General features: G+C 40.8%; 1 protein-coding gene across 2 annotated transcripts; it reads left to right on the top strand.

The window, feature by feature from the left end:
- Positions 1 to 2,534: 2,534 nt before the first annotated feature.
- On the top strand, positions 2,535 to 106,194 carry LOC105475083 (cardiomyopathy associated 5). 2 transcript variants are annotated; one of them, XM_011730065.2, is made up of 13 exons: positions 2,536 to 2,747; positions 41,918 to 52,226; positions 56,583 to 56,678; positions 57,982 to 58,215; positions 59,850 to 59,872; positions 65,616 to 65,734; positions 71,715 to 71,864; positions 74,757 to 74,903; positions 76,047 to 76,194; positions 96,269 to 96,402; positions 98,282 to 98,381; positions 100,748 to 100,921; positions 105,332 to 106,194. In XM_011730065.2, exons 1-13 carry the CDS (start codon positions 2,599 to 2,601, stop codon positions 105,576 to 105,578), a joined length of 12,030 nt encoding a protein of 4,009 aa, XP_011728367.2. In that variant the 5' UTR covers positions 2,536 to 2,598; the 3' UTR covers positions 105,579 to 106,194. The 2 variants fall into 2 exon arrangements, with proteins under 2 accessions (XP_070954863.1, XP_011728367.2); XM_071098762.1 differs by lacking the exon at positions 71,715 to 71,864 and having other exon boundaries at positions 2,535 to 2,747.
- The last annotated feature ends 6,265 nt before the right edge of the window (positions 106,195 to 112,459 follow it).

Here is a 112,459-nt window from a genome sequence, read left to right as displayed (position 1 = left end):
TTTGATGAGTACTAAATTATTTTCTGTTTGTGTTGATCTGTCCATTCCTGTACGTAGTTGTCCCTCAGTATATTGAGGGATTGGTTCCAGGCCACCCCCATCCTCTTCAGATACCAAAATCCACAGATGCTCAAGTCCCTTATAAAAAATGATATAATTTGCATATATCCTACACACATTGTCCTGTATACTTTAAATCATCTCTAAATTACCTGATACCTAATACAATGTAAATGCTATGTAAATAGTTGTTATACTGTATTGTTTAGGGAATAATAATGACAAGAAAAAAAAGTCTATGCCTGTTTAGTACAGATGAAACCATTCTTCCTCCCTCTCCTACCCCCCACCCCAAATATTTTTCATCCTTGGTTGAATTCACAAATCCTTTATGGATACGGAGGGCTGACTGTATTTGCATATGTTGTTAAAGTGGTGTTTAAAATGTGCAATCTGTACTACAATTCTAAATTTTGGATTGATTTGAACTAGGATCTTTGCAAATAAATCTCATAGACATTAATGTTTGTAAGAAATTTTTAATTAAATGATGGAAGGAACATAGAATGGCTACCTGTGGTTTTGATTAGTGTGTAACAGATTCCCACAGCTGCGATTGAATTCCTTTTGTCCTGGATGAGCATGGTCATTTGGGATTACTGATAGTAAAGTCTAGTTGGTGTTAAGAGAATAAATATTGCTGATGCTAAATCTGGTTTAGTGAACTGTGGGTCTTGACTCTGCTGTTTTCCCTCCTTATGTCCCACTAGCTGATGTATCTGTACTGTAATTCAAAGATTTACAGTTCATAAGCTACAGACATATGCATAGCAACTAGTGTAACTGGTGAATAATCCCCAGCTTACAGTCACATTTAACAACTCTGTGACTTGCTATAATTAAAAATAAATGTTAACTTCTAGCCATCAAATCATTCTCATAAAATGGGTATCTTTATTGTAAAGATACCTCAATTTGTACAGTCAGCAGGTCTGGTTCTGTTCTCTTCAGGGAGCATCCATTATATGTACCTGCTGTGTGCTAGCTACTTTGCTAGTGTGTAGGCTTGTAAGGGATGGGAATGGTGGGACAAAGATGAGTAGTAAACTTACAAAGTCTGCTGGGGAAGGAGATACAAACATAATCTGTATAGGATTATGTGGGAACCTGGAAGAGAGGTACAGAGTTTAACTTTGGGATTTCAGAGAAAGGTGGTATCTTGAATGATTGGTATCCTGGTAAAAATGGGATGAACCTTTGAGGCAGAAGGAATTGTGTAAATAAAGACACAGTGGAGTGACTTGACAATGTTGGGAACTCCTGACTTCTAAAGAGAGCTGACCAGGTGGGCGCGGGGGCTCACACTTGTTAATTCCAGCACTTTGGGAGGCTGAGGTTGGCGGATCACCTGAGGTCAGGAGTTCGAGACTAGGCTAGCCAACATGGTAAAACCCCGTCTCTACTAAAAATACAAAAATTAGCTAGGCATGGTGGTGGGTTCCTGTTATCCCACCTACTGGGAGGCTGAGGCAGGAGAATCGCTTGAACCCAGGAGGTGGAAGTTGCACCGAGCCGAGATCACGCCATCGCACTCCAGCCTGGGAGACAAGAGCAAGATTGCGTCTCAAAAAATAAAAAAATAAAAATAAAAAACAGTGGACAGGTAAAACATGGCCAGTTAGGCAACCGTTACCTTTGTGAGGATGTTGGGGTTCAGGCTTTGAGCAGTGGGAAGCCATTGAGGGGTTTTAACCACAACTTGATCCGGGGAAAGGTTTGGGGCCTTTGGGCCAGTTTCAGACAAAACTTAGCTTTTTGCTAACGTGGGGGAAATTGCTCCTCCTCAAGGTTTAAGATGAGTGGAGATGAAGTTTCCTGGCTCAATAACGGGGACCACTGAGCAAGAAAATATACAGTATATTGACTTGCGATATAAAGGGAGCCGGGACGGAACAATGGTTCAAAACTGGGCTTTTGAGCAGGGCCGCTTTGTTTCTCATTGGGTCACTTTACTAGCAATGAGAGCCTGAGCTGCTGGAGCTCTTCGGAGCCTCAGTTTCCTCATCTGGGAAACCAGCACTACAGTAAAACCTTCTACAGGTACCACCGCAGAATCGAGGTAATGAAAGCGAGACTCTCAGCAGAGTGCCTGGTAGTTAAGTGCCCCGTTCAGGATGTAGTTATTGTTTGGGATAAAGGGTCCAAAAAGTAGTTCAAAACCGAAAAGACTCACTCTGGAGGAAATAGAGACGGGGCTAGGTTGTCTTTCCTCCTTTGAACCCCCTGGTGCAGCCGGAGCCCGCGCCCCTTAAAATGATCTCCAGTTGTCCGAAAGGCCCTCCAGGGATCTGGCGAAACGGGGGCGGGGGAGGGCTCGGGGAAGAAGAAAAGCTGAGCCCGGGCCCCAGAAGCTTGGTGGCGAAACTTTGACGCCTTCTATTTAAAGTCGCGGGGCTCGCCCGCCCCCGGCGCCTGGAACCCGAGCCGCCCCCGCAGGGGCAGGGCTGGGAGGGCAGGGGCCAGAGCAGTCGGAGGGAGAACACCAGGCGCGGCGCGGGCGGCTCCGGCTCCGACTCCGGCCCCGGCCCGGGAGAGGCGATGGCGAGCCGCGATAGCAACCACGCTGGCGAGAGCTTTCTCGGCTCCGACGGGGACGAGGAGGCCACCCGGGAGCTGGAGACAGAGGAGGAGTCGGAGGGCGAGGAGGACGAGACGGCGGCGGAGTCGGAGGAGGAGCCGGACGCCAGGTAGCGCGAGCCTCTCTCCTCGGCCCAGGGCCTGCAGGGCAGCTAGCAGCTCCCTTGCTTGTTTGCTTTAAGTTTTTAAGCTCTGGGGTTCGTTTCCGTCGAGCTAGGCACTTACTCTCTGGGTGCACTGCCGTTTAAAAGAACTTGAAGGTGAAGGTGCTCGCTGTCAGCTGGAGTGACAGGCCCGCCTGCAGCAGAGTTCATTACCCCCGCCCCCAGCTCCTTGTGACTCGCTGCTCTTGTTTATTCCTGAGGATTTACTTAGGTCCTGCCTAACTGCCGAAATGTGCTGGAACGCGTACATCTGGCCCAAGGCACAGGAACAATCGCTAAATCCTGAGCTAGAGAAGGGGGTGGGGTGGAGGCGGTGAAGGCGCACTGGTACCTTCAGATGAATGGCGGTCTCCCCGGCGGCCTAGCACTGGACTAGGCTGCAATAAGGTGACCTTATTTTGATACAAAGGCCCATACATTCTTTGGGGGAAAAGAAGCATGAGTTTCAGTAATCCCTGTTCTTCAAGTCCTGCTTCTTTTTTCCTGGTCCCATGTATCAGTTTCCGTGAATGTGATGAAGTAAAATACTATGTAAAAAAGATGCGCCTCCCACCCTTCGATCTCCCACCCTCCGTCCCTTTCTTTAAGAAGGCCCTAAAATGAGAATAATAGAGATCATCTAATCTCTATTTGGATTTGCTTCTACCTTCACTGGTTCTCCTTGAGTATGTGTTTTGGGTTTTTTCCCTGACTGTGCGTCAGTCAGTGATGTCTCTTCTTCAGTCTGTTGGTAACAGTGGAAAGGTTTTGAAGGTGGCAGGTGGGTGTGTACCATCTCAGAACGCCCAGCTTACCTAATCAAAGCCAGCAAAGCCGATGTTGAAGAAGTAGCCCATAGAGTGGCATTGGGGAGGATGGACGGTCAGGCAAGAAGTCCTGAATGCATGTCACATGTTTACCAAGCAACTACCAAGTGGGAAGCAAGCACAGTCCCTGGCCTCAAGAACTTTGTGGAAAAAGTTCCCCTAACTTTTTCCCCTATGGGGAAACGTTTCCCTAACATGGGGAGTGTGAGGCTATATAGAGGTGGAGGGAAGGACGGTGGGTACTGTGCAAGGGCAGAAGAGGGAGTGTTGGGCTGGAGCTGCCCTGAAGTAGTGGGCAGGGACTACAAACAGGAAGAGCAGAGGAGAAGGCACCTGTAGGGAGTGGATCAGGGAGCAGGGGACCTGTGATCCCTTGGCAGTGTTGAGAAGGGGAAGTCTGTCAACCCCAGCTTTTATAACCTTTCCCTTACTGTTGTCTGGGATCCTCATATCCTTGCCCAACCACATTTACAACCAAGAGAATCTGAAAACTCATTTACACTAAAATGTGAGCAGCTGACAATTCACCACTTTGGGGTTGTATTGCCATTTGACAAAGGTCAAGGCCTTCAGAAAAGGATGTGATTTGTCTGCAGTAAACTTCAGCCTGCTCTGACTACAGACAGTAAGGTGGACACCAGGTAAAGAGGTCAGAATAAATAGAGTGGAGGGAAACATGAGGGAATATGGAAAATGGAGGCCTGGAAAAAGCATCCAATTTATTTTTTATTAGATGACAAGGGTAACAGGAAGTCAGCAAAACTTCTGGATTTAGGAAAAGCACATGTTGACAAAAAAGCGTCAAACTGTAAAATATTTGAAGAGATTGATTCTGAAGTCAACTATGAGTGACCAGTGGCCTGTGACACAGCCTGCAGGATATCCTGAGAACATGTGGCCAGGTGGTTGAGGGACAGCTTAATTTTACACATTTTAGGGAGACATGGGACCTCAATCCAATACATGTAAGATGTACATTGGTTTGGTCCAGAAAGGTGGGAAAACTGAAGGGAGTGGGGGCTTCTAGATTATAGGTAGGTTTAAGTTTTTTCTGATTGGCAATTGGTTGAAAGAGTTAAGTTATTCTCTTAAGACTTGGAATCAGTGGAAAGGAAAGTCTGGGTTATGATAAGGGGATGTTGGGACCAAAGTTTTGTCATGCAGATGAAGCCTCCAGGTAGCCGGCTTGAGAGAGAATAGATTGTAAATGTTTCTTATCAGACTGAAAGAGTTGTTCTATCAGTAAGTCCAAAAGGGAGGGGGATGTAGTGAGGCATTTTCCGTCTCCCCACCCATCATGGCCTGAGTGAGTTTTTCAGGTTAGCTTTGGAATGCCCTTGCTGAAAGGAGGGGTCCGTTCAGACGATCAGGGGGCTTAGAATTTTATTTTTGGTTTACAAATCTTTATTTTTAAAAATTCAAAAGGCACAAAGTAATCTGTAAACTTTCCTTTACCCTTTCAGGTATGATATATAATTATCTACAGTAATCTTTCTGAATTGAGGAAAAATTCCCTTTAATTATAAAATGCTTTTGTCGTGCAGGAAAGCTCATCATTTACATACACCAACATGTATATTGGATCAGAGAACTATCCTGATATATCATCCAGTGATATGAATGTGACATATAGCATCAAGAGGCCTGATTGTGAATCCTGTTAGTTGTTCCATAATGGGCAAATTCTGTCCTCTTTGAGCCCAATTTTCTCATCTGTAAAATAATAAGAATTCCTAATTCATCAGGTTGTCTTAAGGATTGCATAAATTACGTGAATGTGTGGAGGAGTGCTTGGTTCTTAGTAGCTTCCCATTAAGCTTTAGTTTCTTTTATTCCATCAGATGAGTCATTATTAGCAGGAAGGCTCTACCTTCTGCCCACTGTTCATCCATGAAGGGAGAGATGGTCTCAGCTTTCAGTATAAATAATGATCCTATTTCACTTTGTATTTATTCATTCACTAAACATTCATGGAGTGCCTACTATTAGTATTTGCCATAGACAATGCAAGGTGCTGGGGATACAAAAATAACTAAGAATCCATTACCATCCTGTAATCCATTACCATCAATGTAAACTAGAATGTTTACATTCTAGTTGGGGAAACAGAAAAACATAATGATGTCGTTAGCTGTTAGAAGAGATTTAAGGAAGAAAAGGTGTGTATGAGGCACCTCAAAGTCTTGGGATCCATACTACCTGGAAGGGTTGGAGAAGGCGTCATCATTGCAGCGGTGTTTTGAATCATAATAAAATGCCTCACAGTGCTTGTAGTTTGTGGATATCAAAAAAGATTTTTATGTTTCTAAAACTTCACCAGAGAACTTTTGTGAAAGGCAGATTATAAAACCCACAGGATTTTAGAGCTAGCAGAGGCTTTAGAAGTATCTGTTCCCAACCGATCTGACTTTAGGTTCAGAAACTGAGTGTCAGGAGTCGTTTGTTCAAAGTCACACCTTTTTTTTTTTTTTTTTTTTTTTTGAGGCAGGGTCTCACTCTCGTTGTCCAGACTGGAGTGCAGTGGCATGATCATGGCTCACTGCAGCCTTGACTACCCAGGCTCAGGTGATCCTCCCACCTCAGCCTCCTGAGTAGCTGGGACTACAGCTGTGCATCACCAGGCCTGGCTAATTTTTTGTGTTTTTATAAGAGACAGGGTTTTGCCATGTTGCCCAGGCTGGTCTTGAACTCCTTGGCCCAAGCAATCCATCTGCCTCAGCCTCCCAAAGTGCTGAGATTATAGGCATGAGCCACCGTGCCCGGTCTGTCACAGAATTTTTTGGAGTAGAATTAGGAGTAGACCCCAGGTGTCTGGACTCCAGTTTAATGTTCATTAATTTATTCATTTGGCAGATATTTATTGAACTCCTACAATGTGCCAAAAACTTCCTAGGCACAAGGAATACAGCTGTGAACAAAATGAATAAGGTCTCTGCCCTGTTAAAACTCACTCCAGTTTGGGGAGACAAAAAATAAAACATATAGTATGTCAAGTGGTAATACATTATGAGGACAAAACAGCAGGATAAACGGGTGGGATGTATTTGAATGAGGTGGTAAAGAAAGCCTCTCTGATGAGGTGACATTTGAGCAGATACTGAAGGAATGAGTTTCTAGGCAAAGGGAAGACCAGGTGCAACGGCACTGAGGCAGGGATATGTGTCTTATTTGAGGAGCACAAGGAGGTCGGGATGCTGGAACAGAGTAAGGTAAGGGGGCAAGTGGTCAGAGTCGAGGCTGAGAGATAGTTGGGTTGCAGATCATGTACGGCTTTGTAGCCCATGGTAAGGACTTTAAATTTTATTCTGAATAAAATTGGAAGCTATGTTCTGTCTACTATACCAGTCTGGATAAAAACAAACAAACACACACACAAAAAACAAGGAAAGCACAGTGATTGCAATATTCCTTTAAATAATAAGCACCTATACATTTGTATTTTCATTTTACTAATATTTATTAAACACCATGTGCCAAACACTATGTTAAATGTTTTAAACTCATGGTTTCCTGTATAGAGAGGAGACAGAAGTAAATACAACTGTTATTTTTGTATTTATCTTGCTGTAGACCAGTGAAAGCCAACTCTTTCAGCCTTTCCCACAGATCACTTAGAAACTTTTCAGCATTTTTATTTTGGGTCATTCTCTGTTGATCAATTTTCGTTCCTCTATTTAAGCACAGAGGATTTTTGCTACAGCAATACCCAAAACTTAAAAATCACCTTCAATTGCAGCTTTGCCAGTGCTTCTATAAAACAGGTCTGTCTAAGCTGACAGAATTAAAATTATTAGTGACATTCACATTTAACGAGTCCTTGTAGGAAATCAACCTTTTGGAAAGTGCAGGAAATTTGTAAATGGTTTTCGTTATCAGTACAGAGCACTCTGTTTCCATGTATCTATTTATATAGTGTCTCCCACAGATGTGCTTACCTAGGTGTTTTGACAAGTGTGTTATTTGAGCCAGCCTTCTTCTGAGGTCAGTGGAAAGAGCTCAGAATGGGAGGGGTGACTGCTCAGGATGCCAGAGGCTGAGGGAGGATAGAAGATAACATAGTCACTTGTAGCCAGAAACTGAAGAGCTATTTAAGTGTTGGCTGCATGGATATTACATGTCCTTGGTAGGACTTTGACTCAACGAAGAGTCAAACACAGCAAGAGTTGGAATTATCGTTATTTTTTCTTTAAAAAGGCAAACTTACTAAAAAATGTAGGACATACTGATAAAATTTTACACAAAAAAAGTCTGTATTCCCTGGATATTCTGAAAACAGGCTTAATGAAAACCTAATCTTCTTTAGTCATTAAGCCAAATTCCCCTTCCTACCAACATGACTTCAGAGAATCAAGTACAAGAGACAGATTGTGGCTGTACATGAACATAACCTTTGATTTAGTCCAGCATTAGCCTATAGAAATATAAGGTGAGCCACATATTTAATTTTAAATTTTCTAATAGCCACATTTTAAAAAGTAGAAAGAAACAAGTGACATGAATTTTAGTAATCATTTAAGCCAATATCCAAAGTATTACCATTTCAACATGTAATCAGTGAAAAACTTTTTAGAGATATCTTACACTATTTTGTACTAAGTCTCTGAAATTTGATGTTTTTTAAATACTTATAGCACGTCTCAATTCATCCTACCTAATCACATTTCGAGTGCTTCATAGCCACATGTGGCTAGTGGCTATCATACTGGACAATGCAGGTCTGATAATACCTAGAAATCTGCTAGCTTCATTGGAATCGGGAGAACTGCTGCGTTGGTAGTAAGTTCTATATGCCAGGCCCTGTGCTGGATACCAGGGACACAAAGAGGATTGGATGACATGGTTGTTTTCCCTCAAGCAGCTCAGTCTGGTGAGTGGAAGCGGTTAATTTCAATGTAATATCATAAGCACTACACTAAGGATATTAACAGAGGAATATCCAAAGACATTCTTCCTAAAATGAGATTTAGAAAGATTTCTGTAGAGTGACACTGCAGTTGGGCAGAAAGATATTCCAGGCACAATATGTGGTTAGGTATTCCTTTAGTTCCTGGTTCCAGCTCTTGTGCTGCTAATGACTGCTCTGTCTAAACTTTCTTGTTATTATCCAGAATCATCTCAGGATTTTTTAGGGTTGAGAATATTTGTTGATTGGATAAGTGAATGGTGTGAATGAATAAATGAATAAATGAGTGTGTGAGTCAAGGGCAAGTCTTCCCGACTTCTACAAGAAGCAAGTTGAGTTGGAATATTGAACTTGTAAGATCAGGTAAGACTTTTGTTGGTTGTTGGCAGTTCATTTACCAGGGATTGATAATGCCCAGTGACTCTGGAAAGACAGTAGCTTGGAGGGAACAGTGACAAGTACTGAAGGATTGTTCAATTAAAGTGTCTGCAGTCATCAGTGCCCCCTTCTGTCACTTGTCAGAAAGTCACCCCCAGACCGATCCTTCAGCCAGATCATAGATGGAAAAATAAGAATAGACTTTGCTTTTTGCTCAGAGAAAATTTTTCTGTTAAGACAACCAAAGTGGATTCAGTTCCAAAATTCTTCAGCCTAATCTGATAAAGTCCAAGATATGTGGGAAGATTAATTGATGCTACTGTTCAGTCCACCAAACTAAATGCTCAGAGCCCTCTCAGGGAGCTGTTAATGTGTTTTCTTCATGTAAGTATGCCTCCTTTTAAGAAAAATTCACTTGCAAGATTGAAATTTACATTCACTGTTGTATACCATAAATATATACAATTTTGATTTAAAAAAACGTAGAGAAATTTACATTCATTACAAATTTCCTCCTAATGGCTGATTTCACAAGGGCACTTAAATTGTTGATTTATAAATAAAATTAATTTCTTCCATTTAAAGAAATGTTTTTATTGGCCAGGCGCGGTGGCTCATGCCTATAATCCCAGCAGTCTGGGAGGCCGAGATGGGCGGATCACCTGAGGTCAGGAGTTCGAGACCAGCCTGGCCAACATGGTGAAACCCCATCTCTACTAAAAATACAAAAATTAGCCGGGCGTGGTGGTGCATGCCTGTAATCCCAGCTACTTAGGAGGCTGAGGCAGGAGAATCACTTGAACCCGGGAGGTGGAGGTTGCAGTGAGCTGACGCCACGCCTTTGCACTCCAGCCTGGGCAAAGAGAGCAAAACTCCGTCTCAAAAAAAAAAAACAAAACAAAAAACAATGTATTTACTGTAAGAAAAGAGACTTATTCATTCAAAAGATATTTACTGTGGGCCTATTGTGTGCCAGGCAATATAAATATGGAGTGAACAAAACAGGTAAAGTTATTAATCATCAAAGTTTAGCCTCTGGGAAGGACAGGTATTAAATAAATAATCTCTTAAGTAATTAGCTAAAGCAAATGCATTGGTACAATGAATTGGACCTTGGGAGCTGAGGTAGGTGCCTGCTAGGACCCTTAAGTCCCAGTCTCTGAAGCCTCCTTGCTCATTCCCTGGGAGTTTTCAGTGAGCCTCTGGTCCCTATTGTTAGTCCTTCTCCATCTGCCTACAACGAAAGGTTTCACTGTCCTGTAATGAGAGTCTGGCAAGACAGCCTGGCTGCTGATGACTCTTATCCTAGAAGGGACTTCAGACGTCATCTCCCTTACCCTCATGCTTCTGATGAGTGAACAGAGGCCCAGATAAGAGGAGGGAAACCACTTAGTCAAGGAACATCTAATCTCTTCCAAGCACTATCACTTGTTATTTTGAGTGATTTTTACAATAGCTGTGTGATATAGGCATTGTTTTCATTCCCATACTGAGTAATTTACCTAATTTCAGACAGCTGGTAAGTAGCACAGCTAGGATTCTAACCCCAGTCTACTGGCAGGGCCCGTGCTGGAGCCATCATCAGTTCAGTGCTCACCTCAAGATTACATAATATGTATATTACACACACCTGTTTTTATTAGCCAATTTCTTTCTTTTATATTTGAGTACAACTTTGCTGTTTTTAAATAATCATTTCAATTCAAACTTTTTTAAAGGCAAAAGCATCAAAGACTCAAAAAATCTGCATAGTAGCTAATCTTGACCAGCATCTTAGCAATATTAAGTTTCCTGATGTGTAATAATGAGAGTAGATCTTATGTTTAAAAATAGATATTAGGCAATCCAGTGTGATTGCATTTTCATAAGGCCAAAGATAGTAGCACCAAAATAACTTCCTTATATGCTGTATGGGATCATGTAACAAACTTGCAACAGTTATTTACCATAATATGTATAAAATTCAGATTCTCTGTTTAAAAGACAATTCATATTAGTTTTGGGGTCATGAACTTTGAAGTTTTTCTATTTATTTATTTTTTCCCAAGAGGGCATGAGAAGAGATTGAGACAACTGACTTCAGCTCTTCTTAGAATTTTGGGAGCTCCAAGAAGAGCTTCAATAAATCCCCTAGTCATCCATCACTATTTTGGGCATAAATCAGGTTACACTGCATTAAAAAAAAAAACACAAAAAAACAAACACCTGATAGAACTGAGAAGACCAAGATTATCATCCTGGCTGTGCCACTTACTATGTGACGTGGGGCAGGATACTTTGCCTCTCTGTGTCTTTACCACAACTTGTCCACTTTCTCCCTGACTGGCCCCTGTCTACCTCTCTCAGCTCATCTCATGCCACTGCATTTTCACTACACTCCAGTCAGCCGGCTAATGAGCCTGTTCCTCCATCCAGGTCTTTGCTCTTGCTGTCTGCTCTCTCTGGAATGCTTCTTTAAATCCACTATTCAGGTTTTGGTGCAAATGACACTTTCTTAAAGAGGCTTTCCTCAACTGCCCTGCCGCATGGGCTTAGTTCACTCCCTTCATGTCTTTCACGGTCACATTATTCATTATTTCACATTGCTCTTCATAGCACCTATCGTTATCTGAAATTTATTTGTTATTGCCACCACCAGAATAGAAACTCCATGAGGGGAGGGGCCTTGCTTCTCTGTTGCATTGTCAACAGCTAGAACACAGTGCCTGCTACACAGTAGGTGCCTAATAAATGGTGGTTGTGGCCAGACACGGTGGCTCAAGCCTGTAATCCCAGCACTTTGGGAGGCCAAGGCAGGTAGAGCACTTGAAATCAGGAGTTCGAGACCAGCCTGGAGAACATGGTGAAACCCCATGTTTACTAAACATACAAAAATTAGCTGGGTGTGGTGGCGGGCACCTGTAATCCCAGCTACTCGGGAGGCTGGGGCAGGAGAATCGCTTGAACCCAGGAGGAAGAGGTTGCAGTGAGCTGAGATGGCGCCACTGCACTCCAGCCTGGGTGACAGAGTGAAACTCTGTCTCAAACAACAACAACAGAAGAAAGAGGGAGAGAGAGAGAGAGGGAGGGAGGGAAGGAGGGAGGGAGGGAGGGAGAGGGGGGGGGAGAGAGAGAGAGAGAGAGAGAGAGAGAGAGAGAGAAAGAGATGTTGAATGCATGAGTAGTTGGGGTTCACCATAACATTTTATCCCTAGGATCTCAGTTCCTTCTGTCTGATGCACACCACTCGTATTACCACCCTCCTAACAAATTGTCTTGTTGTTTATTATACTCATGCCAGGATAATAAAAGGCATGGAGAATGAAAACCGAGCAGTGGTCATTGATCTGGCAAAATGCAAGTCCATAGAGAGAGATGAATAACTAATGGAAATGCAGACAGCTTTGAAAGGGTTAATAGTTTAAGCCTATCAGCATCTGCTTTAGATTGAATTCATTTTTAATAAGTCCTTTCAAATACAGGATCTAGGTTACTCTCCTGGGAGAAGAGGATACTAGAAAGTGGAAAGAGGGAAGTGGGTGCCTAGAAAAGGAGAGGGCACCCAGAGCGCACTGGGTGCTACAGTTGTGCCTCAGTCTGTCCTGCTCACAGGAGTGAACCGAGGGTATCACCCAGGAAACCACAGAAAACTGGCTACAAACTCTTGGCCTCAGTCACTGATAACTGCAGGAGGGGGTGACATTCTTATTTCCCTGACTCCTCAGAGAATCCGATACAGAAGGGGAAGAGAAGCATGGACAGAGTTAACCGTATTGACATATAAACTAGAACTGCCTGAAAACCAAACGTGGAGTTAAAGCATCGACAGAGTTAGGACCCCAAGTGCATTTACATACTTGACTCCTTGGAAGAAAATTCTAGTGGAGTCCCTGGACACCATCCTAGGTGGGCAGGGAGATGCAGGGTAATACAGCCTTTGTGGCTGGAGGGCCAAGCCCGAGAGAGGAATGCTGGCATCTGGATATCAGACCTTATTATCTGAATAACTGACTGGAATCAGTGGTCTACTTTACCTTAGAGGAAAATGGCAAGAAACGGCAACCACTCTTAGATTTTTCTTTCTCTTTCTGTTCCAGTTGATACTTGCTGCTCAACCTGCTACAGTTTCACTTGTCAATCTCATAAGTTTCCTTTGACTGAGTTTGCATAGTTTAACACTTTAGAATCATGAATTCAGAAACCCAGGCTTCAGTGACAACACTGCCACCGAACAGGTTTCATTTTGCTAGGAAAGCCTTATGTAAGTTATTTTCTCTAGGTGAGGGATGCTACCTTGGGTTCCAGAATCTTCACCAGTTAGGGTTTGGATTTGCAATAGAAGTAAACTGTGATCAATTTAAGCAGAAAATTGGGTGGTAGCTCATAAATCATGGGAAGATTGGAGAACTAGGCATTAAACAGGAACAGCCCCTCAAACTATGCCCCGAAACTGCTCTGATGAATTATTTCAACTCAATTATAAAAAGACAACCCAATTTAAAAATAGGCAAAGGATCTGAGTAGAAGTTTCTCTAAAGAAAATATGCAGATGTCCGGTGAGCACATGAAAAGGTGGTCAACATCATTATCCATCAGATAAATGCCAGTTAAAACTACAGCAAAACCTAAGTGTCTAGTAATGGATGAGTGGATAAGGAAAATGGGATATATAGACAAAATGGAATATTATTCTACTATAGAAACAATGAAATTCTGTCATTTGCAGTGATGTGGATGGATCTGGAGATCATTATGTTAAGGGATATAAGCCAAGCACAGATAGACAAATATCACATGTTCTCACTCATTGGGAGCTAAAAAAGATCTCGTGAAGATAGAGAGTAGATTGGTGGTTACTTCAGGCCAGGAAGGGTAGTGGGGAGGGAGGAATGAAGAGAGATTGATTAATGGGTACAAATACATACTTAGGGCTGGGCGCAGTGGCTCACACCTGTAATCCCAACACTTTGGGAGGCTGAGGCAAGCAGATCACTTGAGGCCAGGAGTTCAAGACCAACCTGGCCAACATAGTGAAACCCCATTTCTAGTAAAAATACAAAAAAAAAAAAAAAAAAAAAAAATTAGCTGGGTGTGGTAGTGCATGCCTGTAGTCCCAGCTGCTCAGACAGGAGAATCACTTGAACCTAGCAGGTAGAGGTTGCAGTGAGTCGGGACTGCGCCACTGCACTTCAGAGCAAGACTCTGTCTCAAACAAACAAACATACACTTAGAAGAAATAATACCTGGTGTTTGATAGATCAGTAGCGTGATTGTAGTTAACATTAATTGACTGTACATTTCAAAATGTGTAGAAGAAAATAAATCAAATGTTCCTAGGGTAAAGAAAAAATAAATGTTTAAGGTAATGGATATCCTAATTACCCTGACTGGATTATATAAATGTCTCAAATGATCACATATACTGAGAAAATATGTACAACTATTACATATCAATAAAAATAAATTAATTAAAATCTCACACACAAATAAAACCACAATAAGATACCACTTCATACTTTCTAAGATGGCAAAGACAGATGTTGGGAGAGGATGTGGAAGCATCAGAATCCTCATATAACACTGGTAGGAATGTAAAATGTTACAACCACTTTAGAAAACAGTCTGGCAGTTTCTCAAACAGTTAAACATAGGCTTACCATATGAGTCAGCAATTCCACTCCTAGGTATGTACTCGAGAGAAATGAACACATCTGTCCACATAAAAATCTGTACATTAATATTCATAGCAGCATTATTCATAATAGCCAATAAATGGAAACAACCCAAATGTCCATTAAGTAATGAAGAGATAAAGAGGCTGGGTGCGGTGACTCACACCTGTAATCCCAGCACTTTGGGAGGCCAAGGTGGGCGGATCATGAGGTCAGGAGATCGAGACCATCCTGGCTAACATGGTGAAACCCTGTCTCTACTAAAAATAAAAAACATTAGGCGGGCATGGTGGCTGTACTCCTACCTGTAGTGGTGGCTGCAGTCCCAGGCACCTGTAGTCCCACCTACTTGGGAGGCTGAGGCAGGAGAATGGCATGAACCCGGGAGCTGGAGCTTGCAGTGAGCTGAGATCTTGCCACTGCACTCCAGTCTGGGTGACAGAGTGAGGCTCCGTTTCAAAAAAAAAAAGAGATAAAATGTGGGTGGGGTGCAGTGGCTCACACCTGTAATCCCAACCAATACTTTGGGAGGCCAAGGCAGGAGGATCATTTCCATCTGAGTAACATGGTGAGACCCTGTTTCTACAAAAAAATTTAAAAATTATCTGAGCATGGTATAGTTCTAGCTATTCTGGAGTCTGAAATGGGAAGGTTGCTTAGGCCCAGAAGTTTGAGGCTACGGCGAGCTATGATCTGCCACTGTACTCTAGCCTGGGCAACAGAGCAAGACCCTGTCTCAAAAAAAAGTGTTATATTCATACAATGGAATATTATTTGGCCATAAAAAGGAATGAAGTACTGATATATACTATAACATGAATGGACCCTGAAAACTTTATGCTTAGTGAATAAGTCGGACACAAAGAAACACATATTGTATGGTTTCATTTATATGGAATGTCCAGAATAGGCAAATCTTCAGAGACCCAGAGTAGATTTGTGTTTGCCTAGAGCTGGAAGGGAGATGTGGAAGGGATTAGGGGTGATGCTTTAGGGGAATGGGGTGTCTTTTGGGGGTGATGAAAATGTGCTAAAATTATCTGTGGTGATGATCACACAACTCTGTAAATATACTAAAAGCCATTGACTGGTACACTTTAAAAGGGTGAATTTTATAGTATGTGAATTATACCACAATAAAGCAGTTTTTAAAAAATCATCTGGTGAGTAAACTGTTGCCATGGCTGGGGCACTAGATGTCACAATTTATGCTATTGCCACATCCACACCAGCAGTTCCATATTGCAGCAACTGGGACTCCTGCTATTGCCAGAGAGAACAAGGAGCTACACATCTGTTTGTTTCCTCAGTAGCTCTCGAGTCAGTCTAAAAACGGACGTGAAGGTCATCACTAGGAGAGTATCTAGTGCTGTCAGTTCTGTCTCCTCAGGACCCCCAAGGTGGGGAATCCACCAAGTGGGAAGATAGAGAATTTGCTCAACTGTCTTTTTGGATGTCAGATGTCTGCTGGATCAGCAAGGGGCCCCGGGCTAGGCTGTTCTTCAGATTTTGTTACCTGACCCTCAGATCATTTAACACAGGATGCAGTATATTTTGCTATTTCTGTGGATGTACAACACTTTGTTTAAGCAATAGAATAAATTGGTTAATATTTCCCAAGGAAATTGAATTGAAAACACAACATAGATCAGTGAACAGATAAAACCATATGAGGTTGAAGTTTTCCCCCATTAAATACCAGCTGAATCTGAGTATTCACTGTTTATTCCAGCATGGACATTCCATTTTACAGTAAGAACAAAGAAGCCTTTCGCTCTGGCCTCGATATGACCTGTCTTACACACCTTGCTATTTCTGCTTCGGGGTTTCAAAACTCCTTTGAAATCCTGTCACTGTTTGCTATTATCAGGAAGTTAATTCCTTCTAAAGCCTTTTGGTCTGTATGCCTAGGGTAATCCTCCTTTGGAGAATTGTCACCATCTCACAGGTGGGCTATAATAGAGTGTATGTATGACCCTGGTTCAGGGGGAAATCAGATTCTAGTAGTGTCAGATTTTCTTCTCTGGTAAGTTGGAAATGGAGGCAGAGATTCTCTTTAGTTAGCTTTAGAAAAGGGGCTTGGAGGACGTTTCTCAACTTTTTGGAGATCTGGTCAACTTTATTTTGATCTTTTCTTGAAAATTATTAATTTTTCTATCAGTCAAAAAATATTCTAGGGCCGAAAATGGTGGCACATGCCTGTAATCCCAACACTGAAAGGCTGAGGCAGAAGGATCGATGAAGCCCAGGAGTTTGAGGCCAGCCTTGTCAACATAGGGAGAGCCTGTCTCTACAAAAAATTAGCCTGGGATGGTGGTGCACGCCTGTAGTCCCGGCTACTTGGGAAGCTGAGGTGGGAGGATCGCTTGAACCCACAGGTCAAGGCTGCAGTGAGCTGTGATTGCACCAGCTTGGGCAGCAAAATGAGACTGTGTTTAAAAAAAAAAAAATTCTAAAGGTACATCTGTGAAACTGTCCAAACTGCCCAAGATGCGGTAAAGAAGAATATTAGCTAAAATTGCTGAGCATAATTTGGTGTCTAAGATGGTGTCCAGGAAAAAAAAAAAAAGATATTTAATGCTAAATAAAAACAATCTGTCAAGGCAGGAATCCCAGAGTGTAGAAGGGTGGGGAGGTGACAATCCGTAGGGAAAGGGTGTGACCCCCACTGTGGGTCTGAATGCTGTATCACACTCAAGTGTGTTTCTAAAACCCTAAAACAGTTCACCCAAAGTGAGAGCAACCAGAATTCTATGATCATACCCTGTGTTCAAGGGTCTGAAAGCCATTTCAACTGGTCCTATCACCCAGGAGAAGCTCCATCCTTTATCAAAGCAAATCATGCCAACAAGTAGAAGTTTTCCTACCCCTTTATTTTAATTCTCTTGGATATAGAGATTAGAAGAGGGAAAAGCAATAAAATAACTTTTCTGAAAGCCGGGAGTCCCTGCCTTTGTTCTTGGTTGATCTCTTAATCTCTTTGGGAAATAATTTTCTGTTACTGAGGGTGCCATTTGGGGACAGCCATGTTGAGAGAGAGAGAGAGAGAGAGAGAGAGAGAAAATACTTGCAGAGACAAGGAGAGATCAGAGCCAAATTGACACATCAGAGGTAGAGTAGCTCCCTTGACTCCTGAAGGTTTTCCTGCTTCCCCTTCACTGGGAGGCCTGGATATACCTCTGGCCTCTGGATCCTATGAGAAGTCTCTATTTCTTTAAAATAAAGACCCTCTATTTAAGCTAGCCTAAAAGAGTTTCTTTCTTATCACCACAAGTGCCTTAACCCCTTCTTAACATTTCTAACAGCTTTAAAAAAATTTTCTCCTGGCCGGGTGCAGTGGCTCAAGCCTGTAATCTCAGCATTTTGGGAGGCTGAGGTAGGCGGATCATGAAGTCAGGAATTCAAGACCAGCCTGGCCAATATGGTGAAACCCCGTCTCTACTAAAAATACAAGAATTAGTGGGGCGTGGTGGCACACGCCTGTAGTCCCAGCTACTCAGGAGGCTAAGGCAGGAGAATTGCTTGAACCTGGGAGGAAGAGGCTGCAGTGAGGCGAATCGTGCCAGTGCACTCCAGCCTGGGTGATAGAGCAAGACTCAGTCCTGATAAGATAAGATAAGGTGAGATAAGATAAGATAAGACAAGATAAGATGAAGAATTTTTCTCTTGCAGGCCTTGGCAACACATGTGTTCTAACCCAGAGCTAGCCAAAAGAACCCCCTAAAACTGGAGTTATGCCCTACATGTCCAGAAATACTATATATATATATATATATTTTTTTACAATCAGGAATGTTTTGGACATCAATAACCCCAACGGTGAAACCCAAAGCTACCATTAGCCCTTAATCACCACAACATGCCTGCAGAAAATTTTTAAAAACCTGCTTCAGATTTGAAAGAACTTTTATTTCCCAACCACACATCTTCCCATTGCAAGTATTTTAAACTTGATTGAACAGAGTTACAGACCTGACGAAAGGTCTATAGTGACCTAAGACCAACTTAAGCATATACCATCCAGGAGCTGGTAGAGAAAAGGTCTTGATCAATCTCAGTTTGATCTCACAAATCAGAGTCTAGGACTTTCTTTCAATCTCTACTGGAGTTCTCTTGGAGAACTGAATGCTAGCAGTTCTCTGGAATACACCGTTGATAGCCACTTGATCTCTTTGAACCTCAGACTCTGAAAGAAGTAGTTACTGCTACCTGCTTCACAGGTACATGTTGGGGTAAATGAGAATGGAGATGCACAGGGACATCATATGTTCCTGGCACAGAGTGGGACATGGGCGAGTGTCAGTTTCCTCTTCTGTCCCTTCCCCATCATCTACTAGTACCCTGAACATGAGTTGTTTCCTAGGTTCATGTTGCCATTTCTAGCAATGCTATTCGTCAGCCAGCACTCCTTACCCTGCATCCTTAGTTGAGCTGCACTCCTAGATGCACAAATAACTCTTCTTGGTTTTTTTGCTTTGTTTTAATTTTAAATCAAAACTAGGTGTGAACTCCAGTGTGGACTGCACCTATCCTCACTGGTGTCTTTTCTCTAATTTTCTTGGTATGGCTTGTCAGAAAATGTTAAAGCTTTCTTGTTAGTATTTGAATACATTTCAGGGTCCTAAATGACGAGGGTTAAAGCCCCACTGCAAGAATTGTCATCTTTGAACAGAATAGGGCCAGGAATGATGCACCTGCAGCCACTGAGACATACAATCAGAACGGCCCACTCAGCATAACTTTATGAATGGTTCTGGCACTAGAAAAGATTTCGTTTTACATTTCTATTTGTTTAGGGACTGTGTGTAGCTTGCCTTTGGAACACATAATACACACTCAAAGATGTTGACTAAGTGAATGAATAATAAATGACGATGAATCAATGAATTCAATGAGCAATGAATGATATAGGGAAGAATAATTAGAGAACATATTAATTTTGCTTAGTTACACTTTCTGGAAGTAATCATTATTAAAGAGGTCCTTTTGCCTTATTATAGGCTTATTAATAAATTAAAGTGAGTTTATGTATCTTGTATCTTCAAAGTTTGGACTTCACAAGGTTAATTCAACACTGAAAAGGAAAAGGAAGAGAAGAAAAGTATTTTCATTTGTCATTTGCCAAGTATGATACGAGACGTTTTACATATCATTTCAACATGCCTTATAAGGTACCTTATATAAAGTACCATTTTCAACTACCTTATAAAGTAGATATTAGCCACCCCGTTGAACAGATGATGACCTTCAAGCCCCGGAAAGGAAGGGGAAGTAATTTGCCTGAGCTCACACAGTGCCTTAGTCTGTTCATACTGCTATACCAAAATACCTAAGACTGAGTAATTTAGAAATAACAGAACTTTATTTCTCAGAGTTCTGGAGGCTGGGAAGTCCAAGATCAAGGTGCTGCAGATTCTGGTGAGGGCTTGAGCCTCCCTACTGAGTCCTCACACAGTGGATGGGCAAAAGGCCCTAGGGTGCTCCCTTCAACCTCTTTCATAAGATTGCCAATCCCATTTGTGAGGGCTCCATCCTCATGACTTAATCATCTCCTAATGATCCCAGCTATTAATACTATCACATTAGTGATTATGTTTCAATATATGAATTTTGTGAGACACATTCAGACCATAGCACATAGCTAGTAAGTAATGAAGCCGGGATTTAAACCTAGGCTGCTCTGAGGTCAAAAATACTATTTCTGCCATTACCGCTTGCTGTTTCTATCCCATGGACTTAGCACTGTGGCGTACATTAAGATAATGACACATAGTTTCTGTCTCAAGAAACTTATTGTTAGGCCGGGCGTGGTGGCTCACGCCTGTAATCCGAGCACTTTGGGAGGCCGAGGTGGGCAGATCATGAGGTCAGGAGATCAAGACCATCCTGGCTAACATGGTGAAACCCCGTCTCTACTAAAAAATATAAAAAAAATTAGCCGGGCGTGGTGGTGGGCATCTGTAGACCCAGCTACTTGGGAGGCTGAGGCAGAAGAATGGTGTGAACCCGGGACCTGGAGCTTGCAGCCTGGGCGACAGAGCAAGACACCGTCTCAAAAAAAAAAAAAAGAAACTTATTGTTAAGTCGAAGACACATGGCAAATACTAATTATAATAATAGAAAGTAACATTTGGCCGGGCATGGTGGCTCATGCCTATAATCCCAGCACTTTGGGAGGCCAAGGCAGGCAGATCACGAGGTCAGGAGATTGAGACCATCCTGGCTAACACTGTGAAACCCTGTCTTTACAAAAAATACAAAAATAAAATTAGCTGGGCATGGTGGTGGTTGCCTGTAGTCCTAGCTACTCAGGAGGCTGAGGCAGGACAGTGGCGTGAACCCAGGAGGTGGAGCTTGCAGTGAGATTGCGCCACTGCACTCCAGCCTGGGTGACAGAGTGAGACTCTGTCTCAAAAAAAACAAAAAAACAAAAAAACAAAAGAAACATTTAAAAAATATGGAGCTGGGTGTGGTGGCTCACTCCTTTAATCCCAGTCCTCTGGGAGGTTGAGGTGGGTAGATCACTTGAGGCCAGGAGTTCGACATTGGCCTGGCCAACATGGTGAAACCCTGTCTCTACTAAAAATACAAAAAAGTTAGCCAGGTGTGGTGGCTCACACCTGTAATCCCAGCTCCTTAGGAGGCTGAGGCACAAGAATCGGTTGAACCCGGGAGGCAGAGGTTGCAGTAAGCTGAGATCATGCCACTGTACTCCACTCTGTCACTCTGGGTGACAGAGCAAGACCCTGTCTCAAATTTTTTTTTAATTTAATTTAATTTAATTTAATTTTTTACAAAATGGTAGAGTTACCAGAGAAGTACTCTACTGAATTCCAGTAAATCTCAGGTATTATATTTCATAGACGAAAGTGAGATAAAAGCCAGCTAAGTGACACTTCGGTTTTCTACAAACAGGTATCAAGACAGGGCTCACATGGTACCCAGTGTTGATAAGAGTATGGGTAAGAATGTGTGGCTCTCCTACACACTACTGATAGGAATGCAAATTAATCAACCTCTCTGGAGAGAAAAATTGTCAATATGTGTAAAAAACCTGAAAAAATGATTTTGCTTTTGAGTCTCAAATTCTACTGCCATATTATTCTAAGAAAAAAATGTGCTGAAAGATGTATCTGTAAGTATGTTTGTCAGAGTATAGAAAAAACTTGGAAACAATCTAAATGTTCAACAACAGGGTACTGGGTAAAGGGAGTGTTATATGATGGAATGCTATGTTAACTATTAAATAGGAAGTTGTGGAACTGCAGTGATCAAAGTGTGGTTTCCTTTCAAGGCATCCATAAGATCCAAACTATTTTTATAGTAGTTCTAAAACATTATTTGCATTTTCCACTTTCATTCTCTCATGACTGTGGAAATGTTCATTGATTTTTTTTTTTTTTTTTAGATTCCATATTGCAACTAATCTTTAAAAAAAACGACTACTTTTTAAGTTTTCGTGTGGTATAAAGAAAATATCAGCTGGGCGCAGTGACTCACGCCTGTAACTCCAGCACTTTGGGAGGCCAAGGCGGGCCGATTACTTGAGGTCAGGAGTTTGAGACCAGCCTGGTCAACATGGTGAAACCCCATCTCTACAAAAATACAAAAAAAAAAAAAAAAAAAATTAGCTGGGCTTGGTGGCATATGCCTGTAATCCCAGCTATTTGGGAGGCTGAGGCAAGAGAATTGCTTGAACCCGGGAGGTAGAGGCTGCAATGAGCCAACATCATGCCTCTGCACTCCAGCCTGGGTGACAGAGTGAGACTCTATCTCAAAACAAAAAAAAAAAGAAAAAGAAAAAGAAAATATCCAGAATTATCTGAAAATTACTCCTCCCTTTTCCAACTACAGGTCTCTAGATTTTCTTTATATATTCTTACTAACAGAACCTATTCACATTTTGAATGCAGAAGCAGATGTGAGAATTCAGCTGTCTTCTGCTAGGCCAAACATTTAAAAGATTTGCAAAAATATAAAATAATGCCATTGTTCTCACTAAATGTTTTTGTTTGTGTGTTTTGGAAAATAACTTTTTATAAAATATGTTATTGATGTTGACATGTAGTAGGCTATTATAATGTTTAGATGAATTAGTAAAAAATTTAAAAGTTCCGTTTTAATTGCTAGTACCATAAATATTGGTAAATATAACCCACATGAACAAAAGCTTTTTGAGGTCCTCTATAATTTTTAAGAGTGTAAAGTAGTTTTGAGACCAAAAGTTTTGAGAATAGTTGTGGCAAAAGTATATTTAATAGCATGAAAAAATGTTCAGAATGTATTTTTTAATTTAAAAAAAAGCACATTACAAAACATATCATTTGTGTAAAAGAGGCACATCTCAGGATAGACTGAGAATGAAGAATGCTGATATATTAAAAGTGGTCATCTTTGAGTGCTGGGATTACTGGTTGTTTTAATTTTCTTTTTTTGTGTGCTTCTGTTTTCCTATATATCCTACTGTGAAATTTATATTTGGTCATTAGAAACATTTTTTATTTTTACAGATAGGACCTAAAAATCTTGAACTTTCCCCTGAGTTCAACTGAGGAATGGGGGAAAATGTATTAACAAAGGTGGTCTGTATTATGGTTTTTAAAACATTTTACTGGATCAAATGCACATCATTTTTAAAGGGTTTTTCTGTCTTTCTCTTTTGTGGGTGATTCATAAGAGAATATTATGGGAAATTCATCTTAATTTTTAGAACTCCTGAAGAGATGTAAGCACTGTAAAGTCTTATAACAATGATTTTGGGGATGCAAAGTTTTCCAGTAATCTCACTTATTCCAATACAGTCCTCTATAAAAACAAAGTTATTGAATCTCCAATTCTGAAGTTTTTCAAGTCAGAAATCAACAAGCTACTAGCAAGTTATTTCCTAATGTATCAGTAAGGATTTTACTTAATCTCTTTGTTTTTCCCCCTGTGGAATTTTAGAGACTTGTTTTTGTAAGTTCTGTTTTACTGTCGGTTATGTGGTAGGTAAGAGGTTTCTTGTGTTTTTCTGGTGGTGCTGTTTGAGGCTGACGATGGGTCCATCAGGTAGGTCTTCTGGGTGCTTTTCCCTGGCAGCTCCGCCGTAGCCAGGCTGCTGCTGATCGGCTTTCAACTTCAGAGGAACCAGGCACCCCTGCCACCAACCGTACCTGGCAGAATTTGTCTAAAGTGGAATAGCCACTGAAGGTGGTACAGAGGGAAAAAGAATGTAAACGACGTAGACAATTGCTTGGAAAGTTGAAGAGGAGAGAGGCGAAGTTTAATTGTCAATATAGGTTTTGTTAGCAGACTTTGTAAGTTATGTTCTTGAGAAATGAATCTTTCAGATTGCAAAGGCTACATTGGAGAAAGACATTAACCGCTTTCAAAAAAAGATAATGATTCCCATACATGCTTTATAGATCATTTGTCTGGAAATAAAGAAAAACATGGGAACTGGGAAATTTTCTAAACATTTTATGTATGCACGAAAGAACATACTTTCTAATACTGTACTTGAAGACAACACACAGTTAATGGTGCTAATGAGTTATCATCCGAGCTGATCCAGCAGAAAATATCTGAGGATTTGTCAGTAACCATAATATAATGATTAATTTTTCTTGATGAATTATTGGCAGCATTAATTGTGGGCCTCAATCGAAATTCAGTGGAGGAGCACCCGGAACTTAAAGAGAATGTGTATGGTTGTTGTTCAATCACAATTTTCAGTCTAATCCCGTTCCATCTTCACTCCCTCTTCACATACGGTACAGCAGTATCTCAAGGATGCTTCTCTCTGTAGCTGGAGAGTGCCATCACTGGGCCTCCAGAGGACTCTCTCTTAGGTTTATCCAAACAGGCCCAGGAGAACCAGCACACTGCCACCCAAGCCTCTCTGCTGGCACCAGCAAAGGGGTCCTCTCTCCTGAAACCCCAGGGCTGGGATGTACTTCACCTATCCCTGTTCATTCCAGCAGCATCTGCTGGAGTGAGGCATTAGTGTTTTATTTATTTGTTGTTTGTTTGTTTATTTTTGAGTTGGAGTCTTGCCCTCTTGCCCAGGCTAGAGTGTGGTGCGTAATCTCAGCTCACCGCAACCTGTCTCCCGGGTTCAAGCGATTCTCCTGCCTCAGCCTCCCAAGTACCTGGGATTACAGGTGTGCACCATCACGCCCAGCTAATTTTTGTATTTTTGTAGAGATGGGGTTTCACCATGTTGGCCAGGCTGTTCTCAAACTCCTGCCCTCAAATGATCCACCCTCCTCAGCCTCCCAAAGTTCTGGGATTACAGGAATGAGCCAACATACCCGGCCTATTTTTTTCTTCTTAAAAAATGACAGAGAAAAAAGAAAAAGTGTTGCCAAACACTGTACTAGGTATACGGACAAACCCCGATACCATCTAATAGATGAGCTGGGCTTTATTTTTAAATGTATTACTATTATTATTTTCAAGGCTACAATGTAAGGGCTCTTTCTCTGTTGCAAATTTAATATGAAAAATTGCTGGAAGGCCATGAAGGAAATCTGATCAGATTTCTCCTACTTTTTGGACCAATTTGCCCTCATACTTCATGTTTTTATGGAGTTATAATTGTATTAGGAAAAAAAAGTCAGTGTAACAGGTGGGGAGAAGTCTATCGTGGCTCACTGGTTTATTTTAAAAAGATCCCAACCTGACATATTCTATTCAGATGAAGTGCTCTGTCTCTTAGTAACCACCACTCAACATTCATAGGAATTTGACAGCAGTGGCTGGTGGGATGCAGTTTCTGCTCTGCACTAATATTCAGTAGCTGTTGAAGAATTCCAGCGCTAAACAGTTAAGCCTGTTTAACTCCTTCGCTGGGAATCCCAGGAACCTGAGCATTCTCATCCTTCATGGTTTTTCACTTGGATCCTCAGCCAAGGTTGGTGTTGCCTATGGTTAAGTGTCTTTTCTCACTCCTGAGTCTGCCTACACCATTGGTTCTCAACTATTACATGTCTGAAGACATTTTTTATTGTCACAGCCTGGGATAGGGTGCTAACGGCATCTAGTGGATAGGGGCCAGGGAGGCCACTAAACATTCTCAACACACAGGACAGCCCCAACCCCGCTGCACCACCCCCACCCCCACCACCTGCCATCACAAAGAATTATCTTAGCCCCAAATGTCAAAAGTGTCACTGTGGAGGAATGCCCACCTCCCAAGACCACAGATAATTGAGTTTCCTGTGTTTTGGTCTGAAGCAGTCACTAAGCTCTGTAACAATGCTGTCACGCCATAGCTTATTTATTTTGCTTCTCTGGACCCGGCATCTCTTTGTCCTTAGTTTTTTATAATAGTGGAGAATTTAGTGGTTGAGTTTTATACTTTTCTCTGGCAGATTCAGATGTGTGCTTGCAGTTTATGTAACTGAATAACAGCCCCAGCTCATGGCCAAGACCTGAATAGATAGATAGTCCCTAAATATTTATAAATTGATGGTCCATGCTAAAGCCCAAATGACTCTTTTTTAACTGTGGAGAGATAAATGATTTCTGCAATTCCAGAGTTCTCCATGGGTCATGTTAACACCTTTACCTACTACTACGTGGATACTTCCTACTTGGAATAAATGGAGTTTATACATGTGGCCAACATGTAGTATTTTGGTTCGGGAGGAGTAGGGGTAGGAAAGAAGATACTCACTACTTTGAAATCTCCTACCTTCACATGGATCGCATCTTCATCTTGTCCTGGTTGTAAGGATAGGCTTATGTCTTAGTCACTCAATCACTCAAGTTACCTTGGCTGTTAATAACAAGTCTATGTGTATCCCACTGTTAGCTAATTATCAGGACTGTCCGAAGTCCTAGGAAAGACAGAATGATGGTCGTTTTCCAGTCTGCTTGGAGGTTGGAGTAGCATTTGGAAGTATCTGCATAATACTAACATATATATCACTGGGTTTTACAACTTTCAAGAAGATTACAGACTTGCAGAGGTGCCCCAAAGAATAACCAGACACACCGTATGGTTTCACACCCCTCTTCTTTTGCACATGTTTTTCCTTTTACCTGAATTGCTTCCTAACCACCTGCATCCTGGTTTTCCTGGAAAACTCATTTTTATCTTGGAAAACCTTACATCACTCTGTCATACTCTGCGATTATATTCCAGACCCCTCCTCTCACACATGTATTCAAACAGCATACCCCACTGTATCCCAAAGTTTAAAAATGTCTTTCTGTGTACCATATCTGATTTCTTTTTTCTTTTCTTTTCTTTTCTTTCTTTCTTTCTTTTTTTTTTTTTTTTTTTTGATGGGGTCTCGCTCTGTCTCCCAGGCTGGAGTGCAGTGCTGTGACCATGGCTCACTGCAGCCTTGAGCTCCTGGACTCAAGCCATCCTTCTGCCTAAGCCTCCTGAGTAGCTGGGACTATAGGCATGTGCCACCATGCCTTGCTGGTTTTTAGAATTTTTTGTAGAGATGGGATCTCACTATGTTGCTTGGGCTGGTCTTAAACTCCTAGGCTCAAGCAGTCCTCCTGCCTTGGCCTCCCAAAGTGCTGGGATTACAGGCATGAGTGGCCATGCCCAGCCTCACATGGGATGCTTTTTGCACATTCTGTTGAAGCATGTGTCACACTATATGATAACACTCTATTTTCAGGTATATCTCTATGCTAGTCTCTAATTTCCTGGAAGGTAGGAACTGTGTTATTCTTCTTTATATTCCCATTGCTTTGCATATTATGGGTACTTCTTAGAACTTAAAAACATAATTCCTATTATTTATTTTGCAAGGCTCATTTAAGTGTTATTAACTGGGTTATCTCTGGTAATGGGACAGAGATAAAGATGGTGGTAATTAAGGGAGACTATCTAAGTAGATTATTTTTTTATAACAAGAATGTTTTTATTTACTTTTGTAATTAAAATGAATTATGTATGTGTATATGGAGGTTTTGTTTGCTGCTGTATGATCATTGCCTAAAACAATATGGTCCATGGTAGGTGTTAAATATTTGTTGACTAAATCAAATAACGAATCTAAGAGCCAAAGGCAATAATATATGTGCAGGTATTTGGAGAGTCATTAAGTGATATGGAGCTATAGCTTATTATTACTGTTTCCGGAAACTACACACCTGGTGAGTGTCAGAGCAGGGATTAGAATCTAGGTTTCCTTACTCCTATTAGCAGATAATAATAGAAGAGCTGTAGAGCTGGCAGGGCCTGAAGCTAAAGTAACCTGAGACATTTCCTTTAAGAATACCAACTTTTATGTTTTTTGCATAATCTGGTTCAAATTGTCAACCCTGTTCTTTCCAACTCGTAGACATTTTTGCAGTAGATATAATATGACTTATCACTCACTGGGTAACATACTTCTAAAATTGTTCTGTGTTGCTTACAGAGTATTGTGTAAACCACTATAGTTCTGGAGTTCTTAAAGCTTATGCAAATAAAGATGTGCGCATGCTGTGTGCTTCTGAGGGAGGTCTGTATGGGATCTTGGCATTGCTGAGTTCTAACTGGTGGATTTCTCTTGGTCTAATTGGTCCATAGGTCAGTTTATGTTGGATACTCACAAGCACATGGATTATCTATTATATCTGTTCTTACTGTCGTGTCCTTTAGTTCCTACCAGCTAATAGATGGTATGTGTGGCCATTTATTTGTATTAGGATTTGACTAGTAGAATTACTCTCTTTTCTTTGTCGGAGTTCTGAAGCAATAGATAGATAAAGGAATGGTAGCTAGAGATGAAAATATCAACTTCATCATTGATACAACTGCTATCAGAGAATGTGGCTTAGATATAGGACAACAATATGATTTCTACTACTGAATCTCAGAAATAGACAGATTTATATACCCAGTCACAGGCTCTGAAGAACCACAGCCTCTCTTCATATACTTCATAGCACAAGGAATATTTTAGGTTGGTCCAAAAGTAATTGCAGCTTTTGCCACAGTAGAATGGGGAAGAGTGATAAAGAGAAGCTAGGCCAGCAGTATTGTACTAATAGATGTCCTTCTACTTGAGAAGAAACATCTGGAATGAGAAGTTAGTGTCTCAACTAACAAATAAATTACTATCATGCATTTTGAGAAATTTTAAAGAGCTGAAAAATATGAATCTTTACATCAAATAGTTTACTCCTACACTCTTGTATAGATGACACAGGAAAATGTTCACAAACAACAACTCAAACTAAGCTGGGAGAACATTGATTGTATCTAGTGATGCTGTTGTACAGGTGAGGTCTTAGGCAAGCACTCAGTTTGTTTTACTGTGGAGCTACTTTCAGTAGCAACATCCATATACATCCTAGATTTCAGAAGATTAAGGCAAAGTTAATTTATATTTATATCACAAATCTATAGTGCAGACCAAATTGATTAATTTGAAGTGAACTTTTAAGACCTTTTAAAAATTTATACCAAACGGTAATCTTGCTGTAAAAGACCACATCTAACATAGTGCCTACCTAGTACATAATTTGAGCTCAATACATACTTGTTGAGTGAATAAATCTTGACTTAAAACAGATGATGCCCCAGGCAAGCAAACCACTCCTGTTAGCAGGCTACTCTCTAATAATCATACTCACTCTTTTGAGTTGTATTTTTACTAAGGATCAGTTGTGATTGTTCCAGGACCTTTTTATACTAGTTGTACTTGTTATTGCTATAACATGATTTAATTAAATATTGCTTAAGCTGATGAAATATGAGTACAAAAGTAAAAGAGCTGTTGTTCCTCTGAACACAAAGGTGAATGTTTTAAAAAGACTTTATAAGGACAGCCACTAAAAGAAACACTAAAGGACATTGATTCCTGCTTACGGGAAGTTTATAGTCTTATAGAGGAGCTAAGATATACATAAAAATAACTTGAATGTAGGATGAATAGGAGAATATTACATTAAGATTCCAGAAGTTCAGAGGTAGAAAATTACTTTTGGCTTGCAGCATCAGTAATGGATACATGGATAAGTTGATATATGATCTAGTCTCTAAAAAAATAAGAGATAAAATATACAAAGATGATTCATTCTAAGTGAAGAGAAAGATATCAGCAAAGGCATGACGGGTGAAGCCTATGTTTAGCTGGGTTATTAGTGAATGGGAAGATAACCAGGTTTCAAATAGTAGAGGGCCGTAAGTTCCAGGCTTCTAAAATACCTGGTCGTTGTGATAAGAAGATCCTTATTCTTTCCATTCACAATGATGTTGAATGGTCTTTAGTATATCTACAAAATGAACACTTTCTATTATGGCATAATTATGCTGTATAACAATTTATTCATTCATGTCTTCATGAAATTTTTTCTTAACTCCCTAATGGCATAAAAGTTCCTTTTCACCTAAGCTATTTTAGGTTATAGTTTGCTGAACTTTTATTCAGCAATGCATATATTTTTTCAGCTAAAGACATTAATATTAAATTAATTCTTGGTGAAATATTAATTATAGAGTTAATGATTACTTTTAAGAATTCCATTTTTTTAAAGACTCACATAAAACACTAAAAGTTTGTATTAAAAGATCACAAGCTTGCTTGGTGTTTTATGGCTTTAAATATATCTTTCAAAGCTTGTAATACAAGCAGGATCATATGTGACTTCCCCATTGTAATAACAATTGATATTTAATACATTTTAAAAGACTTCATGAGAAAGATATCCTAGCCATTACATTCTTTTGTTTTATACACTTCCTGTTAGTGCACTGTGATTGCTTGAGAGTAGAAGAAAGCATCATGCAAATCTAAAGGTATTTTTCATAATTATATTCCTACAAAGAACTTTAATGTTACTTTAACTGCTGATCAGAGGAAGGAACTACAAGTTCCCAGAATACAAATCTTGAGCTCAGTAGAAACAAAGTATAATAATATAATCATGCTGCATAATGACATTTTGGTTAATGACAGACTGTATACAACAGTGGTCCCATAAGATTATAATGTCATATTTTACTTAGTTTTTCTATGTTTAGCTGTACAAATACTCACCATTGCATTACAACTTCTTACAGTATTCAGTACAGTAACATGCAGTATAGGTTTGTAGCCCAGGAGCAATAGGCTATACCATATCGTCTCTCTGTAATAGACTCTACCATCTAGGTTTGTGTAAGTACACTCTATGATGTTCACACAGTGATGAAACTGCCTAATGATGCATTTGTCAGAATGTATCCCTGTTGTTAAGTGACACATGTCATACAAACATAACCTTCAGATAAAAATAGAGAACCCATTTCACTTCTTCAGAAGTGTAGGGTATTTTTTAAGGAAAGAATGAGAGAATCAATTCAAAACAAAGATATTGATGAAGAAATGTGGGAAACTATTCTTTTGTAGCTCCTATATGATGGCTACCCATTTCCCTCTTTAAAAATTCAATTTGTACATATGTGTTACCTCCCTCATGTTTTTTCATTTATAAAATGAGAAATATTATAAAACCACAAGGCTCTTTCCACTCATGATTCTAATAACTTAATTTTCAATAAATTACTTGTTTCTGAGCTAAGATGAAATAGGTGTACCTAGGAAGGTTGATCACCGCCTAAACAGGAAACAGGAATTTTTGGCATGGTCATCATATTCCAGACCCTGATCCTTCATTTTGAAATATCTGATGTTATATTTTTTAGCACAGTTAATGAAATCCATTTTATGAGAACTGGTTTATACTAATACAACTCACAAAAAACAAATTTAGAAAAATATGTCCATTTAACAATTGGAGATAAGAAGATCACCAGCAAATGTAGTAAAGCACCATTCATAAATTATCTTATTTCCTTCTTGCCATGCAGAGGGACATGAACACACAATGAAAATATAAATTAGAGTTTATCAGGGAAAATTCAGAAATGGAGAAGTAGTAGAGCACACACAATCCTATAAACTCTCATCTCACAAAGAGTAATGCTTGCTCAGGGCATAACTGGACTACTATGGGAAGGGAAGGGCTTCTGTAGAAGAATGATGCTTATGTAATGCTTAACTTATTTATAGGGATGGGGGATACGGAAATAAAAGACAAAATTGAACTTTGTCAGAGAACTGAAAACAATGAAAAGACTGGAAATTTGAAAACTGAAAAATACAATAATAAAAAATAACACATTTGATTATGTTTAGTAAGCAGTTTAGACACAGTTGAATACAGAATTGGTATGCTGATTGATAAATTGGAAGAAACATCCAAATGAAGCACACAAAGGATACAGTGAAATGTTTCAATTTGTGAAAAACTGGGATCTCAGATGAAAAGAGAGGCAATGAGGCAGAAGCAATATTTGAACAGAGTATGGCTGAGGAGTTCTTGAAAATGATGAAAGACATTAATCTACAGATTCCAGAAGCCATGCAAACTCCAAGCAGGATAAGATGTCTAAGAATATGATAGTAACTTCTGAAAACTGAAGACAGCAACCAAATCCCAAAAACAGCTGTGGGAGGTGGTGGGGGGAAAAAGTCCAAATCATCTTCAAAAAGGCGACAGTTACACTGACAGCCAACTTATCAATACAAACAATGGAAGACAGAAGACAATGGAATGATATTTTTTAAGTGCTGAGATAAAAATAACTGCCAATCTAGATTTTTTTTTTTTTTTTTTTTTGAGATGGAGTTTTGCTTTTGTTGCCCAGGCTGGAGTGCAATGGCACAATCTTAATGCACTGCAACCTCCCCCTCCCTTGTTCAAATGATTCTCCTGCCTCAGCCTCCCAAGTAGCTGGGATTGCAGGCATGCGTCACCACGCCCAGCTAATTTTGTATTTTTACTAGAGGCAGGGTTTCTCCATGTTGATCAGGCTGGTCTTGAACTACCAACCTCAAGTGATCTGCCCACCTCGGCCTCCCAAAGTGCTGAGATTACAGGTGTGAGCCACCATGCCTGGCCCAATCTAGAATTTTATATCCTGAAAAAAATATTCTCCAACAATGAAAGTGTAAAAAGACTTTTAATGAAAAAAGTAGGAAGAACTTGTCCCCAGAAGATTCACACCAGAGGAGATACTAAAGGGAGGAGGAAAATGGTTCCAGATGGAGTCTTAGAGATACAGGAAGGAATGAAGCACAATAAAAAGGTTCTGTATCTAAGTAAATCTAAATAAATATTGACAATAAAAATAATTATATCTCACGTGGCTTAACATTGAGATTGAAAATACATAAGCACATGTAAGTTGAAATTAAAGGATTCATGGTCTTTGTGTTGTCTGGGAATAGGTAAAAAATATCAATTTATATTAGACATTAATGAGTCAAAGATGTATGTTGTAATTTCCAGGGTAATCACTAAAATAATAGTCAAATAGAATATATCTAACAAGCTAATAGAAAAGGAAATGGAATAATAAAAAAAGTTCAATCCAAAATAAGGCAAGGCTGAGTGTGGTGGCTCAATTTGTGAAGCTAAGGTGAGACAATTGCTAGAGTCTGGGAGTTTGAGACCAGCCTAGGCAACATATTCAGACCCCCATCTCTATTTTTAAAAAATGAAAAAACAAAATAAGGCAAGATGGGAGAGAAAAAGAAATATAGAATGGGTAGGACAAATAGAAAATAAATAATAAGATGGCAAATTTAACTCCAAACATATTGGCAATTATATTACATTTAAATGGACTAAATGCTCCATTTAAAAGTCAGAGAGCTCTATTTAAATGGTCAGAATGGATTTTTAAAAAACTATGTGCTGCTTATAAGCAACATATCTAAAATATAAAGATATAGGAAGGTTCCAAGTAAAAATGCAAAAAGATATATCATGCAAACACTAACGAAAAGATAGCTGGTATAATGTTATTAATATCGAAGCAAAGCTTTAATAGTATCAGACTAGACTCTAGAAAAAAGTCTTTATTTACAGATAAAAGGGACATTTCATTATTATTAAAAGTTAAAATTTTCAGAAAGATATAACTGTTCTAAATCTATTCTTACCTATTAACATAGATTCAAAATGTACAAGTCAAATATTTATAGAACCATAAGGAGAGACAAATCCACAATTGTGTTAGAAAATGTTAACACATTTCTCAGTGTTAGAACAGGCAGACAAAAAATATTACTAAGGCTAAAAAAGATCTGAATAGCACAATAAATAAGCCTCACTTGGTTACCATATATAAAACACTGTTGAAAAACTGCAGAACATATGTTCTTTTCATGAACCCAAAAACATTTTTCTTAAAATGGCCATATAGCCATAAAGAAAGTTTCAACAAATTTTGAAGTATAACTTCATACAAAATAAATTCTCTGATCACAATGGAATTAAACTAGAAAGTAAACAAAAAGATAACTAGGAAATCCTCATGTATTTTGAAATTGCAAAATACATTTTCAAATAATATATGGGCCAGATAAGAAATCACAAAGGAAATTTTAAAACATTTTGAGATTAATAATTTTTAAAGTGTTGTATATTAACCTTTAAGTTATACATCTAAATTTGTGCTTAAAGAGAAGCACATAGTCTTGATTTCACATGTTAGAAAAAGGGAAAGTTTGAAAATTAATGACATAAGAATCTATCTTGGCCATGTACAGTGGCTCATGCCTGTAATCTCGGCACTTTGGGAGACTGCGGTGGGCAGATCACTTGGGGTCAGGAGTTTGAGACCATCCTGGCCAACATGGTGAAACCCCATCTCTACTAAAAATACGAAAAATTGGCTGGCATGGTGGCGCGTGCCTATAATCCCAGCTACTTTGGGAGGCTGAGGTGAGAGAATTGCTTGACCCAGGAGGCGAAGGTTGCAGTGAGCCGAGATTGTGCCACTGCACTCCAGCCTGGGTGACAGAGTGAGACTCTGTCTCAAAAAAAAGAAAATCTATCTGAAAAAGGTAGTACAAATATTAAATAAAAAATTGAGATGACACAACCAATATCAAGAATGACCAAAACAATGAGTAAAATTTTAGGTCTTACATACATTTAAAAAGATCCTAAATGGATATTATGAACAACTTTAATCTAATGATTTCTAAACAGTTACATGAAATAGATAAATTCTTAGAAAAGTACAAAATAACAACTAACACAAAACAGAAAGAAATTCCGAAGTCATATAACTATTAAATATTAAATTGCTAACTAAAAACCTTACCACAAAGAGGACTCCAGGTCCAGACTACTTCACTAACAAATTCTACCAAACACTTAAGGGAGAAATAACGTAATATTTTACACACTCTTCCAGAGGAGAATAAAGGGGGAACAATTCTCAGTTTGTTCTATGAGGCATCATAATCTTGCTACAAAAACCTGACAAGCACATTATAGAAAAGGAAATTACATAGGCTGGATGCAGTGGCCCTTACCTGTAATCCCAGCACTTTGGGAGGCCAAGATGGGCACATCAGGAGGTCAGGAGTTCAAGACCAGCCTGGCCAACATGATGAAACCCCGTCTCTACTAAAAGTAAAAAAATTAGCTGAACATGGTGGTGGCCACCTGTAATCCCAGCTACTTGGGAGGCTGAGGCAGGAGAGTCACTTGAACCCTGGAGGCGGAAGTTGCAGTGAGCCAAGATTGCACCATTGCACTACACCCTAGGCAACAGAGTGAGACTCCATCTCAAAAAAAAAAAAAAAAAAGAAAAAGAAAAGAAAAGGAGATTACAGGCTGGGCATGGTGGCTCACACCTGTAATCCTAACACTTTGGGAGGCCAAGGCAGGAGGAAGGTTTAAGGCCAAGAGTTTGAAAACAACCTGGGTGACATGTTGAGACTCCTGTCTCTACAAAAAATTAAAATATTAGCCAAGTGTGATGGGGAACACCTATAGTTACAGCTACTTGGTGTTGCGGGAAGTCAGGGACCCTGAATGGAGGGACTGGCTGGAGCTATGGCAGAGGAACATAAATTGTGAAGATTTCATGGACATTTTTTATCAGTTCCCAAATAATGCTTTTATAGTTTCTTATGCCTGTCTTTACTTTAATCTCTTAATCCTGTTGTCTTCATAAGCTGAGGATGTACATCACCTCAGGACCACTGTGATAATTGTGTTAACCATACAAGTTGACTGTAAAACGTGTGTTTGAGCAATACGAAATCAGTGCACCTTGAAAAAGAACAGAATAACGGTGATTTTTAGGGAACAAGGGAAGACAACCATAAGGTCTGACTGCCTGTGGGGTCGGGCAAAAAGAGCCATGTTTTTCTTCTTGCAGAGAGCCTATAAATGATCGTGCAATAGGAGAGTTATTGCTAAATTCTTTTCCTAGCAAGGAATATTAATATTAATACCTGGGAAAGGAATGCATTCCTGGGGGGAGGTCTATAAATGGCTGCTCTGGGAATGTCTGTCTTATGTGATTGAGATAAGGACTGAGATACGCCCTGGTCTCCTGCAGTACCCTCAGGCTTACTAGGGTGAGGAAAAACTCCATCCTGGTAAATTTGTGGTCAGACTGGTTCTCTGCTCTTGAACCCTGTTTTCTGTTATTTAAGATGTTTATCACACAATATGTGCACAGCTGAACATAGACCCTTATCAGTAGTTCTGACTTTACCCTTTGCTTTGTGATCTTTGTTAGACCCTTATTAGTGGTTCTGCTTTTTGCCTTCTGAAGCATGTGATCTTTGTACCTACTCCCTGTTCTTACACCCCTTCCCCTTTTGAAACCCTTAATAAAAATTTGCTGGTCTGAGACTCAGGCAGGCATCGTGGTCCTACCGATATGTGATGTCACCCCTGGCAGCCCAGCTGTAAAATTCCTCTCTTTGTACTGTCTCTATTTCTCAACTGGCCGACACCTATGGAAAATAGAAAGAACCTACGTTGAAATACCGGGGGCGGGTTCCCTCAGTAACTTGGGATACTGAAGAGAGAGGATTGCTTGAGCCCAGGAGTTTGAGGTATCAGTGAGCTATGATCGTGCCACTGCACTCCAGTCTGGGTGACAGAGCAAGACCCTGTCTCAAAAACAAAACAATTAGAAAAAAAAAAAAGAAAGAAAGAAAAGGAGATTACAGGGTAATATCACTCATTAACATGGGAGCAAAATTTCTAAACATAGTATTAGCAAACAAGAAAATCTTCCATTATATAAAAAGTATAATATATCACAGCCATGTTGAGTTCAGTTCAGGAGTTCAAGATTGGTTTGTTATTTGGACATCAATCACTGTAATTTATAACATTAACAGGATAGAAAAGAAAATATGATCATTTCCATAGTTTCATAAAAAATTGTTTAATTGGCTGGGTGTGGTGCCCCAGGCCTATAATCCCAGCACTTTGGGAGGCCGAGGCGGTTGGATCACCTGAGGTCAGGAATTTGAGACCAGCCTGACCAACGTGGTGAAACCCCATCTCTACTAAAGAAATACAAAATTAGCCAGGCGTGGTGGTGCACGCCTGTAATCCCAGCTACTTGGGAGGCTGACGCAGGAGAACTGCTTGAACCCGGGAGGCAGAGGTTGCCGTGAGCCAAGATCACACCATTGCACTCCAGCCTGGGCAAGAAGAGCGAAACTCCATCCCCCACCCAAAAAAATTGTTTAATAAAACTTAACGTTCATCATTTTAAAAAACTGCCTGAGCGAATAGGAACAGAAGGAAACTTCCTTCGTCAGATGAGGGTTATTCTCCAAATGAAACGGGAGCCTTTGACATCTCTGGTATCAGTCTGTTTGCTTGATCTAACTCAGATCAGCTGAACCTTCTCCTTGCCCAATGCTGAAAGTGTGGAGGAAGTGAGCTTTCCAAGTCATTATTTGTCTCACTACACTTGTATAGATAAATCTATGTGGGATGCTAACTGATAATCAGAAGGTTGCTTGGTGAGAATGCAGTCGGAGGGGAACGGACGAGATGATTTTCTTTTTTTTTTTTTAGGTGGAGTTTCGCTCTTGTTGCCCCAGCTGGAGTGCATTGGTGCAATCTCGGCTCACCACAACCTCTGCCTCCCAGGTTCAAGTGATTCTCCTGCCTCAGCCTCCTTAGTAGCTGGGATTACAGGCATGCACCACCACGCCTGGCTAATTTTGTATTTTTAGTAGAGATGGGGTTTCTCCATGTTGGTCAGGCTGGTCTTGAATTCCCTACCTCAGGTGATCCGCCTGCCTTGGCCTCCCAAAGTGGTGGGATTACAGGCATGAGCCACTGCACCCAGCTGATGAGATTATTTTCATAGCCAATATCTTTTAACTATGAAAAGCTGATATGTACATAGATGGGAACACTGAATGGTATGGTGACCATTTCTCTTCTGTTAATACATTGTTTCTTTAGACTGAGTGTAATACTGCCATGGCTTTACACATGCTAATACTGTACAGTCATTCTCTAGTTCCGTTGGCTCTGTCATTCAACTTTGGGTCTCTCAGTGAACCAGACTGTTTATTCATGCTACATTTTGTATATCCTATAACCTTTTCTTGGAATGACCTCCCCATCCTTACACCGTCTCTTATCTTTGTTCAGTTAGCAAACTCCTATTTCTTCTTCTACAAACCAACTCAAGTATTTTTCCTCTGAAGTTTTCCCTTCTTTATGTTCTAATTGTATCTTGCCTATCTTCTGTAATAGTACTTACCACACTGTATTAAAATGTTCTTAACATTCTACTCAGTAATTCCATTGCTGGGTATAGACCCAAAGGAAAATAAATCATTCTACCAAAAAGACATGTGCACTCATGTTCATCGCAGCACTATTCACAATAGCAAAGACATGGAATCAACCTAGGTGCCCATCAACGGTGGGTTGGATAAAGAAAATATGATACATATACTCCATGAAATACTATGCAGCCATAAATAAGAATGAAATCATGTCCTTTGCAGCAACATGAATGCAGCTGGAGACCATCATCCTAAGCAAATGAACGCAGAAACAGAAAACTAAATATCACATGTTCTCACTTATAATTGGGAGCTAAATCTTGGGTACACATGGACATAAAGATGGACACAGTAGACACTGGGGACTATAAAAGTGGGGAGGAGTGAGGGATAAGATCTAAAAAACACATTGGGTACTATGTTCACTATTTGGGTGATGGGATTAATAGAAGCCCCAAACTCAGCATCACACAATATTCCCATGTAACAAACCTGCACATAGTCCCCCTGAATCTAAAATAAAAATGGAGGCAGGGTGCAGTGGCTCATGCCTGTAATCTCAGCACTTTGGAAGGCTGAGGTGGGCAGATCACTTGAGGCCGGAAGTTCGAGATCAGCCTTGCCAACATGGTGAAATCCCATCTCTACTAAAAATACAAAAACTTAGCCGGGCGTTATGACACGCACCTGTAATCCCAGCTACTTCCAAGGCTGAGATAGGGAAATCACTTGAACCCAGGAGGCAGAGGTTGCAATGAGCCAAGACTGCGCCCCTGCACTCCAGCCTAGGTGACAGAGCAAGACTCTGTCTCATAAAATAAAATAATAAATAAATTTGAAAAACTGGAATTTAAAAAAGAATGTTTAGTTGTCTCTCCATATTAGATTTTGAATTTCTTAGAAGAAGGTTCTGTGGCTTTGTATTTGTACTGCTAGTATTTGAACTCAATGAAATTTTATTAAGTAAAGAAATACATGAATGAATGAAAATGAATAAGCAACAATTGAGTGAGTGAATCCTCCTCAGTAGGGCTCTCCTGTCTTATGACCACCATGTGTGTTCTCTCCTGAGCACTCGTGAATTCATTCTAGCTGGTAATGAAAACTTTTCTGGTTGGGCACATAGAATTTACAATCAATAGTTAACTCTAAATTGAACTTATAATCGAATTTTATAATGCTTCTACATTCATGGGCGTTCAAAATGCTGACTTCCCAGATGCATGTCATAACCTTAATTTTTAATTTCATCCTATTTCTAAGTGACATGGAAGAGAGAAGATGTAGGATGAGTTGAAAATTTTGTGGAATAGCTTTAATTAGGTATGTAAAGGAGCCTGAAAAAAACAATTTAAAATAAGATTCCGTTCAGGACCAAGATAGAGTATTAATTCCTAATTAAGTTCAGCAGTTTAATACCCAAGCAAATGAGTGAGAGCAGAGTTGTGGCGAAATGGAGAGAATACTTCTTCCTGACCCTTCACTCATGGCATGTATAGAAAATGATATAATTTATAGCACACTAGGATGAATGGATCTGGCTGCTTGCTGTTCCAGGCTAGTGGCTCAAGGGGTCTGGCTGCCCCAGGCAGTGCTGAGAACTAAGGAGACCAGGATCTCAGGACAGCCATAACCCCTTTACAGTAGACTGCTGGGGAAACTCTGAAGCTTAATAAGGGAAGTTGAGTGCACCTGCAAGGACTTATGGTCCTGGTCCCCACCCAACCTAACAAACCAGGAAGGGTTTACAGTAAGAAAGAAAGATATGTGCTATTTAAGTGTCAGAGCTAGGATTGTTTAGGCCAGTGATTTTTTTTTTTTTTCTTTTTTGAGACAGAGTTTCACTCTTGTCACCCAGGCTGGAGTGCAGTGGCATGATCTCGGCTCACTGCAACCTCCGCCTCCTGGGTTCAAGCGATTCTCCTGCCTCAGCCTCCCAAGTAGCTGGAATTACAGGTGCCCACCATCACACCCAGCTAATTTTTGTATTTTTAGTAGAGATGGGGTTTTACAATGTTAGCCAGGCTGGTCTCAAACTCCTGACCTCAGGTGATCTGCCTGTCTCGGCCTCCCAACGTGCTGGGATTACAGGTGTGAGCCACTGTGCCTGACCAGGCCAGTGATTCTGAATACATATTGTAGTCACCTGGCAGCTTTTAAAATCTAAAAACATAGCAATGTGCAGACCAGACCCTTGTACAATTAAATCAGAATCTCTGTGGAGAAGGGTATGGGGCAGTATTAGTATTTTTAAAAGACTTTCCACAGGTTATTTTATGTTTCAGAGTTAAGAACCTCTGATATATGCAGAGACTGATGATAAAAACAGTTTACTAAGGGACATAAATCTTACTGTAGATTTTTTTTCAATTGCCTTAGTTTAACACTTAACGTTTAGTGGTTTTAACAGAGGGTTTTTTGTTTTTATTGTTGTAGACAGATGTAAGCCAGTCAGTAGTTGGGATTCATCTCGCATACTCATAGGAGGAAATATGTTTATAAAGTGATGGCAAACGTGGCTTCTGCATTGGTCAGGAATGATAACAGCAGAGGAATTTAAACCCAGCCTTGAGGAGTAGGTAGAATTTACAGTTGCAGAAGTGGAGTATGGTCGGGGCTCTGCATTCTAAATGGAGGAACGGTGTAAGTACAGGTGAGGAAGAGGTAGAAGAGAATTTCAGAGAAGAGCACTGCAGAGTCTAAGATGGGGGCCCAATAGCAAATGAAGGGGCGGCCAAAGCCAGCCGTCTCTGAAGGGATGTGAGACCAGTTCACAGACACAGCCTTTCCACACTCCTGTATCCTGTAGCAGCTGAAAATGACCATGCCCAGGCCCCTTTCATCATCTGTCATCAGGAAGGCCTGACTACAGATAACGTTTATTGAGTGAGCACTAACTACATGCCAGGAATGTTCCCTAAGCATTTTGCGTGAAATAACTAATTTAATCTTCACAACAAGCTCACGAGATAGGTTCTATTATTATCCCTGTTTTATAGATGAGGAAAGTGAAGCACAGTAGGCTGATACTTTTTGTGACCTCTCTCTATTCAATGACCTGTTTTCTCTTTATCATGACTCAGAGTTCCCAAGATCTGTTTGCCAAACAGTGAATTATTGTCAAAACAGGAATTTACCTGTAGGGATAGGGTGCAGGTAGATACTTGGAAAGAATATCAGATAGGGATCAGAGAGCTAAGGATTTTGAACATCTTTTCTTTTTTTTTTTTTCTGTGGGTATGAGGAATTTGCTGATAATTTAAAGCAGGGGGTGGCATACTGAGCTGTTTAGTAAAGCCAGTCTGGGAGGATGGGGCACAATGGGTTGAGAGTGAGGGGAAATGAGGTACCTGTGATACCAGCTGACCAGTTAGGAAGTTAATGGCAGTGACTAGGAGGGAAGTGGTGAAAATCTGGGTAAGTTGGTGATCGTGGTAATGGAGAGAGCACAGATACAAGAGTTATTATGAAGATCCCAGTGACTAGAGTGGGCTTGAGTGACTGCTGCGTCCCGAGGAGATCAGGAAGGCAATCCTGATGAGAGAAGGTGGTATGTTTAACTTTAGCTTTTTTGAGTTTGTGGAATAGTGAGTCATTCCAGTCTGGGATGTGTCATTGTATTGGGTATCCTGACTTTGGTTTTTAAACTTTATTTGATATACATCCCTCTTTTTGACATGGATGGCAATATTGATGTCTATATTTTAATTTCACATTAATCCTTTACCTGGTAAAAATATATTTACTTATTCTATTAATTAATTGATATTATTTTATTATAATAATATATAATTAATATTATTATTTGCTGCAGGTTATCAGACCAGGATGAAGAGGGAAAGATCAAGCAGGAGTGTATCATATCTGACCCCTCATTTTCCATGGTGACAGTCCAAAGGGAAGATAGTGGGATAACCTGGGAAACCAATTCAAGTAGATCTACTCCTTGGGCTTCAGAAGAAAGTCAGACTTCTGGTGTGTGTAGTCGGGAAGGGTCAACTGTGAATTCTCCTCCTGGAAATGTTTCCTTTATTGTGGATGAAGTGAAAAAGGTTCGGAAAAGGACTCATAAGTCAAAGCATGGTTCACCATCATTACGCCGGAAAGGCAACAAAAAAAGAAATTCATTTGAATCCCAAGATGTTCCAACAAACAAAAAAGGCAGTCCTTTAACTTCAGCAAGCCAGATACTAACCACGGAGAAAGAGAAGTCATATACTGGTGTTTATGATAAAGCAAGAAAAAAGAAGACCCCTTCAAATACACCTCCGATCACTGGGGCAATATACAAAGAACACAAGCCATTAGTGTTAAGACCAGTCTACATAGGAACAGTACAATATAAAATTAAGATGTTTAATTCAGTTAAAGAAGAATTAATTCCTCTACAATTTTATGGAACATTACCAAAGGGTTATGTAATTAAAGAAATACATTATAGGAAAGGGAAAGATGCATCCATTAGTCTAGAGCCAGATTTGGACAATAGTGATTCTAATACAGTGTCCAAAACAAGCAAATTAGTAGCCCAAAGCATAGAGGATAAAGTGAAAGAGGTTGCTCCACCCTGGAGAGGCTCAATCTCCAAAGGATCAGAATCCCTAACCTCAATGTTCAGTCACGAAGATCAAAAGAAAATTTGTGCTGATTCTCCCCTAAATGCCACATCTGCATTGGAGCACACAGTTCCCTCTTATTCAAGTAGTGACAGAGCAGAACAAGGAATACAGCTCAGGCATTCACAGTCAGTGCCACAACAGCCAGAAGATGAAGCAAAACCACATGAAGTGGAGCCTCCGTCTGTGACACCCGGCACACCTGCAACTGTGTTCCTGAGAACAGCAAAGGAAGAATGTGAGCTTGCTTCACCAGGAACTGCAGCTTCAGAGAATGACTCTTCAGTCTCACCATCATTTACTAATGAGGTAAAGAAGGAAGACGTGTGTTCTGCTCACCATTCCATTTCTCTGGAGGCAGCGTTACCAGATCTGGCAGCATCTACCCAGGATGGTTTGGACCCAGATCAAGAACAGCCAGACCTGACTTCACTAGAAAGGGCAGAACCAATCTCTGCAAAACTGACCCCTACCCATCCCAGTGTCAAAGGAGAGAAGGAAGAAAACGTGCTTGAGCCATCCATTTCTCTTTCTGAACCTCTAATGTTAGAAGAACCAGAGAAAGAAGAAATAGACACTTCCCTACCTGTAGCTGCTACCCCTAAACCTGAAGATTCTAATTTAGTAGAAGAAGAGATCATAGAACTTGATTACCCAGAAAGCCCATTAGTTTCCGAGAAGCCCTTCCCACCACATATGTCCCCTGAAGTGGAGCACAAAGAAGAGGCGCTTATTCTACCATTATTGGCAACATCAACTCCTGAAAATGCTGCTTTGTCTGAGGAAGAAAGAGAGGAAATTGCATCTGTTTCTACTGATTCTGCTTTCGTATCAGAGTATTCAGTACCACAGGATTTGAACCATGAACTAGAGAAGCGAGAAAGTGAGCCAGTTTCTCCATCCAATGTAGAAGCTATAGCCGAACATGCAGTTTTGTCAGAAGAAGAGAATGAGGAATTTGAGGCTTATTCCCCAGCTGCAGTCTCTGCGTCTGAGCGCTCACTCTCACCATCCACAACTGAGATGACTTTGGAGAGTCAGTCTCCGCTGTTTTCAACAGTTACACCAGAACACATGGTCCTATCAGGAGATGAGGCCTCAGAAAGTGGGCGTTATACACCAGACTCCACATCTGCTTCTGAATATTCAGTTCCATCACAGGCAACAAAAGAGTCACTGAAGAAAGTAATTGACCATAAGTCCCCGTTAATATCGAAAGGTGTTTCTGAGCACATGATTCCATCAGAAGAGAAGGAAGACACTGGATCGTTTACTCCAGCTGTGACCTCTGCTGCTGAGCCCTCTCTCTCACCATCCACAACTGAGAAGACTTCTGAATGCCAGTCACCACTACCTTCTACTGCCACATCAGAACACGTGGTCCCATCAGAAGGAGAGGACCTAGGAAGTGAATGTTTCACACCAGATTCAAAGTTGATCTCCAAATATGCAGCCCCACTCAATGCAACACAGGAACCTCAAAAGAAAATAATTGATGAGGCATCCCAATTCAAACTGAAAGGTATTTCTGAGCACACGGTTCTGTCAGTAGAAGGGAAGGAGGACATTGGACCAGCTTCCCCAGATTCGGTCATTGCATCTGAATACACAGTTCTGTCAGTAGAAGGGAAGGAGGACATTGGACCATCTTCCCCAGATTCGGTCATTGCATCTGAACACTCTTTCCCACCACACACAACCGAGATGACTTCTGAATGCCAGGCCCCACCACTTTCAGCCACCCCATCTGAATATGTGGTTCTATCAGATGAAGAGACAGTCGAGTTGGAGCGGTACACACCCTCTTCCACGTCTGCTTCTGAATTTTCAGTACCACCATATGCAACACCGGAGGCACAGGAGGAAGAAATTGTCCACAGATCTCTAAATCTAAAAGGTGCATCCTCACCCACGAATTTATCAGAGGAAGATCAAGAAGACATTGGACCTTTTTCTCCAGATTCTGCATTTGCGTCAGAATTCTCATTTCCACCGTATGCAACCCAGGAAGCAGAGAAAAGAGAATTTGAGTGTGATTCTCCAATATGTTTAACATCGCCATCTGAGCACACTATTTTGTCAGATGAAGACACTGAAGAAGCGGAACTGTTCTCTCCAGACTCAGCGTCACAAGTTTCAATCCCTCCATTCAGAATCTCAGAAACAGAGAAAAATGAACTTGAGCCTGATTCACTATTAACTGCAGTGTCTGCTTCAGGGTATTCCTGCTTTTCAGAAGCAGATGAGGAAGACATTGGATCTACAGCTGCTACACCTGTATCTGAGCAGTTCAGTTCATCACAGAAGCAAAAATCTGAAACTTTCCCTTTGATATCTCCACTTGAAGACTTGAGTCTGCCGCCTTCAACAGATAAATCAGAGAAAGCAGAAATTAGGCCAGATATTCCAACAACCTCAACATCTGTATCTGAATATCTAATTTTGGCACAGAAGCAGAAAACTCAAGCATATTTAGAGCCTGAGTCTGAAGACTTGATTCCTCCACATTTAACCAGTGAAGTGAAGAAGGGAGAAAGGGAGGCAAGTTCATCAGTAACTGCAATACCTGCTTCTTTACCTGCACAATCATCTATAGTAAAGGAAGAAACCAAACCTGCATCTCCACATTCGGTTTTACCTGATTCAGTCCCTGCAATCAAGAAAGAACAGGAACCCACAGCAGCACTCACTCTAAAAGCTGCAGATGAACAGATGGCTTTGTCAAAAGTCAGAAAGGAAGAAATTGTGCCTGATTCTCAAGAAGCTACAGCACATGTATCACAGGATCAAAAAATGGAGCCTCAGCCTCCAAATATTCCAGGGTTTGAGATGAAATATTCAGTTTTGCCTGATGTGGTAGATGAGCCAAAGAAGGGTGTCAAGCCCAAATTAGTTCTAAATGTGACTTCTGAACTAGAACAGAGAAAGTTGTCTGAGAAAGAGCCTGAAGTAATAAAACCGTGTTCACCTCTAAAGGAAACATCTTTATCTGGACCTGAGGTTTTATCAGCAGCAAAAATGGAGATGAAACATGATTCTAAAATAACAACTACACCTACAGTGCTTCATTCAGCTTCCTCAGGAGTGGAAAAGCAAGTTGAACATGGTCCACATGCACTAGCATTTTCAGCTTTGTCAGAAGAAATTAAAAAAGAAATGGAACCCAGTTCCTCAACAACCACAGCATCTGTAACTAAGCTTGATTCAAACTTAACCAAAGTAGTAAAAGAAGAAATCTCAACAGATTCATCTCTTGTCACTCCCGTAGGTCATCCAGTCTTAACAAAAGTAGGAAAGGGTGAATTAGGAAGTGGTTTGCCACCACTGGTAACATCTACAGATGAGCATTCAGTTCTTGCAGAAGAAGACAAGGTGGCAATTAAAGGTGCTTCTCCCAATGAAACTTCATCCAAACATTTAGCTTGGTCAGAAGCAGAGAAGGAAATTAAATTTGATTCACCTCCAAGTGTCTCCTCTATAGCAGAGCATTCTGTTTTGTCAGAAGTTGAAGCCAAAGAAGTTAAAGCTGGGTTGCCAGTAATCAAAACATCATCTTCTCAATATTCAGACGAATCTGAGGAAGAAAGGGTAGAAGATAAACAAGGTCTTTCATGTTCTACAGTTCGCGACTCTGAGCATTTGGTTTCATCAGAGAAAAAGAGCTTGGTGTCTACCTCAGAGGTGTTAGGGCCTGAACATGAGCTTTCACTCAGCCTATGGGGTGAGATAAAGAAGGAAGAAACTGAACTTCCTTCATCACAAAATGTGTCACCTGCATCCAAACATATAATTCCAAAAGGCAAAGATGAGGAAATAGCAAGTTCATCTCCTGAGTTGGAAAATTCAGCATCAGGTTTAGCTCCAACATTACTGCTCCTCAGTGATGATAAGAACAAACAGGCAGTGGAGGTATCTTCTACAGACCAGGGAGACTTCCCATCAGAAAAACAAGACATTGCTTTGGCAGAGCTGTCTTTGGAACCTGAGAAGAAAAACAAGCCACACCAACTGTTGGAATTACCAAATGCTGGGTCAGAATTTGCTAGTGGTTTAGGTAGACAAAGTGGATCCATCGGTACAAAACAAGCAAAGTCTCCCGTAACTGAAACAGGGGATTCTGTTTTAGAAAAAGGCCCAGCTGAGCTTAGGAGCAGAGAAGGAAAAGAAGAAAATAGAGAACTTTATGCATCTGCTACAATGCCTACAACTTCAGAGCTTTCATCATTGCTTAGGGAGGAATCTCAGAATGAAGAAATTAAACCTTTCTCTCCCAAGATCGTCAGCCTAGAGTTGAAAGAACCACCTGCTTCTGTAGCTGAAGGAGACAACCCAGAAGAATTTCAGCCATTTACTTTTTCTTTAAAAGGATTATCAGAGGAGGTTAGCCATCCAGCCGACTTTAAAAAGGGAGGAAATCAAGAAATAGGCCCATTACCACCAACTGGAAATTTGAAGGCACAAGTCATGGGAGATATTGTAGCTAAGCTAAGTGAAGAAACAGGCCACCCAGATTCATCTCAGCTACTCCAGAGTGTAACAGAACCATCAAAGATTGCTCTTTCTGACCTTGTGGAACAAAAGACAGAAAAAGCACTTCATTCAGATCAAACTATTAAATTGCCTGATGTAAGCACCTCTTTTGCAGATAAACAAGATCTGGATATTAAGCAGTTTTCATTTATGAAAGAGAATTTGCCTTTGGAACAATCAAAATCATTTATGACAACCAAGCCTGCAGATGTCAAAGAAACAAAAATGGAAGAATTCTTTATTTCTCCAAAGGATGAAAACTGGATGTTGGGAAAGCCAGAAAATGTGGCTAGTCAACACGAAGAGAGAATAGCAGGATCTGTGCAGCTGGATTCCTCTGGCAGCAATGAGCTGAGGCCAGAGCAGCTCAAGGCTGCTGTGTCCAGTATGGACCATATATATGAAGTGAGAAAGCAGGTCTTGCCTCATTCTGCTGAAGAATCTCATTTGTCATCACAAGAAGCAGTATCTGCTCTTGATACTTCCAGTGGTAATGTAGAGACCTTATCATGTAAAAGTTACTCTTCTGAAGAACTAAAGCTGGCTGAAGAACCAAAGTCTTTTGTCCTCGCTGGAAATGTAGAGAGAAATATAGCAGAGGAGAAGGAGAGTCATTCTTTGATGGAGAGTGAAAGTTTGCTATTGGAGAAAGCAAACACAGAGTTTTCCTGGCCTTCCAAAGAAGATAGCCAGGAAAAAATTAAACTACCTCCTGAAAGATTCCTCCAGAAACCAGTGTCTGGCCTATCAGTGGAACAGGTGAAGTCAGAAACAATCCCCTCTTCTGTCAAAACAACCCATTTCCTGGCAGAAGGTGTGGAACCGGCACTGGGCAATGAAAAAGAAGCACACAGGAGCACACCTCCTTTTTCTGGAGAGAAGCCACTGGAAGAATCAAAAATGGTTCAGTTGAAGGTTATTGATGATGCTGATGAGGAAAAGAAACCAGCACCTGAAGTGAAAATACCCACACAAAGAAAACCCATCTCCTCACTCCACTCAAAAGAACCTCAATCCCCAGAGTCACCTGAGGTGACAGAAAAGCCACCTACACAGCCAAAAGTGGCTAAGCCAGACCTTCCTCAGGAAAAGGGAAAGAAAGGAATTTCATCTTTCAAATCATGGATGTCCAGCTTGTTTTTTGGATCAAGCACTCCAGATAGGAAAGTTGCTGAACAAGAAGACTTAGAAACACTGCCAAGCCCATCTGTAGAAAAAGCAGTGACTGTGATAGAACCTGAAGGTACAATTCCCACCAATTTTAATGTAGCTGAGAAACAAGCTGATCATTCATTATCAGAGGTAAAACTCAAAACTGCTGACGAATCCCGAGGTACTTTAGTAAAATCTGGTGAAGGTCAAAACGTTAAAGAAAAATCCATAATTTTGTCAAATGTAGAAGATTTACAACAGCCAAAATCCATTTCTGAGGTGTCTAGGGAAGATTATGGAAAAAAAGAAATCTCAGACAATTCAGAGGAAGTGAACATAAACTCAGTAGTTACTTCTGCTGATGGTGAGAAACATCTTGAAATTCAACCTTATTCACTAATCGGTGAGAAACTGATTATGGAAGAAGCCAAAACTATTGTTCCTCTTCATGTTACTGATAGTAAAAGAGTCCAGAAGCCAGCAATTGCTCCTCCATCTAAATGGAATATTTCTATTTTTAAGGAAGAGCCAAGAAGTGATCAAAAAGAAAAATCACTCCTTTCATTTGATGTAGTAGATAAGGTGCCACAACAGCCAAAATCGGCTTCCTCCAACTTTGCAAGTAAAAATATCACAAAGGAATCAGAGAAATCAGAGTCAATTATTTTGCCAGTAGAAGAATCAAAAGGCAGTTTAGTTGATCTCAGTGAAGACAGACTAAAGAAAGAAATGCAAAATCCTACTTCCTTGAAAATTTCTGAAGAAGAAACAAAACTCAGGTCTGTTAGTCCAACTGAGACGAAAGATAATTTGGAAAACAGATCATATACCTTGGCAGAAAAGAAGGTGCTGGCAGAAAAACAAGACTCCGTGGCCCCATTAGAGCTTAGAGATAGTAATGAAATAGGGAAGACACAAATTACACATGGATCTAGATCTACTGAACTGGAAGAATCAAAAGCCAATGCTATGCCACAGCACTTCTATCAAAATGAAGACTACAGTGAAAGACCCAAAATCATTGTTGGTTCTGAAAAGGAGAAAGGTGAAGAAAAAGAAAATCAGGTATATGTGCTTTCGGAAGAAAAGAAGAAGCAGGAACATCAGCCTTATTCTGTGAATGTAGCCGAGTCTATGATTAAAGAATCAAATATCTCTTTAGGTCATTCTTTGGGTGAAACTCAATCATTTTCATTAGTTAAAGCTACATCAGTTACTGAAAAATCAGATGCCGTGCTCTCAGACGCTCACCCAGAAATCAGAGAAGCAAAGGCAGTAGCAACCCAACCACATCCTTTAGAAGAAAGTAAAGTTTTGGTGGAGAAAACCAAGACTTTCCTGCCGGTGGCTCTTCCTTGTCGTGATGAAATAGAGAACCACTCTTTATCTCAGGAAGGAAATCTAGTATTAGAAAAGTCAAGCAGAGATATGCCAGATCACAGTGAAGAAAAAGAACAGTTCAGAGAGTCAGAGCTATTGAAAGGTGGTTCAGTAGATATCACAAAAGAAAGTATGAAACAAGGATTTCCAACTAAAGAATCCGAAAGAACTTTAGCTTATCCTTTTGATGAAACTAAGAGCTCAGAAACACCACCATATTTGCTGTCATCTGTAAAACCACAAACTCTAGTTTCAGGAGCTTCTCCAGAAATTAATGCAATGAAGAAACAAGAAATGCCACAATCAGAATTGACTCCAGAAAGGCATACAGTTCATACTATTCAGACATCTAAAGATGACACATTCGATGTGCCTAAACAATCTGTTCTTGTTTCAAAGCACCACTTGGAGGCTGTGGAAGATACCCATGTAAAGGAACCACTGTCTTCAGCAAAAAGCAACTATGCTCAATTTATATATAGTGCATCAGCAAGCAATGCTGATAAAATGGTTTCTAATAAAGAAATGTCCAAAGAGCCTGAAGACACATATGCAAAAGATGAAGACTTTACAGTGACTAGTAAGCCAGCTGGACTTTCAGAAGATCAGAAGACTGCCTTTAGTATCATTTCTGAAGGCTGTGAGATATTGAATATTCATGCTCCTGCCTTTATTTCTTCAATCGATCAGGAAGAAAGTGAACAAATGCAAGATAAGTTAGAATATTTGGAAGAGAAAGCCTCATTTAAAACCGTACCACTCCATGATGATAGTGAAACAGTTGCTTGTCACAAAACATTAAAGAGCAGGTTAGAAGATTCTGATGAAAAAGTTACATCATTGAAAGAAAGTAAACAAAAGGAAACTCGTCATACAGAAGAAAAGACATCCACAGATTCAGAAACTGATTTATCTTTTATTCAGTCCACAATTCCCAGTGAAGAGGATTATTTTGAAAAATATACTTTGATTGATTATAACATCTCCCCAGACCCAGAAAAACAGAAAGCTCCACAGAAATTAAATGTTGAAGACAAACTCTCAAAGGAAGTTACGGAAGAAGCGATCTCTTTCCCAGTAAGTTCAGTGGAAAGTGCACTAGAACATGAATATGACTTGGTGAAATTAGATGAAAGTTTTTATGGACCGGAAAAGGACCACGATATATTATCTCATCTGGAGACCCAAAAGTCTTTGGGTATCCAAAAATCAGCTGACAGAAATGTTTCAAAGGACGTAAAGAGAGATGTGGACTCAAAGTCACTTGGGATGCCTTTATTTGAAGCAGAGGAAGGAGTTTTGTCACGAACGCAGATATTTCCTACCACTATTAAAGCCATTAATCCAGAACTTCTGGAGGAGCCACCTGCACTTGCATTTTTATATAAGGATCTGTATGAAGAAGCAGTTGGAGAGAAAAATAAGGAAGAGGAGACAGCTTCTGAAGGTGACAGTGTGAATTCTGAGGCATCATTTCCCAGCAGAAATTCTGACACTGATGATGGAACAGGAATATATTTTGAGAAGTACATACTCAAAGATGACATTCTCCATGACACATCTCTAACTCAAAAGGACCAGGGCCAAGGTCTGGAAGAAAAACGAGTTGGTAGGGATGATTCATACCAACCGATAGCTGCAGAAGGGGAAATTTGGGGAAAGTTTGGAACTATTTGCAGGGAGAAGAGTCTGGAAGAACAGAAAGGTGTTTATGGGGAAGGAGAATCAGTAGGCCATGTGGAGACTCTTGGTAATATAGCAATGCAGAAGAAAGCTCCCATCAGAGAGGACATCAGAGTGGCTACCCAAAAAATAAGTTATGCAGTTCCATTTGAAGACACCCATCATGTTCTGGAGCATGCAGATGAAGCAGGCAGTCAGGGTAATGAAGTCGAAAATGCAAGTCCAGATGTCAATCTGAATGTCCCAGTACAAGTGTCCTTCCCGGAGGAAGAATTTGCATCTGGTGCAACTCATGTTCAAGAAACACCACTAGAAGAACCTAAAATCCTGGTCCCACCTGAGCCAAGTGAAGAGAGGCTCCGTAATAGCCCTGTTCAGGATGAGTATGAATTTGCAGAATCCTTGCATTATGAAGTGCTTCCTCAAGACATTTTATCAGAAGAACTGTCTTCCGAATCCAGACCTGAAGATGTCTTATCTCAAGGAAAGGAATCCTTTGAGCACATCAGTGAAAATGAATTTGTGAGTGAGACAGAGCAAAGTACATCTGCTGAACAGAAAGAGTTGGGCAGCGAGTGGAAAGAAGAAAACCAATTATCATCTGAGTTAGTAACTGAAAAGGCACAAAAAGAGCTGAAAAAGTCCCAGATTGACACATACTGTTACACCTGCAAATGTCCAATTTCTGCCACTGACAAGGTGTTTGGCACCCACAAAGACCATGAGGTTTCCACGCTTGACACAGCTATAAGTGCTGTAAAGGTGAATAGATGTTAAAACACATATAATTAATAATATATGTATACACATTTAATTTGCTTTTACATTTTCTCAGTTTTAAAGTTGATTAATATTTGATCATTGATCTTTAAGCAGAATGGTCTGAAAGCAAACTAAGAATATTTCTCCAAGAATTTAATTAAGGTAGGCTTGACAGACATTCATTGAGTACAGCCCACCCTCCTTATCCTTGAGTTCTGTGTGCTTAGAATCAACCAACCGCAGATCAAACATATCCAGGAAAAAAAAAAAAAAGCACAAAACAGTAAGAGGGGGCCGGGTGTGGTGGCTCACACCTATCATCTCAGCACTTTGAGAGACCAAGGTAGGAAGATTGCTTGAGCCCAGAAGTTTGAGACCAGCCTGGGCAACATAGGGAGACCTTGTCTCTACTAAAAATACAAAAATTAGCTGGGCGTGGTGGCGCACACCTGTAGTTTAAGTTACCTGAGGGGCTGAGGTGGGAGGATCAGTTGAGCCTGGGAGGTCAAGGCTACAGTGAGCTGAGATCGCACCACTGCACTCCACTCTGGGTGACAGAGTGAGACTCTGTCTCAAAAATAAAATAAAAATAAATAAAAATAATAGAGCAATAAAAATAATACGAATAAAAAACAGTACAGTATAACTATTTATGTAGCATTTATACTGTATCACGCATTATAAGTAATCTACAGATGATTTAAAGTATAGGAGACGATGTACGCCAGTTATATGAAAATACTATGCCATTTTCTATCAGAGACTTGAGCATCTGTGTATTTTGGTATCTGCTGACATCCTGAAACCAGTCCTCTGCAGATACTGAAGACAGCTGTGTACACTGTGTGCCACACATTTTTCTAGGCCTAGGGGCTAGCACGATAGACAACACAGGGTCACTGCCCTTGAGGAGCTTGGTACTTTGTGGCAATAGCCCTTAACATTACCAAAAATGCCAAATAATTTGAAATTTTAGAAATTACCTTTGAGCAAAAAACTGCAAAAAACACAGTTTCCTTCCTATTATCTACAATATCATCCTTTAAAAAGACACATTTACATTACATTGAGACATTTCATTGCAAGTTATATATAAATAATATATTAAGACAGTTTAAATTTTTACTTTCTTTGTATTTCCTTTTAATTTATAAAATTCATGTTAGAAGCAGAAATTTTTTTGCATTCTTTCTGGCTATGTCTGTAGGACCCCAATGTTCTAGATAAGTTAGTCCCAACACATGTCCTCCTTTAAGTGAGTATAAATACTCCACTTCCCCAAGATGCTGTTGGAATGTAGTCTTTGAGACTCTCCTCTACCTTTCGATAGCCCTCTTACTGGTCTCACCATTCTTACCTCTTTAATCCATTCTCCATAGGGCAGCTGGAATTATCTAAAATTACTAAATAACAATAACAATTGAGCACTTACTCTGTGCCATGCACTATTTTTTGTTTTTGTTTTTGGTTTTGAGAGACAGGGTCTCGCTCTGTCACCCAGGCTGGAGTGCAGCGGCGTAATCACAGTTCACTGCAGCCTCAACCTCCCAGGCTCAAGTAATCCCTCCACCTCAGCCTCCAAATAGTTGGGAGTATAGTTATGCACTGCCACCCTGGGCTAATTAAGAAAATTTTTTTGTAAAGACAGGGTCTCCCTATGCTGCCCAGGCTGATCTAGAACTCCTGGGCTCAAGCAATCCTTCTGCATTGGCCTCCCAAAGTGCTGGGATTACAGGTGTGAGTCACCATGCCCAGTCTTAAGTTCTTTATATACAGGATATCTTTTAATCTTTCTGACAGCCCTATCACTGTCATCAACTTGCAGATAATAAAATCATCTCAGAGAGGTTTAATGATTTGCCCAAGGTCATGGAAGGTGGAACTGGGGCTGGTACCCAGATCTTTCTGATGCCAGAGCTCATGTTCTTGACTGTATACGCATACTGCTTGGCTCAGTACCTTGCTAATGGTAGTGATTTTCAGTATGATCATTCAATTAGGTCCTTGTTAAAGAATTATCAGACTCATTTTGATTCAATAGGATAACATATTAGAATCTTGGCATTTTTTTACACCCAAATTAATCCTCAACTTGCCTGATATTGGTCTAGTTCTCCAGGGTAGAATTTTGTTGAAATTTTACTTGTTAAAGTTTGGGATTAGGGAGTAGGGCAACTTCTTTTGTGAAATCTCAGACATCAGATGCATAAGCCCCAGTGGAAGTGGGCCCCGTTCTGTGGTGACACTTTGTTTTAACCCACAACTACTGAGCATTGCCAGCAGAAAGAAGACTGAATTTTTTTGGCCTTCTTAATATGTTTTATTTAGCTCTATGAGTTTTAGATATTAAAAAGTAATCATCTAAGTATGATCAATTTAAAACAAATTTTGTAAGTAGAGAGATACAACATCTCCTGCCTTAAAATCATTTTTAAAGTTTTTTTTTTTTAACTCTTGATCTTCTGTAAACAGTATGAGAAGGAGAAGGTGGGAACCCAGTTGACTAAAGCCAAGGAGCTGCCTTCATTTCATTAAGTCAGCCATGAAGATTAGTAAGAGTTGGTTGGTTGGCAATTCCTCCTCCTCCCTCCTCCTCCTCCTCCCTCCTCTTCCCCCTCCCCTCCTCCTCTTCTTCTTCCTCTTCCTCCTCCTCCCCTTCTTCCTCCTCCTCTTCCTTTTCCTCCTCCTCCTCCTGCTCCTCCTCTTCTTCCTTTTTTCTTTTCTTCTTTGCCAGGGTCTTACTCTATTGCCCAGGCTGGAGTGCAACAGCGTGATCATCATAGCTCACTGAAGCCTCCTGGGCTCAAGCAATCCTCTCGCCTCAGCCTCCTGAGTAGCTGGTACTACAAACACATGCCACCACATCCAGCTACTTTTAAAATTTTTAGTGGAGACAAGGTCTCACTATGTTGCCCAGTCGGTCTCGAAGTCCTGGCTACCAGCAATCTTCCCACCTAGGCCTCCCAAAGTGCTGAGATTCCAGGCAGTAGCCACTGCAGCTGGCCAGTTGGCAACTTTTTAAAAATAAAAATCAATTAAAAAAATTGTAGCTTGAAAATTTTCTAGCATCTTAAGGGCAGGCATTTGTGCCTGTTCCAGGAGCTGATGGCTGCAGTTACAGATCACCCAAGTCCTTGTGTCCCCTCCGGAGTCCATCCCCATCATGTGCTTATCTTTTGTCTGTTATTTATTTTCTTCATTCACTCACTGTCTTCCTGCATTCTCACTGTTAATTTATCTCCTCTTCTGTGTCAGGAACTGTGCTAATCATTGAGAATGAAAAAAAAAAGAAAAAAGGAAGATGGACTTGTAGATTCCCAAAATCAATATAACGTTGTGAAAGCATAATGTTCTGAGAAACTAACCTTTTGGGAAGGAAATGGTGGGGTAGGAAGGGGAATGTGAGCAAAGGTGTCTAAAAGGTGAAGCTTGGGTGAGCTTTAAATGAGATAGAGTTCTTCTAGCAGTCAAGAGCAGGGACAACGTTCTAGAGCCAGGGAATACCATATGAAGGTGCACAGATGAGAAAGAGTGCAAGGACAAAATTCAGCTTGTGTGACTGGAGCCTGGGGGCTGTGGAGAAGAGGTAAGGGCCATAGAGGGAAGTAGAGAACAGATCCTGAAGAGCCCTCCATCAATGTTGTATCTCCATCAGTCTGTGGTAGTGAATCAGACAGCTGAAGCTCTGCTATTTTTTCTGCTTTGTTATTTTTTAAATTTAGCAAGATTGACTGTTGCTAGGTTTATAACTATCGCTAAAGTGAGTACCATGCTCTCCTATCACCCCATACATTTTCTAGTTGGCTATTACCCCTTGAGTATTTTAACCCTTTGAGGGTCATTAGCGCTTTTAGGTCCCTGTAGTAGACAGTTTCTATCAGTTGGTATGCTAGATTTCAGGCCTTGTGGCACTCTGATCACCTTCTCAGGCCATTGGTGTAAATGTGAAGAAACTACTCGGGTATATTGGACCAGTTTAGCAAAACGACTCCTCTCTCAGAACATACAAAAACCAAGGCCTTACTAGAGAGAACGCATTCAAATCCATAGTTCATTAAAACAAGTATGTTTTGAGCTCATCAATTTACCAAGAAAGTCCTTTGTTCACTTAAGAAGATATACTGTCTTTGTGTAGTTGTTTTGAGGTTTTCACTCAAAACCTCCTCATTGTTTATCATACAGAATTATCTATAGTCAGATGAGGCAGTAAAGAAAATTTAAGGATTGATTTGTTAGTGGATATAGTATAGTAAGTCTCTACCAAACATAGTAAATTTATAAGGAATTTGGAGCTCACTGGTTGAAGTTCTTTTCCTAAATGTCATATACTAAGGATATCTTAATTCTTTTCTTCAGGTTCAATTAGCAGAATTTCTAGAAAATTTACAAGAAAAATCCTTGAGGATTGAAGCCTTTGTTAGTGAGATAGAATCCTTTTTTAATACCATTGAGGTAAGTTAACACACCCATTTTACCTTAACCCGGCTTGTTCACAGTATCAGAAGTAAATGATTCTGAGGTGAAGGGATCTGACTTGGGGATTTTGTGCATATGTGTTGTTTGCCATTGTTGGTTCAGTTCCATTCAAAGCGAGGATACTTAAAATCTCTCTGTGCATGATCAGTGAGACTCCTTTCTGCCTATGGATAAAAGATTTGCCCTTAACAACAGACATGCGTTTATTAGACACTTAAATAGGGCAAATGCTTTACATGCTTTACCTGACCAAATCCTCACAATTATATGAGATAGGTGTTATTATTATTGTTTCAATTTTATAGATAAGAAACCAAGTCTTAGAGTACATTCCTCGTTTTCATGCCTCTCATTGGGTTAACTCTGCAGAAATGCTCTGAGTCACTGTCCAGTGTCCCATGCCCAGGGCCAATGAGTGCCTCTCATAGCACGACTATCTCTGATGAGTTCATGCTCCCTTAGCTGCTGGCTCCTGTCCCTTCTGCAGGGAAGAGAGGGACTAGCAATGCTCCATCCTTATACAGAGATGGCCCAGGCACCCTCACCAGTCAATCAGGACTGGCAGAGGGCCTGAGGCCACTGCAGAGGCTCCTCCACAGTTCCATTACTCCTGGGGCCACTCCACGTCCTGGTTTGCTTGTGAGAGGTCTGCTTAATTCATGTTATAGATCAACTAGTACGTGCTAGTTGTTTCTTGTGTCCCCGTCCCCAGGTGTCCTTTTTAGAGAGTAAATTTTGGGTTCATCTTACTAGCCACACTAGTGAGGATAGCCAGGCATCTGGGTGTGTGTGGACAGGCAACAAAGTTTCTCCCACTATGGGATAATCTGCCATCTCACTGGAGAACATTTGGGGAGGTGGTCCCCGTTCCTTATCTGGGCTGCTTTCTGCCTTGCACTGTGATTTTAGTGGAGTGATGCTTCTCTACCACCTGAAGGCCAGGGATCCTCACTTACCGTGATGCCATTTTCAAGTTTCATCATGTGTGAGTACAGGTGGGCAAGACTTCCATACAAATATATTTATAGTTTGTATTATGGTAACTAAAACTTTCTTGATGATACTGTTATAGTAAATTCTATTGCTTTATTGCAAAGCTAATTGTGTGAAAGGGATTGGTAGGTTAAAAATTTGAACTGTGCATGTAATGTCTGATTCTCCGATCAGGATGCCAGAGGTCAATTCTTTAAAAGGCTGGTGTTTCCAAAAAAAAAAAAAAAAAAAAGCATGCATTTCTTGTTTCATTCAGAAATGGGCTTTTTTGCATGTTTGTTTTCAGGAAAACTGTAGTAAAAATGAGAAAAGGCTAGAAGAACAGAATGAGGAAATGATGAAGAAGGTTTTAGCACAGTATGATGAGAAAGCCCAGAGCTTTGAGGAAGTGAAGAAGAAGAAGATGGAGTTCCTGCATGAGCAGATGGTCCACTTTCTGCAGAGCATGGACACTGCCAAGGACACCCTGGAGACCATCGTGAGAGAAGCAGAGGAGCTTGACGAGGCTGTCTTCCTGACTGTAAGTGCCAAGTAAAATGGGCTCAAACACCTTGCGCCCACTCTGGCACATCTACTTTTAAAGCTTCATTTTTCACTATTCCTTAAGATTATTTATATCTCTGTGTGGGATTTATATAATTCTGGCATTTAAGCATTATTTGGGCATGCCTGATGCCTATAGAAAAGGCCCAGCAAACCCTGAAAGCCTCAATGCCCAGATCCAGCTGAAAGATACATGGAGACAGCCTGCAGCATCATCATTCCATTGCGTCCCACTGGATTGATTGGTCACTGTCTAAGAGGGAGGGAAAGCAGCCTTGTCCCTGCCATGCTTTCCCTCTGAGGGCCAGCTGGCTCCTGCGGCTGTCCCCTTCACTCCCCAGGCTGAAGTGACCACTCATATGGACTGTTCCCCCTCTGACCTGGCCAAGGGGCTGGGAGTAACATTTGGGTGTGCAAAAGGATGACATAATGGGATACCCCTCTCAGGTAATAAATATGTTGGTGTTTTTACAAGGGGTTTCTTGGGGACAGGATTTCTTAATCCAAGCAGGTAACTTGTAGACATGGAAATTCCCTTGGGTGCTCCTCAAATTGCACCAGCAGAGACATCTCTGTGCTCCCTGCAGTTCCCTAGAATATTCAGTGAGACGCTGGTTCTCCATGAAGCCAGGATTAAGCAGAAATAGTGGAGATGTTTCCCCTGAAGGCAGTTCCAAGCCTAATTGTCACACAGCGGGAAGCACGGCTCTTAGGATGACTGGAAATCTCCCTTTCAAAGTTCCCCATCCTCCCACCCTTTTGAAAAGTTTGGAGATACAGCAAAGCAAAATAGGACAATGTTAGCCTTTTGATTTGCCTCTGGGGACAGCTCTTGACAAGGCAAATTTGGGTGAAGTGGACATGGCCATTCTCAAAGAGAACTTAACTCATTACATTGTTTTGTGTGTAATTAAGGCAAAGCTTCTTATTCATAAATTGGGCACTGCTTGTGAAGCATAACGTTAATTAAGTGCTTTTTTCCCCTGAGAACCTTATCTTTGTTCAATAAGAATAAGAATAATTTACTTCTCTCTAGAAGAGCAAACTGTAAATAAAAAAAAAAAGATGGCATTTTCCCTACTTATATAAGTAATATTACTCATTTTTTAAAATTCGAAAATATAGAAAAGCACACAGAAAATATCACTCAGATAAATGCTGATTACATTTTTGATATCTATCCCTCATTGAATACATTTAAGTCATTTTTCCTGCTTTAGAGAATTCTGTTCTGGAAGCTAAGCCACTGGTTGATGAATAGAGAGAAGCAGAGCATAAGCAACTCATTGCCAGTCCCGCTGATCGCAGAGACAGAGCCAACTACAAATGAACCACCCTCCATCCCTGTCCTGACACTGCCCATCCCACCCGCTCCCCCTCCCCCGCACCCTGCCTTCTGAGCACTTATGTCCTTGCTGCCCAGGCTGGGAGAAAAACAACCTCAGGGAAGTTGAGGGGTTATGATTTTCAAAAGTGGGTAATCTTAATGCTCCTGGTTGTTTTTTCTTTCTGTTGTTAATTAGCTTCTCTCTCTCTCTCTCTCTCTCTATCTCTCTTTCTCTCTTTCTCTCTTCTCCTCCTCCTCCTCCTTCCTCTCTCTTTCTACCTAAGTCGTTTGAGGAAATCAATGAAAGGTATATAAAACATGGTACAATGCAGTGGCAAATAGCATGACTGGATGCTTGCTTTTTAATATTTTGGTGCTTTATGGAAAATGAGCTGCCAATTAAAAAATATTTAGTGGGCTACAGTGTTTTCACTTTTAGACACAGTGCTTTTAAAAGCTAAATGACAGCTTTGAAAGAAAACTGCATGTGCTTTAGTTAAATAACAATTATCATAATGTAGATTTTTAACTGCTTCCTCAAGATATATTCTGCATTTTCAGCCTAATCTAGGCCATCTTTCCTGTCACTGCATAGAGAACATTTTGCAGATACTTAGATGCATTGGTTAAATATGAGTATTTGAAAGAATCATTCATATCTGCCTTGAGTAATTTTATGATTTATGTAATTTTAATGGACTGTTCTATCATTTTCTCTTCAAAAGACAGTCATGCATTTCTCTTCTCTTTCCGCTCAGCTAACGTAAATGAATCTCCCTCTTTTGATTGTGTTTTGTTTTGTTGTTGTATTTAACACTTCATCTAAGAGAATTCTTCATTCTTTCCAAAAGCAAAACACTCAACAAGAAAACATGTTGTCTATAAAAACATGTAACATCAGATTTATGTTTATCTTTCGGAGCATCTCATACTGAAATTCTCCGACAGATCTGACACATTCTTCCTCCTGCCCCATAGCAAGACCTGAGGTCTTTCCTTCTGGTTTGAGCCTAATGTTTTCTCCTTTCAGTGTAATTTTAAATGTAAATTTCTAAATTGTAAATATCATCTTCAGTTTACTTCCATCCCAATTCAAATTGTGATACAGCATAGAATAAAATCAGAAATTTGTATATATAATGTATTATAATATAAAAAAAGGATTTAGATTAGAAATATGATTTTTTTAGGTAATTGAAATCACACAGATGAATCCTATTTACCTAAAACAAATTATGTTCAACAGAATATTACCAGTTAGTTTTTAAAAATAATTTGTATACTAGGATTGACATTAATCAATAAGTGTTCTATAACAGTGGCTCTGTTATGAATAGAATTCCACAGGGAGCTTTTAAAATTGCTGATGCCTGAATCTTCTGAGATTCTGATTTAACTGCTCTGGGGTATAGCTGAGCATTTTTAAGGCTTCCGAGATGATTCTAATGCACAGCCAGGGTTGAAAGTTCTGGTTTATACAATCTATCCTTTGTCCCAATGGTTCCCCAAACTGGCTGTGCCTAAATCACCTGTGCAATTTGTTTAACCAAAGATCCCTGGGTCCCACCCCACATCCACTACGTCAAAATTTCCAGAGTGAGACCAGGCATCTGCTTGTTACCAATTCCCACAGACGAGTCTAAGACACACCAGTCAGGTCTGGAAACTGATACCCAGGCCTTATTCTGAGTTTCCAATCTATCTTATCTATCTATCTATCTATCTATCTATCTATCTATCTATCTATCCATCCATCCATATTTTTTTGAGCCAGGGTCTCGCTCTGTCACCCGGGCTGGAGTGCAGTGGCATGATCTTGGCTCACTGCAACCTCCACCTCCCAGGTTCAAGCAATTCTCCCGCCTCATCCTCCTGAGTAGCTGGGACCACAGGTGTACTCCACCGTGCCCTGCTAATTTTTTGTATTTTTAGTACAGATGGGGTTTTTTCATGTTGCCCAGGCTGATCTTGAACTTCTCAGGCCAAGTGATCCGCCCACCTCCAGTTTCATTTATTTTTTTAAAAATTATGTATTTTTTCTAAATATTATTGACATTTCTTTTTATCCAAAAAGTACATGGATTTACAGTGCCAGTCCATCTATACCGGACAGTGTAAATGCATATTTGCTTACTTATATTTTATCTATTCACAGAAGTTACTGCTCAGTAAGAAAATTTGGTGAGTGAAAAGTTGCAAAAATGCAATAGAATGTGTTTACCTTTCTAACCATCAGAATATTGCAAATATAAATTGACATCCACTTAATAGTAAATACTGTTTCTTCGGCTTCGTGCTTAAATGTGTTCATCTGTGTGTCATTTTAATTAATTTCTATTTCATTGTCCAGTTGACAGTGAATTAATTTTTTGCTAAAGCTGCCTGTCACTTAAAGGAGAGTACACTTGGGCGAACCATTATTTTCTGTAAAGAAAAAAGACAACAAAATTCTGGGATTTGGTGAAGAAAGGTGAACAATTAAAGAAAGCACTGTCAGACGTGCATGTACACATGCACACACTTGATGAAGCTGGACCCCGTCACTAAAAAGGTTTCCATGTCCTCAAGAAAACTTCTGTCTCAAAGTCTTGATGTTATTGATGTTCCTTTCGATAAGAAGTGCTACTTATCTACAGTTGGCCCTTGAACAACACGAGTTTGGACTGTGCAGGTCCACTTATATATGAATCTTTTTCAATAAATATATTGGAAAATTTTTTTGAGATGTGTGACAATTTGACAAAAACTAAAAGATGAACTGCATAGCCCAGAAATGTTGAAAAATTAAGAAAATGTTAGGTGTGTCACAAGTACATAAAATATATGTAAATATTAGTCTAATTTATCATTTACTATCATAAAATATACACAAATCTATTATAAAAATTAAAAACATCAACACTTACTTACACAAACACCACCGTCCATAGCACCATATGCAGTTGGGAAAAAATGTAAACAAACATAAAGATACAGTATTAAATCATAACTGCATAAAAGTAACTGTAGTAATACTGTACTACTCAAATAATTTCTACAGCTATACTACTACCATACTACTTTCATAACTTTGTAACCACCTCCTGTTGCTCTTGTAATGAGCTCAAGTGTTGTGAATCTCTGCTTAAAACACTGTGTCACGCTAATCATCTCCCCATGAGCAGTTAGTCTCTCCAGTAAACTGCATATTGCAGTAAAAAGTGATCTCCTAAGGTTCTTGTCTATTTTTTTTAACCATATTCAGTGCAATACCATAAACCTTGAATAACACCATGATACCCATAGGAAGTGGCACTAGTGATCATGGATGTCTTCCCAGGAAACAGAGAAAAGTCATGACATTACAAGAAGAAGTTGAATTGTTTGATCTTTTCAGTAGATTGAGGTCTATGGCCACCTTTGCCTTCCATTTCAGGTGCTTCATCTTGTAAAGAGATGATGTAAACTTAAGGTATTAATAAATACAGTATAGTACTGTAGGTGTATTTTCTCTTATGATTTTCTGAAGAACTCTTTTCTCTAGTTTATGTGATTTTAAGAATATAGTATATAATACATATACAAAATATGTGTTAATCAACTCTTGAGGTTATTGGTAAGGCTTATTGATAAGGCTTCCAGTCAACAGTAGGCTGTTAGTAGTTAAGTTTTTGGGGAGGCAGACGGCACACATGGATTTTCAATTGTGCAGAGAGTCAGTGCCCCAAACCCTGTCTTGCTCAAGAGTCAGCTGTAGTTTATTTTACCTTGCCACTTTTTCTCCTGCCTTTCACATTATATCTCTAAAGGCAGTGCTTGTATATTAAATGATTTTTCCCAACACTAAAAATGCTTAAATTAAGGAATGCTGTCAAGCATATTTAGACTCAACATTTGCATATCTTGAAAAACACATTTACTTAGAAAATGCTGTTCTGTTGAGGGGATTCATTTTTTTCTCCGTTTTGCTCTTTTGTGTTATGATAATGAAAAGGAGTTGCAACCGTTGTAAGACCTGCTTCTAAAAGGGTGTCTGCTTACCTTTTCATATGCTGATGTTAAACTGGAATAGGTCAGTGCATAAGGGAAAACTCGAACATTTTGCTCGTGGTACCTACAATCAGCTTTTGTGCTACGAAATGTCCTACATTAATACACATCAGTGATGTGTATTTTTAGAGGGCTTGGTGCATGTATGGGGCACCATTTTTGTTCATTCTGAGCCTATCATTTCCACCCTCTCCATCTCCACAGCCTTAATTTAGGCTGGTGCTGTCTTCCCTCATCTAGACCCTGTGGGGTTCTCCCGCCTGACCTCAGACCTGTCTCCTCTGCTTGCCCTGATCCTTCCTTAGACACTTGCCAAGACAGTCGTCTAAATTTCCCTTTTATAACAATTTTGTGGCTCTCCCTGCCTTAAAAGACAAAATTGAACTCTCAGTGGGTATGAAAGGCTCTTCATAGTCAAGCCACAAAGCACTTTGCTATTTCATCCCTAACCGTCTGTGTTTCTCAATTCCCACGGTGCCCTCTGGCTCTCGAACGTGCTGTACTTGGCCACATCTCCATGCCTGGGTTCATGCCCTTCTTCTGTCTGCAACGCTCTTACTTATTCTCTCTTCTGCCTAGGAAACTCCCACTCATTAAGACCCAGCCCAAATGTTACCTCCTCTTTGAAGCCCCTCTGGAACCACCTCCCCTAAATCAAATGATAGTGAATTTTATTGTTTCCGACAGTAGTAAGTGTAGAAGTCACTCTAAATATTCAGTTTTGTTTTATAATATTTTTCCTTCATGCTGACCATAAATCCACCATCCCTGAGATCCTGATATCCTCGCCCACACAAAACTATTGGCCTCTTATTTATTCAAAATATGCTTATTAAATGCCCACTATGTGCCAAGTAATGCATTAGAATACAGTAGGGAACAAAACAAAGTCCTTTCCCGCCTATAAATGCTATTCTGGTGAAGCAGACAGACAAAAACCGAAGAGGCTGTGATAAGTCTGGGGAAGTAAAACAAAGCCTAGCGAAGAATGAAGGGGGCAGGCAAGGCTGTATTAGTAGCGTACTCTCTGAGGAGCTGACATTTGAACAGAGATCTCAATTAAGTCAAGGAAGGAGCTGAGCAAGTGTCTGGGAGAACAAAGTTCCAACAGCAAGTGCAGTGGGTCTGCTGGGAAAACCAAGACGTCCATGGAAATGAAGCCGACGCAGTTCCTTGCAACCGACTGAGTTGCTGGAAGAGAATTCCAGTCCTGTGTGAGAGAGGTGAACAGAGGAGAGCTGCTAATCTACTTGGAGGCCTCTCATGCTAAAAATAAATTCTTGTGCAAACTCTCTGTTTCCTCTTTCCCCTTCAGAGTTAACCTTTTTGTCGCTGTTTGTTTAAATCCACATTTCATCTGGATACAAATACTCAGACTTAGCATCAGTTGGCATTCCAACTAATGAGGGTGTTGAGTTCCATAAAGCTGTTGATTTATAAACTGTGGTTTGTTTAGTCTTTTATGAATGGTAGGCTTTATCCTCTCTCATTGCTCTTTCCCCAGTACCTAGCACAATGCCTGGGACATAGTAGGTAAACATGTTTTGAATGAAAAAATGATTTGAAGCTTAATATTGAGGTTTGAGAACAAAGACATCTACAGTGTATAAGTTTCTGGATATGCTCTCAGCATTTTTATCCTTTGAAACCTCAGTGGGTATGAAAAGCTTTGGATATAAATCCTTTCTCTTTAGGAAATAAAGAAAATAATCACTAAAATGAAGTAATTTTTAGGACCAACTTTATAGGTAAAACACTTAAGACTGTATTGCTTGATAGAATCTTTTCTAACTAGAGGATATAGGAATGAAATTTCCAATATTACCAGTTGCCTAAGAATAGATTTTAGACATATATTTCAAGACTTTAAAGCTTTAAATCCTTTTTTGGATAGAGTGAGAGGCCCTGCCTTATGCAAACCACCACTACCAACACCAGCTTCATTTTGAACAACTGTTTTTCACTTTCATTCCGTATGTTAATAATTTTTTGACTTATGTAGAGCTCTATTCCCCTGATAGGTTGCTTTCTGCAATGGAGAGCACTGCTTCTTTAGAGAAAATGCCTGCTGCGTTTTCCCTTTTTGAACATTATGATGACAGCTCGGCAAGAAGTGACCAGATGTTAAAACAAGTGGCTGGTAAGCATTTTAATATATTAATTACCTAGATGAAATATGGCAGTTTTTGCTTGTTTGTTTTGTATGTAATGATATATACAAAAGATTTTGCATGCAAAGACATGTAACTGGAAAAACAAAAGTATTAGTTGTAAAATGTTACAGCTAGACTCTGAAATTGAGCATGAGACGAGCATCTCATTTCTGTGCATTTCCATCTGAAGCTTTATGACTTGCTTGGAGATTGAGGAGGTGGAAGGAGCCATGGAACCAAAGGGTCTCCTCTTTTTTTTTTTTTTTTTTAAATTTAAAAATAGGATTTCTCTCCCTCTCTTCTTGAGAGTTGTTTGCCTCATACCAGCAGCCAGGTATAGAAGAAAAAGAAGTCAAATGTTTTTCTATGTGTCAAACAGATTTCTCTTTATGAGTGGTTTTCCCCTTTTCAATTCAGTTCTTTTCCCCTTTTTTCAAACTAAACAGATGAGCTTAGAGAACTATCAGCTCAGCACCATGGTCTGTAGCCAGGAGCCTCCCACTCAGCTGTCAGAAGCATCCTGCCAGCTCTTCACAATATTTTTTAATGTGCTATTTTAACAAACAGGACAATGAAACTTATTTAGATTTTTCAAAGCTGCCATGTTTCAGTGAAATTACCAAGTTTTTCTTACTGTACAACGTGCTCAGATGTCCTCCTTAAAAGATGCTATCGTCTTCCAAAATCACCTCAAAGATTACAGCCATTCGGGAGGCTGAGGTGGGAGGATCACTTGAGCCTAGGGGTTCAAATCCAGCCCATTTCTAAAAAAAAAAAAAAAAAAAAAAAAAAAAGAAAAAAAAAGCCCAAAAAACAAAAACAAAAATGATGGCTGTTGTGTTTAAATTGATGATTAACTTTCATTCCTGTATCAAGAGTTTTAGTTCAGTAACTACTAAAAAGGCTACTGTCTAAAAGACAGAAACAACACAACACCACACAACACACAAAAACCCAAAACTCCACCAGCCCTTTATAAAATTAAAAACTCGATCATTGATCTTAATGGATTTTCTCTAGAAATGTCTCAAAACAAAGTGTTTTCTTGTAATGTCTTTAAGAGGGATCAGACCAGGGCAGTGATTGCAAACTAAGAAAGTTTGATTAACAGAGCTGGTCTTTTGCTTTTAAGGGATTCATTATATGCCATTGTTCATTTAGGAGGATATGCTTTTCAATACTTAATGGGCATTTAGAGGACATTTAATATACTTTAGAGGTCACAGAGTTAAAATGTCACAAAGTGTTAACAATTAACTCAGCAAGTACAAGTGGCAGTCCCTGTGGTTCGAAGCCTTTTATGGAGAGACTGATCTCAGAGCCATAAATGTTACTTTGTGCATCTGTTTCACAAAATTGGAGCCCAGGGTGTTGACTTGCTGCTAAATAGTTTTTGTTCATTTTGTGACACCTCTCGGAAGTCCTCACCTGTTACCTGAAAAGTTGATCTGATGACCCCCTACCTAAACTAAGCAGATGTAATGAGAAAAGGATGTGAGTTTTCCAATGAGAAGTAGCAGCCCATCCGATTTATTCCATGCTTACACAATGGCTGGCATTGTGGGAACCGTTAAGCACATCAAATCATCTAATCTCACCACAACCCAAGGAGGTAGGTTTTGTTATTCCCATTTGACAGGGGAAGAAAGGTGAGGAAAGAGAGGAATAGAAAAATGTTCTATTTTCAAGACAACACAACCGGTTGGGGTGTGTGTGGCAGGGGAGTTTGGCTTCAGAGTCTGCCCCACAGTGAAAAGGCAGAGTGCTGCTGAGAAAGGTGAGAGAAACAGATAGTGGATAAACAAACATGAATCTAGGCTTCCTGGATGCTGGCACCTGGGGATTTTTTTTTAATTGCGGTAAAATACACATAACTTAAAATTTACCATCTTGCCCATTTTTAATTGTACAGTTTAGTGGCATTAAGGACATTCACATTGTGTTACAACCATCACTGCCATCCTCTCCAGAACTCTTCATCTTGCAAAACAGAAGCTCTATATCCATTAAACACTAACTCTCCATATTCTCCCCTTCCCCTGGCTCCTGGCAGCCACCATTTTTCTGTTTCTGTGAATTTGATTATTCTAAGTACCTCATCTAAGTGGAATCATATGGTATTTCTCTTTTTGTGACGGCTTTAGCTTAGAGTAATATCCTCAAGGCTTACCATGTTGTAACGTGTGAAACTTCTCCTCCTCTTTAAGGCTGACTTATATTCCATTGTATGTACAAACAGCGTTTACATTATCTATTCATCCATTGGTGGATACTTGGGTGGCTTCCACTTTTTGGCTATTGTGAATAATGCTGTTCTCCTGAGGACGTTCCAAAGGCCAGGTTGAGTGGAAATCTGTATCTGACCACAGATTCCGAAGTCCAGTTTGGTTAATGCTTAACTCCCCAAATGTGGCGGCTCTTTTTGGGCACATTTCATCAGGCAGGGGAGTGATTCTTCTACCCAATTCCTTAGCCTCTTATAATGAAGCCCTAAACTTTCATTTTGGTATTTTTTGGTATCATACCTTTTTTTTTTTTTTCAGACAGAGTCTCACTCTGTCACCCAGGCTGAAGTGCAGTGGCACCATCTCGGCTCACTGCAACCTCCGCCTCCCAGGTTCAAGCCATTCTTATGCCTCAGCCTCCCCAGTACCTGGGATTACAGGCACGCATCACCATGCCCAGCTAATTGTTGTATTTTTAGTAGACATGGGGTTTTGCTCCATTGGCCAGGTTGGTCTTCTACCTCTGACCTCCAGTGATCTGCCCTGCTCGGCCTCCCAAAGTGCTGGGATTACAGGCGTGAGCCACCGCGCCTGGCCGGCATCGCACTTACTCAAGTTTATTACTGTGAAAGTGTAAACATAGTTGCTAAACTCCGGGTCTCTGATGTTGTTCTACCACATAAGAATTGTAAATTCAGCCATTATTATTAGATTATATCTATGGAATATTCTTATTCCCTTTTCATTTTAGAATTCTTTGAAAAGTAAAAGTATTTCCTGTTTCTGAAAAAAGGTGTTTTAACTTTAATGCTTTTGGGGGAAGGAGCACATTAAAACAAAATTTCTAACTTACGTACTTTGCTTTTTCTTTAAAATTAAGTGATTTTCTTGGATCAATTAATCAGTTTTTAAGTTTGTTAATTTACCCGAGAAAGAGAGAGAGAAATGTGAAAGATGTTTTCATTTTTAAAAAGCAGATACAGCTCCATGTATAATTCATAGGGTAAAAGGGGGAGCATTTTCATTGTTCACGCCTCAAGTAATTCTGAAATATTGCTTCAAAGATGATCGACAATCGTTGAAACATTCCACTTGGTCCTTTTATAGACCTGGGGAGCATGAAAATTTACTGAACTACATTGATCTGGACAGACTCATTTAGAATGTGACATCCATTTCCTGCTGGGAAGACGAGCAATAAATTCCAAGATAGTATGAGGGTCTCTGACCTGTGATCAGTCCCTGGGGAGGCGCTCTCACCAGCGACCTCTGCCTCAGCATGCAGTTTGCTCCACAGGTCTTACCTCTGTGGCCTCTGTGGCTTTCCAGATGGTGGGTCCCTCGTTCAGCCCTCATCTTCAGGAGCTTCCTGCCTCGCCCCTCTGTTTCCTGTGCTCCTGCCAAGGCCCCTTTGCTTTCTGAATGTTAGCGCTGGTTACCTGTCAGCCACTTTGCTAAGCACTTGATAGATATTATTTGCTTCTTATAACGCTCCTGGGAGGTAATGCTTTAAAATGTTTTCTCATTTTAAAGATGGGGAAACTGAGGCTAAGGTAACACAGGGGCGGATCTGGTGTTTGACCTTGGGCCAGCCACTCTGCACTGAAGTCCATGAACTTGACCCTTCTCCCCTTCTGCTTCTCGTTTTTCACAACTGTGTGTTTCTTCAGCTCTTTATTGCTATTGCATCTTCCCAGTTTGTCTCTTTTTGTTACATTCTTTAGAACCATTTATGTTTTTCTCATTTTTACCTTCTCACTGAACTGACCTTTAGTTTTCTTTTCCTTTGGTGTCCACTTTTAGTAATCTCATAAAATTTGGCCCGTATTATTAATATTTCAGTAAACTTATCTCTCAGGAAATTGTTGACTGGAAAAAAATAACCACAAAAAATAAATGTAAAAACATGCTATTGGGCTGGGCACGGCGGCTCATGCCTGTAATCCCAGCACTTTGGGAGGCCGAGGCGAGCGGATCACCTGAGGTCAAGGAGTTCGAGACCAGCCTGGCCAACACGGTGAAACCCTGTCTCTACTAAAAATACAAAAAAAAATGAGCTGGGCGTGGTGGTGGGCTCCTGTAATCCCAGCTACCAGGGAGGCTGGGGCAGGAGGATTGCTTGAACCTGGGAGGTGGAGGTTGCAGTGAGCCAAGATCGCACCACTGTACTCCAGCCTGGGCGACAGAGCAAGACTCCACCTCAAAAAAAAAAGAAAAAAGCATGCTATCTTTTCAACTATGGGAATAATCTTTTTCTCTAATTTGTAAAATATGTTCAAAGATTTTGTGTCATAAGTTTTGGGGGAGAATTGCATAGAAGCTTGATTTATGGCGTTGCATATACCATTAATATTTGTATGCATAATCATGAACTTTACAAGTTTCTAGGAAAACATTCAAGGATTTTGTTGTCAGTAAAATTCAGAACAACAGAGTTATACTAGATGTCTAAAATGTACGCTGAATCAGTAGGCTACTTTTTCTATAGTTTTTATATTTTGTTTAATTTTTAAAAAGTTAATAATTTAAAAATTGATAGGCGTAGCCATATTGGAAAGACAAAATGGGATGGTCATTTCAGAAAGTGTATTTTGATATTTTATTTTTGCAAGTATTTTTCAGGCTAGAAGACATACCAACGATATCTTAAAAGGGTTTCATTTGCCTCTGTTGTGAATATAGAATCTATATTGATACAGAATGATACAACCTTGGTCATCTAGCAAAGCATGTGTTTTGTTTTGAAGGATAAGCAAGTCAGTTGTTGCCTCCTCTAACCTACATGAGTTTATTGCTCCAACTATAGGACTATAGAAGAGTATTCTCAAGTGATCCCATTTTGTAATACATTTTTGTTTATTTCTGTGTGTATCATATATATGCACATGTACAAAAGCATAGGAAACATTGCTGAGGGACACACATTCAACTGCAACAGTAATTACATCTAAAGAATATGGCTGCCACGGTGGCTTACGCCTGTAATCCCAGCACTTTGGGAGGCTGAGGTGGGTGGAATCCTTGAGGCCAGGAGTTCAAGAACAGCCTGACCAACATAGTGAAACCCCACCTCTACTAAAAATACAAAAATTAGCCAGGTATGATGGTGCATGCCTGTAATCCCAGCTACTCAGGAGACTGAGGCAGGAGAATTGCTTGAATCCGGGAGGTGGAGGTCGCAGTGAGCTGAGATTGCACCACCGCACTCCGGCGTGGGTGATAGAGCAAGACTCCATCTCAAAAAATAAAATAAAAGAAAACCGGCCAGGTGCAGTGACTCATGACTATAATTCCAACACTTTGGGAGGCTGAGGTGGGCAGTTCACCTGAGGTCAGAAGTTCGAGACCATCCTAACCAAGATGGTAAAACCCCGTCTCTACTAAAAATACAAAAATTAGCCAGGCATGGTGATGGGCACCTGTAATCCCAGCAACTTGGGAGGCTGAGGCAGGAGAATCGCTTGAAGCTGGGAGGCAAAGGTTGCGGTGAGCTGAGATCGCGCCACTGCACTCCAGCCTGGATGACAGAGTGAGACTCCGTCTTAAAAATAAATAAATTAAAAAAATGAAAAAATGAAAAAATATAATTGGGGTTGGGAGTTCGGGGGAACAAGGAAGCTCTTCTACTTTTATACCATATATTTCTATATTGTTTGAATTTTTTTCAACAAGCATAAGTAACGTTTGCCCAACAAATTAATAAAAACAGCATTAGTTACAATAAATCTTGTTTATATTCCAGTTCCTCAGCCTCCTAGATTAGAACCTCAGGAACCAAATTCTGCCACCAGCACAACGATTGCAGTTTATTGGAGCATGAACAAGGATGATGTCATTGATTCATTTCAGGTTTACTGCATGGAGGAGCCACAAGATGACCAAGAAGTAAATGGTAGGATTGCTAACACAAATACAAATGCATACGCATATTCAGGCATCTTCATGTGAAGTATTTAAACATATACCTGTATTGTGACTCTTCCCACAAAGCATTTATAGCCGCTTACAAAACAACAACAAAACCCCAACAACTGTATAATGAAATAATAACTACAGAAGCAAAATTTGGGAATCGAGATCAAGGAAAACAAAATGGCATACATATTATTATAGTCAACACGAATATTGTAATTGAGATTCACATTTGGCTTTGAGCTCTCAGAATAACAGGCGCAATGAAGTGGTTCTCATTTTCAGAAAGGAGGTAACATACCAGAGTTTCAAGGAAAATAAAGTTTTAATCGGTACAAAAGCCTGAAAGACAGTGTCACGTGTTCCACTTTTAGGGAAGAAGCCATAGAGAGGACAGTGTGATCCACAATGGTCTGAATGCAGATGAAGCATGAGATGTCATGGGTGGCAGTTTCTCAGGTCTGTCTTTGCTAAAAGCCACCAACAAGCCACAAGGTTCATTCAGTGTTCACAGTTCCCAAGGCATGGGCCTAGGTATGGTGGAGTCTTCCTGTGTCCCCAGTTAATGTGTGGATAGAAATGAAAGTGCTTAGTAGGGTGAATGGATGGTATGTCTTATAGCTGAGCCTCTGTAAGTATCTCTCGGCTCAGAAGGACTTCTCATAAGCCCTGGAAGCCAGGCAGTTTGAGGTTGTGCTTCCTGATGAATCAGAGCTGGGAGTGCTGCCGTTCTGTGTTGCTTGTTGAAGACAGACCCACATACTATGGAAACCAGATGAGCATGTGGCAGGCTTGGCGTCCTAACTCAGGTGCCCAATTTGTAATCAGGAATGAATGGTAATATATTATACTATTACTAATATTTAAGTCTTTTGAAATGTCATGTGATAATTAATTTAGAAAAAAGTTTAAAAAAGCAATTATAGGCACGCTGTAAAGTTGGCTAAATCTAAATCTGTAATGTAATGACTCGTGTTTTATTGACCTATTTCCACACGCCTGTTACAGCACAACCAAGTAAATGTTACTATCCCTGTTTGCAAGTGAGAAAACTGATGTGAGGTTAAGTAGTTTGCTCAAGGCCTTGTAACTTGTGCATGACAGGGGCAGGGGTCAAACACACATCTTTCAAGCTCTGAAGTTTATTCTTTTGTTTGTCTCTGTGTGTGTTTTCTTACACCATACTTCATCTCCATCTATTTCTAGCTGCTTTCTGAAACACCATGGCTCTCCGAGACCCTTCTTATCAAATAGCTATTGCTTGGAGTACTTTTTTTTTACTCCAAACACTTCCCTATCCTGTGTCTCATTGTTTCTGTGCCCTGAACTGTGTTAATAACAGTTAGCTAATCTGATAATCTAGTCTGTGATACCGTGCCATGTTTAGTAGGGTCTCTAGTCACATATGTTATGTGCATTGTTAAAGGGAGTGCTAGGGTAATAGGATGTATTAGTTCATGCTCACACTGCTATAAAGACATACCTAGGACTGGGCAATTTATGAAGAAGAGGTTTAATTGGCTCACAGTTCCACAAGGTGTACAGGAAGCATGGCAGGGGAGGCCTTAGGAAACTTAGAATCATGGCAGAAGGTGAAGGGGAAACAAGCACATCTTCCCATGGCTGGCAGGGAAGAGAGAGAGAATAAAGCAGGAGGTGCTACACACTTTCAGACAACCAGATCTCTTGAGAACTCATTTATGAGAAGAGCAAGGGAGAAGTCCACCCCCATGATTCAATCACCTCCCACCAGGCTCTTCCTCCAATACTGGGAATTACAATTCAACATGAGATCTGGGTGGGGACACAGAACCAAACCGTATCATAGGACCTTGCCTAAAAGAATGATTCCAGTGAAAACGCAGACACAGATTCTGGGTTATGGGGGAAATATTCTTCAGTGTACAAGTCCTTATGACGTTCTTTAAACTGAACTTTCTGTCCAGAAAGTACAGCTCATTGGAAAGGAGAGAGGCAGTTGAGAGACCTGCTAAGTTGAAGAGCTCCCGATTTTCTTCTAAAGAAACAGTCTGGGTTCTTAAGTGGAAAAGTTTTGAAGATGTGACATTCAAGAGTAATAAGAGGGGGATAACTGAAATTACCATAGGCAAAATTTACACAGAAAACCATATGTTTTAAAGGAGATAAAATTTCAGTAAGAATAATCAAATTGGCCCAAATTGGTAGGTTTGTTCAGAATGATATTGAATAATGTTTATTGTTAAAATATTCAAAGTAAAATAATTTTTAAAATTTTAGAAGAAAAATGTCTTAATTGGACAAAGTTACTTCTTAGAGTAGCTTATGACCTACCAAAGTTATTTAAGTATTTCTATAAATTGTGGAAATCTCTAGTGGAAAGAATTCTGGAATTCATGAGAAGGAACCAGGATTTGAAACCTGGAAGGTCATACTGAATACCAAAATAGTTTACTAATCTGTAAAGATGTTTAAAAACCATGAAGTTGTCCTTTTTTTAGGACATACTCTTCTGAAATATTGGCAGTGATTCTTAAGTTTTTCTTGAGAATGTGTTACTGAGATTTAAGCTAACATATACTTTATGTAATTTTAATATTCGCTACTGAAATAAGTTACTTTAATTGTGGTATATGAAGCTCAGAATCTTACTAATATGCTCTTATTTTCTGATAAGTGTTAACAAGTAGTACTATGTCATCCTAAGTATCTCTTTTCAGAATGCTGTTGCTTTCATATGTATTCTAAGGAGCTGGTTTTCACATAATGGTATCTGTAAGGTTATCAGTTTGAGTTTTCCACTGAAAGAAAATCATAGATGACTTTTTCCAATAACTATAACTTTTAATTAACTTTGGAAGACATCTTAGATTTTAATTGTGTCTTATGCTAGAGTTGGTAGAAGAATACAGACTGACAGTGAAAGAAAGCTACTGCATTTTTGAAGATCTGGAACCTGACCGATGCTATCAAGTGTGGGTGATGGCTGTGAACTTCACTGGATGTAGCCTGCCCAGTGAAAGGGCAATCTTTAGGACAGGTAAGGAGATGGATGCTAAGGGTGCTAGCATAAGTGTTAACACTTATGGATGCTAAGGGTGTCAGAAGACAAAGCTCAATTCTTCACGGACTCTTGAGATCAGCCAGTAAGTGTTTATTAAGCACCTATTGTGTGTTGAGTGTTGTGCCAAGTGCTGGTTATACAATGATGAATAAGACTGGGGTCCTGTTCTCAAGAAGCTCATGCTCAGGGGGGGAGATGGAAAAACAGAAGATCATAGAAAATGTGTGGTAAGGGCCATATCCAGATATACACAGGTTATTATGAGAGCACTCCAGAGGGGCACTCAAGTTGGCCTGGGGCAGGGGCAGGATCAGAACTGCTTCCTAGAACTGATGCCTGCAGAAAGTGCTTTAAAGGATCAATAGGAAGTAATGCGTTAAAGAAGGATATTCCACTTGAAAAAGACATGAGCAGAGGCATCAAGGCGAGAAACAGTATGGAGTGTGCAGGACACTCTAAGAAGTTTAGGATTATTTCTTAGACTTAAGCAAAGGAAAGACAAGATGAGAAAGGCTAACATAGAGAGGCCATGTTTGCAAAGTAAGAAGCTTGGGCTGTGTGTGGGTGCTGGGAACCCCCAAAAGGTTTTAAGCAGTGGTATTTAACTGTAAATGCATTCTCAGGATGAAATCTTTTCACAGGGTATGAAGCCTAAACCAAGGCTGCACTGCCTTTAAGATAATGGCAACCTGCCTCAGGGGAAGAGATGGTTTACTCCTACCCTTTATCCTTTCCTCTTGCCTTTTAAAACAAGCCTCTACTGAGCACTTACTGAGGACAAGATCGTCGCTAACTTGTTTGTACTGGGACAGGGGAAAGAATCTTTATTTTGATTTGCTTGTATATGTATAAAGAAAGTCTGGTGGGATTTATAGGAAGCTACTATTAGGGGCTGTTTGGGGATGGGTGAGAACTGGGCAATGTGGAAGGCAGAGAAGGGAGAGAGACTTCACCATCTATATTTGATCCCTTTTGGGTTTTTAAAACATAATTCATTTTCTGATAAAAAAAAAAATTAAAAACAGAATCATGCTGAAGCCATGGAAGACCACGTGCTTCTCAGATCCCAGGAAAGCAAGCTGGCATTGCTCCACGACTGTCCTGACTCTCTTTCTGCAGCACCCTCCACCCCTGTGATCCGGGCTGAGGACTGTACCGTGTGTTGGAACACAGCCACTATCCGATGGCGGCCCACCACCCCAGAGGCCACGGAGACCTACACTCTGGAGTACTGCAGACAGCACTCTTCTGAGGGCGAGGGCCTCAGGTAAGGGGCCCTCTCCATGGGAGAGACTGCCCAGAGCCCAGGAACCAAGCTCCTGGCCCTAAACTACCCTCTGGCTTCTGCTCACCAAGGGAGAAATGTAGCCTAAAATCCTGCTGAGCTAATGAAGCCGCTGACTTGATTTGCAGCTCTATCATGGTTCATCAATGAACTCCAAGTTTGTAATAAAACACATGCTACAATGCAGAATAACTCCCTTGTAAGAAAAATGTATGTGAATTTTAATGATAGAACATTCTTTGAGGTGTATTTAACTTCAGTCATTAGGCAGGATTTATGCATGTTTTATGGGTTTTTTACTAGCTATATCAGAATCCGTACCATCTAACTCAGGAAACTAATAGTGAGCTTGTGTATAATGTAAATCCGAATGTCTCCATGATATATTGGTAACATAAAGTAGCTAATTACATATATATTATCATGGAGACATACCTGCCTCTCCAAAAGCATGAAATATGTAAAGAGATTCTTCTAGGAAAAAAGAAATGTGACGCTCTCTCACTAAGATGCTGAAGCTGACATTCGTCAATAAGCGGCTGTGCATCCATTAGGCATTTGGTAAATGTTAACTTATCTACCAAGGTGGTGTTTTCTTAGCCTCCCACCTCCTTGCTGTGGAGCAGCTTCAGGTATCATGATGAATATTCAGATCATTCTTAATATTCATATTTTGATAGAGAGGTTTTTAGTTTTTCTTTGAAACCAAGCTTATTGAGATAAACTACTTTGGTAGGATATGGAACTTAGGAATAATGGTATGAAACTAGAGAGCTTTTTTTTAAATTATACTTTAAGTTCTGGGATACATGTGCAGAACATGCAGGTTTGTTACATAGGTATACACGTGCCATGGTGGTTTGCTGCACCCACTAACCCATCATCTATATTAGGTATTTCTCCTCATTCTATCCCTCCCCTACCCCTCCACCCCCCAAAAAGGCCCCGGTGTGTGATGTTCCCCTTCCTGTGTGCATGTGTTCTCATTGTTCAACTCCCACTTATGCGTGAGAACATGAGGTGTTTGGTTTTCTCTTCCTGTGTTAGTTTGCTGAGAATGATGGCTTCCAGCTTCATCTGTGTCCCTGCAAATGACATGAAATCAATCCTTTTTTATGGCTGCATTGTATTCCATGGTGTATAAGTGCCACATTTTCTTTATCCAGCCTATCATTTGGGTTGGTTCCAAGTCTTTGCTATTGTGAAGAGTGCTGCAATAAACATACGTGTGCATGTGTCTTTATAGTAGAATGATTTATAATCCTTTGGGTATATACCCAGTAATGGGATTGCTGAGTCAAATGGTATTTCTGGTTCTAGATCCTTGAGGAATCGCCACACTGTCTTCCACAATGGTTGAACTAATTTGCACTCCCACTGACAGTGTAAAAGTGTTCCTGTTTCTCCACATCCTCTCCAGCATCTGTTGTTTCCTGACTTTTTAATGACTGCCATTCTAACTGGTGTGAGATGGTATCTCATCGTGATTTTGATTTGCATTTCTCTAATGACCAGTGATGATGAGCTTTCTTTCATATGTTTCTTGGTCACATAAATGTCTTCTTTTGAGAAGTGTCTGTTCATATCCTTTGCCCACTTTTTGATGGGGTTGTTTTTTTCTTGTAAATTTGTTGAAGTTCCTTGTAGATTCTGGATATTAGCCCTTTGTCAGATGGATAAATTGCAAAAATTTTTTCCCATTCTGTAGGCTGCCTGTTCACTTTAATGATAGTTTCTTTTGCTGTGCGGAAGCTCTTTAGTTTAATTAGATTCCATTTGTGGATTTTGGCTTTTGTTGCCATTGCTTTTAGTGTTTTAGTCATGACGTCTTTGCCCATGCCTATGTCCTGAATGGTATTGCCTAGGTTTTCTTCTAGGGTTTTTATGGTTTTAGTTTTTATGTTTAAGTCTTTAATCCATCTTGAGTTAATTTTCGTATAAGCTGTAAGAAAGGGGTCCAGTTTCAGTTTTCTGCATATGGCTAGCCAGTTTTTCCAACACCATTTATTCAATAGGGAATCCTTTCCCCATTGCTTGTTCTTGTCAGGTTTGTTAAAGATCAGATGGTTGTAGATGTGTGGTGTTATTTCTGAGGCCTCTGTTTTGTTCCATTGGTCTACATATCTGTTTAGGTACCAGTAGCATGCTGTTTTGGTTACTGTAGCCTTGTAGTATAGTTTGCAGTCAGGTACCGTGATGCCTCCAGCTTTGTTCTTTATACTTAGGATTGTCTTGGCTATGCAGGCTCTTTTTTGGTTCCATATGAAATTTGAAGTAGTTTTTCCTAATTCTGTGAAGAAAGTCCATGGTAGCTTGGTGGGGATAGCATTGAATCTATAAATTACTTTGGGCAGTATAGCCATTTTCATGATATTGATTCTACCTATCCATGAGCATGGAATGTATTTCCATTTGTTTGTGTTCTTTCTTATTTCCTTGAGCAGTGGTTTGTAGTTCTCCTTGAAGAGGTCCCTCATATCCCTTGTAAGTTGTATTCCTAGGTATTTAATTCTCTTTGTAGCAATTGTGAATGGGCATTCACTCATTATTTGGCTCTCTGTTGGTCTATTATTGTTGTATAGGAATGCTTGTGATTTTTGCACAGTGATTTGGTATCCTGAGACTTTGCTGAAGTTGCTTATCAGCTTAAGGAGATTTTAGGCTGAGATGATGGGGTTTTCTAAATATACAATCGTGTCATCTGCAAACACAGACAATTTAACTTCCTCTCTTCCTATTTGAGTACCTTTTTTTCTTTCTCTTGCCTGATTGCCCTGGCCAGAACTTCCAATACTATGTTGAATAGGAGTGGTGAGAGAGGGCATCCTTGTCTTGTGTGGGTTTTCAAAGGGAATGTTTCCAGTTTATTTTTTTTATTTTTGAGACGGAGTCTCGCTCTGTCACCCAAGCTGGAGTGCAGTGGTGCAATCTCGGCTCATTGCAACCTCTGCCTCCCAGGTTCAAGCGATTCTTCTGCCTCAGCCTCTTGAGTAGCTGGGATTACAGGTGCATGCCACCAAGCCCGGCTAATTTTTTTGTGTATTTTTAGTAGAGACGGGGTTTCACCATGTTAGCCAGGATGGTCTCAATCTCCTAACCTTGTGATTCGACCTCCTTGGCCTCCCAAAATGCTGGGATTACAGGCATGAGCCACTGTGCCTGGTGCTTCTAGCTTTTGCTCATTCAGTATGATATTGGCTGTAGGTTTGTCGTAAATAGCTCTTATTTATTGAGATACATTCCATGAATGCCTAGTTTATTGAGAGTTTTTAGCATGAAGGGGTGTTGAATTTTATTGAAGGCCTTTTCTGCATCTATTGAGATAATCATGTGGTTAATGTCATTGGTTCTGTTTATGTGATGGATTATGTTTATTGATTTGCATATTTTGAATCAGCCCTGCATCCCAGGAATGAAGCTGACTTGATCATGGTGGATAAGCTTTTTGATGTGCTGCCAGATTCGGTTTGCCAGTATTTTATTGAGGATTTTCGCATAGATGTTCATCAGGGATATTGACCTGAAATTTTCTTTTTTTGATGTATCTCTGCCAGGTTTTGGTATCAGGATGATGCTGGCCTCATAAGATGAGTTAGGGAGGAGTCCCTCTTTTTCTGTTGTTTGGAATAGTTTCAGAAGGAATGGTGCCATCTCCTCTTTCTACCTCTGGTAGAATTCTGCTGTGAATCTGTCTGGTCCTGGGCTTTTTTTGGTTGGTAGTATATTCATTGCTGTCTCAATTTCAGAACTTGTTATTGGTCTATTCAGGGATTTGACTTCTTCCTGGTTTAGTCATGGGAGGGTGTATGTGTCCAGGAATTTATCCATTTCTTCTAGATTTTCTAGTTTATTTGCGTAGAGGTGTGTATAGTATTCTCTGATGGTAATTTGTATTTCTGTGGGATCAGTGGTGATATCCCCTTTATCATTTTTTATTGTGTCTATTCGATTCTTGTCTCTTTACTTCTTTATTAGTCTGGCTAGTGGTCTATTTTGTTAACCTTTCGAAAAAGACCAGATCCTGGATTCATTGATTTTTTTGAAGGGTTTTTTTAATGTCTCTATCTCATTCAGTTCTGCTCTGATCTTAGTTATTTCTTGCCTTCTGCTAGCTTTTGAATTTGTTTGCTCTTGCTTCTCTTGTTCTTTTAATTGTGATGTTAGGGTGTCAGTTTTAGATCTTTCCCACTTTCTCTTGTGGGCATTTAGTGCTGTAAATTTCCCTCTAAACACTGCTTTAGCTGTGTCCCAGAGATTCTGGTACATTGTGTCTTTGTTCTCATTGGTTTCAAAGAAGTTATTTATTTCTAACTTAATTTCATTATTTACCCAGTAGCTATTCAGGAGCAGGTTGTTTAGTTTCCATGCAGTTGTGTGGTTTTGAGTGAGTTTCTTAATCCTGAATTCTAATTTGATTGCACTGTGGTCTGAGAGACTGTTTGTTATGATTTCCATTCTTTTACATTTGCTGAGGAGTGTTTTACTTCCAATTATGTGGTCAATTTTAGAATAAGTGCAGTGTAGTGCTAAGAAGAATGTATGTTCTGTTGATTTGGGGTGGAGAGTTCTGTAGATGTCTATTAGGTCCACTTGGTCCAGAACTGAGTTTAAGTCCTGAATATCCTTGTTAATTTTCTGTTTCATTGATCTGTTTAATATTGACAGTGGGGTATTAAAGTCTCCCACTATTATTGTGTGGGAGTCTAAGTCTCTTTGTAGGTCTCTAAGAACTTGCTTTATGAATCTGGGTGCTCATATACTGGGTGCGTATATATTTAGGGTAGTTAGCTCTTCTTGTTGCATTGATCCCTTTGCCATTATGTAATGCCCTTCTTTGTCTTTTTTGATCTTTGTTGGTTTCAAGTCTGTGTTATCAGAGACTAGGATGGCAATCCCTGCTTTTTGTTTTTTTGTTTTGTTTTGTTTTGTTTTTGCTTTCCATTTGCTTGGTAAATATTCCTCCATCCCTTTATTTTGAGCCTATGTGTGTCTTTGTGTGTGAGATGGTCTCCTGAATACAGCACATCAATGGGTCTTGACTCTTTATCCAATGTGCCAGTCTGTGTCTTTTAACTGGGGCATTTAGCCTGTTTACGTTTAAGGTTAATATTGTTATGTGTGAATTTGATCCTGTCATTATGATGCCAGCTGGTTCTTTTGCCCGTTGGTTGAGGTAGTTTCTTTATAGTGTTGATGGTCTTTACAGTTTGGTATGTCTTTGCAGTGGCTGGTACCGGTTTTTCCTTTCCATATTTAGTGCTTCCTTCAGGAGCTCTTGTAAGGCAGGCCTGGTGGTGACAAACAGCATTTGCTTGTCTGGAAAGGATTTTATTTCTCCTTCACTTATGAAGCTTAGTTTGGTTGGATATGAAATTCTGGGTTGAAAATTCTTTTCTTTAAGAATGTTGAATATTGGCCCCCACTCTCTCTTGGCTTGTAGGGTTTCTGCTAAGAGATCTGCTGTTAGTCTGATGGGCTTCCCTCTGTGGGTAACCCGACCTTTCTCTCTGGCTCTCCTTAACATTGTTTCCTTCATTTCAGCCTTGGTGAATCTGACAATTATGTGTCTTGGGGTTGCTCTTCTAAAGGAGTATCTTTGTGGTGTTCTCTGTATTTCCTGAATTTGAGTGTTGTCCTGTCTTGCTAGGTTGCAGAAGTTCTCCTGGATAATATCCTGAAGAGTGTTTTCCAACTTGGTTCCATTCTTTCCATCACTTTCAGGTTCACCAATCAAACATAGGTTTGGTCTTTTCACATAGTCCCATATTTCTTGGAGGCTTTGTTTGTTCCTTTTCATTTTTTTTCCCTCTAATCTTGTCCTCGTGCTTTATTTCATTAAGTTGATCTTCAATCTCTGATATCCTTTCTTCCGCTTGATTAATTTGGCTATTGATACTTGTGTATGCTTCATGAAGTTCTTGTGCTGTGTTTTTCAGGTCCATCAGGTTATTTATGTTCTTCTCAAAACTGGTAATTCTAGTTAGCAATTCCTCTAACCTTTTTTCAAGGTTCTTAGCTTCCTTGCATTGGGTTAGAACATGCTCTTTGAGCTCAGAGGAGTTTGTTATAACACACTTTCTGAAGCCGACATCTGTCAATTAGTCAAACTCATTTTCTATCCAGTTTTGTTCCCTTGCTGGTGAGGACTTATGATCCTTTAAAGGAGAAGAGCTGTTCTGGGTTTTGGAATTTTCAGCCTCTTTGCTTTGCACTGGTTTTTCCCTCATCTTCATGAATTTATCTACCTTTGGTTTTTGATGTTGGTGACCTTCAGATGGGGTTTCTGTGTGGACGTCCTTTTTGTTGATGTTGATGCTATTCTTTTCTATTTGTTAGTTTTCCTTCTAACAGTCAGGCCTCTCTGATGCAGGTCTACTGGAGTTTGCTGGAGGTCCACTCCAGACCCTGTTTGCCTGGGTATCACCAGCAGAGGCTACAGAACAGCAAAGATTGCTGCCTGTTCCTTCCTCTGGAAGCTTCATCCCATAGGGACACCCACCAGATGCCAGCTGGAGCTCTCCTGCATGAGGTGTCTATAGACCCCTGCTGGGAAGTGTATCCCAAGTCAGGAAGCATATGGGGGTCAGGGACCCACTTGAGAAGGCAGTCTGTCCCTTAGCAGAGCTCGAGTGCTGTGCTGGGAGATCTGTTGCTCTCTTCAGAGCCGGCAGGCAGGAATGTTTAAGTCTGCTGAAGCTGTGCCCACAACCGCCCCTTCCCCCAAGTGCTCTATTCCAGGGAAATGAGAGTTTTATCTATAAGCCCCTGACTGGGGCTGCTGCCTTTCTTTCAGAGATGCCCTACCAAGAGAGGAGGAATCTAGAGAGGGAGTCTGGCTAGAGTGGCTTTGCTGAGCTGCAGTGGGCTCCACCCAGTTTGAACTTCCTGGCAGCTTTGTTTACACTGTGAGGGGAAAACCACCTACCCAAGCCTCAGTAATGGTGGACGCCCCTCCCCACATCAAGCTCAAGCATTCCAGATCAACTTCAGACTGCTGTTCTGCCAGCAAGAATTTCAAGCCAGTGGATCTTAGCTTGCTGGGCTCCTTTGGGGTGGGATCCACTGAGCTAGACCACTTGGCTCCCTGGCTTTAGCCCCCTTTCCAGGGGAGTGAATGGTTCTGTCTCGCTGGTGTTCCAGGAGCCACTGGAGTATGAAAAAAACTCCTGCAGCTAGCTCAGTGCCTGCCCAAATGGCCACCCAGTTTTGTGCTTGAAACCCAGGGCTCTGGTGGTGTAGGCACCCAAGAGAATCTCCTGGTCTGTGGGTTGTGAAGACCATGGGAAAAGCATAGTATCTGGGCTGGAATGCACTATTCCTTATGGCTTCCCTTGGCTAAGGGAGGGAGTTCCTCAACTCCTTGCACTTCCCAGGTGACCCTACTTCTGCTTGCTCTCCATGGGCTGCACCCACTCTCTAACCAGTCCCAGTGAGATGAACTGGGTACCTCAGTTGGAAATGCAGAAATCACCTGCCTTCTACATTGATCTTGCTGGGAGCCGCAGACTGGAGCTGTTCCTATTCAGCCATCTTGCCAGCCACCTCTGGACAGCTTTAAATAAAGTGTATTATTTAAGCTCTTGTTTATCTTCATGATCAACAACTATTTATTTAGTTATGATGTGAAATTTTATATGATTGAGCAATGATGATAGTTTCTTTCAAGTGGAAGACAGGCTTCACAAAATAATGATCAAAGAATGAATTAATATCGGGTGGGGAGGTTTTGGTGGGATATAGGCATTTAAACAGAAGTGTAAACATAATAAATGTTCAAGAAACAACATCTCTTTTAATGTGCCAACTGCTAGAAGGCGGGCTTCGGTATTAGAAAATAGCTGAGAGGTGAAGTCTGGCCAAAACAGAGGGAGAGAGAAAAAAACAAAAACAAAAACACAGACTTTTATTCAGCATTTACTATGTGCCAATCACTATCCCAAGTACTTTAGGTATGTTGCCTCATTTAATCCTCACAAAAACTCTAAGATAAAACAGACACTTTAGAGGCTACTTAGCTTATATTAGCAGTCAGGATTTAAACCTCATTTTGTCAGATTTCGAAGTCTAAGCTGTTAACCCTTGCTTTACGTCACTTAGGGGAGACCTGGACCTTAACTGTGAAAATTCATTGATGTTATATGAGAACAACCCTGTATCAGGAGTGCCGGAGTCCCAGAGTAATCTCTCCCACCATTTTCTACCATCAGTAAGGAAAACCCAGCTCTTTCAGAGGCAAGATGAGCCTGCTAATGAAGGCTCTGAAATGACTCATTCCCTTTATGGCATCCGTCCCCAGCTGGCATTTGCATAAATCACATCAGCACAGTTGAATACTTAAATCAGCAGAAATCTGGAAACCCTGAGACCTAGTAGCCGTCTCACTAAGGAACAGTGATGTCATCTCATAAATATGGCTACAGGGAGAAGGGATGGGGGGATGGCGTTCCCCTGAGGGCCTTCAGCTGGCTAGGAACTTGCCTACTCTCAGTGAACCTTCTCAGCAATCCTATGAGGCAGGTAGTGATCTCCACTAAATCAGACTCAGAAAGGTTAAATAATCTGGCCAAAGTATGAAATGATGGAGTGAGGGTATGGAGTCAGGATTCAAACCCAGGCCTGTCTTCTTCTTTCCACTAGTTTTAAAACTGCTGTCCTGAATAGACTGAGGCATCCCTCAATAGCCTGACAACTGGGTGGTACTGTGCATCCTTAGTTGTCTCTGTCCCATGAAAAACATAGATATGAAGAGAGAAGGCACTACCATTCAAATCCCCTCTCATTAATGTTTTTCCCTTCCCTGATTATCCTAGGGCCCTTGCAATGAAAAAAAAAAAAAAAGAAAAAAGAAAAGACTCCTTCTGATAACAACAATGCATTTCAAAAAATCCCTTGCAAAAGCCAAAGAAACCAATGACAGTTCCATATGTAGGAAAAAAAGACCATCCACCAATTTCATTAAGACCAACATCGAGCTTATTAAAACATAAGGCTTGTCATTAGCTTATTCTGTTTGAGATCTTGCCAATCGATTCATTTTTATTTTTCTTGTTGCAGGCGAACATATTAGGGGCCGTCTAAGCAAAAATTTATAGTAGTTATAGAACAATACAAGGGGTTCTTTGCTATTGAGTGGTTATAGTCCAGTAAATTTAGAAATAAAGGGTAATTCCACATGGGAAACCCTGCTGATAGTTTAATGCTGTGTTGGAGATGGAATTGTTTTCCATTTAGGTACTAAGAGGCCCCTCAGTGCCAGGAAGTGCAATGGTATGTTCAGTCCACAGCGCAGGTTTGACTCTCCAACCTCTGGATCCCTGCTGAGTCTGGCAATAGATAATTTTTTGAAGCAGGAAAAAATTTATTGGCCACAAATTACTACCCTGTTCATTTGCTAAGTCTACTGCTGACACACCACATCAGAGCCATCCCCCATCAATACAGGCCTCAATGTCTTATTCCCTAGGTTGGCATCAACAGACTGAAATAATTAATCTTTAATCTCAGAGTCCCAGGACTGCAAAACTAATTTTTATCTCTTTGGTTCTTTAATGTAAAAGTTCAAGACGGAAGGAAAGTTCTGCTCTTTGGGAGTGGCCATGTGTTGTGGTTCTTTTGACCATCTGGTTTTCACAACCAACTTTAAAACATTCTTTACACAGTCCGATGCTTCAAAATTCTGTAAAACATTAACTATTTAACTACGATCTATGTAGTTCAATCTCTAAGATGTCAGCTGTGGAGAACAAGTCTTACAGTGGAACTGATATATAAAGAAGCTCAAAACTTGATCATCTCTAGTCAAAAAATGCAAACAATTCCTCCTTTTTGTCCATTGTATTAGAACCCCGTTTTTCACTCTGATTCTCTGCACAGCAATGGATAAAGTTACTTTGTCTCTGAGAAAGAACAGCAAGCCAAGATTCGTTTGATCTCACTCGTTTGTTGATTCCATGAAGGGATCATTGTGTGAAGTTGTCATCTCAGTGCCTATGACAGTGCCTGGTATATTGTAGCTACTCAATAAATATGTGTTACTGGAATGAGTAAATATCAATTAGCATCAAACACATAACATTGATTAGTAAAAAAGGTTTGTCTAGCTTTGAGGATAATCTCTTATTTAAAACAGGGAAAAAAATAAATTGTGCCAGCAAAGTAAAGAAGAATGGATATGGATGAATGAATGATTTGTAGTGCTTGAATACTTAACCAGGAGATAGGACTAGTCTAATCTGTGGACTGGAAACCTTCCCATGGGTCACTCATAGGGAAGGACTTTACAAGCTTATTTATCCATTGATTATATAACCCTTACATAGGTTCTGGATTTCATGCAAAAACTCTGTAGTACTAAACTAGATCCAAAAATTGATCCAGAGGTCCCTGAGGGAAATTAGGGGGATCAAAGATTACTTCCATTTGTTGTGGCTTAGTTTAACTGAGGCTGGACCATAAACGGGGTACGAATGAGGGACTTACCTGTGTAGATACTCAATAAGGGTCTGTTTCACAAATGAGTGAATGAATGAATGAATGAATGGGATTAGCCAATCTCTTTCTGTCCTTGCCCACTTCAAGTCATCTAACTGGCTGGATCACCAGCAAACAAGACAGGGAACAAGAGCTAAATGAGTTCACATGTCTTTCCCACCCCCAAGCCGTGATAAAGCAAGCAGGCTTCAAAGCTCTGGTATGGTGTAGGAAGACAAGTTGAAAGGAAATGAAAAACAAAAAGGCAAAAAAAGATGAGTAATATTAAATCACACGCACACATGGAGAGAGGGCATTGGTTGTCCTCTAGATTGGCGAATCTAATTTTGGTTGCCAGAACAGAAACACGTCCATCTTCAGACCTGCAGTCCTTCCCCAGGTATGATGGCCTCTGGCGATTCCAATTTAAGACCAAAGGTGCTAGTTGAACTTTTATGGTGGGTGTTTGAATGGAATGAGCCTACTGTGCCCCCAAGTTCCATGACGCAGTGTCTGAAATAGCTGAGCAATTGCCTCCATTCCATAATCCTCACAGAAAACATTTGCATATTTTTGTGTGTGGGCACCGAGGCTCGGTCCCAGCAGTCGGCCCCTGTTGGGTTTGGGGTAGGCGGGAGTGACAATCCCCGGCTTGTGCGCGGGGGCTGAGGGAGCTCCTACTCACCCTCTTCCTGTTTTTCTTTGAATGCTCTCCTCAGGTTGGGTGGGCTCGAAACACTTTCAAAAATTTTCCACCGTTCTGCTGTTTCCTCAGCTGTTCTGTCTCTCCTGTGTGGAGAGAAGTCAGAAGAAGTGTGGGTGGAGGAGGGAAAACTGAGAGAAATATAGTACAGGGATTAGCTGTGTGGGCTGCAGCGAGAGAAGCCGTGTATTGAATGACAAATCTGTGAGAGTCAATACGCCAGAAAGTAGCTGGGAGTGAGTCTCCTGCTCCCTGGCCCTGGCTGAGGCTATGGGCTGGGGAGACCCTCCCGGGGCCATCCTCCAGGGCAAGCATTTCCAGGGAGTTGGGCTCAGGGTGCTGAGCCTGTGAGCTCATATTCCTCCTTCTTCCAGGTTTTGGGGCCCCACCTGGTGGAGCAGGAACGGAATTGCCTGTCATATGTGGGTGTCTTCAGCTGGGGACACCCACTGCTCTGTCTGTAGAATAAGGACAAATAAGGGTAAGTTTCCTAATGAACTTAGTGCAGAGTGAGGAATCCCAACATTTTTCTTTTCTTTCAATCTTTCTTCCTAAGCCTTCAGATGGATAGGTGATGACTGACCAGTGGTCAACAGCAAGAGATTGGAGCTTCCTTGCACCCTGTGGCTAAAGGAGGCAGTCATTCCTGCTCCTTGCTTCTTCCCAGGTTGATAGGAGGGTGATTGACATGATTGGGCCAAAATTCTCATTGAGTAATTAAAAGCTAGTCGCCAATCTGTATGTGAAATTGTTTTCCCGACCCAGTTGTCATATCCCTCTGTAGGGAGCCTTTGGGAGAGGGAGTTTTGTGAAGATGATTCTCCATCGCACCCAGTATCTTGGCATTTGCCTTTTCCTAAATGAAATCTCTCTTCCCAAATGACCCTTATTTGACTTTGATCATTTAAATTATCATACACCTCCTAGTTGTACAGTAAAACCTCAGTCAATGGAAACCCAGTCAGTTCCTTCACTTCTAACTTAGGCCTGTCAATTTCCAAAAGTATTCAGGTTGTCCACAATGAAGGACCCAGACATAGTAGAACCGGTAAAACAATCCTGTGAGAACAAGAGCCAAATAATGCAGGACTGAGGAGAATGAAAGTGAAGAACTAAACCTCAACAGAACACAAAATTTAAATCTGAACTTACTGGCAGCTAAAGAGAAAACAGGAGAGAGGGGGAGACAGCAAGAGGAAAAAAGAGATTACATAACTCAACTCTTTTTTTAAAAGGAAGCACATTTCACTAAGAGAGACAATTATATTTCTTGACATTCAGCTCTAAGATGAATTTTTCATGTAGATCTTTATATAAGGGCTATTGAACAAGATAATAGTGATTGTCTTTAAGAGCAGTTTTACAAAAGCTACAAAAACATTCTCTATATAACCATTATTTTAAACAGGATCTGAAAGCATAATGTGAAGTCACCATTCTAGGCAGGCAGTTTTATGAGGATCTCAAGGAATTGTTTGCCTGTGTGGCTGCGGAGGGGTAAAGGAGGGCCTAGAGAATCCAGAGGAATGAATGTTACTAAGCTCCTGGGATTCGCTGCCTGGAATGTAAATGATACCATTCAGCCTTTGGAGAGTCACTAGAGAGAAAACAAAAATCTAGCATCTTTCTGTTGGGACCTTTGGCTTATGCTGATTTTGCAAGAATGTCTAATTATAGAAAAGCCTAAGCCCCATGGTTGTTAGCATTCAGCCCCCATGTTACTTTTCTACACCGTTGTGAACTAAGAGTGATGTTAGTTCACACCTGTAATCTCAGCACTTGGAGAGTCTGAGGTGGGAGGATCGCTTGAGGCCAAGGAGTTCAAGACCAGCCTGACCATTCAGCCCCCATGTTATTTTCCACACTGTTATGAACTAAGAGTAAGACACTTATCATCGAGTCTCATAATATCATCATTTATCAAAAGAAAAATCATTCTGTTCAAAAATTATTTACCAACTTTTTTAAAAAGGAAAATCTTCTCAATCCTGATTTAACCAAGTGTTTCACCTTAAACAAAAAGTTCCATATTTACAGTTAGTTAAGATTTTATAAGTAACTTCAAACAGCCATGGCTATTCAGTTAGTTTTTTATATTTAATGTTGCTCATGTTCTCAAGTAGTTTTTTTTTTTCCCTTCCCACCCCTTCTTACCCCACATTATCTTATGATTATCTTTCCCAACCTTAATGGTCATAAAAATCAACTGGGATGCTTACTAAACACTTAGATTCGAAGGCCCCTCTTAAGATTCCGATTCAGAAGGTCTAACATGCCCAGGCAGGCTTGGGGAACACTGCCTTACTAGCTGGTCTTTCAGGGCCCAGCCCATGTACTCTCCACAGTTCATACAATGTGGTGTTGACTGACTGCCTGAATGTTGGTGCTGCCAATGTGAATGTCAGTAAGAGCCAACTGTGTGTTTAAAAAACAATACCTACTTAGCCATCTGTGGTACACTGCAGTGACACTAACTGTAGGCTGCTCCTAGGAATCATGGCACTGGATTCCTCCATACTGTTTGTACACAGGCTGCCCCGCTCCCCCGAGGAGAAAGCATGCTTAGATCCAGGGGTTGGACATGGTGGTGCAGAGAACAACCACACCCTGTAATTGCCAACCCCTGAAGTTATCTTAAGCACATACATACGCCTTTCCTTTTTTTCCATCCCACACAAATTGCTGAATTATCAAATTCCTGGAGAGGCTACTTTACAGTGTTCAAACTAATGTCCCCTTTGAGATTGTGCAAACAAATTCAACCAACTCCTGAACTTCTGAACGGGTAATATAGCTCTTTAAAGTAAAATATTTAATTAAATTTGGATAGAAAATATGTGCTTATGGTACAAATTAAAAAGATACAGAAGAGAATACAGTGGAAATTAAGTCTCCTTTCTACCTATCCTTTACCTACCCAATTCTCCTCCCCAGAAGCAATTACTATTACCTGATTCATATTGATCCTTCCAGATAGTCTGTGCACATACAAACATCTACAGTTTTTCAACAAATGGTAGCATACTATATATGTTTCACCACTTTGCTTTTCTTGATTAAAAATATTCCTTGGTGAGCATCCCGTATCAATACATATGAAACTACTTTAATTAGAAAAAACAATTTTAGGCCAGGTGTGATGGCTCATGTCTGTAATCCCAGCACTTTGGGAGGCCGAGGTGAGTGGATCGCCTGAGGTCAGGAGTTTGAGACCAGCCTGGCCAATGTGGTGAAACCCCATCTCTACTAAAAAAAATATAAAAATTAGCTGGGTGTGGTGGTGGGCAGCTGTAATCCCAGCTACTTGGGAGGCTGAGGCAGGAGAATTGCTTGAATTCAGGAGGCGGAGGTTTCAGTGAGCCAAGCTCATGCCATTGCACTCCAGCCTGGGCAACAAGAGTGACATTGCATCTTAAAAAATAAATAAATAAAAATAAAAATTTTAAAAAGTTTTATTGTATTAAGAATATAATTTAGGCCAGGCACAGTGGCTCACGCCTGTAATTCCAGCACTTTGGGAGGCCAAGGCAGGTGGATCACGAGGTCAGAAGTTCAAGACCAGCCTGGCCAAGATGGTGAAACCCCGTCTCTACTAAAAATACAAAAATTAGCCAGGCGCAGTGGCAGGCCCCTGTAATCCCAGCTACTCAGGAGGCTGAGGCAGGAGAATCGCTTGAACCCGGGTGGGGAATGCAATGAGCCGAGATCATGCCACTGGACTCCAGCCTGGGTGACAGAGTAACACTCCATCTCAAAAAAAAAAAAAAAAGAAAAAAAAGAAAAAAGAAAAAAATATATAATTTAACTTATTTACCAACTGAGAGTCATTGAAGTTATTTCTATTCTCTTGCGATCACAAACAATGCTGCAGTAAACAACCCTGTGCATATATCATTTCATATATGTGCAAATATATTTGTAAATTAAATTATTAGAAGTAGAATAACTGGTTAAAAAGTGTGTACATTGTGAATTTTGATAGATATTACTGAACTGTCTCTACAGAGGTTGTAGTTGTTTATTTGACTCCAACTAGCAGTGTTTTATAAGAGTGCTTAGTTCTTCCTACCCTTGCCTAAACATGGGATGATAAAGCTTTTGATCTTCTGACAATTTGTAGAAAATGAAATCTTATTTTAGTTTAACTGCATTTCTTTTATTAGGTTGAACATCTTTTCGTATGGTTCAGAGCCATGTACAGTACTTCCTTTTCTATAAACTGTTCATTTCCTAGCAATTTTTTTTCTCTTGGATTGTGGTATTTTTTCTTTTTGATTTGTAGAAGCTCTGTTTTTTTTTTTTTAAAGGAAGTTAGCTTTCCTATTAAGATATAAGTTTCTAATCTTTAAAAAATTTTTGCTGTGCATATTTTTTTATAATAATTGAGTTGAATTTATCAATGTCTTTTGAAAATAGCTTTTAACTTGGGTAGCATATTTTAAAATGCCCCCCTGCCCCTCTCTCTCTCTCTGTCTCTCTCTTTCTGTGTGTGTGTGTGAGTATATGTCTATTCACTCATGTTTTTTGTAATAGCCAATACAGCAATTTCATTTTTAAAACTAGGTGTTTTATCATCTGGAATTTATCTCAGTAGATTGTATAAAGTAGGAAATTGTACTTTTTTTTTTTTTTTTTTAGTATGGCTATCTAGCTGTCCCAACAAGAAAACCCATCATTTTCCCTTCTGATCTGAAATACTTCCATTATTACACACTCAAGAGACTATATGCTTGAGTCTATTCCTGACCTTTATAATCTGTCTATTGATCCATCTATTTATGCCCCAGGACCATACTGGTTTTATTATTATAGCTTTATAATTTAGAATTCCTGGTAGATTAGGTTGTCCCTTCCTGACTTTTTTTTCTACTTGCTAGTTTATATTTTATATGATCTTTAGAATCAGGATGCGTAGCCTCCTCCATCAGCCTGCTCCTGATGATGTGTTATTTTTAGAGATCATGTTAAATTTATAGATTAACTTAGGGAGAATTGAAATTTTTATGATGTTGCATTTTCCTATCCAAGAACTGATGTGCCTTTCCCTTCACTCAAGTCTTTTTTTGTGTTTCCCTCAGTAGCATCTTAAAACATGTTCTTTATATGGATCTTATATCTTTATATATTTTTATGTCTGTCACTATTCTAAATAAGATTTTTCATTTTATCTCCTATCTAGTTGTTATTTGTATATAAAGGCTTTTGATTTCTTGTATCAGTTTTATATCTAGCCATCCTACTGAATTCTCTTATTATGTGAGTTTTTCAGCTGATTTTCTTGGGTTCTCTAGATAAGCAGTCCCATCATCTGCAAATTGCAGTAATTTTACCTCCTACCTCCCAATGTGTTTAACCTCATGTTTCTCTCTGACTTAATGGGAATGCTTTTAATATCCCCCTTAACCATTATGTCCCCAGTTATTTTTTACTTCGTAAAAATCCTTTTCAATTCCTACCATAAATGATTCTCACCCCATTGTCCATCTTAGTCGTGGCAAACTTTCCAGTTGCTCCTGGCCAAAACTCAAGAATAAAAGGGCCCAAGCTAGAGAGGCTATCGTCACAGGCATTAGCTGCTGAGGGCGTCCACTCATTTGCCTCTGAAACAACAGAGAAGGAGACCGTCTCTCATTCACAGGGTAGCCCAAGGCCTTCTGAGGAGACAGCGAGTCTCCTCTAAGTCATTTCTCTCTGCTTTGCAGCAGTGGAGCTACTAAGGGCGAGATGAGCAGGTTGAGAGGCCTCTGAAGCCTGCTGGGCACAATGCTCTGTGATAAGTTTCAGCTCCACTCGAGCTTATCATCCACCAGCAATCAACTTCATGGCTGCTGCTCAGAGGCACTAGGTGCTGCGCTGCTCACTGCCCTCGTGTCTCTGGGACCTCCACACATAAAGCCATCTCTTTCCATCGCACTATGGCGCTTGTAGGGAGGAGCCCACGATTAGGGCCCAAAATGAGACCATTTGAGTCAAATTTCTAATTGTTTTTCAAATTTTATTATTGGCTGTAGACTTCCAATCATAGTCACATCAGTCATGTTATTTACTGGTATAAAATCCCTAAGCACCAACTAAGCACCAACAAACTATCGTGGCTTCATTTGCTGTCTGATTACTCACCTTAGTTTGGGTATTCTGTGAACTTGAATTCTACTGCAAACTATGCAATGCTTGTTATAAGTCATATGGACTTAGTTGCAATTATGACAGATTTTTGTTTCTAAAATTAAAAAAATCATAATCTCTGGAAGAGTGCTACTCTTTAGCTCTCAAATTTCAGAATTTTTGAAGTTTTCGTTAGGCTAAAACGCAGGGACAGCTGACATGAAGACTTTGGTGACATCTGAGTGGAGTCAGAATAAGCAGACAAGGAAACGAACCGTTTGTTCTAACCTTTTTTGCTTTGTTCTTGGTGCTTGAGCATAAGATGGCAACTTGTAAACAACAAAACACCACCACATTTCGTATTACTTTTGTTTGCATGCCTGCTGCTTTTACTTCACAGATTCAGTGAGGACATTGTGCACATTTGTCAAATCTGCCTGACCTGTTTCATGCACTGAAAGCAGGACGGATCCCATATTTTGACTTCAGTACCATGTGAAACTTTATTCTTTAAATGAGCAATGAGACAGAGCATGCAGTTGACTGTATATGTGGAATTTTCTCCTTGACAGACTTCATCATCTTAAGGGCAAACACTTAACTAAAAAACAGTATCCTTGCTATTTAACAACTGTGTTGTTATAAAATGAAGCCAGTGTGTTCTCTTTGTCTCTAAAGCTAAAATTTCCCCACCAATCCTTGTCACTTTCCCCCTTCCCACTCCCGCCTCCTCAACAAGCCCTCAGAATAACAGGCAGAGACAGGGCCTGGGCACATGATAAGTGATCGATACATATTTATTTAGGGAGCGAATGAAGTCTGAAATTCAGTTCAGGCTAAGTATGCTTAGTGAGACAATAATTTTGTTACTAATTATAATTAATGTTCATTTAAAACATTTCTTCAGTCATCGATTCCAATAAGATAAGCAATACATCTACCCCAGAATAATATTCTAGATATTAGTCAGAAATTACATTCTCAGTCATAGGACATGGTTTTTCATTAATTACTGAAGCCTAATTAGTTGTCAGTGGACATGGGGCTCAATGTCATTGATCCAGTCTGAGTGTATCTAAGGACAGTCCTCTCCTGAGGGCCTGGTCGGGTGATCAGTTCTAAAATAACAACCAATATGATTTGAGGAGTTTGCACTGACCTTTTGCGGACACGGGCACTAAACAGCAGTTACACAAGCAGGTCCAGAGTGCTTCCCTTGCCCCTGCCTTCTGAGGAGCACAACGTGAGTTTTGTCCTTTTAGACATGGAGTTGGGGTGGGGTGGTTATTCTGTACAAATGTTTGGCTTTTAAGAAGTTTGAAATTAGTTTGTTTTCTGGGTCAAGAACACTTTTTCCTTTTTCTGGTTCTCCATGTTATTCTCTAAGACAGGTATTAGGAAGTGAAAGAAGCCAGCAAAAGTAGAAATAACCTGGAAAAAAATTCATCTGTGGAACAGTGACCACTCTTTGATTCTGTTGCTTTTGTGGTATATTCATTAATAACAACAACAACAAAAAACACAAACAAAGACAAAAAACCCTGCCCTTCTGAGAATGAACATGAAGGCTATTGTAGTATTATATTCATTGACACTTATATCTCCTGGGAGCAGGACTCTGGCTCTCCAGCACCCAGGTTAGGAACTTAAGTTAGCGAGGAATCTAGCTTGTAACTCTAAGGACTCTCCAAATGGAAGTTTAAAGAAAGAGCCCTGCTTGCTTTTTTTTTTTTTTTTCTTAATTCATGCTCCAGGCTACGATATCAAACAGATTAAAGAGAATGGGAAAGAAGCACAAAACTATTCTAGCTTGTTGGCAGATTCAGAGAGCTCCATCTTCAAATTCAGCAAGTCCATTTGTATTAAGTGGTGAGGCTGTTACAGTGTACTTGCCAAGCCCACTGCCAATTAGACACCACTATCAGCATTTTTCTTTTAATTTAAATAGGCAGTTTAGGAACAGAAACTTTGAGGATTTTTTTTTTTTTTTAATTAGAATTCTCTTTTCTTGCCAAGACCGAGTTTGCTTTAAAAGATTTGGTCTTCTAGCTGGGCACGGTGGCTCACGCCTGTAATCCCAGCACTTTGGGAGGCTGAGGCGGGTGGATCATGAGGTCATGAGATCGAGACCATCCTGGCTAACATGGTGAAACCCTGTCTCTACTAAAAATACAAAAAATTAGCCAGGCATAGTGGCAGGCGCCTGTAGTCCCAGCTACTCGGGAGGCTGAGGCAGAAGAATGGCGTGAACCCGGGAGGCGGAGCTTGCAGTGAGCTGAGATCATGCTGCTGCACTCCAGCCTGGTCGACAGAGAGACTCCGTCTCAAAAAAAAAAAAAATTTCGTTTTCTTTAAAGATCTTCAGTTTCTATTAACTTTGATGGCTTTAGCATGATGATCATGTACAAAATCATCGTAGATTGGTTTAATATCATCTTAATCCAAAAGTGCCCTCTGGCCAAAAATTGATAAAGAAAATGCTATATTCTTGGCGATTCACTAACCACAATAGTAGTCTGTTTTCGGAATTTTTTTAAGTGTCTGGTTCTGTTCCAAAGAGCATTCTGGAAGGCACATAATAGAAATTATTTGATAAAGTAATCTTAGTGGACAATGGCCATGTTGTAGGATCTGGCTTGCTAATCCAGTGGTCATAAAAGGGGAAGAAAATAAGTTATTTGTTGTTAATAAAAGATGTTCATTCACTACCAAATTGAAATAGGAATCATTTAGCACATGGCATTATATTTAAAATTATTATTTTCCTCTTGTATTTAGATCTTTCTCTGGAATCAAAGGACTCCAGCTGAAAGTTAACCTCCAACCTAATGATAACTACTTTTTCTATGTGCGAGCCATCAATGCGTTTGGGACAAGTGAACAGAGTGAAGCTGCTCTCATCTCCACCAGAGGTACTTTCTCCTTTGCACACAGTGAGCTATTTCCAAGCAATTCCTTCCCTTCTACCCCTCAGAGAAGATGTCTTAGAGGGCAACTTTATAAACTCCCAACCTACTGTCAGTGGTAGGTTTTTGTCATGAGGACCCAAGGTTGGTCAAAGGTCAAGATATTTCTTTTGTTTTTCTGCGTTACAGGGTCTCAACCTTGTCTACCTATTAGCAATCAGCCAGGGTGCTTAAAAAATACTGTTTCCCTGCCTCCACTCCTGAAGATCCTGATTTAATTGATCTGGAGATGGGCTTAAACATTTATGCTTTTAGAAATCTTTCTAGATGATTTTTTTTTTTTTTTTTTGAGACAGTCTCAATCTGTCACCCAGGCTGGAGTGAAGTGGCACGATCTTGGCTCACTGCAACCTCTGTCTCCTGAGTTAAGTGATTCTCATGCCTCAGCCTCCCGAGTAGCTGGGATTTGGCACGTCCACCATGCCTGGCTAATTTTTGTATTGTTTTAGTAGAGATGGGTTTTTGCCATGTTGGCCAGGCTGGTCTGAAACTTGTGACCTCAGGTGATCCGCCCGCCTCAGCCTCCTGAAGTGCTGGGATTACAGGTGTGAGCCACCACGCCTGGCCTCTCCAGATGATTTGTATCAGACTCACAATGTGTTATAATTTGTGGGTATGGTGTGTGTATATATGTGATAGGTTGGGGATATTCTTTGAACTCTGTGAACAAGTTACCAGCCTTGTTCTGTTTATTCTTGATGCCTGACACATAGTCTGTGATAGTTAATGTTTGTTGAACGAATGACCAAAAGAGTAATTCAAGGAAGTAATAAAACTATTCAGTGACATTTTTGGGAAAATACCTAGATGATGCCAACAAAAAATGTTTGTCTCTTCAATTTTTGTGAAAGGAAGTGAGGAATGGAAAGAGGATCATTTTCTTGTCTTATCCTAGACCCAGAGCTGGCACAAGGTTGAGTGGGCACAACAAGCGATCTGCTTACCCAGCAACATCTTGTGCTTGTGCCTTGTTTGTGACATAGTCAGGGCCAGCCTGATGTTTACGAAGAGAAGATGCGAGGCTGCCTTCCCAGCAGTGTTCTCCCCGCAGTCCCAATATGGTGCCTGTTCTTCCATTGTTAGTCTCTCCTTTAGGTTATACCGGTGCATCCCCCAGTTTTTTTTTCTCGAGATGGGGTGTTGTCACCCAGGCTGGAGTGCAACGGCACGATTTTGGCTCACTGCAGTCTCTGCCTCTTGGGTTCAAGCTATTCTCCTGCTTCAGACTCCTGAGTAGCTGGGATTACAGGTGCGCACCACCATGCCCAGCTAATTTTTTGTATTTTTAGTAGAGACAAGGTTTCACCATGTTGACCAGGCTGGTCTTGAACTCCTGACCTTGTGATCTGCCTGCCTTGGTCTCCCAAAGTGCTAGGATTGCAGGCGTGAACCATCTCGCCAGCCTGCATCCCCAAATTTTAATATGCACACAGATTTCCTGACTATCTTGTTAAAATACAGATTCAAAGTCAGGAGGGCTGCGGTGGGGTCTGAGAGTCTGAAATTTTAACTAGTTTCCAGGTGATGTAGATGCTGCTGGTGCAAGGAGCACACTGCACCGCGGGTGAGCGCTGATAGAGGGTACCCCTGTATTAGTGGTGTAGAGGTGAGGACGTGCCTGCGGCACCAGGTAGAGGTAACCAGCCACCAGCATCCATGAAGGCCTTATCATGAGTGAAATTTTCAGCTGTGGATCTGAAGACACTGCGTGGGGGATTTTGATGTCAGGGGAAAGAGAGTCTAGGGTCTGAAATGTGGGGCTTAGCTTAGGGACAGCACTGGTCCTCATGGCAATGTTTTAATCCTATTTTCTCACCTACAATAGGAACCAGATTTCTCTTGTTGAGAGAAACAGCTCATCCTGCTCTACACATTTCCTCAAGTGGGACAGTGATCAGCTTTGCTGAGAGGAGACGGCTGACAGAGTGAGTAGAAGAAGAAAGCATAAGTGAGCTGATGGCCTAGCAGTAGGATCTTAGGGTGTGTCGCCTCAGGGTGGCCTCCCCTGAGCATATTCATGGTGCAGTGAACATATCGGGATGTGGTCTCAAATATCAGTGTGTGCACATCCACACTGTTCAGCTGTGGTTCCCTACTGAGCGGTAGTTCATCACTTGGAGCAAGTGTCAATATTTTTATTGGAAATATAAGCACAGATGGTTTGATTAAAACATTGGCTATTTAAGGTATGATCTCTGGTTCAGTGGGGGGAAAAAAGGGTCCAGTAATTCTTTTATTATTTTTCTATAGCAAACCAGATATTTTATCAACCCTCTTGAAAAGGCATAGAAGAGGCTGGGCACAGTGGCTCATGCCTGTAATCCCAGCACTTTGAGAGGCCAAGGTGGGCAGATCATTTGAGGTCAGGAGTTCGAGACCAGCCTGTCCAACATGGTGAAACTCCATCTTTACTAAAAATACAAAAATCAGCCAGATGTGGTGGTGCATGCCTGTAATCTCAGCTACTTGGGAGGCTGAGGCAGGAGAATCACTTGAACCTCAGAGGCAGAGGTTGCAGTGAGCCGAGATTGTGCCATTGCACTCCAGTCTGGGAACGAGACTCTGTCTTTAAAAAAAAAAAAAAAAAAAAAAGGCATGGAAGAGAAGGACATTTTATTGAGTTCCTAGTTTCTGGGCCACAGAATCTTGCTCCCATAGTAGCTCCTGCAAAAGGAAGCATCAAAGAAAAGAAGAGGCAAAGGTGGAGGACAGGGTGGGGGAAACTGCCCTGCGATTTGCCTGCAAGCTCTGGGGGTTATTTTGCAGATCAAAATGGCAGAATGGGAGAAGGTATGTGAAACTCTTGAAAACCGTAACACACATGAAACACAGGCTGCTGATGGTGCTGATGCGCCCTGGTGTCGGTGGCTGCCAGGTGCTCCCAAGAAGGCACTGAGCCAGCCAGCAGTGACTTGCACTGTTTCCCTGTCACATTGTTACTTGCCTGTCAAGCTCAGGTGTTACCTGCTCCTGGTTCTGGCCAAGGCGTCTCTGGACCCTGGCACCCTTTGATCTTGTCTGTGGAAACGAACAGATAACTTATGGGGTCATTTGTCAGCCACTTCATCATCATCATCTTCGAGCAGCAGCCCCATCCTGTGCATCTTTGCATCCCTCAAATCTAGCATGGGGCCTGGAACATTGCAGGTGCTAAAAATATACAAATGAGTGAATTCAGGGAAAAAAGAGATTTAAGAAATAGATTGAGCTTTTCTGTCTTTTGGATTCCTCAAAAAATCAAAAAGAAAATAAATAGACTGGAGGAGGGTAAGAGTTCACAGATAATAACTGATGATAACTGTAATGTGTTTTATAGAATTTTATTTATTATTAACCTGAAAATTAGCTCATAAATATCAGGCAGCTGGGCTTTGCTCCAGAGTGAGGGCTTGTCAGTAGCCACCTCTCTGAAATGAGGTTGTTGAGTCAAGACATGAAAAGTGAAATACATTCCCTTGCATTAATCATTTTCTCATCTGTTAAAGGGGAGAGGGAGAGGTGCTGACTGAATATTAACGCTGCTTAAATTAAAAATGCTTCCCTGCTGTCTCAGCCATTTCCAAGCAAAATTGAGCAATTCTTGCAAACAAGGTCACCCATCAGCAGTTGAAAGTGCTTTTGGTTCATTTCACTGAGGTGCTTATAAAAATAGCTAAGGTGAGACAAAAAGAAACCTTCAACCAACCTCTTAGGGGCACCTACTACAGTTCAAAGAGGCCAGAATATTACAGACTGTTGACCACTAATCATACTCGGTTAATTCCACACTTGGCTCTGACCAGCACTAGCTGCCTTGTCATTTAAGAGCTGCACCTCATTTGGTGGCTGTGTCCAGTAAGGTCAGGAGGCATAGAAGTCATGGTTAAGGTTTTGGAGATTTCTTTTTTGCAAGTTTTGGAAGAAAACTATGCAAATTATGTTTCCTACCTGCTTCCCTTGTATTTATGAAGAGAAGTCACCTTAAAGGCAGAGACTGCAGCATTTCTTTTTGTCCTACCATTATTCTAGTTATTTCCTGATTCCCAGCTCTTTTAAGAGATGCAGCGTACATCATGCATGTTGTATGTATGTGACTAGAAATATGTCAAATGCCTGTTGAGAGTTTGGAGAGTTCTGTGGTGATCTGGTTAAGGTTAGGGATACAATGAACAAAGAGTATCTTTAGTTAAATTCCAGCAGTTTCCAAGGGCAGTATCCTGCCTAAACTGTGTGAATTTGTGAATGTTTACACTCATGAGATATAGGTTGGTGATTCCTGCGCTAAGCATACTCCGATTGACTTCACCCGCAGAATCCCGTCAGTGCTGGGTGAGGAGCTGCCTTCCTGTGGCCAGCATTACTGGGAAACCACAGTCACAGACTGCCCAGCATATCGACTCGGCATCTGCTCCAGCTCGGCCATGCGGGCAGGTGCCCTGGGACAAGGGGAGACCTCATGGTACATGCACTGCTCTGAGCCACAGAGGTAAGCTGGAGCCCTGCCCCTCCCCTCTTCATCAAAATGTTATGCTTGGGTTTCCAGGCAGGGCTCTCTGAGGGACCTGATAAATAGCACCCACTTCCATGCCCAACTTCTGAGCCAACTAAGAAAGAAAACAAGAGTCAAGTATATGGAGATGAAACTCTGACTCTGATTACTGAGGAAGCTGATTTTTAGAGTGTGTGAATCATACCTGAAGAGGGTTTCTTATATTAAATCCTATTATGAGGCAGACTTACCCAACCAGAGCCCGGGCCAGGTCAGCTTCCTTGCTCTACGGGGCAGAGTTGGTGGCTGGAGAAGCAGAGAAGGATGTGCGTCTCCATGGTAGCTAGTGAGTAAGAGACAGGGAAGAGGGAGGGGCTGATGGGCTTTGCATCACAGTTTTTCCTTCTAAACTCACCACAGGGTGGAGAGAGACCACAAGGGTAATGCTAAAAGGAGTCCCTCCACAGAGAAGGAATCAACAGGAGTGAGGAAGAAGTGGATCTCCAACATCTCCCCCTACATTGGTCCATATCAGCAGTTGGCAAACTATAGCCCCTAAGCCACATATAATCTGCTGCCTGTCTGTGTAAATAAATTTGCAGAAACACAGTCATGCTCATTTGTTTATGTATTGTATTACACTACAATGGTGGAGCTGACAGATGTCTGCCAAATCCTAGGATATTTACATCTGTCCCTTTATAGAAAAAGTTTGCCAATCTCTCTTCTATATTACCTGTATTGTTTGGTTGGTTGATGTGAAAAAGCCATTAGCCTGTGTTAGTCTCAGAGCGATCAGGCAGGCATATGTTGATCGGAATATGCTCACAGTATGGTTTAATAGAAAGAACACTGGACTAGGAGCCAGGATTCCAATTTTAGTTCTGGCTCCATCCTCAATTAGCCTCCTATTGACTGTTTGCCGTAAGTGGGTTAACCCTTTGAGCATACCTTATATCATCTAGCTCAGCAGGGGACGGTAATGCCTGGCTTGCTACCTTTTGGGGTTGTGAGGATCACATGAAATCAGGTACAGGGAAGAGCTTAGGAACAGTAAAGTATCATACAAATGTGAGGCATTATTTAAATGTAATGCTTTAAAAAGAAGCCTTCAATGCTTGCAAGTTCCCAGAAAAGGCCCACAGATTGGGATTTTGCATATCTCTGGCTGCACATTTCTCCCTGCATCCTGCTTGACAGTTTGATTCTCTGAGATGGTTCATAAGGACACCATCTCCAAGCACTACTTAAAGTCACATTTCATCAAGTCAGAGCAATTATGATTAATTGATATTCAGTGCTGTGCAATGCTTAAGGACCCAGCCCCTACCCAGAGTTGAAATCACTCAAATTCAGTTTACAGTTAGTAGATTCAGAGCTGAAACTGCATATTAATTTCATGAAACTGTCCTTCCTCAAATCTTTAAAAAACCCACACCAAGGACTAACCCCCAATAACAAATTCCTAGACTCTAGAAAACAGAATTGTATATTTTGTTGACAAGTTCAACCTACAGCTTTGGCCTTTGGCTCTTTCAGGCTTGGAGTGGGTGCCATAGATTCTGGGAGAAAGACTCTGTCCCTTTGTGTGGTCTCGGCACAGAGAGGCGGGGTCTTGGGGCCCTCATGTCATCCTTCGAGGGCTTCACGCGGGGCACCCTGGCCTCTGGGACTGTGAGAGCGCTCCTGTGGCAGCCCCTCCTGTCTTCTACTTTTTCTGGGTTAATGATTTTAAATCAACCTGTATTCCTCTTGATTCTACTCACAGAATCTAGGCTTTCAGATGTCACAATTGGGAAGGAGGCGTGAAGATCGTCTCAGAAGAATCTGCTGGTTTCCTTCCTGTCCATTCCTAAACTTGCCATGCTAGCTCAAGGCTTCTGCACCTCCTCTGCAGTTTCAGCAGCAGCCACTCAGCCTGCACCCTCACTTCTAGTCTCTACCCACTTGCAACTGGGAAATATTTCTAAAACATCATTTTCATCCTGTCCCTGCTTTTTCTGCTCAAAAATCTACAAGCATCTACAGTGGTGTCAGAACTCGGGTGGGACCACATGCAGGATACAGTGAAGAGGGGCAGCCAGAAAGAATGTGGCCAGGCTGGGGCAAGGAGCCCTGAGGGGAGTTACCACCAGTGTCCAAAGGGGTCTGCACTGAGTGTGGGCCAGAGGTGGGACTCAAGGGAGTAAGGGGCCTCAGTCCACCAGGGGGAGGGGAGGCAGTTCCCGGGTCATGCAGGTGTTCAGAGCCAGGCTTCTGGATGATTCCTGTTTGAACAGAGACCTGGTTGGTCTCTGACCAGGCAGAGAGGCCCCACGCAGGCAGGCTTGGCTTCAGGCCAGAGTTGAGGTTAGTGGAAGAATGGTGTGCTCGGCCAGAAATAGAGACAGAAGCAGGGCTGGTCAGGTTCTGCATCCTGCAGAACTGGTGGAGACAAGGATTCAGGGAATACCTTTCCCCACTTGGCCTCCCGGGTAGGCATTGGCTCAAGGAATGACCAGCGCTGGGCCTGCAGGGACCAGGGACCTTCCAAGCAGGGGAGGAGAAATGACTCATTTAAGCGTTTAGAACCCTCCAGACCAGTGTTATGCAATAGAACCTTCTGTAGTAATAGAAAAAATGGTGCCACGTGTGGCTATTAAACACTTGAAGTGTGGCTGGTAGGACTGAAAAGCTGAATTTTAAATTTTGCTTAGCTTTAATTTTAATGGAAGTGGCCATACATGTCTAGTGGCTACTGTGTTAGACAGGGCAAATCTAGAGCCTGGCCCCGACTGACTTATCCATGTAACATCCGAAAAGTCACCCCCGTTCCTGTCCAAACCCAACAGGCCAATGGTGATGTTCTCTGCCACATACGGGCTTCTTTGGCCACCTCACCATCACTGCTGCTGCCCTTACTGTGTGGATTTTTCTCCTTCTTTTTCACCTATTCAAGTCCTGCCTGTCCTATCTGAGTGAGTGTGAGCCCATGTGCTCCCAAAGCCTTCTGTAAGAGCCCAGCTCACACTGCCAGTCCCCATCATTGCTACCTGAAACATTTAGTCTGTCCTGCAGGTTCCAGAACATCATAGTGTTCTGGCATCTCTCTCATTAGCAAGGCATTGAAAACGTCCTTTATCAACTCAAAAGTCTCACTTATCTCCCCACCACCATGAACCTCTGCCCTTCCACTTGAGCTTCTTTCTGCAATGAAGTTGCCAACTTGCCATCCCCTAAATACTTACACTTGAGCTTCTGGGCCTTAAGACAGATGTTGCAAGTCTTGAAGATCCTCAGCCCTCCCTGCCAGACTCGTCACTTACCCAGATTCTTAGGTCCAAACTGCCCTGGTATTGTTGTGCTCCCACCCCTACAGCCTACACATCCATAGACCTTTCCCTCATCTCTCTTCTTTCTTCTTCCATCTCTCATTCCATTCTTTCCCCTACTTTTAGGGCCCCAGTCTCAGTTTCGAAGACTACTAGGAGAAAACCCCAAACTTGTGTTACCTTTTTACATAGAGCAATTTAGATTTTCTGGTCAGCACTTTTTCCTTTCCAGCCTGGCCTTGACCCTTTCCCTTCACAACCAAAACAGGTTCATTCAATGTGTCTAGTAAACACTTGACGATCTGTGCCCTGAGAGGTATTCCCAGCGATGGTCCGAGTTTCAAGTGTGGGCAGTTTTTCCTTCCTGCCCCATACAGTATGGGATCCCAGAGGGCAAGGACAGTACTTCATGCCCTTCACATCCCCCAGAGCGCCTAGTAAAGTGCTGGATACACGGATATGTGCAAGGAATCGTTGAGTTGAATTTGTCTGAATTAGAGAGAGGAATCAAAGGCCACTCCTCTGGTGGCAAGGCTGCAGAAAGCCTTGAGAAAATGAAAAGGAAAGTTGGTTTGGGGAAGGGGGAGTGGAAACAAAGGATGAAGTTGGCAAAAATAATGAAGTATTTCTTAAACTTCATAAAGGCCGTTATGTAAGTTACCTATAAATTTTTAAAACTGTAAAATTAATACATTGTATGGAAGGCAAACCTGTGGTACTTTTAAAAATACATGGCAGCCTCAAAGGAGTTTTATTCAAAAGAATGACACGCCATGAATGCGGTAGTTAAAACATGTGGGCAGCTGGGAGAGAATTAGAATGTGGAGAAAAATCACAAGGGAGGCATGTTGGCTATTCTGGGACTGCCTCCTAATGTAGAAGGAGCAAAATTATTAAACATGCTCATCTGCTGGGATGAGCTCTGCATTTTAGCATCTAGAAGAAATCTAGAGAAAGTATTTGGGACAGCATGATTGCAAGTCCTTATTGTGAAGTGGAGTTAATAACTGAAGAATTGGTTATTCCCAAGTGACTTTCCTTATCAAGGTCTGTGAGAGTTCCAGAGTTTTACGTTTCCCATTCTCTTTCATTTCAGATACACATTTTTCTACAGTGGTATCGTGAGTGATGTTCACGTGACCGAGCGTCCAGCCAGAGTGGGCATCCTGCTGGACTACAGCAACCAGAGACTTATCTTCATCAACGCGGAGAGCGGCCAGTTGCTCTTCCTCATCAGGCACAGGTTTAATGAGGGTGTCCACCCTGCCTTTGCCCTGGAGAAACCTGGAAAATGTACTTTGCACCTGGGGATAGAGCCCCCAGATTCTGTAAGGCACAAGTGATCCTTGGCGTTCAGGATTTACAAGAGCAGTGATTTCAATTTGGGGGTGGGGGGTCTGCTGTTCATTCCTTTGGGTGCTATACATTATTCAAAAAGCCTCCCACACATTTGCACTAGTGATGGCTGCACGCGTAGCAATCAGCACGTGAGCAAAATCCACAAGAAAACCTTGACTTTACAGAGCAGTGTGTGAGTAAACAGAATGAAAACAACAACCTCCACTCCTTAGTTTATATAAGTTTCAGTTCTTTCCTAAATTAAAAGGTCTGCACTTGAGTTGGGAACCAAAAAAGAGAAGTGGACTTGCATCTGTTTTACTGGTAAAGGAAGTTCTCTGATGGACGGGTCAGAGTGAAGGAAGGTTGTGCTGGTAAGACATCTCCTCTGACGAAGACACATGGACGCCTTCCACAAAATGTCGCCTCGCTGCGCTAAAGGACGATAATCCTAATCATTAGAGAAAGTGTTTTAGCTGATTTAAATGTATAATGAACTCTTTTGTAATAATGTATACTGTAGAACATGAGTCTCTCCTCCCTAAAATTTTAAATGTAGAAAAGTGCTATGTATTAGAAATTTCCATTTGTTAAATAAATGGTTAGAGTCTATAAAACCAATCGTGTTATGTGAACTTACTCCATGTAATTTACTGGCCTGGCATCTCTGGAGCAGGACAAACTGCAGAGTAAAACTCATCACACTTCAGTACGGTGCACTACTATTGGTTTTCCCGTGAGAATTTTACACACACACTTTGAAATCTAATCACTCTCAGACCATAGTTACAGTCAATTAACAGAAGCTGGGAATCTATTTTTACTAAAACTAAGTGGTCATTTTAAGATATTATACTGAATCCCTGAAAATCTTTCTAAAATATGTGTGCAAAGTGGATAAATCTAGAATGTATGTCGAGATGATTGTGCTTGTCTTCTATAATGTAAATGTGTTGATCATACTTGTAGTTTTTAAAAAACACTTTACAACTTGAATTCAGATGTTTTCTTTCTTTTTTCTTTTCTTTTGAGATGGAGCCTCGCTCTGTCACCCATGCTGGAGTACAGCGGCATGATTTTGCCTCACTGCAACCTCCGCCTCCCAGGTTCAACCGATTCTCGTGCCTCAGCCTCCTGAGTAGCTGGGACTACAGGCATGTGCCGCTACAACTGGCTTTTATATTTTCTTTTTTAGTAGAGATGGGGTTTTGCCATGTTGGCCAGGATGGTCTTGAACTCCTGATCTCAGTTGGTCTGCCCGCCTCGGCCTCCCAAAGTGCTGGGATTACAGGCGTGAGCCACCGTACCCGGCCCAGATGTTTTCTTGAATTGAGAAAAAATATCCTCCTTTCTGAGTATATTCTAAAATCTCTTGTTTAATAGCTAGAAAATCCAAACTGGATCTGTAACTGCCTTACTAGAGCCCTTGGAGGCCATCACTGCCCCGATTGCAATTCCAGCAGTTGCTGGCAAGATGGAGTCTTGGTAAAACTGGAGAAGTAACTTGCTGCTTTGCGGAGAATGTTTGCTTCACTTTTTCAATCCTTGAAAATGTTATCCTCAGGTTCTGACTGCTCAGCCACCCATGGTCATTATTACTGGCTGTTTTTTTGTTTTGGTTTGGTTTTTTGTTTGTTTGTTTGTTTTTGGTGTGAATGTGTAACCACATGAATTGTCTCAGTTTGGGTTCCTCCAAAAGTAGAACAAGTTCAAGACTCAGTGCCTGTTGTTTACCTAGGAGGTGCTTCCAGGAAGAACATTTGAGGAAGTGGGTAAAGTCACTAAAGGACATGTGTTATGAGTGGGTTATTACCACTGTGGGCAGCTGGGCTCTCCCATGCTGGAGGACCCTCTGGAAACCACACAGAATGTGCCAGAAGCTGGCACTGAATTCCTGTCCAACCCCTCTTGTTGAAGGTGGACTGCAGTCATTCCCATCCCCCACCTTTCCAAGCTGCATTTCCTGGTCCTGAGAAAGCCCTCATCAAGAGTTAATGAGAAATCCAGACACCCGAGAAGGTATGTCGAAAACTGTTTAACACAACTGCGCGTGCACCCTCACTAGCCGGGGGTGAAGGGGACCAAGTGCCAGCAGCATCTGCCATCAGGTTGAAAGCAGTTCTGGTATAAAGGAGAAAACCACCATGATGGGAAGAACTAGGTGTGAATTTTGATTGAGCCCCTAATAGATAATTGCTTCGGGCAGTTCAGATCCTATAGTTATGCCTTTTCTCAGGATAATTATAAACACCGGGTTAAATGAGCATGTGGAATGGCACAGCATTTGTAGTTTATATGACATGACAAAGGACTCCAGAAATCCTCTAAGTACAGCCCTCCACTCCCCAGTGAGTGACCCTCCTGTCTCCGACTCTGTGGCAAGGGGACGGTGGAAGGTAGGGCTCTGGGGTCAGGAGATCCATGTGTTAGCAGCTTCTGTCTGCCGAGTGATGGGAGATTTCTTGGTTGGTCCTTGGGCATTATTCTAGTACAGACAAGTAGAACTAAATCAATACGATTTCCGCATTGTGTTAGAGAATTGTCAAGCAATGTTTTTCTTCCTTGGCCCTTCTCTGATTTTCATTTCCCTTCCTTTTGTCCTTCCTCTTCATATAACACAGAGCCTCAGAGGGAGGGAAGGAAGTCAGCAAATTTTGGTCAAAATTGCTCCCCTGGAAATCTGTCAATGATGTTTATTAATTTAATAACAGGTACAGCACATGAATTCTCTCTTTTAGTCCTCATCAAAACCTTGCAGAATAAAAATTGTTGCCATTTTATAGCTGAGGAAGCTAGTCTCAGAGCAGTTAAATAACTTAACCTTGTTCAGTCACAGCTGGCAGGTGGCAGAGTGCGGATTTAGATACAACTCAAATTCTGACGTAAGACTAGAATGATTATATTTTGCTTCATTCTTTACATAGATCATTTCCCCACATATATGTGGTGTGTGAGAATTGTGTGTGTGAACACACACGCATGCATATATAGACTTTCTCTTCCCCCCGGAACTGACTTCCTTCCTAAGCTTCTGTTTTGTTGTTGGTGCTGTCATAACTCTTGGAAGACATGGGGTTACTTTGATTTTTATTTCAATAGCAATGTGACCTTAATTCATGTATGCCCAGCATTATTTTCACATGGTTGTTTGAGAGTTCAGAAGAGTCTGTAACATTCTGTTTGTGGAGAAAATACTTTATCATACATGAAACACAATTCTGCTTCTAGAAGATATGGGGTCAAAATAGCTTGTGGGGAGAAAAATGAGGATTAACACTGGGGTCATTCTCTGTTTGCATACACACCTGGCAACTTTAGATTTAACTTTGTTAAAGTCAGAAATATTTTTCTATTGGAGCAAACCAGAACATGTTCTTGTTGTTTTTCTGGAGGTACTTCCTCAAAGTCCAACAGAATTAAAGTATTGTACCTCATCACACACACTTACTAAGATGTGTGCTTAAAGTCCAAACACAACACTCTCCCATCAGAAGCATCCTTAAGGCCTCTGAGGGCTGTATCTGAAGACCCTTCTCATCCTCACTGTGCTCATTACCCATTAATAATCCCAAGTGTTGAGTTGCTGAAAGAACCCACAGTTTACACAGGACTCAGCCAGTTTACATTGGTGGAACAGCTTTATGACAGGCAGAGGAAACAGTACAGCCACACACTTTCTCTTCCCCCCAGAAGGATAGGCTTGGAAAGGGATCCTGAGATCTCAGGCACAAGCCTCACTGACCTCCCACTACTGGGTTGCACAGTGTGCACATTGTCTCCAGGCCTCTAACTGCCAGCAGTGTATGTGTGTTGCAGCTTGATGCCAGGGAGCCCAACTTTTGTCTGTGGTGATGATGGTCTCTCATAGAAGGTGAGCTGGTCACAGATACTTTCTAGCTATGTGATAGGCATAACCTTTGAAACTCACTTTCCTCACTCCCGCAGGCTCCACCAAAACCAGGTGCAACATCAAGCCAATGATTATTACTAAACAGTGCTAACAGGCAGATACATCCTGCTCTGAAACAACTGATGGATCCATGATATAGAATGTCACTTATTGCCAATTAATAGATGCCATGGGCTGGGCACAGTGCCTCACACCTATAATCCTTGCACTTTGGGAGGCTGAGGCAGGCTGATTGCTTGAGCCCAGGAGGTTGAGACCAGCCTGGGCAATGGGGTGAACCCTGTCTCTACTAAAAATACAAAAAATTAGCCAGGTATGGTAGCACTCACCTGCAGTGCCATGTTCGTGCCACTGCACTCCAGCCTGGGTGTCAGAATGAGACCCTTTTTCAAAAAAAAAAAAAAAAAAAAAAAGGATTCCATGTCATTGTCCAAGCGTCAGTAACTCTCTGGATATGCGAATTGCCAATTAACATCAGGTGAAATTAACTCATGCTAAGCACTTCTTGGCTTTGAATTCCTGAGCCCAGCTGCTAAGGGGTGTTTCAAGAATACTATTAGGAAGAGCTGAGTGCCTCTGCTGCCAATAGCCATCCTCTTTAGGTCCCTGATTTGATGACTTCTAGGGCTAGGGTGTGAGTCCAGGCACATCCCTGAGCTGAGTGAAGTTGGAGCTGATTTCCACCCCCTCACAGTGCTCATGAGGGAACGTATATCCTGAGCTGTTTTTAGAGCAGGAGATCAGTGCGTCTCACTTTCCTTTACTACCCTCAAAGTGTGCCTCTCTTTCATGTACCCCTGTTTTGGTGTAAGAGAACTCTCTTTCTATGCTGAACTTGTTTTTACTATTAATATCAGTAATTTCAGATTCCCAAGTAATATATGAACTTTATAATAGTTTGAGAATAGTTAAGAGAATGAGGACTATTTGGCTTGGAAAAAAACATCTTAGGGAAGGATATAGGAGGTCTTTGAAGATTTGAAGAGCTGTTACATGGAAGGAATTACCCTTATTTTGATTTTTCTACTAAGAGCAGTGGGTAGAAGTCCCACCGATGGGTAGAAGTCCCACCAATGGGTAGCAGTGGAGGAATTCAGTTGAAGAGAAGGAAGAACACCACCCATCAGTGACAGCTGGCTAAGGGGCGTGTTGCTTAGTGGGTTATGAGCACTCAGGCAGAATGATCAACTGTCTGGAATATCAAAGAGTGGATTCCTGCTTTGGGTTCTAGATTGATGGTATTTAAATTGTGTTTCTGGAGTACTGGGATTCCATGGAGGAATTCACATTCCTGACGTTCAATGTGAGATCCAACAGGAAGGCCAAGTGGGCATAAATTCAAACCCCTATCTCATTTCATCATGGTAGCTCAATTTTTGTCTGTATTACACATTCGGTTCCATATTATAATTTATTTGATAAAAAGCCTTCTATGGTTAAATAATATTTGAAAACTAGATAACCACTGAGATTCAAGCCTGAATATTGTGACCCAGGGTGACCCCAAAGTCTACAAGTCCTCCATTCTTTCAGGGTCCCCTTTCTTTTACTATTTAAATACTGATGTGATGTTGACTGCAAGACATTCTGTTTCCTATCCCAAATTTCCAAGAATTCCTGTAAGCAATTACATTTTCCTGGTTAACACCTCTGACCTCCTGCTTCCAAATGCTCCTCCTCACCCCTAGCCATCTCATCATTACTTCTTAATGCTCCCCTAGTCGCATTTGGTCTGCATCATCCCAAAACATGGATATGGTGCTCCTTTGATTCCTTAAGGCAGTGCTAACACAAGGCTGCCATCATTAGTGGTTAACATGGATTTTGTTGAAGACTTGGGGTGACTGAGGGCAAGTTTTCATATATAAAACTTCATACATAAACATGAGGCTGGGTGGAAAACATCCAGCATTGTGAGGAACCCCTTCTGATCTTCACCCCATTTTCCGGCCATGTTGAACAGACTAACTTCTCTTTATATTATTCTGTAAGTTTTAGCCTCTGTTCAAGTTTTGGTTTTTCAGAGCAGGCAATGAAATTAGAAAACACCAAACATAAAAACACCTCTCCTACCAGTATAGACATCTTTTATAATTTTATGAGAGCAAAATTTTGCACCCCTTATCTGTGTCTCTGCTATCCTTCCCAAGTGTTAGGCTTCTCTTTGCAGAACTAAAAGGCACATTAAAGCAATTCACCCAACCAAAGCGCATTCCTCTCCCCAAGATGAATTTGGTCATTACCTCTGAGGATGGTTTTAGAATCCCCTTAGCATCTCCCTTTTTGTGGTTTTCTGTAGAACTAGCCAATGATTGAAAATTCTTTTTCAACCTAACCGGACTTCATTTTGGGTTGCCCCAGTTCCATGAAGGACTTTATTCTTTGAAGGATTTCAAGGAGAAATGACACCCGTCTGGGGTCAACATGCTACTTTAAGATTTTGTAACTTAGGGGGAAGTGGGTAAAATAATGAAGAAAAAGAAAAAGTGGTGAAGGAGAAGCACCAATCATTCATTCAGCACATCTGTATTTGTGTTTACTACGGGTCGGGCACCATTTAGGCCTTAAGGAAATGGCAGTCATTAAATCAAACAAAATCCCTGCTCTCAAGGAGCCTGCGTTCTAGTGGAGGAAGACAGACAATAAATGCAGGTATAGTATGTCAGTGGGGAATAAGAACTAGGAAGAAAAATACATCAGAGAAGAGAATAAAGAGTAATAGGAAGTACCAGCTGGGCACAGTGGCTGACACGTGTAATTCCAGCACTTTGGGAGGCTGAGGTGGGAAGGTCACTTGAGGCCAGGAGTTTGAGACCAGCATGGGCAACATAGTGAGACCCTGTCTCTATAATAAAATAAAGTAAAATAAAAAATTTTTAAAAAGTAATAGCAGGTAGGGGGTGCTGTATATTTTAAGTATGATAAGAAAGTATCTCTGATAAGATAATATTTGGATAAAGAGCTAAACGAAGTAAG

The sequence above is a fragment of the Macaca nemestrina genome, chromosome 6, assembly GCF_043159975.1.
Source record: "Macaca nemestrina isolate mMacNem1 chromosome 6, mMacNem.hap1, whole genome shotgun sequence".
In the NCBI taxonomy this organism is placed as follows: Eukaryota; Metazoa; Chordata; class Mammalia; order Primates; family Cercopithecidae; genus Macaca; species Macaca nemestrina.
This window is presented reverse-complemented; position numbering and strand designations above follow the sequence as displayed.

Excerpts from the sequence above, each read along its gene's own strand:
- LOC105475083 (XM_011730065.2), top strand. The coding sequence starts at position 2,599 with ATGGCGAGCCGCGATAGCAACCACGCTGGCGAGAGCTTTCTCGGCTCC. Across the intron at positions 59,873-65,615 it reads TTTGAGGAAATCAATGAAAG|GTTGCTTTCTGCAATGGAGA; the intron begins GTATATAAAACA and ends TTCCCCTGATAG. Across the intron at positions 100,922-105,331 it reads CACTGCTCTGAGCCACAGAG|ATACACATTTTTCTACAGTG; the intron begins GTAAGCTGGAGC and ends CTTTCATTTCAG.